Here is a 144,179-nt window from a genome sequence, read left to right as displayed (position 1 = left end):
ATAATGGTCAATCCCACATCAATACGCAAGGCTCTTTTCACTCTGCCTATTCCCAGAGGTGGCCTCATTACCCCAGGGTGTTTTGTTTGTTTGTTCCTCAGTTAAAGAAGCTGAATTGAGCCGCCGGCAGAGGTGGACTGCAGGGAGAGGAGGACCAAAAAAAAGGGGGAGGAGGGTTGGTGAAGATGTGCTTTTAGAAGGGGGACAGGGAGCAGAGGACATTCGGGGTCCCTGTGGCTCTGACGGGGACAGATCAGCGATCACATTGTGTGAGGTCATGAGAGGTTGGTGCTGATGACTGAATCAGTGACAATACCAGGAATGATTTAAATGATGACGACCCTGAAGAAGACGATGATGTAGTGATTATGTCCACAAATGACACATCACAGATGGACAGTGACATTATGTTTTGATGGTGGTGGTTAGCTGTCCTACAGTAGAAAAGCCAACTGTCCCACTGTCGCTCTGGCAGCAGCTTCCAGCTTTCTCAATCAGTTGAGAAAACTCTCAGGTGAAGAGAGCTGCAGATTGGCAGTTTGATTCCACTGAACACGGCTGCATTCCTGTTAGGTGCCCCTATGACAGATAAAACATATTAAAATGCCCTCTAGGGGCCTTTCTAAAGTCCAAAAGTGTTTGGGATGGCCTTGTAGTGAACAAACATGGTGAAGGGTGTTACGCACCACCCTAAGGTGGCCCTCCTGGGGCAAACAACACTCCACAGTTGACCCAAACAGCCCACAGAGAGACACCTTTAAAATGACCAAATACATGGGATTTATCGACACTAAAGATACCAAATCAAGACTAACAAAAGGCATTAAGGCACAATAGGCTCAAAGCAATACAAAACAATCCCACACTGAGAAGCAAGACTACCAGCAGTCCATCTCACGTCTGCTGCCTGCACAGGTGCTTTTAAGCACCTCAATCAGGCCAGGTGGACCTCATGAGCAATCAAGCTGGAGAGACACAGAACAAAGGGACATGTTACAGAGAAAAACACACACACCCGTGTCCTGTGGGGTACCTTCTAGTGCACAAAACTTGATAAAGTGTCCTCTGGGATCCCCTTCCAATTGACAAAATGTGGTAATATGCCCTCTTATGTGCCCTTCTGGTAGACAAAACATGATGAACTGTCCCTGGTGGAAGAATCTCAAACAGTGCCATATAGGCTGCCCTACATACAAGAAAATGATTTGGCTGCTACATGTCATTAAATTCCCTCTGTTTTTATTACAGAGATTATAGAAATTGTCACTGAAAATAAAACCATGATTGTAAGACATGCACTAACAGTGGCCCACAGAAAAAAAACACCTCTGCCACCAATACGACCAAACATGACCTAACTGACCAGGTATCATAATAATATAATAAATGAGATGTGGAGATGTAGCATTCGTGCAATGACCAGCAGCTGCAGCTTCTTTTTTCCCTCTCCCATAAGCCAAAAACAGAATGAAACGAGGGGAGACACGCTACCTCAAATAAAGAGGGTTTTAAAATCGCAATGTTATGATGGTAAAGGGTGCTGTGGTTGTGTGACTGTCAGTCATCAGCTATCTTGTGTGTTACAACGCAAGTTTTTTTTATTAACAATCCTGATCACCATTTTGAAATGACACAAATGACTTAGCTGAGCAGGTGCATTGAGGTCAGAGGGAAACTGGCTAATCATAGTTGTTTACTTCAGTCATTGTGATTACTTCTCTCTGCAGTGCAGGAGAGAATATTTTCTCTACACAGGCAACCAAATATAATGTAACTGCATGTTCTGTGTAGGGATATGTCATTTTTGTTTGGCTGCATGCTGTAATTGATATTACTGTTATTACTGAGTTCCATTTCTTTTAAGTTCCCCTCCAGATGTGCTTACTTTTCTATAACTAATGTTTTGTTTACCATGGTTTTTACATATTAAAAAAATTACTATTACTCTTTGTCGCTCATTGAGGAATTCTGGATCTGACCTCATGCCACTGCTGCTTGCACCAGGTTGACCAATGAAAGAACAGCAAGCATCAAGATAGTATTAGTATTAGAGGATAATCAGAGATTCATCCTTACATGTTTGACTCAGATGAGCAGTCTGTTGAGGAAACGCTCTGTTACCTTGAATAAATTATGGATTTCTCTGTTTGAACATCGCTAGAAACAAAACTCCACAAAATATATAACATGTCTTGCACTTTTTAGACATTTTAATGTGGATATGTTACATATTATAGCTTTAAAACGCTCAAGAGCAATAAAACTCTTTGTTCCCAAAGACAGATGAAAATGAATTATAGTCATGATCTCAAAATTCAACAAAATAACTTGTGATTTTACCCATAATTATGTAGCCCACACATGCAGCATGCAAATGAGTGTTCACACTATTATGCCAGTGCAACCCCAAGCACCACCACAAAAGCACAACTCAGCGACCATTAAGTTAAAGGTTTGGTTTGACAGTACCAGACAGACTGGGGGGTAAAGGCAAACTTATCCAGTTAGAGATGAGGAAAAAGGGGCAGAAAGTCCAAAAGACACCTGCTTTTGAAGGCTGATGGCAGGGATGCTAAGTTACAAGCAATCTGGCAGGGAGTGAATAGGAATGGATCAGTGTATATACTGCAAGGCTACAGGGGAAGTGAGAACAGGTGTGCAGGTAGGCGTAGAGGTCAGTTAGTGTATGGCAAAGGCAGAGAGAACATAGGACGTGTAGCACTGGAATCTTATTGACATTGTGACACGTTCACCTCTTTCCTTACACAGTGCACCATGTGGTTTCCTCTGAACACCTGCCTACAGCGTGGAAAGCATCCAAGGCTTCCCTCCCAGTTTTTGAGCCATAGCAGCCCATTTTTCTGCAGGTAACATACCTGCCAGGGGCAACACAAGAGCTCACAATCTCTGGCTTTGACTCAGGAGTGGAGGGGTAGAAGAGGGGTGAAAAGAGGAGACTAGTGGGAATTTAGAAATTCAAGACATTTCCATTTGTTTCTAAACCACAACAATTGATTGGCTTCAAGACTGAGATGTTCATATCCATGTCTCCTGGAAATAAATGTTTTACATTAAAAGAAAATCCAGCATGATGGAGGAATTACTGGGAGGAAACAAAGAGAAAAGTTTTCAAGCAAGGTGACAGATCTCCTTACGCATAAGTTATCCAATGGGTATGTCCAACCCGCACCAGGCTCTGACTGAAGTACAAATACCAGTTTCTCTGGGTTGGGCTGGTCTCATGGTCAGATATAACATCTTGTTGATTTTCTATGTTATAGAAAGTTTTGTCATGTTGAAATTTTAATGCACAAGTACATTTTGCTGATAATATTTTTGTATTCTTAATCAAGTAAACATTCAAATTCAGGGTTTTTCCTGTGTAATTGAGTTTACTGACGTTGCTTTTTTTTCTTCTTTTAATTTGGTAAAGGAATACTTCTCTTACATTTTGAAATCTTTAAAAACTCAAAATCTTGTGGCATAAGAATTCTCTCTGACCACATCAGGAATGTGCACCTCATATTTTAGGGGGCTGATTTCTTCACATTTGTGTGATTCTGAATAGACACACACACACCTACACACACACACACACACACACACACTTTGCACCTTGTGAAGGACACGCAGGCCGATTAATTACTAGAAGCACGTCGTTTTAAATCTGGTGGAAGGACAGCCTGTTGTTCCTGCAGAATGGGTTGTAATTAAAGGAAGCTGAGCTGCGGCGGTGGAAAAGGCCACACATCAGCCCCTCATGGGCCTGGACGCCACTGATGGGAATTTATGGTTCCCCTTCGTGAGTGTACGTGCTCACCGTGCAGCTCGGAAGCCAGACATGTTAACTTCAGAATCACCTGCAGCAGCTCACACCGCTGAGTTGACTGTTAACTGGATACAAAGATGGGCAGTATTTCAATTAAATGTATTCAAAATATGTATTTAATTACATTTGAGTATTTTTTTAATTCAGAGGTTATCCATTTTTTGTCAGCCACACACTACAAGATACCTTTACAAGATAGAAAACATAACAGGACTCTCTTAAATATGTCCTTTGGATCAGAAAGACCCACTTTCCACCATGAGTGATGCACACTTGACTGGCAGGAGGAAGACTTATGTATACATATATATGTATACATCTACATACCACACCAAATGTAGTTTTGTGGCTGGGAAGACAGCTGCTCATATCCACTGTATCCAGTCCTCTTGATACGTTTATGCTTGTACTTCGTTGTCCTCAGTGACTGAGAGATGTAGAGAAAAACTGAGAATACAAAAAGAAAGAAATACTCAAACAAGTTTCAGACATCCTGGAAAGAAAGAATTCGCACTTCTTACAGAAAGTTTTAAAGGAAAGGTGTGCCTTTTTAAGCATAGAAGAGCATTTATGAAATATTAATTTTCTGTGTTATTGTAATCAAATTTGTAATTTTATGAGTTAAGTTTTAATGCTTTAAGTGTCAGTTAAATCACATTACACATGGTGAACTTTACACCACTCCTGTCATAATTGATCTTTCCAAGCCCCGCCCCTTTTTGCTCTGAGCTCTAGTAACAGTTGCACAAGCCTGGCATCACATGGCAGAACCCCAGCAAACTTTTTCATTTCTGTTTCCTGTACTTAGACATGTGATAGTCTACGCTGAAAAGAATATGAAATTTTGAAGATGGTTAGCAATCTGGTTGGATGTTAGCAAAATGCTAGCTAACTAGCTACCTAATCTACATCAGTTGTTAGCTGGATAGGAAGATAGAGTTTTAATAATATTGATGTTTGCCAGTATCAGTAAAACTCCCCCTTAGTAACATCTTTTAACTATCTTCAAAATTTTGTTTTCTTTTTAACATAGACAAGCTTAGCACATATACAGTGTATCTAAGTACAAGAAACGGGACGCAGGAAAAGAGAAAGTTGACCACTGAGTGACGCAAAGCTACTGGAACACAGAGTCAAAAGGGATGTGACTTAGGAAGGCTCAGTGACTACAGGCAGTGGTTGCTGCCTAATAACAAAAGTAAATAAGCTGCTTACTCAAATGTTTTTCTGATGATGTCTCATTTTTCAGTCTAAATCCCACAGATATTCAAGATAATATGATAGTAAACAATGAAAAGTGTGAAATGTCCAAAGTTGAGAAACTGAAAGCATTTAATGCTGTTTTGCATGAAAAATACTTAAATCGTTCATCGATTAACAAAATAGTTCAATACCTTAATTGTTTTTTTACCACTTGTCTGGTTGGACAACCAACTTCTTGTATTTATTTGCCTGACATGGCATTTTACTTGCACCGGGCAAGTGGGCAATCCTTTCACTGAAAACGATAACTGACACACTCAAAATGCTTTTAGTGCACATTCTGCCATTTAAAATAATAGGTGTACTTCAAAACGTGTGCGGCAGATGCTTGCAATGCGTTTTAGCCTTCATTGTTGAGCCTTGTTTATATGAAATGCATTTTCCATACCAGTATTTTGTGTTTTATCTAAATGATAAGCAAGTGTTTGCAATTTGTAACACTTTTGGATGTATTTGTGCCCAACTCTGACTGTGTATATGCAAAGAAACTCAAGGGTTCAATAAGCCCACTTTATGACAAGCTGAAAATGCTCTTATGTATAGAAAATGTCATGCTAATATTATATTTATTCACTAAGGAGAGGTGACTGGGAGATAATAAGCAGCTACAGTCAATGGGATGCAGTCAACAGAGAATAGGAAGGCACAAATCAAAGCTCACATACAACAAGAAGTACAATTTAGCATAGACAAATTTGAGCATGCTCTCTTCCCCAAACAAAAAGTGAATTGATTTTATATGACTCCTCTTCAGCAGAGGGATTTATTTGAACAAGCCCAAAGTGTCTACTCCACCAGGCAATGAAAACTGGATACCCCCCCACCACCACCACCCATATTAAACTCCTCTTCTCCTCTGTTCCTCTCACTCTCTTCCCATGAAAATGATTTCTATTTCATCTGTCTTTTCTCATTTTCCTCTTTTCTTTCATGTTCTTCGTCATCACACCCTCTCTTTTCATTTCCCCTCCTCCCCCTCTCCTCCCATATCTCATGGCCTGGTGTATACGTCTGCCTGTTTTCACCTCTCTGTGCATTTTTACGCCTCTCTATCCCTCTCTTCTTCTTGCCGTTCGCTTCTCTCCCTATCGCTCCATAAAACACTCCTTCTACCCGCTGCTTTCTGACGTCTCTCCTTCCACCTCCATCCATCTCCTCCTCACTCTTCTCCCTCCCTTTCCCTCTCTATCCCCTCCCGACAGCCTCTCCCCTCCTCCTCCCCAACCACCACCACCACCACCACCACCTCACTCGCTCTCACAGCCGTTCACTCCATTTTTCTGCACATGAGATTTGCCTAACAATAAGTGGCTCTGCCCAAGGTCAGATAAGAGAAGCACAGCCCAGGAAGCCACAGCCACTGTTTCTTTCATCCCTTTTTTTTTCTCCTCTCTCTCCTCACAGCTTTCGAATTATCTCGGCAGCACATAATAATAATTACTGAGGACGGCAACATAGAGATAAGAATGCAGGAGCTGAAATGGCGAGAGGGAGAGAAGGGAGAGGGAGAGAGAAGGGGGACAGGTTAGAGAAACTATAGAAGCAAGAGGCAGTGTTGTAAAGGTATATTAGAGAGAAACTGTGAGGCAGGATGACAATGTGGAGAGGAAGAAAGAGAAGAAATAAAGGAGAAAACAAAGAATGCAGTGGAGAAAATGGAAATTATTAAAGGATAAGGCTGGTGTTATTCTATATTTTTCTTCTTGTCAACAAATTCCATGAAAAGACCAAAACTAACAATACTGTCAGGCCCATTGGTTCCTACTGAGGACGTAAATTTAAAAATGACTCACAAATACAGTCTAAAGTCTATTAAAGAGCTTCATTAATTTTCTAAAACAGCTAGGCACTCTAGTTTTTAGCAAACTGAAGAAAATAGTGCATTTGTCTGGACTATTTTCAGCAGCGGATTAGCGCACATTTGGTGCTCTTGTGAGTATTTACCAGTCAAGTTTCTCTGGGATTTATGTTCATTTTGTATGAGTCTGCACTTCATGATTTATGTCCACTAGCAATGTTTTGAGCCAACGCAGGAGGTGTGCACAGTTTGGCACAGATCCTAGCGAGGATGAAGGGGACGAGTGCACCCCATCGTCTGAAAAACATGAAGTCGCCCCTAGAAAGCATCTACACAATTGAAATAAGTCACATATAAACACAAGACACATGTTCCCCTAATCTATCCTGCTCTGTGGTATGAACGGCATACTTCACTTTTCCGCCATGGGGTAAAAACAAGTGCTGTAGTGCTGGATTAGTCAGTAAGTGTAAAGTACATCTGTGCAAACACTTAGGTTAGTTAATGATTTTACTGAATAAATTATGCGACAAGACTCGTAGTGATGGTGTAATACTGCATTCATGTGGTGTCGGAATAATGGGAATAATGACTTCCCAACCCGTAAAATTCATGTGACTGCCCCCTCATGTCGTAACAAAAGTCAGAGAAGACTTTGTCATACAAGTTGCCAAGTTGTTGTCTGTTGACGTATGTAGAAATATAGTGGATGAGCATAAATGTTTGGTTGATAACTTTTTATGAATTCATGTATTGCAGTGTTTCTCAAGCTTTTTACAGCATGTACCACCTCAAAATTTTTTGCACCGTTTGGTGCAAGCAGGTGCTGCACCACGGACTCCTCACTGGTGCTTCTTATGCAGCCACCGGGACTTTTGCTTGGTATAGTGTCTTCACTTTCAACATAGCTGCTCAGAATATTTTCTGTTCACAATTGATCCTGCTTGGAGCCACGATTACAATATTTTTGAGGCATTAATTTTTCGTTCTCTTCATTTAACCTCCACTTACTATCTAGCCATCAGAGTTAGCTCATTACCACCAGTAATTACATAGCAGGCTGATATAGAAACTAAATAAATTACATTTCAGTGATCTCATATTTTAATAATCTATGTGTTTTCTTTCTAAATTTTGTTGTATTTTGATAGTATTCAGTGTTTTTACATTAATGTTTTTCCTTCTTAAAAAAAAATATATTTCTGACATTTCTCCACGTACCACTGGAGGAAGCTGGCGTACCACCTACAAGTACACGTACCACACCTATCAAGGCCTTAGTGCATACAATTTTGGTTACTTTATTTGTAATATATTAAGTTGGAACCATTAGTTGAATTATCTAGAGTAATAGAAGATTACAAGTCCCCTACTCTACATTATTACCCCCAATAATTAATAGCATCCTTGTTGTTTCTACTTGATGACTTAAAAGCACATGAACACACCAAAGTCAGACTCACCATCTCGGAAGCTGGGACAGTCCGAGGAGCCCATGAATAAACGATAACTAAATTTTATTGTGGAAAAAATATGTCTCTACCCTAAAACACCTGCTTTTAGAATGGAGTTTGGTTTAACAGTCTGTGGAACTATTATTGCACCACTATTAAATAGTATTTTTACCTTAATAAACCACATAAATTGAGCTGTCCTGCTTTCTAGTAATGAAACTTGTAAACAGCATAAAGTAATGTGTCTTGGGTGACACAAACCCCAGGATGCAGCAAAGGTCCCCTTGCAAAATAGTGTTTTTGTGGAACATTTGCACGTCGACAGGCGAGCCCTGGCATTATATAAAATGGCTAAATCCCTGCACCAGCAACAACAGCTGCTAGCTTGTTTGCTTTCATACCGTTAGGGACCCAGGTGCTAATTTGCCATTTTCAGCGTGTAGGTTGATAGCTCAGAGGTCGGTGTTCTTTGCTGTTGTGATGAGGGATGCAGATCGTGGACGCCACCTCACTGTCTGAAATAGGCAGATCCACAGCCTACATCTTCTGAGTCAGACTTCCTTGACTTTAACCACACAGTGGTTGCATGCAAAGGGATTGTAATAGGTGAGAACATAACCCAGGGCTGAATACCATCATTGAATATTTTTTGTCTGATGTTTAAAGCACCAGAAATGTGTATTTGGGACTGGCTCAAAACAGTGTGTGTTCAGGACAAAAATATACGATATAGTCAGCCGTATCCTTTAAAAGTGGACTGTGACACCAAAGAAATTCAGCAATCAGTCATTTTAGTAAGTTCCCCAAAACTGTTTACGCATATGTTTATGTTCAAGTGACAAACCCTAGCGGCTATGTAAAAAGTCTAATCCATCAGGAGGAAAGGAGGAAACATCGTGACAATTTATATAGAGATAAAGGTCATATAACGAGACAGAAGGTTGGTTTGGATGGATAGAAAAAATGTTGGACTTGGGAAATGGGAATTGATTTCCTGTTCCCATCCTGCAGTCAATACCCATGTTTCCATCCAAATGTGCGACAAATTTTAACTGAATTTCAAGTAAATCATTCACAATGTGAATGAATGCTTGTTTCTGTCCAATACCGTAATGCAACTATTACAAGGTGGACCATTCAGATGAGCAGTAGGTGGCGCCAGTTCTTTAGCTGGAAAACACTTATACCATTGCGAAAGAAGAGGGCGCCTTAAGATGATGTAATTAAAAGATCGCCAGTCGAGCATCAAATGGTGAAATACAAAAAATAGAATATGAAAGATGACATTTCTGTTTGTTTCATGTATTACTGTGAGGAAGGTTAGCTAAGACCAGTGTGGAGCAGTCATGGAAGAATTATAGAGTCATGGGAGCGGTGGACAGACTGTCGGAGCAGAAACAACTGATCACTAATTGAGTTAATTGTTTGCTATGTCAGAACTTGTTCGGAAAAAGTGTCTCCATCACCCATTAAAAGCATGAACTCTTTTTTGAAAAAAAGCAAAATACACTTCTAGTGAGGGTAAAACATTTTTGCAAAACTGATGACTTTAAAATTTCCATCAACCCTTTTTTTAATATAAAAAATGTGCATAAAAATATGTTTTCTTTTAACCATTACTGCCATCATTCCCCAACTTTAACCAAGTAGTTATTTTAACCAAAACCATAATATTTCTCACATTTTTATGCCTAAGCCTAACCAAACCTTAGCAACAGCACTATCAGATCAGAGAACAGTTATATTTCCGTGATTTACAACTGTTTTGGAAGGCACTGATAAATGATGTTTGCCATTTAATTTGGAGAAGTTGTTTAAAAGTGAAACAGCAGACATGACAACAAATTAGGTATTAGGGAGTAATCTTTGTCTTTGAGGCTCTTATACCTAGACGAAGAATCACAAGTCGAATCTTCATTAATTTTTGGCAAACTTCAGCCCAGTATCGTCAAACCCCAGAGAGAGGGAAAAGCTAGTGGACACCAAACAAAGGAAATTGCTTTCTTTCCTTTTAATGCTGGCATGTGGCTCAGTAGCATTTCTGCACCTGTGACAATGCACCACTCACTGTCACATCAGACCTGCTCTCTGCAGGGGTCAAATTGCCATTTTGCTACAAGATGAAGTGCCCCCTGAATTGATTACATTTCCACAATCACTCTGGGAAAAAGAAGAAAAGAGGACAATTTCTCTTTATGAGTTGTTACACCTGCGCACACACTTGTCTGCCAAGCAAACTGCTGTGCACTTGCTAGAGTTGTAACCATGTACGACGTGCCGAGTGTCAATCATGACATATATTAAGGTTTTCAGAAGTTATGAGCGTGCAGGACACATTAAAAGTCGAGAAATGAAAAATCCCCTTTTAACCCTTTCAGACCACATCCCCAGTCATATTGTGCACCTTCTTGAGTTCTTAAACCAAAATCTTTTTGATTTCTTCCTTTAAATCAAAATGTGATTTGTGCTTACATACACTTCAACCAGCCAATTTCAACCAATAATAGCAGCACAGAGCTAAGACTCATTGGTTGGCTAACAGCACTCTAATAAAAACAAGTTACATGGAGCATACAATGGACTTGGGGCCAGACCTCACTGCTAACTGCTGCTGTGCAAAAGCACAACTATATTATTTATACAAAAACACTTAATGGCTCTGTTCACTGATTTGGGTTTGAGTTTCCTGATGAAAAGATAGTTGTTGCTAAAGTGCTAAAGCGCTAACTACTGTTAGCTTGGTTAGCCATGCAGCCAAATTAGCTAACCCAGCCCCAGGGTGCCAGATGCCAACCCACCTTTGTACTCTATTGAAATACACCCCTTCAGTGGATCACCATGGGACCTAACTTCAGAAAAAATATGAACTGTGGTCAATAATAATAAAAAAAATATATTATTTTATCTTGTTTGAACTGTGTCATGAATTATCTATATGATGTCAGGATCAAAGACAATTTTACAAATCAAGAAAGTAAAGCTGTTTGTTGTAAAACTGTTGAAGTAGAAGACTGAAGAATTAGAGAGACTACAAACCCAGAAGTTGTGTAATTGACTGCAGAAGCTAACGATAACTGTGTGTATTCATGCACAAGCAACGGGTTTTGCACATTCTTTCTCTTCCCATCTGAGAAAAGGACCATGAGTTGCTGGATGAAACAATTCGGCTAAGATAACGTTACAAAGGCCAGCAATGTTGGTGTTGATGATGTTTATTATGCAAGAGGAGGGATGTAGTTTAGAAAGCGTTTTCTGACAAAACTAAACAAAAGTATGACAAACCTAATACAAATTGCGCCATTCTTATCATGTAAAATTATATTTTAAAATGACAAATTGGAACAAAAATTATTATAATAATATTACAACATTAATTGTTTGTATCTCGCCATAAAGTCACACATGGGCACACTGGAAGGAGGGGGCGTCGCTTCACTATGATGTTAATGCTCATTCAGCGCTATTGGCTACAGCGACAAGTCCCTCCTTTGTTGCCTGTTTTTACAGGAAACACGTATGCAGAAGTAAAAGGCACTCTGATTTCCATTTCGTATGGACTTTACGAGTCAGCCAGACAGAAATACACACTTACACGGACACACAAACACCCCAATCGTGCTCCTGTGCAGCACGCTGGCTGTCCTGCCCCACCTAACCCCTGACCTCCATATCTGAGGGAGCAGGGTAAGCCTCCTAGTCTCTGAGCTGCTGTTCCCAAACCTACACACACACACACACACACACCGCCACCTCCACCCACCCATGTCTCACCCCTCAGCACTCCACCCCCAACCCCCAGAGGACCTGCTATCAGCTGGGCTGAGCCCTTCTGCACCAGCCTGATATCCACACAGGATTGGAGGGAGGGGCAGTGGCTGGGTGGAAGTACAGAGAGCTGTGATTTACAGTGAGAGACAGACAGAGAATAAGAATCAGCCTCTTTCTCTATTTCTGTTTGTTGTTCCTGTCTGTTTGTCTCTGTCTTTGTGTGCAGCACCCATATGTGTATGTGTGTGTCCTTCTTCTCGCTCTGCATGTAGTGATGATTATCACCAATGTATTATTACTTCAAACGATGACAGATTAGCCCCCGCCTTCCCCGTTCAATCCCCCCTCCGTGTTTCATCCCATCTCTGCATCCAGCCGCCGCCCCGGCGTCACCCCTCAGAGTGTCGGGGTGTCCTAATGCCATTCTGGCCTCCTCTTATCTCCCAACTCAGGCCCTGTCACCCGGGTGACCCGTGAACTAACCATCAAGAGGGGACGGGGAGGAGGAGGCTGAATGGGTGACTGGAAAGCGGATGAGGGAAGGAGAAAGGAGGGGATGCTGAAAAGTGAAGGAGGAGAGGGGTTCGAGGAGTGAACAGCAGAGTGGGTGGTTTGGAAGGAGAAAGACTTCTCTTGGAAAGCTGTCTGGTTAAGATCCACCTGACTGACTTGAATGTCATCCAAGAACTGGTTAAAGTCAGACTGGAATTTCAATTCTCTTCACGTTTTGCATAAGGAAATATAAACTATACTGTTAATGCAGTTATTGTGCATGTTTTTTATTTTTTTAAAGAGACATTTATTGAAACAGTGAATAGCATTCAAGCCTTTGGGTGGGTGTTTGCCATGGGAACGGCTGACTGACATCTGAGAGTCAGTACTGCTGTCAACTTCTGCCTGTAGCCCGTGATTTTTCTTCTTTAAAATAATTACCTCACTCTTCAAAGTTAATTACATACTATAAGTAGGCCTATATCGTGTTTTTTAGCATTCTGATAATCACCTCAGTGATGCTAGCTTGATATTCAAACTGATCAAAAACTAAATGAAACTTACCAAAATGTCTTAGTTTGTCTTTCCACTGCTTCAACAATCACCAACTCTGGTTGTTTCTACTACCTCTCTGATGTCCACCTCCCTCTCACTCTCAATATTTTCACATATAATGCAATGAATTAGTGGTTTATTTCTATCAAACCTCAGTTGGTGATTGTTGAAACAGTGGAAAGACAAGCGAAGACATTTTTGGTGAGTTTTATTTTGTTTCAGTTAATTTGATGATGATGCTAGCTGGCTAACGTCAGTGGTGGTTGTCTAAGACACTGAAGTTATGATCAAAATGTTCAAAAACACCATACAAAATAAATGGTTAATGCTATTAACAGTATGCAAAGCTAAAAGTAGTAATGAAGTAACTAACTTAAGGATCACTAAGCTTACAGGATATGATAATGTTACTGTAGCTTACAGGAAGTAAACAGATGTGCAGAAATAGAGACTTCCACTCAGAAAGTCCAGTTGGAAAGTGGTAGCCAAGTTTGCTCACATTCCTACCGACAGTAGGCTACTTCAAAGAAAGAATGAGATCGCGGATACAAGCAGCCGAAAAGGGATTTCTCAGGAGGGTGGCTGGCATCTCTCTTAGAGAGAGGGTGAGAGGTTCAGTCATCCATGAGGAAGAGTAGTAGAGCCGCTGGTCCTTTGCATAGAAAGGAGCCAGTTGAGGTGGTTCAGGCATCTTGTAAGGATGCCACCTGGTTGCCTCCCTAGGGTGGTGTTCCAGGCACGTCCAGCTGGGAGGAGGCCAAGGGGCAGACCGAAGACTAGGTGGAGGGATTACATCTCTGCCCTGGCCTGGGAACGCCTCGGGATCCCCGAGTCAGAGCTGGCTAATGTAGCTGGGGAACAGGATGTGTGGGGTCCCCTGCTGGAACTGTTACCCTTGCGACCCAATTTTGGATCGAAGATGGATGGATGGATGGAGTAGGCTACTTTTCTTCATGTTATTTATCGATGCGTTTAAAGGCAACTTATAGAGCAAAAGTGAGAATGTATTGCATTGTGTAGATTGACATCTGCTACTTATGAACAGCTTTAAGTCTACATTTTAGCAAATATCTGACCAGTCTGGCAATGTAACATACAGTATAGAGCTGCCCGGAAAATCCAGTTGACATTTACAACTACGCTAAGGACTAAAAAATACATTATTGAGACAGACTCTTTCTCAGCAGAATGTGTTGTGAATCAGAATGTCAAATGTCATGTGGTTTGCTTCATATGTTTAGATTTTTAAACAATTTAATATTGTTGTTTATTCAGTGTTCATGTTATTTTGTATGTACCCTTTAACAAACACCATTTCCCATAGGCCTATGGTGTTTGCTGGCTAATTCTGTGTGCCATTTACCTGGAATTTGGAGGTCGGAACTGGGAATGACATCACACCCGAGTAAATCATGTCCCAGTTCGGATACAAAATTAGCCAACTTCAGGAGAACATGTCGACTTATCAGCTTTCACTTACTGTAGATGCACAAAGCAGCCATCTTGGATTTTTAGATCGGGGTTGGTGAGGTTCTTTTGACTTTCTGAATTGCAAATCCGACTTCAGGGGCTGTTTCAGATGAAATTTCTAACTGAGAACATGGACATTCCCATTTACCAGTTCAAATGGGATGTACCATAAACACAGAGGCTCAAACGAGGATGGGAGTCCATGGATGAGTCGTGGAGTCATGGTTAATTAAGACATATGTAATCAAAAAAAGAGACAGTGGACTGAACACTGGATGTTTTTTGACAGAAGATATTACAATCAGAAATTTGAAAAATTACTGCAGGAGAAAGTGTTGATGGGTTTTGTGAATTTTTTAAATGGATATGACAAAAATTAAAATGCCACAAGAACTCACACTGCTGTGCTTGTAGTATTTTTGTGGGAACTGTAGTTTTTTTGTGCTCACAAAGTAATCATCAATCACCATGAAGAATTCAGTCTCTTATAGCAGGTGCTGTAGTGGAGCCGATTTGTTTGGAAAGTAAACCTCAGGAACATGCTTATTTTTTTCAGACAGACCAATGAAATTAAGTTATAGAAGCAAAAAAAAACAGAGAGAAGTGACGACTTCAGCTCTCTATTACCAATATTGCCAGTTGGAACTAAAAAAGGGAAATTTGAATGCAAATAAAATTAAAAAGTTCTTCTTTTTGATAATTACATTTATTTTTACTATATAAATACACAAGTCAAAACAAACACTGAAGATACACATTTTTTTTTTTCAAAAATGAATTTCAGTTTGACTTTAAATTTATCCTCTGTCTAATCTTTTCATGATTGTGTGATTATATCTGTATTTGATGTGGCAGCTCTGGAGCTATCAATGATCCAGTCAAACATGGATTACTGTGAGGTGCTTAAAATGCCTGATTCCACCAAATTCCTGTTTAAACATAGCATATTTTAAAGATATTTTAAAGCCTCTATTAAACGATACAGTTTAAAATAATAGGAAATGATAAAGCTGTAGCCCAGCAGATGTGTCAAAGATCTGTGATTTTAATCTTGGACTGGGGAATGAATATATTGTCTTTATCAGAGATTAAACAGAGAATACATTCAGATCTGTCAACAATATCGCAACAACTACTTCATGAGAGATTTAAGGCAAAGCAGCTAATAGAAAAATGTCAGTGGATATGTTCAGAAAGTGCTGAGACAGAGACAATGCTTCTGAGGCCCGCTCAGAATTTGACAGCGATTGTACGTGCGTCTGATTTGCATATTTGTCTGTGCAAAATCCAGCACTCTCCTGTCTGATTCGGAGGCAGACCTTATCTCTGTGTTTTTAGCTCAAAACCTGCCAATGACTGACTGTTAACCCTTCAGAAATTCATCATTTGGCCGCATTGATTAAAAGATGAGTGAACTTATTATGCATTAAAGCGTCATGTCAAAGCCCTGGCACGGCGAGATAGCGGCCTTATCTCTCCTCTACCTGATAAGAGACAACATGGGAGAGAGACGGGGCAGCGGCGGCGGCGGAGGGGTGGAGGTGGAGGAGGAGGAGGAGGAGGAGAAGGAGGGGGTGATGGAGAGGTAGAAGAAGAAGAAGCAGAGCGGGAGGAGAGATACAAGCTGGGAGGAAGGGGTAAAGAGTGGTGGGAGGTGGAGAGGTGGCAACTGTGCAGCCGTGCGCTCTCATAAATAAAGATGCTAACTAGAACCATAAAAGGTTCTTGAGCATGTCCCCATTGGAGAACCGTTTTTTGGTTCCTGATAGAACCTTTTCTAAAGGTTCCACTTGTAACTCTTTAAAGAGTTCTACCTAGAACCCACCAAAGGCTTATATCTAGAACTAAGGTTCACTCAGAATCCCCTATGAGAGGTTTTCACAGAGCATCCTTGACAAACCCTTGAAGAAAGAGTTCTTCAAGGATCATACAAAGGGGGTTCTATCAAGAAACCTTTTATATTTAAAGGGTTTAATCTAGAACCTGCCTAGGTGGTTCTACTGCAAACCTTTTATACAATGACATGAACAATTCTTGACAAACCCTTGATTAAAGAGTTCTAAGGATTTCAACAATCCTTGAAGAACTCTTCCCTCCAAAAAGGGTTTACTTTGAATGGAAACGGTTCTTAATGAAACCATTAGCCTTACAAAGAGCCCTTGAGAAACTCTTTTAAGAAAAAAAAAAAGAGTTCTTCAGAAGCAAACGGTCCTGGGTAGAACCTCAGCCCTTCAGGAAGAACCCTTTTGGAACCCTTATTTCTCTGAGTGTAATAAGAAGGGAGGCAGAGAACAGGGAGCATACAGTACATTTAGAGCAGAGGGGAGGAGAAGAAGAAATTGAGAGGGATGGCAGCAGAGATGGGAGACAGTTCTGGGGCATCTAATGTTCTCTCTGTCATGGCATCAGCCTCTCTCCATTCACTCCTCTTCCTTACATTGCTTTTTTCCTGCCTCCATTTGCATTTTTCGCTATTTTCTTCTCCACTGTCCAATGGTCTGTCTCACTCTTTCCTTTTTTTTATCCTCTGCCCTCCCTCCTTCTCTCCCCCCTCTGTCACTCCTGCTCTCCCCATCTCTCTCTCCCTCTCTCTCTCTCTCTCTCTCTTCGGTGGGTCTTTGAAGGGAGGTCATGAGGGAGACAATGCAAACACAGGCCCTCTGAATAGAGAATGGGAAGAGGACAGCTGTTGGAGATGACAGCGATGGCTGTTAAAACGCAATCTGTCTCTCTTCCCACCGGCCTGTTGCAGAACACACACACACACACAGACACACACGCACGCACGCACGCACGCACATGCATATACACACCCACTGCAGCTCACGTCTTTTCACCGAGGCCACAATGTCACGGCGACACTCCCAACTGTCAAACACAAGTGTGAGAGCACACACTTACGGGCATGTGTCATCACACACTCACACACACACATATGTAAATGCATCCGGTCTGCATAATACGCAGTGGCTGGTACATGAAAAATGAGCTCATGGTGAGACATGTATGTGTAACACAGTGAGTGCAGAGATAGACATGGAGGAAAAAATATAAGTAAAAGTATATATGTATTAATAGCAAAATGGACGTAAAGGGACGGTTCACCCCAAAATCAAACAACGGAAGATGGCACTAGTCCTGTGGTGCTCAAGGCGCAAAAAAATACATCTCAGCAGCAGTTTTCCTTTCCAAAAATCATGACCTGATTGCTCAAAATAATCCACAGACCTTTTTATGAGCAATTCTGTGTAGGAGCTACCTTCTTCCTGCAGTAGAATCTACTGGAACTACTTTATTTCTAATACAAAGAAAGTAGTTCCTACATGAAACTGCTCACAACAAGGTCTGTGGATTATCTTGAGTAGCCAGGTTGTGAATTCTAGGAAGACACACTGCTGTTGCGGTGTAGTTTTTGTCACTTTGAGCCCCACGGGAGTAGTGACATCTAGTTCCATTATATTTGAGGGAAGACAGACATCTCTACAGCTGATATCTCCAAAACTCTGCAGCTCACATCCAAAAGATGGATAACCAGCACTACAAGTCAGGGGAAATGTGCGCAAGTAGCAATTTACTGTCATAGTTGTTCAAAGTGGAGATATTTTTAATATTTTATACACTGATGGGTTTAATGCAGAGGTTTTCAATATTTTCTCAGCCAAGGACCCCTTACAAGAGAGACAATAGACCAGGGACATCATCATGTATGTCTCTTGGATTAGACAGAGCTGGTTTCCACCATGAATGGATGGATGTGTGCATTCCAGGAGAGCAGAGGAGAGGAGAGAGATGTATGTATTAAGAGTTTTAGTTTGTTAGAATGTAATCTATGAACTATGTTAGATTTCAGAATCAAAATAATATTTGTTGAACTATGGAGAACTGAGAACTTTTCATGGGCACTGGTTTACTGTGTAACAATGCATTCTGTTTTATTAACATATAATATTTTTTATGTGTAAACTCTTTATTAAGCATTTTCTTCTGATAGAACTGGATAGAACCCCCAGAGTGGGTTCTGGGTGGAACCATAACACCATAGAAGGGTTCTCTTTTAGAACTTCTCATAGGGGGGTTCTGGGGCGGACGTTTCACAGACGGTTCTAGGTATAACCCTGTATGTGAGGTTCCTGGTAGAACTCTCTGAAAGGGTTCCATGTGGAACCTTTATAAAAGCTTCTACCAGGAACCAAAACTGGTTCTCCTATGGGAACAAGCTGAAGAACGTTTTATGGTTCTAATTAGCACCTTTATTTCTAAGATGTGAAAAATCTACTGAGATGTCTGGAAATTTAAGTCTGGAGAATTATGGAATTTTAAAATGGAAATTTGGAAATATCTCATTACACTTCATTACATACACAGATAGACCTTAGTTTGATACAACAGAAGTATAAAAAACACAAAAACACCTGTGATAGCCAGCAGCTACTATCATGTTTTCATCTCATTTCAAATTACAACCTTATAAATGTTCATGTAAGGTTGTGTTGTTTTTCACCATGAGTGTACAATGCATTTTCAAAGCACACACAAAATGCCAAGCACAAATTAAAAACGCAAAGCCCGTACAGAAAAATATGATAATTCTGTTTGTTTGTGCGTAGAAGAAATTGTATTTGATTGGAAAGGGGAAATAAAAGGGAGGAAGAGGGAGAGACTAGTTTAAAGTCTATTAGTCAACCAGTAATCAGCGCAAACAGCTGACTGATGGGATTCAGGGGGGTCGGACAAAAGCAAAAAAAAAAAAAAAAGGGAAGGGGAGGCTCGCTCTATCTCTGGCCTCCGCACCCCCCCCGCCCGCCTCAACGGAGGAGGATCGGGTGGTGTGGAAGGGGGGAGGAAAAGCAAGAAATCTCAGGTAACAACAGTCCTCTGTCGTCCTTGTTGATGTGTGTGCGTGTGTGTGTGTGTTTTGAATGTGTGAGCGGTATCTCAGGCCCCATACTCCACTGACAGCAGGAGATAAACATAGGCCTGTGCTACTGACCACATGATTTATCAACATGAATTTCACCCCCATCCGCTATCTCTTTCTCTCCCCCGCTCCGTCTCCCTCCTTCACTTTCTCCCTTGCTCTGTAGTCTACAGACACAAATACACACACACACACAACACACACACACACGAGTCCACTCATTAACTGTCAAAACGCACTAATGAGAAATAAAGAGATTGTCTGACTGTATTGGATAGAGGTGAAAGAGCAGCATACCAGCAGACACAAAAGAAGGGAATGAAACAAAGACAAAGAAAGAAGGGAGGAGGCACACAAAGAGAAAAAACAAAATGAAAGAAGGAACTTATTTTAGCGAAATAAGATGGGAAAATACCCAGAGTGCAACATCACAGACAAAAAACAGTGAAGTAAAAGATATAAAATTTCGCGTTGTAGTCGAAAAAACCAGCTAGCTGCAGGATAAAAAAGGAATCCAAAGAAATAGAGAGAAAGCCGTTACATATACACACACTATAATGCACATATACAGTCTTAGAAATAAAGGTGCTGACTAGAACCATAAAGGGTTCTTTAGCTTGTCCCCATGGAAGAACCCTTTTAGGGTCCTGGTAACACCTCTTATAAAGGTGCCACTTGGACAGTTTAACCTAGAACCCAATATAAAGGGTTATACTGAGAACCATCTGTGAAAACTTTGACCCAGAACCCCCTATGAGAGGTTCTACGGAGAACTCTGAGTGTAGTGGTTCCACCCAGACCCCTCTCTGGGGGTTCTATCCAGAACCTTTTCACCTTCTAAGGGTGCAAGCAAGAACCAAGAACCTTTTTATAATCCAGTGGTTTTATCCAGAATCCATCAAAGAGTTCTTCAAGGATTTCAACCATCTTGCTTCAAAAAAGGGTTCTTTGGATGAAAAGGGTTATAAAAGAACCCTTGACAAGCCCTGTCTTCCAAAAAGGGTTTGTAAGAAGTAAGTGGTTCCGAGTAGAACCTCAGCCCCTCAGAAAGAACCCCCCCTCTGGAACCCGTATTTTTAAGAGTGTACATATGAGCACACACACATCCTACAATTAGCCGTATCCCTCTTCTTCTCTTCTTTGTGCGGTGAAGCTCTGGTGTTGAAAAGGGTGTTAACACGTTGTCTTCCTGCCTCCTCGCTCCTTCCTCCCTTCCTTTATGTCTTCTGCGTTACCCCCTCGGCTCAGAGCCAGATTTGGGCAAAAGGTGCCAGACACTCAGAGCCAGACCAGGGATTCACTCTGCTGGAGATGGAAGATGGAGAGGAAGGGAGAAATAATGATGTAGAGGACTGGAGGTGTGTGTGCGTGCATGTGTGTGTGTGCTTTATGAGTGGTCTTCCAATGTGTCCTGCTCGTTTAAGTGTTAGCCTGTTTACTTACTGTTTGGACTGTGTTGATTGTCCCCCTCCAACCTTGCTTTGCTTGATGAGTTTGACTTCACAGGAAGTGTTAACTAGGACCCAGATGGTTCAGTATATAGATAGCATTTCCCCCCGCCACTCCCTACTTTATATGTCTTGCTAGTGATGAACCAATCAGAGGGACCCTGAACAATAATGTCAAAACATTTGTTGATGATTAAAAAGACAGATCTGCAGAACTGAAAAAAAAAAAAAAAAAACTGGTGACAGTCAGTGAACACGATGAGCCAGTTTACCCAACGAGTGCTGGAGTGGTTTGTCTGGTCCAAGGCACTTCTGTGCAGGGAGGAAAGGATAGTAAAGAGAGGTAAAAAAAACACCAACGCGTTTCAGCTCAGTGGCCTTCGTCAGGGCCCATGTAGGGTTTTGTTTTATCACATGACCCCACATGTCACATGACGCAAGACTGAAATATTTGTTTTTAAGAAAAGAAAAGGGGGGGTGGAGAAAGAAAAAGAGAACTGCAGCAACAAAAAGAAATTTTTCAAAAAATGGTTTAGAATGTTTTTTGTCATTGAGGCCGGGGAAAGTCATGGCATCTCTCTGGAGGAGTTTCCTGAGACCTTCATACTAAGCACTTAAATAAAACTTTTTAAACAAATAGACATGTTGAAGAAGAGAAAGCTTATTCCCTGAAATAATCACACCGGTGTTTAAATATGTCACCATGTTTAATGGTTTCACAGATTTCAGATCAAATCGTATTAAGTCTGGAAAAACAGCCTACCTTTAAATTTAGTCTTTAGATTTTGGGGTTTTGTTTTTGTGTGTGTGTGGGGGGGGTGTTCTTGACTTCTAAATAAATAATAAGAATAAAAAGCTGCAAGACAGAAGTGGCCATCTTGTTGTTGGGCTAGTCAGTAATTAGCTGGCTGTCTATGTCTTGTACTGTTCAGTGTTAATTTTGAATTTTGGATTTAGTTTTACTCTTAGTCACTTACCACTTACTGAAAATTGTTATCACATCTTAGTCCAAACTAAGTTTTAATTTTTGTAGAATTTTAGTCTGTGTATTAGTCATAATTTTCTCTGATATTTTCATACTTTTTGAGATTGTAATGGATTTTGCTGAAGGATATTTCTCCTGGCTGTAAAAATTCCAATGAGAAGTTAGCAGACTGAACTGTGTTTAGCCATCCTGGCAACAATACACCCAGTCTTTCTTCCGGTTTGAATTAAAGGGAAAAGTGTTCACAGGTCGTGTATTTTCTTTTCTTTTCTTTTTTTCTTTCCTTTTTACCTGACATAACTGTTCTTGCATTATGTTGCTTTAAGTAATTCTGATTTTCCACTGGCCTTTATAACTCTTATTTTCCCTGCAGCTCTAGCAGCTTCACATGCAAAAAGCATCCACAGTACAGTCAGAGAATAATCTTTCCATGTCTTAGGACCAAGCTTGTGGTGAGCTCTCTTTAAAAAACCTCAACAGATTATGACTCCTTGGACAGGTGCTGTGCAGATGCACTTAAGTATATGCTTGAGTAAATCTAATTCTTAGCATATTATGTGTGTTTTATGTTTTCCTAACACAAAACAAATAGCAGTGCAGTGTAGAATCAGGCCTGATTGGATGGCAGATGTTTTCACTCTTTACCATCTGTAATTATTTCTCCACAGCAGTCTCCAAAATTGTCAGCTCTTCACTGTTTAAAAAAATAAATAGCCAAAAAAGTCCAGTCACTCTATTTTTGGACCTTATCCCTTTCTACACTCACTGTGTATTGATCAGGATTGTTTTTAACAGACTGCTGTGAGGTCCATTAACCTGTGGTGATGACAAAGCATTAAGAGACTAATGTGTCCCTGGGGGACTGTAGGGCCAAAGAAGGATAAGCAGGACAGTTCAGCAGACAACACTGCTCTGTTTCTTTTATTCAGGCACAATGACTTTAAAGTGGTGAAGGCTGATAGCCTGAAGGCTGTGAGGATGATATGTTTGTTTGAAATTTCTGCACTTTTTTTTCATGGTTTTATGTCCGTGTTTATGTGTATTCCCGCTGGAAATGTACATGCTCTGACCAACATAACACAACGTACCATCTAATGTAATGTCTATTTTTATTTGCACATCTTGTCCTTCATACACACTGACATTGCACTGGATGTAATTAGCAAATTTGACCCAGCTGTTAACTTTTCAATCAAGGCAACCCCTCCATGTCATATGATTATATTCATCCAAATAAGTAAAAAAAATAGCTACATGTGCATTTTAAAATGATTGTATTTGATAATTACTCATCAATTCCATTAACTAATATTTTTCTTATTCTCAACAAATCGAGTGTAAAGGTCAAAACAAACAACATATCAGTCCTAAAGACATCAATCTTTGGAAACAAGTTATAAATATTTTGTTTCTGTTTTTTTTTTTTTTTTTTTTTTTTTTTTTTTTTAAAAAGGTGATTTTTGTACATATTTAGTCTGACTAGCAGGAAACTGACTGTTGGAATAAGTCTGCCGTTGCCCAGCTAGTTCAGTCAGCATTCTCCTCCCATTCTACTATCTGTGTGTTACAGTTTTCAAGCCCTTGACACAATGTGAAACAACAGCCTCTGAGCTAACAACCTATACGCCAAAAATGGTAAGTCTGGACAAATATTTGGATCATGCAATGAGGCAGACCTGCTTCATTCTTCTGCAAGAATTTAGCCATTTTAATGGCAGTGCATTAGCGTCACTGCTGTATCCTAGGCTTGGCACCACGCAAGATAATTGTGGTTTAAAGGACCAGTGTGGGGGAATTAGTGACATCAAGTGGTGACCCTGCAGATTGCAGACACAGCCTCTTCTCTCCCTCCCTTTCCAAACATGTAAGAGAAACTACAGTGGCTGTGAAGCTTGCGTAAAATGGGACCAGCTGTGCCTAGAACTAGTGTTTAGCTTGTTCCTTCTGGGCTAAACATGGCAGTTGCACCCTCTGTAGATATGCAGGGCTCATAATAAGGTATAAAACATGACTCTTAATTAACATACTTATGAATGTTATACTCTATTTCTGCCATATTCTGCAGATGAATCTTGCACACCAGACCTTCAAAAACATATTCAAACAAGCCAGAGTATTTTCCCTCCTGTGCAACAATAATAATGCGTGGAGTCAGACCTTTCTCTGGCACAGTGCTAAGACAAAAGAGATGGAGGAAGGTCTGGCTATGCAAGACTACAGTAAATACTTTAGATTAAAGCTAAACCAGGATGTCAATTTGTTAACTGCGATGGATGGTTACCAGGAAGAGTTTTTGGTAATAATCTTTGAGTTTAATGGTTTTTCACATCTTGTCTGATCATCTTACTTCTTGTGTTTCCTTCTTCTGACGTAATTTCAGCAATGTAATCTCAGTAATTATCTTTGTGAGTACAGTTGTTTTTAATGATGGCCAAAATTATAGAAAATAAATTGTAATAATCTAGAATAGCAAGGACTAAAGATGGAAATTAGCTAGTAGCTAAATCTTATGCAATGCATCTCTTTTCCTTTAGTGAGATCGATGTTTTTTTTTGTACATGTTCCCTGACAAATAAATGTAATAAACTAAACTCATCCCTCAAAAACTAGCTGGCTTTTCATGGCTGGAGGAAAAGGCTGAAAGAACAGAAAAATAGAGGTTTACGATGAGAGTTACAGTGATTATCTGCAGAGTTTTCAATGAGCTGACTGTGCAGGGGGAAGAATAAGAAGTAATTTATTGTTAATTTGTTTGTTGTCCTGTCCGATATTCATTCTGCGCCTCTGGCGAGCGTCAGACAAATACAACAATGTATCTGTTCTCCTGTCATCCACCCACTTTTCTTATTTCATGCTCAGCTGGGAAGCCATGTTGTCTCTGTGACTGTAATATCAGGCAGTCAATCATAACATCTGCAGGATGAAACTGTTCCACAAATTACTTCTTTCCGTGTTTTGTCGATTATTTTGTTTTATTTAAGACACATGAAAAGTGGTACAGCGATTCCTAGGAGCAGCATAATTCTCTCAATCCTTTCACACTTTTATTCTTTTCATTTTCTGAGCGGTGGAGTCCTTTTTCAGCCTCCCTTATTTCCTCATCAGATTCCCTCCCTCCATAATTACCACTTATTAATCTTAAATGAGAGCCCTAACACGTTGCATGGTTTTAATACAGCCTGTTAATATGAGAGGTAATTTATGGGGTGTGGGTGGGATGGAGGGATGATGGAATGAGTGTCGTCCATCACAGAAATCATTAGAGACTGGGAGCTCTCTTTCACTCTCACTCTATCAAAGAAAGGGACACTCACTGACTGCTTCTTCACACGAGCCGATGGCACACAGGTGAGAGTCGGATAACCCTCAGACAAATGCTAAACCTGGACCGTAAGCATACAAAGTAGAAAAAGAGGTCACACTTTATTTTACAGTACAATAATGAGAGGTAATAAGTTATACTTTGAATTAAATGAGACAAAAACTACAAATAAAATGTTCTTTATTAGACAGTAGTAGACCCTTTATTAGTATTCATTAAAAGGGATTTTGGGACACATTTCAACAGAACTGTACTGTGAACTAAAGCGTAATGTTTCACACTGTTAAACCTGTATTAGACTACCTGTACTGTAAACTACAGTGAATTGTTTCACGCAGTTAGACCTTATTAGACATTATAAGAAGAATTAGAGACGCATTACAACAGAACTGCACTGTAAACTAAAGTGTAATGTTTCACACTGTAGCCTTCTTCTTGTTTGATCATTTCTGATGATCAACAAAATATTACTCTACTTCTATGATTTTGGCCCTTACTTGGTGGTTTACGTGATGTTTTTAAAGGTAAAGTAGCAGCTACATGATTTCACTTTAGTTTACAGTACAATTCAGTTGTAATGTGTCCCAAATTACCATGGAATAAAGTTGTTTAAGTGTCTAATAGGGGGAAATATACACTTTAGTTTGCAGTACAGTTTTGTTGTACCCCTAATTCCTTGTTAATAAACTCTAATAAGGGTCTAATCAATAACATAATGTTTCTAGTTTTTGTCTGATTTGTTATAAAGGACAGTTTGTTACCTTTTATTTTTGTACTGTAAAATAAAGTGCAGTCGGAGAAGATAAATATTTTAAACTTTTGTAATTATATACAGTGGGAGCATGTTCAAGTAAATATATTCCTCCTTCTCCACTTACAGTCTTTCACTCCTTCTCTTCCCCAATTTCCTTTCTTCTCCTCTCCACTCCTGTCTTTGTGTTGTGTGCCCCATTTCAGAGGCTTTTCAGGGGCTGAAGTGGCGCTTGGCTATGCTGAAGTGTCTGCACTGCTGTGCCTGAGCCTGCAATTCACCGACTGTATGTGTGTGTGGGTGTATGTGTGGGTGTGTGTGTGTGCCCGAGCCTGCAATTCACCAATTTCACCGCTAATTAGCCCACAAAGGCTACCGGCAGGGAGGAGCAGAGGAGGAGGAGGAGGGAGAGGAGGGTGGAGAGGGGTGGCATACGCGGGAGGTCCAGGCCTGAGGGGGGGTGGCGATGCTGGCACAGCTGAGACACATATCACGGGACCAGGCAGACGCCTTTGTGTGTGTGTGTGTGTGTGTGTGTGTGATGGTGGAGAGCGTATGTCTTTCTGTGTATCTGTAGCAGTGTGTCGGAGCATGTATCCCATGGCCACTCTGTCTTGCTCTGGCGATGGCTGGGTTGGTTGCAGCTGTAGTTCAGCGAGTCTTAACTCCTGAGGCTGGTCTCAGCATGCCCAGTAGTCCCACTACGCCTACTGGCAGAGATGGCTGGTCCTCTGCCATCACCACCGCTCCATATGTGTCTGTGTTTGTGTGTGAGGGAGACAGGGAGAGGAGCACAGAGAGAGATTCACATCCCTCTTGCCAATTGTTTTACTACGTATCAGACTGGGGCCTTCCAGGGAGGCAGGCTGCCTGGCAGCCCGCCACCACGGCTGTGGAGTTAGTCCAATGTTTTGTTTTTGTTTTTGTTATTTATTTGTTTGTTTCAGTGTGGTCTGTTTGTTCTGCTTATTTACACACATATGAATGTATGATATGAATGTATATGTTAATATATTTACAGTATTTGTAGCTAAAGTGCTAAGCACAAGTACTGCACTTTAGCACTTTTGCATTTTAATTTGTACGCTGGAGATATACTTGATTTTTAAGCAGGTGTTTGTGTTCACATACACATAACAATAATTTCTGAGGACGTATACAACCATTGCCCCAATCAGACACAGGGCACCCAAGGTAGCCATGATGCATATGCAAACTTGTAGTTAAAAGCAAACATATCTCCAGCCTTACGGGTTCTTTCTTAAAGCCGCAGTCGGCAATTTAAACTTACACATCTGCTGCCACGTATCACTCCACTAAGCCCCTCCCACCAAAGTGCACATACATTTTGCTGCGCTTGAAGCAGAAGTGGTTCAGTGATTTCCTATATCCACATCCCTCTACACAGATTTTGCATATATTTTATAATTTTATGTATCAGAATTTCTTTTTGAAATTTAATGTGATTTTGTTGTCTGTCGTCTTCGAGGTGCCCATGGTGGAGAGGTGGTTGTATGGCTCAGGTCCAAGTTGTTCAATGTCCTCCTGGATCCACATTCTTTACAATATATTTTAATTCTATGGTTGTGACTGGCTAGTTACATGTTAGCTAACCCCGATCGATTATATGATTCAGACTGGGTTTAAAAAAACAGCAACAAAAAACTAAATACAAAAGGGCAGCATTCACAGATAAATGTTTTTAAGGACTCTTCAATTAAATATTGTCAGTGACAATGGTCAAAATCAGTTATTTCAACCAAAATGATAATGGATTAATATTCCCAACTGCAGCTTTGAGCAGTTGAGTGATGAGGATTGAATGTATAGTCAAATGTCTCCTCATGATTTATGATGCTTTCATACAGTGTGTGTTCTTCCTATGTCTTTGTGATGTTTTTTTTTTTGTGAAGCAACAAACCACCCTTCAGAGACAATAAAGTTTACTCTACTTTACTGTCCTAAATGTATATGAAGATATAAACAATATAAACTGTTTATATGTGTGTCTATGCAAACTGTATACACATACATAGACACTGCAGACCCCACCTCCACACACACACAAACTTGTATCTACGAAAACTGATAGTTGAAAATGCTGATGATTACTTAATTGATTGACTATTAATAATTTATAATTAATTAGATAAAAAAAACACAAGTCAATTCTCATTTAGATTTGTAAAAAAGATGTCAAATGAAGAGCAATTGCTGCCATTTCTAGACTATTGATTAATGGTTAATATGTATAATCATAGATTTTATCAGTGAAATTCTTAATGTTGATTAGTCAATTAATGATTAATCATTAACAATCCTAATACAGAAGGGTTTTTTAATAAATTGTGATTTTATTTAACATGCCCAAATCTAATTTTGACAACCTTAGTACAAATACAGTCATGGAGAACCTGTGATTTTGCCACCCCCCTTTAATTGGGGGTGGTTGTGAACCAGTGTGATAGAGGATATTTAAACCTGTATCTAGCATAGCTGATGGTGACTCAGTCAAAACTAAAAAAAAAATCTTGACCATACAGGCTAATTACCCCTTACTTTAGTGCTTTACTCAACCTCTTACTATGATGCATCATGATGTCCATCCTGTCTGCCCTCAGCATCAGCAGCTGTAAATACTTTCTCTGTGAGAGCGTTTGTTTTTAATCTCCTCACCTCCCTGCACCTCCACAAGTCGATAGTGGGTTAGTCGCTGCCCCGTGTGCAGAAGAGGACACCGCGGGCTCTATTTTCGTGAACGCGTCGCAGCGGCCAGATCGCAGTCAAGTCAAGTGCGCCCTGCCAAGTGCGTCCGGAGCGTGCCAAACGCACTTTTCGCAATTTCGTGGCCCTGCGGGGTCCCTGGGCGCACCTGTGGCGCACTTGGGCACGGGATAGGATGAGAAAGAACACATTATCATACATAAGGGATGAGTGCGTTAGAGGCTGTGAGAGTCATGGCCAATCACATTAAACACAGGACTCTCCTCGTCATGACGCACGGACTGTTTAGGTATTCTGTGAAGAGCTTTCAGTTAGAGGAAACTTACTGGTGTCTGCGACTGAGAGCAGATTACACTTTAGCTGAAATCACTTTTCTGGGAATCTTGAAGATGATCATCATGCTTTCTGTGCGTTAAAGTAGGCGAATTTATTTGCCTTCACAATAATCGTCTGCAGTAAAATAAACCACACATAAACCGAAAGCAGAATTTAATACAAAGTCTAGAATTTAGCACGATGTTTCTTTTCCGAAAACACTTAAAACGTTTGATTCAGTTCGATCAGTTTCGTCTGTTTTAACTGCTCACTGGGAACCAAACTGTTGCCTCTTTAATCATCACAGTAGCCACATAAACACGATCCTGTTGATGATCCACAAAACAACAAAAAAAAAACAACCAAAAACTTCTAAACTTCTAAAAATTCTAAATTCTTTCTATCAAATCACGTTGCTCATCGTAGGCTTATGTCTAACTGTACTGTAATTGAAAATGTGGAGCTGCATGCCACACTTTGCCCAGAAAAGAAAGATGACGCCTGCAGCAGTTACCCTGGTTACTCGTTGTTTTGGATGGAGACACCGGGTGATACTGGCAGGAGCTGTCGGTTCTAAAGGACTTAATACCGGATTGAGAAGTTCAGTGTGTCCGCCTCCAACACTCCTGTTGATCTGCAGTTGAAATTGTGTGGAATAATTACTGAGAATGACAAGCACGAGGCCTCTGCGGTTATTTTAATACACTCTGATGTTGCCCTGTGATTAAGTTTCAACAAAATGAAAAAACAGTGGATTTACAGGATGTTAGACAGCATGCAGCCTCACTGTGTGCTGTTTTTAAGTTGGACCACAACAAAACAATTTTTAGAGATTATTTAAAAAGTTTAAAATGACATTGTGCCAGGCATCTCCTACAGCAACATCCTTATGTACAAATTTACACAAGCATTCACATAAATGTATAGACAATGGAATACCTACAAATTTACTGTACATTTACTTAATAAACTACTACTACTGTATCCTATATGTTTACTGTATGATCCATGACATAGATATGTACAGTACATATGTTTTCATACATCATACACAATCTTCAATCTTATATATTGTTTTATTTTATTTTATTTTATTTTATCCTATTAAGAAACTACAACTCTCATTTCGTTATACAGCCCTGTGTTGAATAATGATAAATCACCTTGATACCTTGATACCATATGCTAATCACTAAAGTACACCATGTGTAGCACATTTCCGCCTTATTATTGTGAATATCCTTGTATTTAAATAGACATACAATAACGATCATATATAATAATGACATTTAGATATAGAGACACGGGAAAGAAAAACTTTTGTCTTTGTGGTTGGAGGAATGAGGTGCAAGAGAACTGTACAGAAATAACTCACAATTAGTAGTGACATTTGAATTAAGGTCTCTAAGAATCTATCTACAAGTACCGACAACTGCAAATTAGAGTAACATACATACTGTACATACAAGAGCAACACAATGTAAAATTGGTAAAGGGTTTATTTATGGTGTTGCAGACTATGGTTCCTGTTACTGTCATAACAATTAACTGAATTACACATATTACCAAATTAAATTAAGTTTTGGTTCATATATTTTCTGTTTCATATCAAAAAGCAAAAGCAACAAAACCGAGCTGAGCGAGTTCACATACAGACACATTTGACTGAAAAAAAAGAACTTTTTCTGATTGACAATTTTCTTTGGATGTCCATTTAGCAGGCTGAAGCAGAAAGGGGGCTCGGGTCTGTGTGAGTGATGGCTTCCTTGCCCTGTCTCTTCTCCTGCCTCACCACTGATGGATTAAAACTCTGGACAGGTTTCAGCCCTATTGATCTCACCTGCCACGGCTGCTCACATCAGCTGGTGTGAGGGGGGGATAAGATGGGATAGAGAGTATGAGGAGGAGGGGAGTGGGGTTTAAGGATGTTTTCACCCTTGGCCAGTTTCAACTTTTAAGTGAACTCACGGTGATTAATCAGCATGTTTTGGCAGCGTTAATTGTCCAACAGAACCCTGAACTCTGAAAACAATGAAAATCTGAAAATTGGATTGAAAAAGGATAACCTGATGTTAATTACTGCACAGTTTGTAGAGGGAGTGGGCGTTAGCTATTTACTAATTAAATGAGTCAACCTATTTCTACACCAGATGAAAAATATCTTGTTTGCTAGTGTTTTAAACAAGCCTACGAGGACTAAATTTAAACTTAATGAGACTGTTTATCAGCATGATTATCTGCCGTGCTTTAAATGTAATAGAAAGTCAACCACTTGTCCAAATAAAAACATAAAAAAAACAAGACTTAGAGTCGACAGCTATGTTAGCAGCTCTGCTATAGGCTTCTCAGCCTCATTTAGCTCAAAGCATGGTGATGCAAGCTAACATCATCATGCTAACATGCCCACAATTACAACACAATGGTGGTTACATGGTGCACTGTTAACCATGTTCACCATTAGAGCCCAGTGTATTAGCATGCTAATATTCTCACAGTGACAATGCTAACATTCTGATGCTTACATGATATTGTACCATGTTCACCATTTTAACAGAGCCTTCCTATGTCCTGCCCATTTTTAAACCTTGGTTATCTTAGACATGCTGTGTGCTAGGCCTGTCTATGTGAAAAATAAAAACAAATGCGTGATGATAGCAAAACCCTTTCAAATTAGTTAGCTAACCAGCATCACCTGTTATTTAGCTAGCAAGCTAGTGTTTTGTGAAAACACAACAACACTGAGCACATAAACGGAGAAAGAAAGGAGAAAGAAGAAAGCTAGTTAGAAAGCTCTTTAGCAAAAAGCTGGCTAACTAGCAAACTAATCTATATCAGTTGTTAGTTAGCTCACATTTTGTTTACATAAACTTAAGATGTGACTATATATTGCTTTTACAGGTCTCACGGTAACATCTTTTAATCATTTTCAAAATTAGGATAAAGTAGACTTTCAGGGGAGCCCATGTCGTTTTCAGGGGAGCCGATATCCCCTTAGCTACCCTGTAATTCGAACCATGCATTCTACCATTCAAACGTGATACTGCTTGGACTACAAATGGAAACCAGACTGCTTCTGAACACGTCTCTTGCCTACAGATTCTGCATATTCATATGCAGATATCTGTTTAGAGATAAGTTGTAACCCAAAGCACCGCACAAATTAAATTTGTTGACCCGATGATGGCACGAGGGATCACGAAAGTGAAACAAAAATTTCCTGACAATCCACCACCACCAACAGACCGGCCAAGATCGCCATCCCTAGAACCACTCGGCTAAAAATATAAAAGAGATGTCATTAGAGCTGAAAAATATTTCCAGTCCTCCTGAAAGACAGCTCATTTTTTCTTGCTTCACTTTTCTTCTTTTTTTTTTGTCTCAGTTAAAGATAACTGAGTTTAGTGAGCACATGTGAAAACAGCCCAGGGCTGTGTTTGTCACTGTAGATTCACTATCGAGACTCATTTTCATGTGGTAGACTATCACCATCCTGCATGCTGGCTTATCTTACTAACTGATAAATAACACAGTCTGTCACAATGATAACAAGGTCAATTCAATAGGCTGACCAACAGCAATGTTTTCCCTAAAGCGTTGAACAGTCACATCTGATGCCTGCGCTGACCTCCATGCTAATGAACAAAACACAGGGAGACAGAGAGAAAATGAATATGAATGAAAGGCAAATCTATCAGAAACACGCCTCCTTTAAATAACCCCCTCCCTCATTCCCCTCCTCCACTCCTTCCCTCATGCTCCCACCCTCCCTGCACCCTGTTATATTTTATTCTCCAATGCGTGGTGAATTTAATAAATATATGCAAATGTGTGCTGTGGAACATGACGAGTGTAAATCAGGCGAGGATGTTCTTTGAGCGCTGCCGAGATTGAGGCTGAGAGCTGACCCGGGGTTAATCATTTTTCACTTCCCTATCGCATTCAATTCTGCTGCCTCTGTGCGAGTGTGTGTCCGTGTGTTTGTGTACATATGTGTATCAGCCTATGTGGCCACGCATGTGTGTGTGTGTGTGTGTGTGTGTGCATCTGCTGGTGGAGGCAATACACAATTCATTACACAACTTTGTACACGTGATTAGGATAATATTTACTTTCAAATTTATGCAAAATGTGGTGTCTTTACTTCAAAAAAATTGGAATTTTGGTTTTTCACAAGTTTGCTTTGGATTTATTTTTAGTGGTTTATTTGCACATTTTAATTGCAGTGATAGCAGGTCTCCTTTACTGCACTTTGATTGTGATTTTTAAAGGGTCTCAACACAGCAATCCAAGGTTAAGAGATCCAACAGTGTTATGTGTATCGTCTCCCAAATGCTAAAAAAAGAAGAGCGCTTTGTCATTGCCTGTGAACTGCATGCCCTATAGCTACAGAGGTTAATCTCATCCGACACCAGGTACAGTCAGATTCAGTAACATATTGATCACACTTAAAGGGATAGTATTTTTTTAATGTATTATTTTTGTATGAGGTCCTCATGCAATGGTTGGTGAAATACCTACAGTTGACATGCCCACAGTTTGGAGAAGCAGCTGAGGTCAGCAGCAAAAGGTTTTTTTGCCACTTAAAAATGGTTTACCTAAAAAAAAAAAAAATCTATATCAATTAAGTGAAGGCTATATATATAATATTTTCAAAGCTTGACCTTGCTGTCAGACAGCTTTTTCTGACGGGAAACTGCTGTTGCATAAGCCAAACATCGCTCTGACCAAAATCATCCAAACTCCATTGGTGAAATCAGTCATTTTACCTCGAAGGATCACAGGAGCTGTGTCAATCTGTTTGGTTTTTTGTGTTTATCTGTGACGTTGGTGACTCTGAGCTATCCTTTTGAAATACAAAGGGCAGACAATAACACAAACAAAACAACCGATCAAGGCAGCGACAGACCAGCAACGCCTGTCTTCTGCAAGGTAAAATAACAAATTTCAAACATGGAGTTTGGTTGGTGTGGAGAGAGTAAAATTTGGCTCATTTCACACAAATTTAACTGGTTTAAACACCTAGAATTAATTTGTCTGAAACTCAGCTGCAACAGTTGTAAAACTGTGACAAACTATGTGAAACTAGTTTCATGCAAATCAAAATGTTGATAACGTGTCAGAAGATGACATGAAACTATGAATTTAATTTCAACTGATTGAGTTCAACTCAACAACGGCTTATCACCAAAATGAACAACATAATAAAACAGAAGATGGGCTTTTGGATGATACAGATGGAAATGAGTCTCTTAAACTTCATGCAAGGTTAGAAATTTTGTCAACAGACTGCTGGCTTAGTTATAGCTATGTTTTAATATACAGTTTTGATGAGAATCAGAGTTGTTTAATCAAGTTACAATTTCATACTGATGTCAGAAGGAATACTCACCTGAGGATCATTGGATCAAGCTCCTTGAATAGACTGTGAAATGATGCATTTGTCTCTCTTTTGAGTGGCCAGCAGCTTGTGTTTTTTCCTTCAGCACGTCAATAAGCGCTAATGCAGTGATAGCTCTCCCTCTGTTCTCCGGGACAGACATTATGAAACGAAGCAGTCAGCCAGTGCAGGAAGAAAAAGCAATATATTACACTCAAATTGATATTATCCAGCAAGAAAATGATATGAAGTTACAATGACACTTCTTTTGACAGTCTGTTGAGAAAACAATAAAATGTAAGAAAGTTGATGTATTATGGAGGTGGGCGTGACATTAAGCTTATTTTAGTGAAAAAAACTATTAAACTGTGTTGCATGAGACTTTGGTTATTTCTTTGTGTAGCTGTCATGTTACATGGAAATGATGTTTCATGCAATTTGCAACTTGTATCTAGCTACTGAAAGTTTCACCATATAAAGCCAGTCAAAATGTAGCATACACTTAAATTGATTTAATTATGCTGATTTATTTAAGTGGCTAAAACCCCTTTTGTTGCCGACCCTGTCCACAGCAGTAAATTGTTTAGCTTCCTCTCCACCATTTAAAACTGGGAGCGCGCCAACCTCTATACACTATCAATAAGTATCTCATACAACCCTGTAAATAATCTGAACTATCCCTTTAAAATGTCATAAAGCTCATAATGTTCATTATGAAGCCTTTTGTTTTGTCCTTTTTTTGGTTTCCCTGCTGTTAGACTGTTGTTTGTGAAGTAAACAACACAGTGCTAACATCAGCGCTCTAAATGGACCAGGTGCGTAATGACGGCGGCCTCCTGGACTGGTGCATAATTATGTGTCTTACAGTGCAAGGCTTCAAAATGTTCACACATCGCTTGCCAGTTTGATAGTGCAGTGTGTGTATCACATGTTAAGATGTATTTCACACTGCTGTTGGTTCCAACTGTACATGTAGATTAAATGTGTCAATAGCAGTGGTACCATATGAGTAGCTGGCTAATCGTGTGCATTTATAGATGTAACTGCAGCTGGAATTACTTGACTGCGAACTGTCAGGAGACGTATTTATAAAAAGAAGAGTCATCTGATAACTTCAGTTGATTTTGCACTACATAGATACAATTGACTTTACTTGAGCTCGAAATATTTAACTCTGACGTTTGAGGTGGAGGTCAGATATTGCAGTGGTTTTCAAACTGGGATCCAAGGAGGAACAAGAAGGGTGTCTGAGTGGGTTGTAGGGTGTCTCTAGGAAAAAGAGGAATACAGTATTTTCCCTACTGACCCAAAGTGGTTGCAGGAACAGTGTAACTTTTGCAACATGTATTGTTGTAGCAACCAAGTGAAATTCCAGAGTGTCTACAAGGGAAATAAAATGTTCCATGTCTGCCGTTTGGTGCAGTCAAATAGAACACAGTGGATTTTTTTTTGAGCTTTTTTCACTAAAAACAGCTTCATTCATCATATCATAGATGGGAAGTAACTAAATACAAATAGATTGTTACCGTATTTAAGTAGGTTTTTCAGGTAACTGTACTTTACTCGAGTATTTCTTTTTCTGACAACCTTTTACTTTTACTCCCTACATTTTAACACAAGCATCTGTTCTTTCTAGTTCTTACATTTTCAGAACAGACTTGTTACTTTAGTTTTAATGTAAGATGAAAACAACGTAACAAGACAAAAACAAGATAAAAGACCTAACAGTACATAAGAAGACAAGACAGACAGAAAAAGACTTGACTTTTTACTTACTTTGAGTACATCTCAGAGCCTGAACTTTTTCACTTTTTTTAAAGTTGAATCAGTACTTCTACTTTTACCAAAATCTTTTTTACACATTAAGTATCTGTACTTATGTGCTTTTGCCACCTCTGGTGAGTGTGAACCAAAACAGTAAAGTTGCTCTTCAGACATACAGTGGATACTCAGTAACATAATTGTGCTGTTCAGTCTCGCTTTTTTTTTTTGTCTCTACCAACTCCTAGGGGAAATATCTGGCTTTCTACCTGCTAAATGCTAGCTAACTGTCTGTTGGCTGGAGCTGGACAGGTTGCGTAGCTTTTTGGAGCTTTTTCACTGAAAACAGTTGGCTTCTGTGACCAAGCCGACACTATTGAAGCAGTGAGTGTGAACTGAAAAAGCAAAATATTCAGCTGAAAGATTCTAAAATACTCCATTGCTGAAAGGAGCTGCAGTGTCGGGTGATAACGCTCTGTGGGTTCATCACTACAATCAGCACTTTTCACATTCACAAAGACATTTGATACCGCGTCAATATAGAAACACTGTTTTTAGCAGCCTAAAATATCCGCTCATTTAGCTCTAAAGTAGAAGCTGCTACCAATGCTAAGTTATGTTTTGAACACTTTGCTTCTCTGCTGCTATTGTGTGTAATCACCTCGTTTGCTGCAGAGAAGACACACTCGCATAAACATTTGTTATTTCTCATTAAAGCTGTCTCGTGTTTTAACATGCATGCAATGAAGTAATTAAGAGAGAAAAGTAAAAAGACATTCTTAGTGTTTGACAAATCATTTGGTTATAATGAAAATGATACAGAAGACGCCTATATGATGCATTCACCTCATAAATCATGACACATTATCACAGAAGCTGCTTTGAAATATGTTTTGCACAGTATATTTACTACTGTTTAAGACTTTTATTCTGATTGACATAGGCTGCGTTTTTTATGCCCAAAACCAGTATAATCAAATCTTCAGTTAAAATTGAAAGAAATATTCTTGATGTCTTCTGCATTATTTTATACAGATTTTCAAGTAATTCAGCCTCACATATTTCAGGTTATGACTGAACTAAAAGACATCGATGGCCCACACGAGTTTGTCAGAATAAACTCACCGGTGATTCTGGTGGCATCTGAGAGGTTTAAAAACGGGTTATGTTTAGTGTCTCCACTGGGTCATTGCCATACATGACGATGCTGCTAACATATTCCTTTTCTTACTTTTCTAACTTCTTACCTCTGACTTTTCAACTCAGATGAATGCATCATGTAATATCTAACAGATAGAAGTCCCTCTCTCTGTTTCTGATCTCTGCCTTTTTGTTGAGCTCTTTTAAAGACTAAATCCATTTAAAGGCAGGTCTCACAGGTTATATTTACAGCAGTAAGTCGACACTTACACCAACTTTTATTTAGCAACAGATTACCTTTTCTTGGTGTTGTTTTTTGTTAGATGCTTCAGCCAGTAGCTCCTTAAAATTTAGCAATTCTTCTCTTTTAGTCTGTTATTTTTATTGCTGTAACATGCGTCACTTACACTTGTAAGCATTGGAAAAGGCAGCATGGGGTTTTGATTGAAGAGCAGCAGATATTCAGATGATTAACAATGGACACACAGCATCTTTCAATACCTAGCCAGATCAGCTGGACGCACCGCTGCAGACCAACAGGAGGAGAGGAGGACAGCGGGGAGTAGGCATGGGAGATAACAACAATTCTCAACTGAACTGGACTGTATTTTCACATTTTCTCTGTTCTGTGTAAAGAAATTAATGGCTGCTGACCTCACATTGCTAAGTGAATCTATTAATCTTCTTTAAACACTCCACATCGACGAACTACAGCAACCTCAAAGGGTCAAAACTCAAACTCAAAAGACCTTATTATCATCACCATCTTGTTGGTGCTGTTTACATTCAACCAGTTTAATATTCTTGTCCTATTCTATTCTAGTTTTAATTATCTGTACATGTGTTACATAATTGTGTCGCATGAAGAAACAACAACTCGTTGTGTAACCCTGTGCTGCATTATGATAATAAATTACCTTGGTATCTTTTGGTAGGTGATCTTAACACTTCTCACACATGCTCTATATTCATGTGATAGCAGAGCTATGTGTTCTAACCTTGATTTTTAATTGTTGTTTCATAATATGTGTAGTGTACACTGTTATATGGCTTTGTATGATATCTTCGCTAAACTTTACCTTAAAAAATAAAATACGTGGTCAAGAAAAATGTCCAACTGTAAATCATTATTTTGCATTGAAGGCAGTAAACAGGACAAGACAGTAAAGAGCCCTGAGCTGTTTCTATTCATCCTTTATGAAGGATTAGTGAAGTGAATCGACTGGCTGCTCATTTCAGTTGACTTGTGTTGCATAAAGCTGAAAAACGATGACAACAGCATCATTGTGGTGCTTCAAAAGTAGCACATTACTGTCTAAATTAAAAATGTCCTACACTGGTACCACATATCACGTGTGCAGCATTGTGTGGTTGTTTAAAATGAACATATTTAAGATGGTGTAATAACATTACGGGTTGCTGACACGCAGAAATGAGTCTGTGGCCTCACAGAAACTGCAGCTCACTCACTCAGTTACTTTTACTGTGGTCCCTCTCTATAACTTTACTCAGCATTTCATCATATTACCTTACCACAACTAGAACTGATAGATTTGATTGATATTTTATACAATATAACATAATATTTTATATCTTATGGTCTTAAGTCCAAAACCAACAATGAATTTAAAGGTAAAGGTAGAGTTTCAGCAGGATAATGCAACGTGTCACAAAGCAAAAATGGTTCAGAAATGGTTTGAGGAGCACAACAACAAGTTTGAGGTGTTGACTTGGCCTCTGAATTCCCCAGATCTCAATCCAATCAAGCATCTGTGGGAGGTGCTGGACAATCAAGTCCAATCCATGGAGGCCCCTCCTCGTAACTTACAGGACCTAAAGGATCTGCTGCTAACATCTTGATGCCAGATACCCCAGCACACCTTCAGGGGTCAGGTGGAGTCCATGCCTCACCGGGTCAGGGCTGTTTTGGCAGCAAAAGGGGAACAACACAATATTAGGCAGATGGTCATAATGTTATGCCTGATTGGTGTATATGTTGGCAATGATAAACGTACACTTTTTTTCAGTAAAGCAAATACTCCTGACCTACTTAAGCGTCTTTGCACATTCACTCAACTGTCTCATGTAAAACGTAGTTTGTGATTGCTTGTGGACAGACCTTAATTCTCTGTGTGGACATCAGACAAAAATACATGCATAAGTCAGTTTTTATCTTTTTTTAATGGGCAGCAAGGAGATTTTAGTATTTTTCAGTCATTTCCCCATTTGGAATCTCTTTGATATTCAAAAAATTATATTTATGAGACTTGAACAGTTGAAAGAGTTTCTGTTGCAATTTGTAAGGGGTCATTTCGTATAATGCCTGAGTTCCATTTTTGTCCCAAAAACAATTAAAAACACATCAGTGAGTCACACTGTTGCTCTGGGTGACATGTTCCTTTATCATGATGAATGTGGGCACTGTAGTTTACCTTGAATCTATCGTACATGCACCGTCCTGCTGCCATAAATACTCAGCAGCGCACACAACCCACAGCTAAAAATAGTCCCAGACAAAAGAACTAATTACAACATTTCTCTTCTGTCTTTTTAAAAAAACCAAGACTATTTGGAAATATACATGTTCAGGTGGACCAGTGGGCTTGGAACTGAGTGCTACAGACATGAGAGAACTGTTATAAATTGTGTTCTTTGGCTGAGCTGCCCCTCTGGAGGAAAGAATTAAAAATAATAGTTTTATTTTTGCTGCTGTGGCTGCATAAATATGAGTAGCCCATAACTGCTAAAGTTAGGCCAAGTTTCAATCACCCTATTATTCAAACTTTTGTCTCTTTAGAAGGTCAAAACAAGCCCTGTGCCCACTGTCAACACTGCTTGGTATTGTTGCCGTCGTCTGAGAACTCCAGACGAATCTTTTAAAGATGTGGAAATGATTAATGACTAATAGTGTAACCAGTTTGCCTGGCAGCATCCGACTAATTCACAAATTTGAACTAATTCACACAAACGTGAACTAGTCTGGAATCTCTCAGTTCATTTTCAATTTCAAAGGGGTGTTAAACCAGTGCAGTCCAAAATGCCTCTGCCAGTTGGATGAACCTGCAGCCAATCAGAGCAGTTGAAGCAGTTTCATAAAACATGCACAAACAACTCGCTCATTGCATCTGATGCATCGGGCTTTAATGTGTGGGATGCATCGATTCAGATGGCCCTTACTGATAAAAAGCTCAAAAGTGAATCAAAAAAGAAAAAAATCAATGCAGCACTAGTGTATCGATACATCTCATAAAGGTGCACATAGGTTTCATTTTTGGCAGGAAAGAACTGCCGCTGCAACTTACCATCGATTTGTCTCTCCCCACCCCGCCTCTGCCTGCACAACTCTAGCTGGACACCTGCTGCCTCGCTCACACAAAATAAGCGCTCCTTCCCCCCTCTCCTGTCTCTCCTTTTCATTTCCTGAAAACAGACTGACCTCACACTGCCAAACTTTAATGACATGCAAGTGTGGAATAAGGTTGTTTTTTTAAAGAAAGAAGAGAAACACTGCTGCAAATCATTTATGCAAAAAATGCTGCACAACAAAGTACAGAGCCACGAGTCTTCCGACCTACAGAGACGTCATGTCACTGGGAGAACAAGTAACACATAGCATCACTTTCAAATTCAATCAAAACCACAGCACTCTACATATGAAACAGAGTAGCTGATCATCTCACTGCAAAAATGAATTTTAAACAGTTTTAAAGTTTGTTCACAGATTCTCGTTTAGGCAACAGTATCTCATTTACACATGAGATTCCTAATAAGATGTTAACACCACTGTCATGTCCCCTTCTCTCTATCTTTCCTGTTACTAGATGTAGTATAACTCATCAAGAAATCAGGATTTCTTCTTGCAACTAAAAGTACCCTACAAATATAGCATTAATAAAATCAAAATGTAAAGATTTTCACATTATTATATTTCATCTTATTGAACTCCATTGTGACAGGGGTGAATCATATCATGTTGAATTGTTAGCTATTTAAAAATTTCTAAGATGCATCTAATCTTTGAACATGTATTGATATATGTATTGAATCTGTCTCGGTCAGTGAGATTGACAACCCTAACAAAAACGTACGCAATGGACGCAGAGAACAGACGGAGGGGTATGTCTGTATTTGTATCTAAAGTGAAGCATAAATGAGCCTTTATTTTTTTTTTCAGGTTGGAGCAACAGCCCTTCAAAATGCCTGTGTGCGTCCCTGCCACTATGTACAGTTGTAGGCTATATCGTGGTCTTTTACAATTATCCTTTGCTCCCATTGGAGCTAGTACGATGAATAAATTAAATACTAAGCAGCAGGGTAATATCTTCCTGCTAACACACTGACTGTTTGTTTTGTGTGGCCTGAAACAAGCTCTAGTGCTTCTTAAGGTAAACATCACCATTGTAACCTGTTAAGAGGCCTGTGTGTCCACGTGCAGCAGCTTCCTATAGCGCATTCCTGCCGTCTCCTCACACACTACAGCACATTCCTGTCCTCTCACTGATTGCTCGATGCGTCACCACAGGCTTTTCTCTGCTCTTTTCAAATGACTGCGCTTCTAATCAAACATAATTTACTCACTATCGCAGCCCTCTCTGCAGCCCTTCTCACCCGCCGCTCGCTCACCCTCACCCATCCTCACCCCTTCCCGGTAGCCCCTAGCCCAGGGCCTGTTGCCAAGGCAACCAGCATCTCATTTCTAAAGTGTCAGTTTGCATTATTGTCTTCACGCTTTCCAGCAATAAACTCTCCCGCTCTCTATCCGTGTGTCTCTCTGCCTCTTTCTGTCTGTCTCTGGTCTGTTTGTCTGTCCCTTCTTCACAAATACACACAAATATTTATACATTCGCTCCTCCTCTCTATTCTCTATCTGTCTCTTATTATATACTGCGTCCCCCCGCCCGCCCCTGCACTTTATTCTTTATATATTTTTCCAGTGCTGTCCACTTCAATGTCCCCACTCTTCACATGCATAATGCAACACAAACACAAACAATATCATGCATAGGGGATGTTACTGTCTGCTGGAGGCAGAACATACTGAACATTTTGATGTTTTCAAAACAATCTATTCTTTGTGCTGTAATTCATATTTGACCAGTTAACACAGTAATAACAGTGGATGACTAAAGCACTTACAAACAAAGTGCATTCTAGATGATTAAAGTAACACTTTCAGATACTTTCAGTTTATTGACAGTATTAATACACTATATTAGTATTAGCAGACTGTCAGGATATCTTTTAACACAGTCCTGAGAAGAGGTCAGATCAGCCAGATTAACTGAAAACACCTGTGTGGCACAGACTTTAAAAAGAAGTCAACACTGACTACTGGTTTCACACAGGAGACGAGCCTCGGTCTCCTGGGTCAAAGTCCTGTGTTTTTCTATCACAAACATCTGCTTTTTCCAGACAAAGTTAGCTAGTTAGTTGTTGAACATAGTGGAGCATTTAGCAGCAAAAGAGATATATTTCCCTCCGGAGCTGGTGGAGAACAAAAAAGGAGCTAAAAAAACAGTGAATATTGGGTTTACAGTCACCAGGTGGACGCAAACACAACACCAAATGATTGATAATGTATGTATGCATGTATGTATGCAACTGTTTGCAAACATGTTCACGATATTATCAGGTGGTAATATGGCAGTGTTTCTCCCGAGTGGTTAGTTCATGCCAGTCTAAGCCACAACATTTTTAATATGGCTCCCAACACACATATTAGATGTGAAAGTAGCAACAGCAACCTTGATTTTGTAAGGAAGGTCTTACTGGTTTTGAATTTTAGGAGGAAATTTCAGCGTGTTCTCACTCACTGACGTCAGTGCTGTGTGTCTGTCAGTGTTTTCAGAGCCAGCATCTGAGTGAGAAACCCAGGGAGCTCAAACACATGGTATTCACTGCTTGATGCATTATAATGAATGAAAAAGAAAAGAATTAATATACTTGAGTTTTATACAGGTGCCAGACTGCTCACAAATAAAACGTAAAGTTATATTTTCTGTATATTTTCTCATGATGTGTTTCTCATAAAGACCATTTAATTCTTCCCATTAAATCTTAAGTAAATTGTGATTTTATCTCCCATATGATGGAGATTGTAATAGTAATTCTGCATAATTCATGGAGGGAAATTATTGGCTGTGGGCTTATTACAGTCTGATTTCTTCACTTACATTTTCCCAAAAAATGTAGCTCACAACCACTTAAGCGTAATCTAAACACACAGACACATTTACTTTATTAAAAAAAGAAAAAACTTACTGACTTGTTCACTCTTTACTTCTTTAACTTTTATTGGGGAAGTTTTTCCTCATCCAAACTGCTTGTAGAAGATGTTGTGATTTGTGACACTGGGCAATATATATATATATAACTGACTTGACTTACTCCTTCTGAATGCTGCAGATCTTCAGCTTCCTAAATTCTCCCTTGCAGCCTCTGAACACCCAGTGGGTGCTCACATCCAATTCAAAACACTCAGGACCACAGCACCCCTACAACTCCAGACAGCTCCAGCTGTGTGTTGTTGCTCCACTGTCCCGTCCTGTGAGAAACATCACTTTGCCAAATTATTCTCTCACCACTGGATGATCTTCAACTCCACCTCCAGCCACCCACTTGTATCAACACAGAACCGAGGTTGATCTGACTGCCGGCAGCCTTACTTTTCTTACATATCATTGCAGCATTTAGAACTCTGGAGCATCTAGTTAAAATGCTATATTATTCTAGTGCAATTATCTTGTTTTTTATTTAGCTTTTGGTGATATACTAACTGATTTTTGGCTTTTTGGGGTCTGTTGGAGCTTTGACAGTCACAAGAATCAAACGTACTTGTGTTGTGGCTGAGCTAGCAGCTCTGCTTAATGCATTCACATAGATTTAAGCAGTTGTGTCTAGAAGGGAACACTTCATTTGTGAAACTCTTGCAAGATTCATACACATTGCTTCTTCATTGTGCTCCACAATACTGCAGTTAAAATATGGGTAGCCTTAGGGACAGAAAACATTTGGTTAAGATCAGGGAAAGATCATGTTTTGGATTGAAAATGATCGCTCTTGCAAGATCTTTCTTTCTTTTATGGTGGACTGCAAACACTGTCTGCAATCTGTCGTGTCTTAAAAAAAGGTGGTTGCTAACAAGTGGCTAAATGAGACAACAGTAGCCTCGCATAGCCCTGCCTTGTTTGCATTTCACAAACGTCTTGGATGGCGTTAAACCCAGGATGCAGTGATGGTGCTGCTGCAAAATAGTGCCGGTGGGGGAGTTTGTTTTGGTGGAACATTTGCGCTGACATTTTATGTTAGAGAACAAAATGTGAATATCTCTTAAGCTTGTGTTAACCACATAGTTATTAGTTATTTCAGGCATCTCGCCAAAAAACAAAAACCCACTAATTTTGAGATGAGGGAACCAGAAGTGCTGACATGCTAAATCATTTCTAGGTTTTTCCATGGGGCAGGTAGCATACAGTTGGTTTTAGAGCTTTTTCACTGAAATCAGTTGCCTTCTGCAGCCAAAAACACATCATTAGCACAGTGAGAGTGAACCGAACCAGTAAAGTTGTGGGCCAGAAAACAAAAACAGTGAGCTGAAATCATTCAGATGCTCCACAGCTGAACACAACTGCAGAGTCAGGTGTCAATGCTCTGTGAGTACATGACTACAAGCAACCATCTTCACATACAAGTGGACATGTGATCCATTGTTAGTATGAGAATATTGATTATGGCTGCTTTCGACGTGCCCAAACCCCTTAACATATATCAGCATATACTGTAAATATACCTTTCATCTTTGTGCAGTGGCTGGGGCCTCTATATACATGAATGCTAGAAAAAAAAAAAGAGCTTTGAATGCTCCATCTTACTTTTATTCCTCTTTGGCGTTAAAATGTTGACAATTTGAACAAGCACTCCCCAGGTGGGTGCTTGAACATAGTGAGGTGCTTCCACAAAGTGAGCGCCAGTTCATAAAACAGTTATGTAAAGTGGAGTGTTTTTGAAGGTCTTAAGTGAACATTACCTGTGATCTCATTCTCATTAGAAACTGAGAACATTGTGAAGTGTTGATAGTCCCTGCAGTCTGAAGATGTGTGTGAGTATGTGAGAACACGTCTCATGTCGGAGAGAGAAGAGACGCGTTCCTTCCTCCGCTTGATGTCAGCTCCAAACATCAACCGCACAGACGCAGACAGGAGATCACGCAAGAACAGAGGAACACTGATGTGTGAACCGTGGAGCCACAAGTGAGAACGCAGAGGAGATGCTCGCTGGATACCACACTATGTCGCATGTCACATGTTTATACAGGCTTGGGGAAATTAAATATACCTCCACCTTCACACCTGACTGAATGATCCTGATGTTGTTTGAGATTTCAGCACCTGATCTTTTAAATCTGGAGTGGCAGAGAAGTGTTTTAGTATATTAGTTTAAGACTGCTTGACCTCAAAGTGGAAGAAAACAAAACAACAAACATTAAAAAGTCACAGGCAGACAGAGATAAATGTAATAAATAAAGAACTACTTGATATCATTATGTCATTGTGTCACTTTCTTTCTTTGAAGGAATGTAACAGAGCGCATGAGTATCTGATAGATGGATAGATGTAGGTACTAATGCTGAATTTTATAAAAAAAAATATTACTTACCCTATAAAAACTGAAAATTAAAAGTATTATCTGTGGCTCTGAAGGGTGTCACAGTGTGTCAAAATAAAACAAGATAGTGAACCCAGAAATGCAGATGGGCAAAGCAGAAACAGCCCAAAAGACAAATCCAAATAAGGCAAAATGAGGAACACAAAGCCCATAAGTCCAGCAAATAAAATCAAGATTAGTAGTACAGGGGACGACACACAAGGGTGACAATAAACTGACACAGAAACAGAGAAACACAAGGACTAAACAGGCGAGGAAAACAAATGAAATTAAAACAAATGCTAATCAAAAAGGGCAGGAAAAGGACAAAGACAGAAAGTATAAGTCAAGACACATGAGGGAGGACCAGGACTACAAAATAAAATGGGAATTATCTAACAAAAAAAAAAAAACATGAGAACGGGGGAATTTGCAAAGTTTGGGACACCCTTGATGATGTCATAATGATGTAATCTCTTTGGGTTTACAACTGTTGGCCAGATGATACAAACAATGGGCCTCATGCAAGAACATTTTCGTATTCTTGTCTTAAATTTATCTTACTTTTGCTTGTACAAAAAGCTTGTACAAACACGCCACGTCAGATTCAGCAAACGCTCGTAACTTCAGATAACTGTGTAAATGATCCATCTGTGTATCTGAGCACACGTGAATGAGACTGGTAAATAAACATCATTAATGTCACAATAACACCATATATGGCTATGCTTCCTGCCTTATATGTCAGGAAGTGTTCATTCATGAAAATTGCATCAAAGAGTAAAAAAGAAGAACTTTGTGAGTTCAGACTTTGAAGTTCTGCTTTCAGAGATCCATAAATGAAAATCTATCATCAAGGGACCTGTTACAAATAAGAAACAGGAAATACAAGTGTTATTAACAGTGTGTTACCTCGGACTGTCACCTGCCAATGGATTAAGAATAAAATGTTTTGATATGAAAATGGCTTCAAAGATAAGAAAGGCCTCACTGCAGCAGGAGGAGGGAGTCAAGAGGAAGTTTCCATCATGGAGCTAAAAGACAGAATAAGTGTGGACAGAGACTTAATAAACCTGCATGTGAAGATATGTTGACAATACACCTGACAGGAGCTAATAATACATCATTAAATTAATGATGATAGGCTTTATGTGTCAATTTGCAATTATATTATGATTTGAAATGCAGTCAAACAGGACAATATCATCATAAATATGAAGTGTAATTTATTTTTCAAACTCAAAATGTCTTCAAACTAATGAAATATACAGTTGTTAGTGAAAAACTTAAGTTTGGATACCAGCAGACTAACTGCACACGACTCTACAACAGTAAATTGTGTTCATATCTGAAAGAATATTGAAAGTAAATGAAATTTGGTGAACGTTCTCCTAAATCGCTTGTACACACCGCTTAAGAACAAAACTGTTTTTACGAGTAGATCTTGCATGAGGTCTATTAAGCGGATGTCACTGATGGGACATTTTTCACTATTTTTCAGGCTATTTTGTGGCGGGAGATGATGGAGCTGAACCATGTGAGGAAGGGATTCAACAAGACCTCCACAGAGTCATGTGACAAATTAAAGCATTGCTATTAGTTTCCTTGGGGTCCTGCCTATTTTTTTAAATAATTGCACCATAATTAAGCATGTATTGTGTGAGTGTAAAGGTTCAACAATGGATATGTTACCTAGACGCATTGTTTGTACTGTTTGAACTGTTTTACACATTATACACTTTATTTTAAACATGCATGATGCATCCAGATCTTGCATACTATTATTAGTATTACTAATATATTTATTCTTTTTTATTATATTGCTTATATTGTCCTTATATATTGTCTTTTTTATATTCCTTACACATCTCTGCCACTGAGAGACGGGCATTACCTAATCTGTTTCTGTCTTTTTTGTGACAAATAATCCTTGCGTAAGTAAAGAGAATGAAGAAGTTGGATAAGTAGATCTGAGACTGGCACTTTAATAATGTCCTCATGTGAAAACTGTATTTCCTCCACAAGCTCAGCTGTGTTGCCCCGTCCAGGCCATCCAGCCCACAGTGCAGGGCTGAGTCGTCCGAGGCCTCCCAGGACCTGGAAGGTTAATATTTGAAGGAAGGATGGCCCATAAATATGAGCAAAGGGACTTTTAATTAAATAAGCACTTCTTAAATATTCTCCTGGGCCTGCTGCTTTTGTTTAAAGATGATTGATTGACTACTATCTCTCCAGGCAGGACCATTAGTTTCGCCACTCCCCGCCATACTCCAGCCCTCCCCGTCTTCTCTCTATTTCTCCAGCTCTGCCAACATCTCTCCTCCCTTTCTCTCTCAATTACCCTCCTTCTCTCACCTCTCTTTTTCCCTCCCTCCTTTTTGCTCATTCATCCCACCTTCCTCCCTCCTATTTCTTTTTTTTTTTTTTTTTTGCGTTCTCCGTGCGTCTGCTGTCAGCTCCCCTTCCTTTTCTCTTTTCATCAGTCCACGTCCCTGAGCCTCTCTCAGGAGGCCCATATTTCTCCAAACTCATGACAAGGTAATGAGGCCATGCTAAATCCTACCACGCCCTGGAGCAACATCAGGAGGTGGAGGGGGCAGGTCGGCCCCTGCCTGGCCTGGCTGCCTCCACGTCTGTCTCAGCCGCACTGCGAGCGAGGCATCTGTCGCCGCCTGGACTCTAAATAAAACTTTCTCATCTGCAGAGCTATGCAAACAAAGAGAAGAAACAAAAATAAAAACACAAAATGATGTCTACGTCTTCAACCATCCTGCTCCTCTCTTTCAGTTTGCCTTCACCTCTTTCAGCTCCTTCTGTCTCTCCCTTCCTTCCCTCCTTCCTCTGGAGCTGTGCTGTAGCAGCAGTCTGCCATGCTCTGCTGATTTCTAGCTGGAAGATGGGGATCGGCAGGGGAGCTCAGTCTGGCTGTGGGCAGCTGAGCCATGGACAACACACACACAGGAGCACACACACACACACACACACAAAGAAACAGGTAGAAGCGCTCTGTGAGACCCAGGTATGAGAGGAAATGTGAGTGTTATTATGTGTCAGTGGATATTTGCACCTCGTCCTGCTGCAATCATTACATTTTCATAATATTCACAATAAGGATTACCCTGCTCATATTCTTACAGTTTTTTTTTTATCATTCATTGTTGCAGCATTATTTATATTAATTAGAATGTAATGTTCACAATAATTCCTATTTTTGTGACAACATAGGCCTATACAAAAATGAGATGAGGAATCAGTCAGCCCTCTTTTTTATAGTTTGAAGAACACATATATGTTGAAAACTTGCTGTGTCTCTAAAACACTTGTTTTCACTATAATGAAGACATTTGACCAATAAAGTTCATTTCTTTTGAATCATTACAAAAGTACCTCAACTTGTGTGTTCAGATTCAGTCAACTTGAAAATTTAAGGCAACCCGTAAGCTATGTTTTTAAGTTAAAACAAACTGATTGTTTTTACTGTGTGTGACCAGAAAGTGTTTTGCTTTCATCACTCCCTCAATAATCAAAGCGGTTATTCATTCTTTGGCTCTGTCTCACCCAGAATACTGCCCTGTAATCTGGTCATCAGCATCAAAATGTGATTTAGAAAAGTTGCAGACCCTCGAAAAAAGCAGCTTGTCTGGTGCTTGGTTATTTGTGCAGGACAAGTGTGGACGATGCATGGACAACTGGCCTCACTGATGGTTGAGTAGATGATGTCTTTTGTATCTCTTAATGCTACTGTGGAGCATCAGCAGGATGCACCCAAATGGGGGGGACAAAGGGACAGTTCACCCAAAAAATGAAAATTCAGTCATTATCTACTCACCTTGATGACCACGCAGACTGAAAGAAAAGAGTTTTTTAGTCCACAAAACACTGCAGGAGTTTCAGAGGAAGAGTGTTGCAGAAACTCCCAAACAATGGAAGTGAATGGTGACCAGTTTCCAAATGTAAAAAAAAAAAAAAAAAAAACAGAATCAAAACATAAAATGCCTCCATACTGCTCATCTGGCATAACCAAGTCTCCTAAAGCCCCAACATGCTAAGTTAACTTTTAAAAAAAGGTTATTTACACCTTGTTTTTAACCTGAATCTCCACTGTGGATCCTTACCTTGGAGCCACGTTCACGTTCATATACACACCGTCTGAACTGAGTGTGTGTGTTGTGACGGTGTACAAACGACATGTTGGGACTTAAGGAGACTTCCATTGTTCGGTAGATTCTACAACGCTGCAGTGTTGAATTTTCATTTTTGGGTGAACTATCCCTTTCATGTCCCCCCAATTAAAATGAGAGATGGTGGTGGGGTTCAGTTCATTTTATACTTAATTTACACAGCATTATTTTGTCTATATCTTCATAATATTCTCACTGCTCATATTGTTGGCTGTTAATAACTCCCAAAACTGTGATGACTCATTTATTATTTAAAACAAGGACAGTGTACAATAAAAGTACTTCACCTGAAATAGCACATCCATTGTACCTGGGCATGCATACAATTAACATAGTGTATAAAACTATGAAAACTGAGTTCATATAACAGACATAAATACACCTGTAGAACAGACCAGTGTACATTCAGAGAGGCATTACCAGACCTTCTGCCCACTGTTTTTGTAATGTCTTTATTTATGTACATATGGGGGGTGGGGGTTATTTTGTAATTAACTTTTTGCTGTGTTTATATGGCCATGACAGATGTATTTTTGTGTTAGCATCTTGGGCCATCAGAAATTACATTTTGTTCCACATGGAAATGACAAATAAACAACCTTGCACTTTAACCCACAGTGCAAGTCCTCCTCCTTGTGTTTGCTGTGTCTACATATAAAAATTATTTTATCTACGCCTGTGAGTGCACTGCATGCATGTGGGAGGAAATATGATTATTTGCAATGTTCTTTGCTGTTATTTATTCCACATGGAAATTTTTCATTAAATAAATGCATTTTTTCCTCAATAAATGTCTTGCAGTCTTTAAGTTCATCACCTCAAGGTGAAAGAGGGTTTTGCTCTGGTATTTTGCAATTTTTTATATAACAGAATCTCACATGTCTTCTATATGTTATATATTTATGAAAAAAGAAAATGCAATCATTGGCATTGTGGGCATAAATTAAGCCCAAACAGAAAATGAGTGTTGTACTGAAATCTGTCCAGAATGAAAATACAGCAATGTTTTTGCATTTACAAAGAAATTATACAGAACATTAGAGAAACATTGTTTAGGAACTTTTGCATTGTAGCCTTCAAACAAAGAACAAATTACAAACCATCAAATTACACACACAATAAAATACAATGATTATACCACCGCAGTAAACAGCATGACAAAATGTTTGTAATGCAATATGACATTCATAGATAGTGTTATCTTTATTTTTAGTTATGTGTGTGTATGTTAGTTTTTTTGTGTATCTTTGTTTTATTTTTGGTTCTTTGCTTATAATACTTTAAGATTGTGTCAGATTTTTTTTTAAATAAATTTGTTTTGACATTCAAATGTGTAATTACCACTGTACTTGCTTTGATAACTTCTCTTTTCCTCGTGTCTTTCAGTGTTTTGCTGCATGTGTGTACAGCACTTCGTAACACCGATTTCAAAAAAGTGCTGTATATATTGGAGCTGCACTGATATGGTTAAAAACAAATATTGCAATTATTTTGACAGATATTAGGATTGCAATATGATTCATGGTTAGTTAGTTTTCTTACATCTGAACAAGTCTTGTAGGCCAGGGAATCTCCACAGCACTAAAATATTTCTTTAGAATCGTGTTCATGCATTTTACCAATATATGTTAAAGTTAATATAAAAATCTTCAAATCTGCAATCCTGTGACAGCTTATAAACCATGGTGCATTCATTAGGGCGTACTGATCATGTCAACTGAATAATGTCTTTACCAACAACACAGAGATCTGGTCTAATGTATCATAAAAGATTATAATTTAATTGAATAAAAGTTTCTAGAAATGGAATAATGTCTTATTAAAATTAATATGCTTATGGCATGACTCTGTGACCTTGAATGTGCTCTGTAACTGTACTGTTATGCACTGTAAATATCTGTTTTATTTTGTTGTTTTTTACTTATTTATTTAGTTTTTGTCTGTTTGTTTTATTGATTTGATTGCCACAATAATAGCTGCTTTGTCAGACATGACATGTTGTCTCTTTTCCCCGCATTTGTCAGGGCTTTGAGCTGTTTTATGCATTTACAACACACTGTAACTTTGATGATATGACATCTGTTGGGGTCCATACTAAACCAACATGTTTTGGTTTTTTTTTTTACATCTGGAGAACAATATATATCATATAACAATATTGATCATATGAACTGAACAACATGTTTACCAAACACTTTAATGATACTGCTGCAAACAGAAATGCAAACAGAGAGATTGACATGGATTGGTCGGTGTGTGGGATGGAGTGACACTCCACGGAGAGGAGGAGAGCAGAGAGAGGAGGCAGGAGAGGTGATGGTGTGATAATGGAGGCGGTGGAGAGAAAACACTCGGAGGGTGCACGGGAGGATATAGAGACGATGGTTGCACACTCCAAGTCTTGGACAGAGAAGCAGGTAGAGTAGGCTGCAGGTGAATGGAAGAGGGGGGTTGTGTGTGTGTGAGAGAGAGAGAGAGAGAGAGGGAGAGGAGGGGGGTAGGCAGGCATATTAAAAATGCAGCAGTGGGGAGCAGGCCGGGGATTCACAGTAATTAGATGACAAAACGGCGGCGGGCTGGAGATGAGAGAGAGGGGTCACACACAATGCCACTGCCGCCGGGTAATTTGTAAGTGTCAATCACCAGCCTGCCAGGGGAAAAGCGAGAGGGAGAGAGGGAGTGGGAGGGTGAGGAGAGGAGGGGGGTGGGGGGGGTTAGTGTATAGAGGGAGGGGGGGCAGAGATAGAGGGAGTGAGACAGAATATGAGGGTGCTGGCGGGCTGCAAGAGACAGGAGGGAAGGAGTTTTTTTTTATTTTATTTTATTTATTTATTTATTTATTTTTTAAAAGGAAAGTCAGAGGAGACAGGAAGAGAAAGCGAAAATTGTGAGATAGAGAGAACAGCGTGAGAGCCGAGGAGACAAAGAGAAGATGTGACATCCGGTTGTTAATATCAAAGATTTGGTTCAAAAAAAGAAAAAAAGGAGAAAAATCTTGAAACCCAGTGTGTTCTGTCAACACAATCAAACCGAGCAGGCCTATATACACTTTAAAGCTATAATATGCAATATTTCCACATAAAGATGTCTAAAAACACTAGACATAGAGTAATATATTTTGTTGTGTTGTATACTGACATGTCTTGCCATTGCTAGCTAGTTGCTAGTTAGTATGTATGTACATGTATGTACTATTATAGAACATTGAATTGAATTAGCTGTTTATATCTACAGAGGGTGTGGACTGCAATGTATTGCAGCGCAACAGAAAGATGCCATTAGTTGCATTATGGGAAATATGGGATCCAGCGTTTTTGAGTTTGAGCCAAACTAAGTAGTAAACGTCAGGATATCTTCAATTTTGACTTCTCTTTTTTAAAATTGTGTCTTGTGAGTTCCCCAACTTTATGGAAGTGACTTTATAAATTGCTGGAGTACCCCTTTAAATAATTTATCAAACAACACATCAAACATTCTCTTGTTCAACCTTCTAAAGTGTAAGGATATTGAATATCTTTTGGCTTACAGATATAAGATGTCAATGGGCATTTTTTACATTTTTCTGCCGCTTATACACCAAACAATTCATTTTTAGAAAAATAATAAACTTAACCCAGTGGTTCCAAAACTTTTTCCAGCATGAACCTTTCAGAAGTTCACACCTCCACCCCACAATTATTATCAATGATTAATAATAATTTGGAAAGCAACTGATAAAAAAGGATTCCATTCCAAATAATGGTCAGCTCCCCACATAAACCTTATTAATTTAACTTTTTTCCCACTATATTTAATTTTATTTTATTTTATTATCTCAGTCACTGTATATGCTATTTTAGTTATACTATTATGTTACCCCAAAAATTCTGTACAACCCCCAGAAAGCTTCATTACTAAAAAGAGGTTAGTCTTACATATTGACTGTTTATATAATGCATTTACTAGGTGTTGTTGGCATTATTGTCCTTTTTTTTTTTTTTTTTTTTTGGTGTTCTTGCATTGTTTTGTTTCTTTGTTTTTTAAGGTTTTTTGTTGTTGTTTTGTTGCCTTTTCCATTTCCTTTAGCCTTTGTTGCCAGTTGCTACCTTGGTAGTGGCAAATATTGGTTTCTATAAATAAATAAACTACAGTGTAGTTGTAGAAGCACAAATCTCAGTGACGTATCTCAAAACAAGGACAAATTAAACTATCCATTAAATGTTTTAATGAAGAGTCAGGAGAGACGAGGGGATGACTTGCATCAAGGGTCCCAGGCCCGATTCAGAACCATAACAGTGCAGTTACATTGTTCATCCCGCAGCCCACTGAGACACCACAACGCCCCTACCTTCATTAATAAACTGTCAAGCCTCAAATTAATTGCAAACTTCTAAATTCAGGTGCAACGGCATGGACACATTCAGATCAGTGAGGCACAAAAGGAGTTGAATGAAAACGGCATTAACCTTAACAGGATCAGCAGTGTATGTAAATATTCATCATGTTATAGGGTAATTGTATGGCTTCTGCCATGTGGTTTGACAGACAGGTGAATGTGCGTGTGTGCGTCTCAGAGAGAGCCCTTTCATTCTTTTCAGAGTGGGTACAATGGGGGCAGTTGTTGGCATTATTCCAGCAAACCAGTGTGTGAGGAGCCAACACAATGGGCAAGCAGCACAGCAGACTGTTGGGGTGCACGGCCAACACACGCACAGGACACTATACAGTATAAGGCTCTACACAGGCACACGCAAACCAAAGCATGTGGCAAAAAAAATGTACATAATCTGCCTTTACACATGCAAAATACTCATGCTGGTATTGTGTCAGGGCAGTGACATGACATGACATAACACCACTGACATATAATGGATTCCTCAGGGGGAAGCTGTCCTGCATGACCACTGGTTTCTTTATCTGCAGCCATGCACACACCTGGAAAAGCATACACATGCACACACACACACCGGTACAGGCTAATACCATCAGATGACTGCTAGGAGAGGGGGAAAAGATTGATACAGCATAATATTGCACTACTTTGCTTGGCAATATTGTATCAATACACAGATGGTTCTATCAATCTTTTATTACGTCAGTTAATAGCGATCATGCAATGGGTTCTCTGTGTGTGTGCGAGTGAGTGACCATTGAGGCTGGAGATTGTCCTCACATACCACTAGACCCATCAGTCTAAGGTTTTTTGTGCACATTTTTAGCCTCTCATAAAACCTACACTCACTAAAAGAGCATAAATATGCTTTTCATTATGTTCCTAGTATGAGCGGAAAAAATAACAGATTAAAAGAGAAAAGTAGCAAAGTTTGAAGGAGCTACCAGGCACAGCATCTAAATGCAGCGCCATTGTCAGAATTTGAAAGAAGAAATGACCCAAATGCAGACAACAACAGGAGTGGTCAGCTTCAAAAAGTTAAATAAGAATACCAAACACAAAAAACTTACAGAGATGGCAAAAGGTGAATCAAAGGCAACCAAAAAATACAACAAAAGAGTCACAAAAATCAAAGTCCAGGAAATGAAATAATTCAAAAGAAACCGTGCAGGGAAAAAAGCACAAAACAAAAAAAATCCACCAGAAAACACTGGGGATACACTAAAGAGGCAGAGGATAACAAGACACAGGTGAGGGCGAATAAGAACAGGCGAAAATAATCAGTGATCAAAACGAGCAGGCAAGGAGACAAAGACAGGAAGTAAAAACAACCAAGAAACACAAAGGAAGACATACCAAATGAAAACAGGAAATGACTGTGAAAAACCCAAACCATGACAATACTCTAGAAGGATGACTTATGTCAGTGTTTATTCATTTTATCTGATAAATATTTTTAATGTTTGCTAACTTGATTTTCCAAAAGTTGCCCCTGGGCAAAGCAAGTTGAGTATCCCTGGCCTATATCACCTGAGTTCTCTTAACCAGCCAGGGTCCACAAGTGATCAACTGCAAGGATAAAAACTTACATCTATTACAGGCCACATTTTGGCTTTTGTGGCGGCTCAAAAGTGACATCTGTAGAAAAGTTTTATGGACACTGGAATCTTGATAATGACATCTTACTAAATGGTGCGCAATATTCATTTTTTTTGTATTAAAACATGAATATTGAATGGACAGGATTAATTAAATCTTTACTTATTTACAACAATTTGAGAATGTTTTACCCTACAGCACACAGCAAACTTTATTGTTTATTTATTGTTTTCTTAATAGGTTTGTGAACCCAGGATGCTTTAATACTATCATACTAGTCTATGTATGTTAAAGAAAACTGAAATTTTACGATACAAAAAGATTTTACTTTAACCTTGCATGAATCTAGATAAGAAAAATTCCACTATACACAAAAAACTTTATTCAAAACCTCTGCTGGTTGCATCTGGCAGTTGTAAGGGCATTGCAGTGGGTGCTTCACCATCTGTTGGTGGCAGAGAGCTGCATTCTACTGAGTGACCTCTTCTAGTCAACAGTGCAAATACTATCGTGACTCAAGTATCATGATAATATTGTAATGTGGGGCCCTAATGAATACACAACATTACATCATGCAAAGTTAAAAAATATAGAAGAAAAAAAGAAACAAAGAAAAAACTTTCACATCTAGTTCGCAGTCAACAAACAATTAAAATGAACACAAAATAGAAAAAATATATAAAAAAGAAAACTTATACATAGCTCTTAATTACTGTTTGTTCTTCAGAAACTACTGATTTGCATCCCACAAGCAAACAAATGTGCTACAAGAAAAATAAAGCCCGAGAACGATTCGAACTCAACAGGTTGAAAAGTTCCTAAACTGTAAACTGAAGGTGTATTAATTAAATACGCATAATTAAAGGCAATTAAAATCTTCACAGTTGAAATACACAGAATAGAAAATTCATGAAACACAAGTGAGACAAAGATAGACAAGTAACCTCTGTCTCTGCCTTAATTAAAAGGAATTTGGAGCACTGTAACACACACATGCACACAAAACACCTTTGGAAGTGTCTTAATTGGGAAATGATTAAACTCCTCTTTTCTTCCCTGTTTATTCTTTAGTCAACAATTAGCAGCCCATAATCCACAGAGTAGTGATTGTTACTTCTGCTTCTTTTAACAGCTCTCACACTTATTCTTCTTGAAGTAACAAAACACTTCAAATGGACTTCATCAAGTATATCCTGAACAGCGTGTCAGGGCCGCGGTCGAAACCAGGATTTTACAAATACTGAGGTCACGAGCCCAAAAAGTTTGACAAGAAATCTAAAAATTAGTTTTTAAACATTTTTTAGGTATGTAATGATACCAAAAACTCAAGTTCATGATACAATATTGCACAATAAAAAAAAAAAAAAAGGGAAAATGAGTGCTGAAAAAATGTCCTTTATTAAATAATAAATCTGGTGTGTAGAACATGTATGTGTTCATATAACATTAAGTTTGTCTTTTAACTGAAAGTGCTTCTGGTTTCTTTCTTTAATTAAATAAAATATAAGTAGCCAGCCATGATCTAAGCATGTGCAAACAATTGGTGTGAATTTGTTTTTGCAATGTTTAAATTATGCATGTACAATTACAAAACAAAATCAATGCAGCAGTCAGCAGCAGCTCTTTTATAAAATAAAATAAAAATGATAAAATAAAATAATTAACCTATCATTATTATTATTGCTAAATTTTTTTTCTGCTTCAACATTTACACTCTTAAAAATACGGATTCACAATTCTTAAATATTTCATATTGAATCCGTGTAAGACTGAAGCAATTTCAATTGTGTATTTCACACACTGACAAAATTATACAGCCTTTTTTGACAAATGAAACTATGAAACTATGAAAAATAATTTACATAATCAGTTGGAGCTGAGAGCCACTGCCAGGATAGGGAAGTCTGAAAGTATCAACAGCAGAGTCTGGAGTAAGTCTCAAGTCTTACCTTCAACTATCAAGTCCCAGGTTGCTCTGAGAATCAAGCAAGTCGCGCGTCAGGTCATGATTTCCACACTGAAATCAGTTGAAAAGACAGCAGAAATGAAAACACACCTTATACCTTATAAATCTTACTGATATTTGATATGTTGTGATACTCAATAATAAACCTCCTAAACGAACAAAAATGAAGAGAGGAGCTCTTAAATTATGATATAACTTTATAGCTCTAAATCCCTCTCAAGTGGAAGTAGAAGAGATTTACATCAGAACGTTTAAATCTCCCGCACCAGTTATCCTGCAGGAGGAACACAACCTTTCTCTTTGACTTAACACATTTGTCTAAGGTGCTTCTCATATGACACTGCACACCAATGTTCACTTCTTACTACTGTGATACTGTTCTAGACAAGTACTGTAATCAACAACAATTTTTGAATCTAAATGGTATTATTTTTGGACTAGCTTCCTACATGATAGATGTCAAGTCAAGTTGGGTATTTAATTTGTGTTTTTGTGTATTCTTTATTTAGAAAAGCCACTACTGTTGACTACTGTGATTTCTAGCACTGTCAAGTAGAGTCTAGTCAAGTTTAGTATACACTGAAGTTCATTAGAGTTGTTAACGGGAGGCATTGTAGCTGAATTTCTCAGCATTACTCAGCTTGAAGCTGAAAGTTGATATAAAGTGAGGAAAAGTGCAGCGTTATCACTGTATTTATTTTAGAAAGCCCTCAAAACTAATTTAACTTTGTTCTTTTACTGATGTCAGGAAATTAAAAACCCACAGTGAAACTTAATTATGTGTTGGGCCCCATCAATTTTTGTTATTCAGTTACATAAATACCCCCAGTCTTATGCTTTAATATTGAATTACGTTCATGTTGTGTTGCTCATACACAGATGTAAAAAAGTTTAAAACAGACTACACTCATGCTCGTTTTATACTGGTGTTTTAGATGAACCATAATCTGACTAGCGCTCCACCAAACAGCCCGATTGTCAGAGTGACTGTAATCGCCAACTTAAATGTATAAACATGGAGTTTACTGACAGGAGTTAATCCACACATGCAGTACATGGAGAATCAGAAACCAAAAGCTCTTCCTGCTTTTTGTTAAGTAGCACTTATCGACACAGACTGAGAGGTAAACATGGCCTCTTAAGCGTTATTTATTTATTCACTTTATTAGCACGAGGCTGTTCATTCCGTCTGTTAATGGCAGCTGTGGGAACGAATAGAGTTCACACTCACTTGGACCCCTATTGTGTGGCAGGCTGTCAGGTTACACACACACACACACACACACACACACACACACACACACACACACACACACACACGTACAAACACTTATACATACACAAAAGGCGAGACACTCTGCACAGCTGCCTGCGAGTTGTGTCTTACATTAATTGTTTTCTGAAATGGTTGCGTTCACCGTAGTTCAGTATAACTGCAGAAAGGTGCCTCGAAGCTTTGTCAACAGTCTGCTCCTGCTATTCTGACTGTGTGAGGTGTGACACAGCTGTTTAACTCACTGACTCTACATCAACTGACAGTTTTTGTTTCATTAAGCTAAATTCACCAAACCCTGATTGGCTGTGCTGCGTTGTGTTATAAAATATTATAATAAAATAGTACAAATAAGTTGTATGCAATGGCACTGCCTGATACAAATACTAGGGGTGGAGGGAACTAATTACAAATACTCAAATTGCTGTGATTAAGTCATTTTTTGGGTACTTTCAAGTCTGTACTTTTTGTACTTAAGTATGCATTACATTATGTAACCTCCTTAGTCACCTTTAAAAGGATAGTTCACCCAAAAATCAAAATTCAATCATTATTTTACAGGAAAACAGAGTTGCAGAAACTCCCAACCAATGGAAGTGAATGGTGACCAGTTTTCAAATGTAAAAAAACAACAGAATAAAAACATACAATGCCTCCATACTGCTCATCTGGTGAAATCCATGTCTCCTAAAACTCCAAAATGCCAAATTGACTCAAAAAAGGTTGTTCACACATTGTTTTTAGCCCAAATCTTCACTGTAGATCCTTAGCTTGGAGCCACATTCACGTGCGCATGCACACTGTCTGAACTGAGCGTGTGTGTCGTGACGGTGTACAAATGACACGTTGGGTCTTTAGGATACTTGGATTATGCCAGACGAGCAGTATGGAGGCATTTTATGTTTTTTCTTCCAGTTGTTTTTTACATTTGAAGACTGGTCACCATTCACTTCCATTGTTTTATAAATTCTGCAACACTGTTTTCTTGTGAAATTCCAGCAGTGTTGTGTCAACTAACAAAATAAACCCAACCCTCAATCAGCACGAGGGTGAGCAGATAATGACTGAATTTTCATTTTTTGGTGAACTATCCCTTTAGGTATTGCGCATATACATTATAATTTCTTCTATCTGAGTTATCAGTTACTAATCACCTGTTACAAAATGTAGTCAGTAACCAAGTATCCAAGTATCCCAATATTAAAGTAATGGAATGTAGCTTTATTACTTTCACTTGATCACTTCTGTTTTTAGAGCTGCAGCTAATGATTATTTTCATTATCAGTTGATCAGTCAATTATTTTCTCCAGTAATAGATTAGTTGTCTGGTCCACGAAAAAAGTCAGAAAATGGTGAAAAATGTTCATCAAAGTCAATTATTACATCTTTAAATGTCTTGTTTTTTCCACAACTCAAAATATTCAGTTTACTGTCAGAGAGGAGTAAAGAAAACAGAAAATATTCACTTTTAAGAAACTCAAATCTTCTAAAAATTACTCAAAATGATTAATCGATTGACAAAATAAATCCAGACTAATTTAATAGTTTATTAATGACAGATTAATTGTCGCAGGTTTTATGTTTGTTGTTTGGTTTATTAGTTTGTCCAGCTGCTGCTTTGTTGTGTGCGATTTCTTGATTGATTTATTGATCTAAAGACAAAAATAGTGAAATTTCCCCCCAGTGAAGGTTTTTGTTTTACTAGAGGCCATGATAATGAATCAGCAGCTGTGTTCGCACTGTGCATGGCAGTATATTGTTCTTCATTTTAAAACTGAAATCCTATTAATCCCAATGTTTACTAAATGTATCTGTAATCCATCTATCAGCAGAAGTGTTAAATAAGCAAATATTTTATTACCCGTCTGTCAGAGTTTAGACATTTTTAAGTCATGCATATTGTGTGCAACCTGATTTGTTATAATATAATTCCTTTAAAAAGATTTTTATATATCCTCTGGATTTTTGTCTGCTACTATAAAGCAGAGTTTTGCAAGAGTCCTTGAAGGGTTCAGCTAAATCACAAAAGGACAAAAAACAAACAAAAAAACAACACTTGCATCATGCAAATAACAGTTTGGGATGCAAATAATGTAATTTAATAATGTATTTTACATGTTCATTACTGAAATTCTTCCCCACCAATCCAAAACAATAGAGGTTAATTTACTCACAGTGAAGGTGTCCTCTGTGTTTTATTGGCCGCTTGTTTACTCTTTTCCCGTTGAAACAACATTTAGTTATAATATAGTGGGAAATAAAACAGTAACACTTTGTGTGTGACAAAATAATCTAGACTCAATGTCCACTTACCTTCGCCAGAGCTGTCAACTGAATAGTGCACTATTTTCAGTGTCTAATGCTTAATTTACAGGTATATAAATTCCTGATAATTTCCTGGAGACATGTATAATCTACTAATTAAACTAATTAATTGGGAATAAAATAGATTAAGTTATTTGTTAGAGATCGGTTAGTTGTGCTGAGTTAAAAAGAAGTTGATAATTTCCAGAAGAATTTCCTTAAAAGACCTGCTCAAATTAAATAAAACCTGCTGATTGAACACTTCACTGAGTTAATAAATAAATAGGAAACATTCAAGTTATTAAAACATTTTAGAGTTTCTCTGCAGATATTTTTCAGTGATAAGTTGTTACTGGCGATATAGGCAATATATCTGTCTTATATTGATCATGATATAAGACTAGATAGACTTTGTGTATCGATACGTTGTGATATGGCAAAGTTAAAGTTTTCTCTTTTCCTGGTTTTAAAAGCTGTGTTACAGTAAAGTGGTGCAATTTCCTCAACTTACCAGACTGTTCTAGCTGTTCTATTATTTGCCTTTACCCACTTAGTCATTATATCCACATTACTGATGATTATTTATCAAAAATCTCAGAATAAATATTTTGTTGAAAGCAGCAAGTCATCCCTACAATACTGTTGAATATTGATATGAAGGTATTTAGAAAAAATACTGTGATATCTGATTTTTTTTTTCTTCCATATCAACCAGCTCCAGTTGCTGTTGAATTTCACTTTCTTCACTTTGAAGAAAAAAAATGCAATTTAATTCACCTCCATTGTGAATGGAAATTGAATTCGCAGCAGGAATCTCAGAGTATTTTAAAACCTCAGAAGATAAAAAAAAGTAAAAATTTCTGCATGGCTTGACATATTATTGATTGTATTACTTTATAGGTAGCTATCAAACAGTTTTAAAAATGCTCCTTGCATTTTCTGCATGCATTCGATCTCATCTGTGTGGACATCAGTCCTTTATATTGTACTATTTTTCATGTCCTGTCTTGTATTTTTTTTATTGTATGTAACTGAAGTGCACTCTACATGTAACTTTGCTGCCTTCTTGGCAAGGTCAAAGGTCGAAAAAGAGATGTTATCTCTTATCTCTTAGTTTTTACCCGGTTAAATAAAAAATAAAATAAATAAACCAAACAATGAAATGTTTGATAAGGAATACAGCGGCTTTAAATAAAAAAAGAAACTGTTTTCTAAACCAAGGTTAGTTTTGAGTTGTTCAACAGATCTCTGCTTAATTTTAAACCAGCCTAAATTCTGCTGCTCTCTCACATGAAAACAATAACAAAGTAACCATGAAGTAGCATGGGATCATGGGAGTTTTTATTTTCACTATCAAGCAACGAACATAGCTGATGAAAATATATCTAACATGACGTGGAAGATGTAATATTAAAGTTTTATTCTCATCATTTGTAGTCAGCAACTAGCAGCTAGCTAGCAATGGCTAGCTGCAAACACGCCGTTACTTTGAATACATTATGGATTTCTCTCAGTTTGAAGATTGTTGGAAACATTTGGGACAATGTTAACTATTTAGCCAGCTAGCAAACAATGTTGGTTGAATTGTTGTTTGGTTCTTTTTAGCTAGCTAGTAAACAATATAACATATTTGTTACATATCTTACCTGGCTAGAGAACAAAATAGGCTAACATTTTAGCTAGCAACTAAACAAAATCAAGTTTTTGTTTCTTTTGTTTTGTTTTTTTACTTTTTTAGCTAGCTAGCAAGCAATACAACATTTCGTTAAGAAATATAGCTCATGGTTAACAGTTTACCCCCCTCTTTTATACTTACTAGGTCCTGACAGCACTCAAAAAGATGTATTTCTTATCTCAAGATTAGATTAGGTTATTTTAGGTTGGTTAAGCAAAGATCTCCATATTGAATAAAGTCTGTTTAATTTCTGTTTCCATAAACTTGGATTTATTAAACTGAAATTAGATTTTAATTGTGCAACGGAGCTCAGGTTAATTTTAAATCTGGATTTACTCATTTTAAACTTAATTTTGCTCAACTCTGATTAGAACTAATCTTGGATTAAACTGATCTTTGTTGGTGCAACCCAGTCCACGAATGCTTGCTCCCTTACTGCTTTTGACAGAAACAACAAATAAGAAATAAAGGTACGTTTATGGTGTTCAAGATGCTGATCCAGCTACAAGAGGAAGACTGATGGAGGAGGAGGATCAGCGTGAAAGTGTTTAGCTGCTGGTTGAAAGACTATAGTGCGTAGCAGAGAGTATAGAGAGCGAATGGAGATAGAGACAGAGGATGGAGGGAGGAGGTGGCGTTGGTGGGAGGGGGTGCAACAAGATGGAGAGAGACTGCCTGCACATACTGTCAAGGCAGTTAATATAAGGTGTGGAGATAAGGCCCCACAGACAAACATTGACCAAATCAGGCATTTCAGCAGCGCAGCCCAAACTGTCAGTCAGCCTGAGAGACAGACCAACAATCAGCACTCTACCTCCTGATAAGGGCTCTACTGGGCGCGTGCAGGAAATAGCCAATCTGCAGCCGGGGCCTGGCAAGGAGGGTGATGGCGAAGGGGAGGGAGGAGGAGGAGGAGGGCGGCGGCGTGATGATGGAGAGTGAAGGGGTTAGAGAGAATGTAGAGAGAGAGACAACAAGTGAGGGAAAGTGGCCTATAAATTTAGAGAGAAATGTGGACCAAGAGTTTACAGGAGAGGATAATACCCGAGAGAGAAAAAGAGGAAAAGGCGGAGAGAAGGAAGGGAAAGAAAACAGGATGATATTCCTCCACACACCCCACCCAAGTGCACTCACAGAGAAAGAAGAAGAGATTCAGGAGGGAATATAAGTGATGGGGGTAAAAAAAAAAAAAAAGAAAGAAAGAGAGGTGTGATATCGGCTCCTAAAATAGTGCCTCTCCCCAGTTTTTTGTCACCTGGGAACAGCTTGCACAGAGAGGGTGTGAGAACCAGGTTTAGACCAACACCTTACATTAATGATTTGCCAACAGCTTTGACTAGCTCATTATTCAATGTGCCGTTCGCCTTGCCTCGCACACAATGGCATCATTTCATCGTCTCTATTGATTAATGGTGCATATAGTGTGTACATGCACGTGCCGGAGTGTGTGTGCGAGTGAAGGATAACACTCTCTATTTAATGGAGGAGTCTGCACCGGCTATGAAATTCCCTCATAACAAAATAAACACATCCAAAATGCTGGAGTGGATGCCTATGGAAATCCAAGGTGGAGCGGAAGGCCGCGTTTGGGAAGCCTGGATCCACACTGGCCCCTATAGGTGGAATCGGGAAGTGCAGCGGAGTTTGTGGAAATAAATTCCCAGCCGTTTACCTTTGTCAAACACATTTAGGTTCCTCCAAGCAAAACAGTGGCGAGCACCAACAGCTGGCGAGTGTTTATTTTTGGAAGTGGAGTCAGAGGGGTGTCTGAGCTTCCTTGATCATGAACCAGACTGCCATTACCATGACCACTGATAACAGTAGGAATCGTAAACAAGCTAATCACACAGGGCCTATTTGTATTCTGTTTGGGGGAGGGCGCGAAGAGCACAAAAACAGGCGAGGGTGGCGAATGGAGGGTGGGTTTTGTGTGCGAAAGGGTTAAGTTCCCTCCCTGGTTGCATGCTGCTTTCCCTTGCTCTGTCAAGCCCCATTAAACCTGCTACACCACAGCAATAAGGTGCCATCAATTACAGGCACGCTGCCATCAATGCAGAGCACAGAGGAGAGGAGAGGAGAGGCAGGAGCACATAAACAGGACAAACGGCCACATAAAAGAGCCTGCAGCTACATAAAGCCCTGCAGCCTGCCTCATACACAGCAACTCCCCGCCGCCCGCTCTGCTTCTGTTTGCATCACCTCTGAGGTATACCATCAGTGTGTTTGTGAATGAGAGGTTGCTTTGTTTCAAATACACACAAAATGCACTCATTTCACATTCACTTTCATTCATGAGAGCAGGCGAGCGAGCAGCATTTAAGGAAAAAAAAAAAGGCTGAAAAGAGATTTGGGCTCACTGGGTGATGACATTAATTGTGTGATTCTACTGCCCCCTTGTGACAGCAGTGGAACAGCTCAGAGCAGTACAGGCACAAGCATCAAATTCATGAACTTTTTAAGATATACTCAACAAAAATACAAGATATGATGGTATGCCACACCTGTCAAGTGGATGGATTGTCCTGGCAAAGGAAATTGCTCACTAACACGGATTTCTATCAAATTTGTGGACAGATTTTGAGAGAAATAAAGCTCTCGTGTGCACAGAGGAAGTGTTAGATCCTCTACTTCAACTCATGAAAATTAAGAGCAAAAACAAAAGCATGCATTTATGTTTTTGCTGTCTACCATGCATACTTATACCAGCAGCCCCTCTCACAATCACGGGAGAGAAAAAGAAAAAAAATCAATTAGACCATAGCAGTTAAGAGTAAGATCAATATCAGACAGCATTCTCGAAAGTGATGCTTACATATCTGCGTTTCTCCATCTCAGAGTGGCCTGCATCCCTCAAGGTTCTGGCTGTATTATCAACCATTCAACACGAGAGAGACGGGACAGCTGTTCTCCTTCAGCGCCACACAAAGACAGACCACCACTGAACTGAGATCTGTGCGCAGGTAATTATCGTCAACCAGCAAAGAGAGAAAGAAGAAACCAGTCTGTCTTTGCCTTTTGCTGCTGTGGTGTCTTTACAGATTATGATGAGTATTATTGATCGCAGCAGCTTGACTAAGATTCTTTGTCTGAGTCATAAAATAACTGAAAATTAAATATTGTTATTTTAAAAAAGAAAAGTCTGACAATTCAGATATCCTGCATACACTGATCCCATACATTTGATCAGCATCAGCTCCAAGTATGACCTCATTAAGTAGATCAGGGATCTCCCAAGACGTGACCAATCCACATTAAATACTAGCAAGACTCCAACAATCCCTGAACCCCTGGTACCTTTAGGGCTGTACCAAATGTAATTTTTTAACTTTGAATATCTGTCATATTTTCTGACAGCATCACCTTAAAAAACATCAAGCAAAATGAGTTTTAGAGATCAAAAAATGTATTTCAAGTATCTAAAGACAACTACGTCAATTTCCTCCAACAAAAGATTATAGGTTGGCAAAACTTCTTTTTAGTTTGTTTCATAACTTGGGAGTTTAGATTGACATAAACTCAATAAATCAAGAATGTAGACGACTTGAGATTATGAGTTTTCTCAACTTTTTTTAGTCAGTGTAGATGTGTGTGTCAACAAATATGGATTTAAGCAGAATATTTTGTCAGATAAAAACATGTGAATTTTGGAAATGAATATACATATCATTTTTCTGTAAATTGTGATGTTTAAACTTGTGTCCAGAGTATATTTAAATGTCTTGAAACATGTAAATTTGTGAAAAAGAGAGTACTGGTATTAGATCAGGAAACACAAAAATGTAAACATAAAAATGGTCAGATGTGGGAGGTATATTGTTATGGGATTTATTCAAGCTTAATCATTATATAAAAAGTTGCACGTTGAATACAGACATTTTCATTTTCCAGTATAAAATCTATTTTGTTTTTTCTTTTCGGTCACCAACATAAAAGTTACATGGCCACCAAACAAAAGGCTTTTTTCACTTACAGTAACATCTGCCAGAACGAGAATGAGGAGACACTCTGGACTGACTTACAGCTTGTTAGCACTTGAAAAAGATTGGTTTACCCAAATCACAACAAAAACAAAAATTTTCTCACTTCACATCAGTGCTATCTATCTAGTCATGCAGGTGTCTTGTTTTATTTTCCAGGTTTTGAGAAATCTGTGTCTCATCACGTACCTCACTGTGCGCAGTGTTTCAGTGGAGGTACTGTATGTCGAACCAGAGAAACTGTCCGTTTGAGGTGAGGTTTGTGAATCATCCAGAGCAGGTTTTCAAACTGTGAGGGACAGTTTGTTGGGGGGACGCAGAGGGAGAGACATCAGGTGAGGCAAAGATACAGCATGAGATGAAAGGCAATTTAAGGTACCTTCAAACCGTCCGCGCCTGATTACCACAATTTGCAACAGAATTCATGCTTGTTTTCAGAGTAATAACCCTTTTTTTAATCATATACATATTCTTAGATTCAGTGTGGCTTACATGTCTCTGATGTCTTTCTAAAATAAATGTCCATAAATTCACCTAGAAATCATAGAAAGCAGGTGCTCCTTATAACTGCAGAACTAGCCTGAGAATCATCTTTGTATCTTTGTTTTTATAGGCAAGGGCTGTATAAATAAAATGTATTATTATTATTCTATGACATTTATATCTCTCAAATCATTGTGGGAACTGTAGTTCTGAAACTTAGAGCATGATAATCCCCCAAATTAAAGTGACTAAAAGGTAACTTTAGAAGATGCCTATTTTTAAATTTTTCTGTGTATGAAAGTAATCCAGTGACAGTTGTCTGTACATTAATGAATAAATTGCATACCAGAAGTGCTAATAGCTCATTTTAATGATGCCAATTTAAAGTACAGGCTTAAGAAAATGGGGCTCAACAAGTCTTTAAGTTTGATCCTGATCCAACTATGCACAGATCTTTGTAACTTAGTTTTGAAAAGTGCTGTATATAAGTATACAGTATAAAGTATATGTTTGATTATTATTATTATCATTATTATTATTATTATATTACCTGTTTACATCTCCTAAAGCATTATGGGACCCAGAGTTTCAAAACTTAGAGCAAGATTAATTCCCCTGAAAGTAAGACAACAAAATAATAATAATAATAATAATAATAATAATAATAATAATAATAATAATAATAATGATAATAATAATAATAGTGGAATAGAAGAAAATCTGTTAATGTCAATTTTTTTTAATGGCTTTTCTTCAGTGCTGCCATAAGCTGAAAATAAGATTCTGTTCTCCTCCATTCTACTGAGGTAAAGGCAACAGCTCTCAAAACTGAGGCAAATAAAAGTAAAATTTGAATAGTGAGAAAACATGTTCTTTTGTGTAATTTACATGAGCCAACCCTTTAAGACATACAGATAAATTAAAACAACATAATTATGTACAAATGGTCTCATTTTGACCTGAGTCTTATGTGGAGTTTATCTGTGAGGAGGAACTACTGCTGCCGGAGCTCTTGGTCTTCTGCCCCCTGGTGGCGCTGGGCTGCCGCTGCACCCGCTGGCTGGACGCCTCTCTGCTCTTCTCACTGTGGCTCGCTCCGGCTTTACTGCGCACTGCTGATGACACAAAGTCGGAAAACACACCGCGTTAGAGGAGCGGACAAACGTTACGTTATTATGATTGTAGCCTCACATGTTCCAAACAACATGCCACTTTGAAAAATGGAAACAGGCGATGACAAGGCAAAGATACAAATGAAGGATTGCTTTTCACAAACAGCACAGAGAAGGACATGGTTTCAACTTCTTACCTTCTTTTGGATACAGTTTAAAGCACTGCACATCCGTTTATAGCACTGCACATCAACACTGCACACTTCTACCATAGCAAGAACCATAAAGTGACTAGAAAGGACTCTTAGATGTGTGTGTCTCAAGAGACTGAAGACATCCAAAAAGAAATAACAAATCTTTCAAATCACCTTTTTCCACCGACATGGAACCTGCCTGTTCCGTTTCAAGCACCTAATTTTGAACTGTTGTGAGTATTTCCACCTGAACCTGGAAAGCTGGTTCCCAGCTCGACCCAAAAAATAGCAGATTTTCCTTGAGAACCAAATTTGGTGTGTCTATTCTACAGGTTGTTGTAAATCATGCAGCACCCTCTGTTGATCCTTCATTACAATGGTTGTGCTCAAAACTGGTGGAAATGCAGGCTGGTTCCTTTGAAGGCACCATGGTTCCAAGGATTGCTGGGTCAAGAACCAGTAGTTATTAGCTTATGGTGCCTAATGCTGCAGCTTCTATGTTTCAGGTAACTTTATTCACATTGAAAATCATACCTGATACTGCCCAAGCCTAGTATTAAGTCCAAATATGTGTCCAAGGTCCTGCTTTCACTGAACATCAGGCTGTTTCAATTATATTTTCATCTATTCTCCATTCTTTTGGCTCAGTATGTTTGTGGAGGAGAAATTTATTCAAAGAAAACATGCAATTTCCTTTGTGAATTATTATTTTTTTCATTCCTATTGATGAAACATCCAGCTCCTTACAGATCTTAAAAGGTTCAAACCACATCCAAAACTTTAGGATTACTTTATATAGGGTCGGCAGAGCTTTTGAGTAAACCTGAAGCACTTTTCAAGCACGTTCGGTGTACATATGCCAGATCAAAAAACCCTCCTGCACACCCGAGAAGTCTTTTTGAAAAGTGCGTAGGTGGAGTGGGTATGCCTTACAAAAAAGAAAAAGAGACACCTGCACACTGTCTTCATTTGCTCAATACAGAACACTTTTAATACACAACATTTTGGTCAAGGACCTTCATGTAGCTGAAGAAGGGCCTTGACTGAAATGCTGTCTTCTTTATTGAGCAAGTGAACAGAGTTTGCGGGTTTCTCTTTTTCTTTTTTTTTTTACAAAATGTACATTTGTCAAAAAAAAAATACCAGACTCTTAAAGCCTTACACCCACAGCAATCAATGTATACTGTCACTGTTTATTTTACCAGATGTTCCCATTGACTTTGATTGTATGTTTTGATCACAATCCTTAATGCTTAATCATTTCAAGACTGAGGGATCAACAGAGGACTTCTCTAGCTATGAATGGCAAATATGATGACAGATTTGTTTAAAATATGAAAAGATTTTACGTTTACATGAATGATTGTATTGATGAAAGATTATGTGAAGGAGTATATTCAAATTCAAGCATATTCCTAACCTTGAAAGATAATATAAAACATAAAATGAAGCATTTTCCAAACTGTTTAGAATTTTCTAGCCACTTTAAACACCCCACCCACAAAAAAAATAAAAAATTACTTGTGCAGACAGTATATATGTCCATTTAAGAACACCCAAGGACAGTTTCTATCTTTCTAGTCTACACACACACAGACACACACAGACACACAGACACACACACACACACACACACACACACACACACACACACACACACACACACACACACACACACACACACACAGACACGCACACACGCAGTTTCCACTCTGCATAATCATGAAATGAGGAAAGCACAGCATGTAGTTTCAGGCAAGCAAGCAGACAGATGGAGGAGGAGGACAAAGTGCATCAGCGGGGACCTTGAGAGTGAGGAGAACTAGTGTCTTGGGGGCCGTAGACCACAATCTTAGTGCTGACCCTTGTGGCTCTGGGGCCAGACGCTGAGGGGGGAGCTGCAGGAGGCTTAGGGCTCTTTCCAGAGACCAAAGAGTCCTCTTCTTCGCAGAAAAAATAGAATTCGAGGGGGATAGAAAAGAAATTAGAAAAGAAACGAAAACTTGCACACAGTGAAAATCAGCCTCTAGTTTCTAAAATCATCGTCGACTGTATATCCTTGGTCTTCAGTTCACCTCCATTTAGGAGCCAAAACCTCACTATGGGGTGGAGTGAAGAGGGAGTTTAGTCAGTGAGGGGTCTTAGGTGGTGCAGGTGCAAGACAAGAACCTCAACTACAACCTGTACAGTACTTAAGTGAAAGAATGTGAATATTTCTCATGCCTGAGAATCAAAGAGCACAGGAAGAATAAGGAGAGCAAACTGAATGGTTATGTCAATCAAAAAAAAAAAAAAAAAAAAAACACATTAAAAAAATTCTGAAAGTCGTGGCCCTCTCTACACTTTGCTATGAAAGGCTGGGAGTCTGAGCTCCGCTGACCCTGAGCTCTTTACACTTTCCCTCTGTAGCACATCTAGAGGTGTTTCAGCCAGACGTGTCAGACACAAACCTTCAATACAAGGAGCGTTTCTTTTCTGCCATATTTGCGCTACTTCTTTCGTCTTCTCACAAAATCTATGCAAATTTTTTGGAACTTCGACACAACAACAGGGTTTATTTGACGGGATTATTTTGCCAAATGAACACAAATGCTGTCAGTCACAATGTTGCACAAAGTTGTTGTAGCAAGACTTGCAACATTTTTCATGGCAAAAATTTTCCCTCGAAAAGGCGCAGGTGTAGCTAGTAACATTGATGATGGCTTGATTCCATTTAGGTGTACAAGTGAGCAAGCAGGAAACGATACAGCTAAATGGAATGCAAATTGTTAACAGCACTCCACAGTATTTTTCTTGAGTTCATAAACCCAGAGCTTAAATATCTGGGGTTAGTGTTACATGTACTTATTGATTACAGTTATGTTAAAATAATTAATGAAGCAAACTCAAATATTTTGAACTGCAACTCTGAATTTTCATTCACCCCTTTCATTGCAATTAGTTGACATAACTGAATACATTTTAAGGAAAAAAACACATTATTTCATTTTCAGTAAACTCATTATAGTAATAATTACAACTAATATGGCATTTTTACTTCTTAAAATATTTGTGTTTTAGGGACCTTTTTTCCCCTCATTAATTGAAAATTATGAGTTTAATAAACACAAAAGAAGAATGTTCTCCTGGCACTCAGTCTTTTCATGTTAGTAGATTTTCCAAACAAAATTTAAGTTTTCACGATTTACTACAAATAATTAATATAAGCATTCGGTTTTACAGTATTATTGTTAAGATTATTGATTAAATATGTCAGATGAAGCCAAAATTTCTGCTGTGACAGGGTTCTTAGACCTTTTTCGCAGCAGACACTCTGTGTCCTCTGAGTCACTTCCTCGTTAACTCATTCACTGCTCTCTATATGTTGCCGTCTTCAGCAGCTGGAACTTGTGAGCTCATTGTGACATGGGAAGTCTTGTACACAATATGCTTGATAAAGCTGTAAGAACACTGTTGCTAGGCAATAGCATCATGCCGAAAACTGTCGGCATCTAGCAGTCATCGAGGCTAACACGTGAACAAGCTAACGAATGGGTAACATAATGCAAGAAATGCAAAGGCATTATGAAAAGATTAGGCTGTTTGAAATATTACAATTTTCCTTATACATAATGTAAAATTATGAAAAAAACTAACTTTTACATTTCATTTAAATTAAAATGTCTAGGAAGTATCTAATGAGAGTGTCTAATAAGTAGAGCTGCAACAAATTTGATCAATTTATTGGTTACTTAATTAATCACCAAACATGTTGATAATAGATTAATTGGTTATTGAATATCAAAGCCTGTTAGACCTCTTTTCTAGTCTGTACAGACATGGACAGAGCATGTATGTTATTGCCATCATCCTTACTGTTATGTTTTCTTGCACTTGTTGTGACAGAGAAACATACACCTACATCGTCTATATTATTACGTGGATGATGCTGACCTTAAACTAGACTTTGTCGCTGTGATCCTACGGTCATCTAACTGTCACCGCTGACACTGCAGACACTAACCTCTGGCCTCTGTAGGTGCTGTGGTGATGCTAGTTGTGTGGGAGGCAGTCGAAGACTCGACGCCGCCGCAGCTCTCAGCGACCCTCTGTCCTGCACACATTGCCTTCAGTGTCTGGAAGACAGCCTGAGGAGCCACGTTCATCTTTAACAGGTCCACTATGATCCTTGGAAGAGCAGAGGAGAATGCAAAATCAGAGTTCTCTCCTGTTTAATACTCTGTGTGTACTACAGTCATGTTTCTGCAGAAGTGGAAGAAATACTATATATAAACCTCTATAGATGATGTAGATGATGATATTTTGTCAAGCCAAAACGCTGACCAAATCTACTGTTTTTTTATATTTTAATCATACTTACTTGAAGACCTCCTGGTCCACAGTGATGCCTGCAGCCTGAGTCAGTTCAAACAGCTCAGTCTCTTCAGCACTCAGCACCTTCTTCTTCTTGATGGCATATTTCTGCACGTTACTGGTGACCACCAGCGCAGGGGAGTCTGGGGCGGAGGGCAACGTTTGTTGTGGTTGTTGAGACATCAGTGATGGACACCTGCGTGGACGTGGATGAAGGAGAATAAATCAGGTATAATGAAATAAACTCGATCAATCAACGTACATAAACGAGGCTGTATTGTTCCAACAGTTAGCTACCCGCCCAGAGTGAAAACATGGAGTAATTTGTTTCGGAGCTTTTCTCCAAATATAATCAAACACATGACCAACACAGAGCTGAAAAACTGTGGTTAACATACCAACTATCATATTTTATCCAAAAAAATAATACATACCGTTATATTAGCTACGATGAGGGTTGGAGGATCGTTCATATAACCGCAACAGCTTTCTTATGCTTGGACTAAGTGAGGCGCGCCAAAAATACGTCATTACTGTTAGACAAACCGCGCTCTTCTATGGGATTTGTAGTCAGCATGAATTTATTCTTGGAGCCTTTCAAGACTCAAGATTCGAAATATATATTTATTCTGGTTGAAAATTTCCTTTAAGATGAATCCACACTTTGCATATTTTGCAAAACTGCACTTTACATAGCTTGGATTTAATTCTGTTATTTGTTATTTATTTGTGATTACAAGGTTATACAAATGTACTTATTCATTTATTTGGCTTTTCATGTAGATTTCCATCTGAATCTGGCAGGTCAGAAAATTTAACGTGTATTGTGGGGCTTTTGGGGGATTTTGCAAACAGTTTGCGCATGCACGTGAAGTAGGTAGATGATCTTATGTTCCTTGCTATCTGCGACAGGCTACATGTATGTTACACCATCGTATTGATACATGATACATATGAAGTATTTACACTTTTTGATTCGACAATTAAATTCGTTGCTCTCATGGCGAAAATACGAAACACACAACACAAAAGAAAGCCACTGTATGCTAACAGCGCTTAAGTGCGAAACAGGAAGTACTAGTGGGATTGTCCTCTCGCGCCTGCGCAGTCTTCTCTGCGCTGTCGTCCCAAGAATGGCCGCTGCTGCAGCAGGAATAAACAAGCAGGGCGCCGTAGCGACGATGGAGCCCTGTATCCGACACGGGAGAGGAGCAAATGGGAACACAGTGAAGGTTGTAATATTGTCACTAATATCCAGAACCGTATCATGTCCGCAGTGATTGTGTTGTTGGGTTAGTTTGTACGAGGGCTCGGCAGCAGACATGCTAGCCTTCGTGGCTTCTGATTTTGGGTGAATGCTGCTGCGTTGGCGTTGGTGGCACTGGATGAGAGACAGTCATGTAAGATTGTAGAGCTGCGTGTCAAAGTTATGTCACGAAAAGGTTATTGTGCACTGATTATAATTAACTTAGTTTGATTTATACACTACCAGGAGGCTGATCTTGGTGTCTGCAACATGCTAACAGCGCTGCTGGATGGGTTGCCATCGCTAGTTGGCGTCTGCACTGCCTGTGGGTGACTGCAGCTGCTCAGTGTGGTAGCAGAGCTCAGTAACGATTTCAAAAGTCGCTTGAGTACAAGTTAAAACCCGCTTCTCTTAACATTTTGTTCAACATATATCAACATAGGATTTATTAAAAGATCAGCAGGGTCGGTCATCTGAAATACTGTGAGTCAAGGCGACTGCACCTCATCCTGAGAAGACAGTGTTGACAGTGTTAATGTAACTGACTCTCATGTCTTCTGTCTGGCTCCTTACGGAGCATCCCTCAGCATTAAAGGGACAGGTGACCCCAAAAATCAAAGGTACATATTTCATCCTGGCCTGTAGTTCTGCTATCCCTCTAAATGATTTTGGTGTGAGCTGCAGAGTTTTGAAGATATCAGCCATAGAGATATTTATAATGAGACTATGCTTGTGGTGCACTAAGCACAAAAAAAAAAATACATTTGAGAAACTCAACAGCAGTGTCCCTGTCCATAAATCATAACCCAGTTACTCAAGATAATCCACAAACCTTTTTGTGAGCTGTCTCATTTAGGAACTACTTTTTGTCTACTGGAAAGAAAGTAGTTCCAATAAATTCTACCTTAGAAAGACAGTAGTTGCTGCATGAAACTGCTCACAACAAGGGCCGTGGATTATCCTGAGTAACTTGGTCATGATTAGAGCTGCAACAGATGACAAACTATTCAATTAATAGGCAACTTATTTGATAATCGGCTATTTTTGTTGAGTCATTTTTTCTTAATAAAAAATTGAAATTCTCTGATTTCAGCTTCTGAAATGTGAATATTTTCTAGTTCCATTACTCCTCTCTGATAGTAAACTGAATATCATTGCATTGTTTACAAAACAAGACATTTGAGGATGTCATCTTGGGCTTTGGGAAACACTGACCGACGTTTTGTAATATTTTATGGACCAACAAACGTTTGATTAATGGAGAAAATGATTGACAGATCGATTGATCATGAAAATAACAATTACAAGAATGACTTGGGGGGTAGGGTCCACATATGTGGACCTATTTTTCAAATGACAAGATTGTGATTAATTACTCAATTAATTGAGAAAATAATCAATAATGTAAATAATCGATAGTTGCAGTTTTAGTCATGATCTTTGGAAAGAGACATTGCTGTTGAGTTTTTCAAATGTATTTTTTGGGTTCTTGGAGCAGCACAAGCCGTTTAGTCACATTATAATCAGGACAGGGCAGACATCTCTACTGTGCAGCAACTCAAACAAAAACAAACTAGATGGATAAATAGCACTAAAGGCCAGAGAAAAATATATATTTATGATTCAGGGGTGTACTTTCCCTTTAAATCACATAAACTTTGTATAATCAAACATTTCAGAAAGGATTTTATGCAAGTTCATAAAGTTTTATGTTGAGTTTGTTAAACGTATGAATAATTAAATACTTTTTCAATACCATGTATTTAAAACAATACAATACTAACATTTGAAGGCACTGAATCTAAGATCTAAGTGCTCATACAAGACCTCAGGTCAGTTCTGTCTGCCTGAAATTTGGTTTGGACATTTCTTCCCAGCAAAACAGTGTTCAGTGACTTTGTCTGTGTGAGGACTGTGTGCAGGTTGTTCATTTAAAAGAAAAAGAGAACAATATCTGATTTTGTGTGCCTAGGACTCTTTTTCTTGTTCTTGTAGTATTGATAGAAGTCTAATTTTTTTGGACTAGTATTAGGTCTGGGTAATATAACCGAAAACCCTATCATGATAGTGAAGTTTAATATCGATTATTGATCATGTTGTTTGTGACTGATGACATGTTGTTTACTGCAAGAGGTGGAAGCAGTTATGGTGATGAAATGAGTTTGTTGTATTATCGCAGAGTGATATAGACAGAATCAAATATCACAACAACTCATACCTCAGTATTGATATTGCAGCAATATTGTAGGGATGACCATCAGAGATTTCATAAAATATTTACCCAATGAGATTTTAATCATCAGTAATGTGGATATAATGACTAGAGCTTCAAAATTAATTGAGTGAACTGAATATCTTTGAATTGCAGATAAAACGAGACATTTGAGAACGTCATCTCAGGCTTAGAGAAACATTGATTAACATTTTTCACCATTTTCTGACATTTTACAGACCAAACAACTAATAGATTAATCAAGATAAATTGTCAGATTAATCGATGATGAAAATAACTGCAGCCCTCATAATGACTAAGTGGCTAAAGGCAAATAATAGAACAGCTAGAAAAGTCTGGTAAGTTCAGAGAATTACATCTCCTCACTGTAAAGTAGTCTTTAAAACCAGGAAAAGAAAAGTTTTCTTACATCACGATTTATTACCTGCTTTGTCAAATACTTAACTCTGATTGGTCAATTACAGCCTTCTAAGGTCTGTTATTTCTGTATAACAGACTGTTGCACTGGACACAGTTCTGATGATAGACTGTGGAGGAGCAATACAATCATTTTTAAATAACTTGTTTGTTGTTGTTGTTGTTTTTGTTTGTTTTGTTAATTATTGTTTTTATTTTTTAGCAAGTAGCTGTATAATAAGTGTGATAATGTACAGTGAGCAGGTCATGACAGAGTAAACCCCTTCAGGGTGATTCAAAACCCTTCGGCTTTGCATCGGTGTCCTGCATCACCCTGCTGGGGTTTATTTTGCCATAATGACCTGCTCACTGTACATTATCCCTTATATAATTATATCCAAAATCTATCATGCTATCTAGTCTCACGTCATGATACGCTTATGATATTGCTATATAGTCCAGGCCTAACTAGTATCAAAGTTTTAAATTATGGTATCATGAAACCCTGTTGTATGTACATTTGTAGGTGCTGGAATGTGGTGTGTGTGAGGATGTCTTCTCCCTCCAAGGGGACAAAGTCCCTCGTCTGCTGCTCTGTGGTCACACAGTGTGCCATGACTGTCTCACCCGGTTGCCCCTCCATGGTCGAGCGGTCCGCTGCCCCTTCGACAGACAGGTCACTGAGCTGGGTGAGTAAGAGGATTACTACAGAAACAATAAAATATTCATCTCTTGGCTGAATGTCAAACATTTTAGGCCTCTCTCCTCAGGAATTGTGTTTTTTTGGCCCACTGTTTCAATACTTTGTTTAATATAATATAAGATAGAACTTTATTTATCCTGAGGGGCATTGTTGTGCAGCAGTTGCAGTACAAAGTAGGAAGGAGTGGAAATAAAAGGTTAGGTCAACACTGATTTTAACCTGCTTTGCTCAATATAACTCAGTCAAGCCACAAGCAAAGCAGTGATATAACTGGCACAGATGTAAACAGGCAGGCTTTCCCGTGATAGAAAAAAAGGATTATGTGAACCGGTTTCTCATGCTTTGGGACTCCAGACAACTTAAAGAGACGGTTCATTTTTCAAAATCAAGAATTCATATTTCACCCTGGCCTGTAGTGCTATTTATCAGTCCAGATTGTTTTGGTGTGAGTTACAGAGTTTTGGAGATACAGGTTGTAGAGACTAAATGACACTTGGCTTGTGGTGCTCAAAGCACCAACTGACCTTGTTGTGAGCAGTTTCATGTAGAAACTACTTTTTTTATAAGGTAGAATCTGTCTGCCTTCACAGGCACTATTCCATGAAGAGCTCCTTATGCTCTGTAATGAGACATACAAGGGCAACAAACTCACTGCTTTCTCCATATCCAGCCTCATACCTCTACACAAGACAGGTGACATTCAGCAGCCTGGTAGCTACAGAGGTATATGCTTGTCAGCCATCGCTTCTAAAATCTATAACTCACTTCCTCTTAACCGTATAACACCTCACATTCACCCAGTTCTTTGCAGGAACCGAAAAGGATTCTGTAGCACAATATCAACCCTACCACAGATTCTAGCTTTAAGGTGAATCATTGAAGAACTACGGGTTTCAAAGAAGAAAGCCTCCATCATATTTGTAGATTTTTGTAAAGCATTCGATGGCGTGAATAGGAAAGCTATGTTGCACATTCGTCTCAATTATGGAATACCTGACGTGATTGTGAAAGCAATAGCAGTGATGTATGAGAACCCTACTTGTTTTGTCCAAAGCATTGTTGGTGCCACCAAGGAATTTCTGACAACCACAGGCATCCTGCTGGGAGACAAACTTGCTCCTTTTCTCTTTATCATAGTTGCCAACTATGTCCTCAGGCAATCATTAGATACCAGCTGCTCCAAAGGTCTGACAATAGGCAGAAGATCTGCTCGTCAAAGCCAGAAGTGGCTGACACACCTAGATTACGCAGATGACATCGCACTGACAGCTGAAGTCATCAGCAGAAGAGCTTTTAATATCCCATGAAGAGTCAGCAGCCAATGTGGGCCTGTTGTTAAATGTCAAGACGACAGAATGCCTGATTCTGAACTGTCCTAAAAGAGGAAGCAAACCACTCGACATTTCCAGATCTGTTGACAAGTCTGCTGCTTGATGAGAACCACACTTCAAATAATCCAGACTATCCCTTTAAAGGTTTTCTTTTTCCATGTGTGTTTAGGGGACTCTGGAGTTTGGGGCTTGAAGAAGAACTTTGCTCTGCTTGAACTCTTGGAGCGACTCCAGAATGGAGCCACCAACCAGTCGGGGATGGCGGAGGACGCCCTGAAAGGCATGGGAGAAGTAAGACACATGTGATTCTACAGTTTGCACCAAGTCACCCTTGCACCTGCTGCGCTTGCATTCACAACTCTTCTTATCATCTAGTGTATCATCCGCTGTGATGAGGACGAGAGCCACACGGCGTCTATGTACTGCACCGTGTGCGCCACCCACCTGTGTGCCGAGTGCTCCCAGCTCACACACTCCACCCGCACGCTGGCCAAACACCGCCGGGTGCCGCTGGCCGACAAGCCTCACGAGAAGACCCTGTGCCCGCAGCATCAGGTCCACGCCATCGAGTTCGTCTGCCTGGAGGAGGCCTGTCAGTCCGGGCCGCTCATGTGCTGCGTGTGTAAGGAGTACGGCAAGCACCAGGGACATAAGGTTGGTCAAAACAAGTTAAACTAACAAGTCTCGTGTTAGATAACGTCATCCAAAGAAGACACCCTCATGTGTTCTTTAACTTTCTTTCCAGCATGCTGTTCTTGAGACTGAAGCAAATCAGATCCGTGCATCCATTTTGGACATGGCCCACTGCATCCGCACCTTCACAGACGAAGTGTCAGAGTACTCGAGGAAGCTGGTGGGCATCGTACAGCAGATAGAAGGCGGAGAGCAGATTGTAGAGGACGGAGTTGGCATGGCGCACACTGAACATGTAAGATGTTACTTCTTTTTGTCTAAAACATGCATGATTGGGCTTTTTCTTCTGGCGTTAAATGAAGTGGGGTTGTATGAGGTACTTATCCATACTCAGTAAATGGGGGTCAACATATCCCTGTTTTCCTGTCCACAACAGCTTTAGGGCTGCAACTAACGATTATTTTCAGAGTCAATTAATCGCTTGATTATTTTCTCAATTAATCGAATAATAGTTGTTTGTTTTCAAATGTTAGAAAATGGTGAAAAATTTCAGTCAGTGTTTCCCAAAGCCAAGATGACGTCTTCAAATGTCTTGTTTTAGTCACAACTCAAAGATATTCATCTTACTGTCATAAAGGAGTAAAGAAAAAGTAAGGACTTTTTTTTAATTGCTCAAACTGATTAATGATTACTAAAATAGTTGACAATTAATTTGCCAATGAATTAATAGTCGATTCATTGTTACAGCCCTACATTGCTTAGATTCCAGCACCAGTACTCCTGCTGCTTCTCCAAACTAGGGGCATGCCGACCGCCATCTACTGTGGGAAATACACTGGCTATAGATAAGAACCTCATACATCCTCACTTCAAATAATCTGAGCTGTCACTTTTATGCTAATTCTCTGTGTCTTCATCAGGTTCCCGGTACAGCAGAGAGTGCACGCTCCTGCGTCCGAGCTTACTTCGCAGACCTCCACGAGACTCTGTGTCGGCAGGAGGAGATGGCGCTGAGCGTGGTGGACGCCCACGTCAGGGAGAGGCTGATCTGGCTGAGGCAGCAGCAGGAGGACATGACCATCCTCCTGTCCCAGGTGTCCACCGCCTGCCTGCACTGCGAGAAAACACTTCAACAGGTAGGAGACATGAAAGTCCAGTCTGGATACAGATGAAAGGCATAGTTCAGAATAAATATCACTCTCTCCAAACCAACCAAACTCCATAGGTAAAATCAGTCCTTTTACCTTGCAAAACATGGGAGTTGCTGGTTTACCACTGCCACAATCTTTTAGTATGTTTGTGTCATATAACTGGTTTATTAACAGTTTCTGACAAACTACGTCATATCTGATTTTTAGTGATTATATCTGGGGTCTTGGGGATTTTTAGCATTAATATTAAAGATCTTAATGATTTTTTTTCTGATTTTTTGCATTCATATCAGGTTTGTCACCTGATAACCCCTGCTCTTTACATTATTTGGCTTATATAGCAGTGGTTTCCTGGTGAAAAAGGCTGTCAGACTGCAACATAAAGTGGTGAAGATATTTTAAATATAGCGTACTATTAAACTGACGTTACCTTTTTAGGTGGCTAAAATACATTTTGTTACTGACCCTCTCCACAGCAGTACAGTGCTTAGTTTTACTTAACTGGGGGCGTGCTCACCTCCGTCTCCTGTGGGTAACACACTTAGTTCCCCACACAACCCTACATCAAATAATCCAGACTATCCATTTAAGCCTCTCGGTATCAGGCTGACACACACACTACAGTGATAGGTTTGATGTATGTCGCTTCTCTCCTGTTCTGTTTTAGGACGACTGCAGAGTCGTGCTGGCAAAGCAGGAGATCAACTGTTTGTTGGAGACGCTTCAGAAGCAGCAGCACCAGTTCACAGAGCTGGCAGATCACATTCAGCTGGATGCTGGCATCCCTGTCACCTTCACTAAGGTAAACACTGCCCACCCCCCCTCACAGCTGAGTATCCTGTCACTAATGCTTTGAAGAGCTCAGGTTTGGTAAAAATTCGTTTATAATTTCAGGACAACCGGGTCCACATCGGTCCAAAGATGGAGATCCGTGTGGTAACTCTGGGGCTTGATGGAGCAGGAAAAACCACCATCCTCTTCAAGCTGAAACAAGATGAGTTCATGCAGCCCATCCCAACCATTGGTAAAAGCGCTTGTAGTATAATCATCTTACACACAAGAATACACATTTCTTAAGTATTCCTATAAATAAAAGTTGTTTTAATCTTTTGTTTTTAGGTTTCAATGTGGAGACAGTTGAATATAAGAATTTGAAATTCACCATCTGGGACGTGGGTGGAAAACATAAACTCAGACCTCTCTGGAAACACTATTATCTCAACACTCAAGGTATCATCTGTTTATTTGTCTGTATATATGCTAATTAATTGTCAAAATCACTGGTTCCCAACCCAAATGGATCATCAAAGCTTCACAGGGAGGCCTCAGCCTTGTTGATTTTAAGCAGTGTAGGAAATCTTTTTTTTTTAATCCAGTAGACCTATATCTCAGCATTAATTAATGTGAAGAAAATGAAATGAAATTGTTATTTTTAAAGTTTAGATTAAGACATTTTTTTAACTCAGGGGATAAGGGCACAGTTAAGACCACAACACAAGCTTTATTCACAGAGCCTTCACTCTGCAAAACAGCCTCATCCTGCATTAGAAAAGATGCGATTGCAGCAACTGAAGAGCTAAAAGAACAACAGCCAAACCTCAGGGAGAAGAAAAGAACTCAGCCTTTTAAGTGTGCATGATTGTTTCAAATGTGAAACCACATAATACAGACAGAGAATTGTATAAAAAAGTTCTTAGAATTATCAGGAAAGCTCATCTCTGATGCAGTATTTACAGTAAATAATCTGCACAAAGTCGTACACAAACTTCCTGTAGTTATTGTGGTCACTATCTGGGTTAATTGTGCAGTCAGTTTATCAGTTGTTCTGTACTGTTATTATTATGCATTGAATATAATATGTGAGCTCAACACATTTTCCTGTGTTGCCTTTTTAGCACATTCAACAAAATGAATATTTTTCACATCGAATATATCTTTAGTTTCAGTAAACAGAAGTTCCCCTGAAGGCAGCAGAACGCTGTCAGTTTGATCTCAATCATGCTGGAGCTTGTAGTCTAGCCTGAGTGTGTCTGCACCGCCTGCACGGCCGAACTCACTTACATAACACTAGAAATAAAACAGCAGCTCTGTTCAGATAAAATGTCCCTTTAAATGTGCTTATTTCAACATATTAATGATACAGCAATATAAATATGTGAGGACTGGCTAATAAGCTAATTTCTGTGAGTGATATTAACAAGTTTGCTGCCTCTACAAGGTGTTAGTAGTTTGTTTGCCCCAACAGGGAAGTGAGTTCAGTTTTGTGTAATCTCATCGCTGCAGTTTGATCAACACTGTCACTGTGTAAATACAGCTGAGTTCCTGTAGGCAGATATGCACCATCTGGCTTAAGCAAATAAGCATTTGTGTGTATTTTTATATACTTAGACATTAAGGCTGGTTTACATCAACAAGGACTGTTTTATCTACCGATTAAATCCTGGCTTTTACGTTAAATTATGTTGCACCAAACTTTTAAACTAGCTTAGAACTTTATTAAATTTAAATTCCTCTATAAAACTTAGTTTAGTTTTTAGTATAAACCTAGATTAAACGTATTTCTATTGCACCAAAACTTTAAACTCCAATTTAAAATTAAAATATTAACATTCAACACTTTTTAGCTAGCTAGCTAACAATCTATTTTGTTTACTTTTTAACTAGCTCAAAAACAATTTAATGTTCTGTTAACTTTTTACCAGCCAGCAAACAATGTGATATTTTGTTAACTTATTAACAAACGATGTAACGTTTTTTTAACTTTTTAACCTAGTTTTGCTAAACTCTGATTAGAACCAATCTTGATTAAATTCGTCTTTGTTGGTGGAATCCAGTCTAAATCTACTTTGATTGAATGTTGCAAGAAATTAATACTTTCTATAGACAGATTATCTCAGTAATTTAGTTCAGTTAATTTTAATTGTCCTATGATTTACTGGCTTTTAATTCTTGGAAATTCTGCAGCATCATAACTGAATGTTAACCGAATGCGGGAAGTTAAATCTGCACCTCTTGTCCTCTAACTGTTATTGCGTGCGTGCAGCGGTGGTGTTCGTGATTGACAGCTGCCACAGGGACAGACTGATGGAGGCTCACAGTGAGCTCGCCAAACTACTGACGGAGAAGGAGCTGAGAGACGCTCTGTTGCTCATCTTTGCAAATAAACAGGTACCAGAATGATAATAAGATACATTTTTGCTTTAACAATTTCATTTGCACAGACAGAATGACTGTTTAACTTTTGTGGATGTTAGATTTGTTGGGGTGTGTACCAAACAAACATGTTTTCCCACATCTGGAGAACAAGATTTGTGGGCTAGGCCATTTCTGCAGCACTACAGTACTTCTGTTTTATTGTCACATGTTTAGTTGCAGCATCTGTTTGAATGCATGCAATTTCAATAATATTTTAATTGATTGTGCAGCCGTGAAAGAGGCATACAATAATATTAAGACACTGTAAGACAGAGATGCTCCATTTCTCTGTGACTTTCTGGTGAAAATAACCGCATCTTAGCTCAGAGTTGATCCTCAGTTTGTGTGTTTTTCAGGATGTTCCTGGTGCCGTGTCTGTGGAGGAGATGACGGAGCTGCTGAGCCTACACAAGCTGTGCTGTGGGAGGAGCTGGCACATTCAGGGCTGCGACGCCCGCAGCGGGATGGGTCTCCACGAGGGGCTGGATTGGCTCTCCAGACAGCTGGTGGCTGCTGGTGTCCTTGACGTCGCCTAAAGGTCACCACCTCCCTCTCCATTGCTATTTTGGTCCAACCCCCCCCCCCGTCCCCCTCACCTAACGACTGAACCCAAACATCCTCCCAACACCTCCAAACACTAACTTTAAAGACGAGACTGCAGCTTTGAGCCTGCCCTCCTCATCTTTCCTTCTTTGTGCACCAATGTGGGCAAAGAAAACAAAGATGTAAATACTTTCTCTAGCTTCACTGAAACATGGAAACCTTAAAGTCTGTCCTACCGGTCACACCCAACCGCCCTCTGAGAAATAAACTCACTGGACGCAAAACCTGAGTTAAGACTACAAAAACTCCCATCCTGCTTCATTTCCAAGGCAGCTTTCAGTCTAACACATCACTTCCTTCAGTTTCTCTTTGTTCTAACCTTTTTCAAGAGGCGAGCTGTTTATCTGGCATCTATAGCTAGTTGACTTCAATGTTAAAAATCGCTCCTCGTGCCCTGCCAGAGTGGACTCTTATCTGTATTTTCTATCTCACATCATAACCACCGCTACGTGTGACAGTAATCTTAACTAAATACAGAGTAGTCTGTGTTGTAATAATAGTATCATTTACCTTTTTTGGATTCAGTCTCAGATAAGCCTCAGAAACAACTTAAAGGACCTTTTAGCTAAATTCAGTGTATCTGCAGGTAAGTGAGATGAGACGGGCATGTTCTTGGTTAACACTTTATAATAACCATCATTATTATATGTCACGTTGATAGTTAATTAAACTTTACTGAATAGTTATTTTACTGTGAAACATTCAAACAGTGTATGTATATATGCTACATAAACCCATTAATTAAGCAATTGACCCTTCATAAGCCCCGCCCCTTTATGCGCTGTGATCCAATAACAGCTGAGCAGGTTTGGTACGTGGTGGAACATCAGTCAGCTCTCTCCTGTCCTGTTCCTGTACTTATTCTAAATGCTAACCTTGTCTATGCTGAAAAGAAAACAAAATCTGAGGATTAACCATCAAATATTACTAGTTACTACTGTGTTACTAGCTAGCTAAGAATTTATTTAGATCAGCTAGCTAGTGTTTTGCTAGTGGAGGAAAAGGAGGCAGGACTCAGGAATGGTTGATTGTAAAGTTTGAGAAATATAAGTTGCAGCTTTATAATGGCCATCCAAATAATGTTTATAGATGCACCAATCAGTCTTTATTAACCATTTATAAACATCACAGTAAGTAAACACTGCAGTTTGGTCAGTGACTCTGACGCTGTAGGTATCTCTCTAGAGTCAGTTTTGCATGTGCAAGGCCAAATTAGCAATAATAAACATGCAACATCCAGCCAGTCTTTCAAAATAAAGACACAAAAACTACTTTATTAGGTGTGGGAATCAAAACTATATGGACAGGCTGAGGAAAACTATTACTAACTATTTTGGTTAAAATAAGTACGTGACTTACTAAGGGTGCTGACTTTTTAATTTCGCACTGATGGCTATGCCGTGATTAAAATTATTAAGTATTCATTTGTAAAGATCAACGGATTTTATGCCCTGACAACTGTCATTTACATTTTCAAATTCTTCAACAAGATCTACATCAGTGGTTTTCAAACTTTTTCTCCCATTTTAGAGGCCGAAACCCCACAATGATAAGCAAATAACAAAAAACAACACCAGCAAACTCTTGTTTATTTTCCTGCAAAAATAATATTCATTTAACTTAGTTGTACTCCATATTTTTCCCCGGCCACCTGCAGTGGCTGTCCCATCAGTGGGACTCGCCCCACAGTTTGAGAACCACTGGTCTACATGGTATCAAGTGCAATATATTTGCCGATAAGCTACGCTGCGTGTTGTTTTTTTTTCTCAGACACACAAGTAAGAAAACAACACTGGGAGAATCACCGACTCTGGCCTTTAGTTCACTTATTTAAATTTAATTCCGATTGATTTTCGATTTACTTGTGTAACTTTACGAACAGACGTAACATATAAGTTACATAAGTACATATCATCAGTTGAAACTTAATTTTCGCTGTCCAATAATGTTTGACTAATTACCCATTATCAACTTTTAAATATCTGGTCCATCTCTCTATTTAAGAAGGTTAACAAATATTTAACATTGTTTGTTTACAGTGAAATAACTATTGACTAAAGTTTAGCTACCAAGTGACTATTTATTGACGATGGTTTTTATAAAATGTTGTGATGTTCTCTTCAGACGACTTCCAGTGGCTTCAAACTGACGCTCACATGTTCAGATTTTGGCTGTTTTCTCACTTTGCCTTGACATCTAATGTAAGCAATAGCAGTCGATGTTACATGGGGTCTTTAAATTATATGTACAAGATGTTTTCTTTTTTTTTTTAAAGTGTGATATATGAACCTATTTAATGCCACAGCTGGTCTTGAAATGGCGCACCAGTAGAGTTTTTGGTTTGAATGTAGTGTTTTCTGTTACAGAACAAAACTGTTTACTGAACTTATTTATGAGCGGGGGCGCGGACGTTTTGAGGATTTTTTGTGTGAGAAATTCAGAGTCTACGCACCGATTCTGCCTCCGTTTTGTGGAGTGTCTTGCACGCAGAATTTGTGGAATGCACTTGTTCGCTGCCTCGCCACCAGTTTTCATTTTGGAAGCAAATTTAACTATCTGCTGTTTCTTAGTCGACTCTGAATATTAATCTCACCGCAAAACAAAATGTCTTGTGAAAATATTTCCTATTTAAACATCTCACATGAGTCCTGTTTATCTGTCCAGAGTGCAGGTACACCTCTAATCAGCAGCCTTCAGTAATGTAATGTGAAACTTAGTGAAACATTAAACCTAACACTGACACTTGTCTTGTTATTAAAGGAACCATCACCTGACTTTGAGTTAATCTTTATTCATTGCTATGTAATGTTTACTACTTGTATCTATGTATAAAAAATACAAATAAAAAAAATGCACGTGTGAAAAGCCTTTCCACATAGTTTGTGAAAACATTTCCATTTGTTTTTGAAATGTAGAAGCACAATGCGTGTCAGAACCTTTGTTACCAGTGGACTTGATAATGGCTTTTTGTAAATTATTCATAATGTGATGCTGTAAAATAAACTAATTGACCTTATTTGTCTGGCTGGTAGTTTCTTCTTTGAGGTAATTAACTCTTTATCTCCATCACAACAAACAAATGACGTAATTCTTAATACAGTCATACTCAAAGCATTCTTTAATAAGTCATTCTGGTAAAAAAAAAAAAAATCACTGTACAGGACATGATAAAGACGTTCGATCACTTGATGGTGATGTTGATGATGCTGATGTCTTCGTACGGTTTGTCAGTCTTGGGGTTGACTTTGACATTAGAGATCCTCTGGACAGCCTCCATGCCTTTCGTACACCGTCCAAACACAGTGTGCTTGTTGTCCAGCCAAGGCTGAGGGACGAGAAAGACAGAAGCACATTAAACAATTCGAATCAAACTTATTTTTATTTTATTTTTCTAATTTATTCTTTATTTTGTCAGGCAGTCTCATTGAGATGAAGATCACTTTTGCAAGGGAGGCCTGAGGACAGAAAACACTCATAAGAACACACTGAATAATTAAAGGAATTCATAAAAACAGTTACAAGAATCACAAAAGAACATCAAATAAAGCTTTAAAATCTCCTAGAGGAATAGAAAACTCTAGTTTGAGTACAGTTTGCAGTTAATTCTGTTTTAAAGATGTGTAAACCAGTTCTGCCTTCTCTCTTACATGAGAGATGCCTAAGGGGAAGTAAAGATATTTTAAGCCCTTTACAGACACTGAATCTGATGCGTTGCTGGCTTCATCTGTTTTTTTTGTCACAGTTTTAACTGTTTTCAGAGATGACAGGACCTTTATAGACATATTTGGCAGTGAGAGAGGGATGCAGCGGCACAACCGGAAAACAGCACTGAATCAGAAAATAATGATATTCAGGAAGCAAAGTGTTCTCTGTCTCATTATTTTTTAATGTATGAACAGTACATTATGTGTTCTGTATGTATTCTTATGGGTATTATTACTGCAAATAGTTGAAAGAAGCAGGAACGAAGATTTTTATTCTTTGGCTCTTTTTTGCAATGTGTTTATTGACTAATACACAAGGTTGGCACAGCTTTTTAAAGAAGACATACTTTATTAATCTCCCTTTGGGGAAATTCAGTTTCTCTGCATTCTCTCTCTCTCCATTGTCAATTATACATATGTAGGCTTGACATACACACATGCATGGACATGCAGTTAGTGGGAGAGGTGATAGACAGATGGGGCTGCACCCTGAGCAGTTACGGGTGTGGTGCCTTCCTCAAGGGCACCTCGGCCGTGTACCTAAATCAAAAATTCCCAATCTCTCCTTTCTCATCACATCTAAATTCAGGCTTTTCCCTGCCTGTCTAACTCAAAAGCAGGCCGCCTTTGCATTTTTTGGCCATTGCAACAAAAACATGGCCTAAAGGCTTTCTTGTTTTTCACACCAAAACTATTGTGCCTTTAATCAGCAACTGCTTTGGTGTGTTTATACCAAGCGCACACACGTTATGCACGACACGCAAGTGTGGAGGCAACCAGAGAATGATGCATTCACTATTTCTGCAAGATCAAGGTAATCATTAGGCAAAAGATGAGTGTTTGTGGGTAAGTAGCTTCGGCCTGCACCTTTTTCAGACTGCAGAAGTATCCAAGTTATGCTAAATTACTTTATTGTGATGGTTTTTGACAGAATTATTAAGTTGCTGCCATTTTTAGGATACAAATTTGTAGATTTACATATAATGCAGACCGACAATCTAAATTCTAGAGTTGTGCCACGCTGGAATTATTTCATTCATCATTTCAGAGACCAACATGTACAAACTCTAGTAAGACATTAATAATGTGTGTATGTGTCTGAAAGAGGCTTTAGTTGAGTTTGTGATCTACTAATAAGGTAACTTACAGTCGGTACGACAGTAATGAAGAACTGTGAGCCGTTGGTGCTGGGGCCTCCATTCGCCATACTGAGCGTGTACGGGCGGTCGTGTCTCAGCGTGGCGTGGAACTCGTCCTCAAACTCTCCGCCCCAGATGCTCTCTCCTCCCATACCTGTGCCTGTGGGGTCTCCTGTCTGAATCATGAAGCCCTGCACACAACAAAGACACAACTTCTCAGGTCCGTTCTTACTCAACTCGTCAACATTTTTTAAATTGTGCAAAAAATAAAAATATTAAACTAAACACAAAATGTAGACACAGCTTAATGCAGAGTCAGATGACTGATCAGTGCCTGAATGTGTCTTAATAACCTGCTATGAAAACTTACCTTGATGACTCTGTGGAATATGTGTCCATTGTAATAGCCGTTCCTGCTGTGGACACAGAAGTTCTCCACAGTTTTGGGACATCTAAGAACAATAGAGAAGATTCATGTATATTTTGTAAAGTATAAAGGAGACTTCTGAACAAAGCTGTATTGTTCGCTAAAACTTACTCTACAGGGAACAGCTTGATGTGGATGTCTCCCATGGTGGTGTGGATGATGGCGCTGTCAGACACCCTCTTGGGGCCCTCAGCCTGTGTGGCAGCCATCACCTCCTCCTTCGAGGGCTTCTCGTTAAAGATGTCTCTGTCCGAGTCCGCACTCTTTGTGTCCTCTGGTTCTCTCTTTGAGAACTTAAGTAAAGAAAAAAATGATGTGTTAAAACAGAGAACAGGAGAAGGGAAAGTGTGGATATATCTTCTTAATTTGAATGTCACGGTGTCTCACCATGTAGAAGCGGTTCTTCTTAAACGCCGTGCAGAATATGGTCGGGTCGGGCTCCACGTTCTCTAAGGCAGGGTTGTCAGACGCCTTCATCTCTACGGTGGGCGCTACGTGCATGGCTTTTGCAACCCCCTGAAACAGACTCAGCTGGACCACACGGATGTTCTCCAACTTGCCAAGGATCCGCACACACCTGGGAAACCAGATCCACAGACATTTATTTGATATTTGACCCAAAACAGGTACTTTACATCAACGTAGTGGAACAGACAGATCGTAAATTCTAGGGCTGTGCTACATGTGAATTTTTGGGTTCAACACTTCTTTTTGAGAAAAGTTTCAAATGTCATTGCCCTTAAAAAAAAAACCTTTGAATAAAATCCCCAATTTGAATAAAGTGATTCAAAGTCCTTTCTAACACCTGTCAACACACTTTGAGTAAAATCCTTGGGAGTCCTCCTTTAATCATTCAAAACAAATCTAAAAACCTCTCACTTTGATTAGAAAAGCCATCAACAGAAGCAGTAATTTAGTGGTCAAATTAGAAAAAAAACAGCCAGATCTTATATCATCAACTCTTTCATTAACAAAACCTGTATGCAGACAGGAACATGACATGTTACAGCTCTCAGAAACGTCTTTGCTAAAGAAAATGTACGTATTGTCTTTTTGATATTCCAAGTGTGTCACATGAAAGCTCAGCCTGCTTTTACTGAACTTCACATACTTGATTCTTACTGCATTTAACTTTACTTGAATTTGTTTTAGCATTTGTTGGAGCATCCATAATGTCTCCACCTTATTATGGACGTACCTGTTGGTTTCCACATTGATGACCTTGATCCCCAGCATGGTCCCATACAGCACAAAGTGTCCGGTCTCATCAAAGATGATATTTGTCAGCCGGATACCGTCCACCTTCTCCAGTTCTCTCTCCACAGCCATTCGCCTCCCGAACTCCATATCAGGCAGCTGTTGCCTCATCTGCTGCAGCTCTGTGAACATCTGACAGGTAAAACAGACATGAGAAACACATGAAGTAGCCACATCAGTGTAGATCCGGGCTGGATGAGTTTGAAACTTACCGTTAACGATTCATCAAACACCCTCATCAGTTTTCCTGTTAGGAAGCGGAAGATCCGGACTTTCCTGTCAGAGGCGATGGTGGCCATTTTCTTCCCATCAGGAGAAAACGCCAGACAAGTGGGATAGGTTTTGTGTTTGGCAAATTCATACAAGTCTGTGTCTGTTTTGTATTCCCAGTCCACATGTTTGGGGAACTTGAATTCATTCGGGAGGCCGGTCCAGTATTCCAGCATTCCCGCTTTGTCGGCAGAGACAATGACTCTAAATTTGGGGTTTAGGCGGATTTGGGACAGCGGCGAGGAGTGCATTTTGTCAAAGACGTGGAGCGGCTGGTTGCTTCCCCTTCCATCGTAGACGAAGATCTTCCCTGTGGATTTTTCCGAGCAGGCTACTGTGGAAATGGCATCCCCGGCGTTATAGATCCACTCACACTGGCCTGGATGAAAGCTGCACATAAGAAGGAAAATAAACACTTTAAATTGTGGAAGAGGAGCCACTGCATTTTTGAAGTAAAAATATTTTGTAATTTAGACTCACCCCAACTTCAGCATGTTGATCATGTCAAAGTTGACGACATCGAACACTTTCATGGCCTGATCATCACCAACAGAACAGAAAAGGGCCCCTTCAGAACTGACTGCAATGCTCTCCATCACACCTGCAGAAAAAGCAAGAACAATGTCAGTATTCATCGCTCCAGAAGACACAGTACGTGTGATATTTGAGTATTCGATGTAATGTGCAAACACAAAAATTAAATGCGAGGAGGTCGGCATATTATTCCTAATTGCCCCTTGACATTTAATATAAAAAAACAAACAGACGGGAAGATTGTGATTAATTCCAAGTAATAAATTTGCTGCTTACCAAGATGACTTCGAAAGTGTTTGACAAACTCTATTCCCTCCTCTTCCTTCTTCTTCCAAAACTTGACATGGCCGTCCTGACTGGCTGTGATAACGAAATCTGTCCTGAAAAGAAAAGAAAAAAAACAAAACAAAAAACGAATATTTACTTAAGTTGGGGTCAAAAGTAGAAATAAAGCCACGCCAACTTCTGTTTAAATAAGTTAAGAAATAGTCATCATTGTACAGGGTGAGCTTTTACATTATTTAAGACAGAGAGCAGGCACAAAATAGAGACCTGGAGCAATCAGAGGATGGATGGCTTTAATGGCTGACAAATGCAATTCTTGCAGAAATCACAAAATGTTTTTGATACTAAAACACAGCATGAATTTTCCTATGGTGCTCCTCGAGGTCCTGAGTGTCAAAATGTGATATTTTGGGAGGATCTCTGACTGTTTTTTATCAATTCTCAAGTGTACAAATTAGCACCAAATCTCTGTAATAAATGGTATCAACCTAACATGGAAATCAAACGAATCTGCCAAGCTCATGCTTTCATTTACTCTGGCGCGTGTAAATTAGTCTGGTGATGCCAAAAAGAGTGTCAGCCAGAGAACTGCTGCAACAAACAAAGTTCCAAAATTTTGAATAGGAGCCTGAAGAAAACACAATGTTTATTACAGATTTATAACTACAAAAAATTGAGCTGTTCTCAAATGAATCCTCAGGTTCTCAGCTTTTAGATGACGTAAACCATTTCTGTGGCATGTACTACTGAGCTGCTAGACACTGTCAAACCATTTAACCTCAAAAGACAGAGGTTTGATCACTGTTACTCTGCATGTCACCTCTATCAATTAAAAATGATAAATAATTTTGAATCATAAACTAGGAAAGTTGTCCCACAGAATTAGAGGAAGTTGTATACACTTTCTCATAGTCTACTGTCAACTTTATTAAAAACATCACTTACTTAGAGCAAACTATGTGTGTAATAACATCTCTGTGCATGTAGCTTCTTTCATACATCGCAGCTGAAGGGAGGTTGTCCAGATAAACTCGCTCAAATTCCAGTACTGAGAAAAAAAAAAAAACACAACAAAAACATCCAGGAGTTAGCGGGAGTTTGTTAGCATGATTAGCACCGTTTAGCGGAGTACGAGATGTATGAAAATGAGACGAATTATCAAACTACCAAAAACGAACCTTTCCTTTTCTTGACCTTCGTGGCTTCGCTTGGCAGCGGGCCGACCCAGTCATCATCTTCTCCGTCTCCATCTCCATCCTGATTATTATCTGCTTTTCGTTTAAGATCCACATTGTTTTCAGCGTCCGCCATTGCTACAAATCTTCCGTGTGGTCCTTCGCGGATTGCGGTACTTCCGTTCAGCGCCTGGGTTTGTCGTGTTTAGAAGGGAACCCCAGACCAGCGAAAGATCTCGTGAGAGTGATCATTTCAACCCAAACCACTGACCATAACCAAGAGTTTATGTTCCTAAATGTACGCAGACCACAACCACAGCGTTGTCACATTAAAAACAGAAATAGTTTGTACAACGTGCACAATTAACAAACAACGCTTAAAAATCTCGCAAGAGTTCCCCAAATTTAGGGTTCCTTTCTAGACACGGACTTGAGAATTACTAAAAATACTACGAATACTTACTAATAATCTATTCTAATCTTAAATTAAGTACACTAATTTTATTATGTACACCTATCATTACTTTATTTTGATTCTTATCTATCTGTGTATCTATTTTTTATTCATTGACAACCTGACCTTGCTTTTAGATAAAATAAAAGAATAAGAAGAAAAGAAAATCCATTGCTTAACCTAAGACATTTTCCTGCCGGTCCCAACACAAGTCAGTGTCACTAAACGGAGGAAACAAAAGTAGGTAAACAAAAGCCTTAATTGTGGTTTTAAAGAACGTCTGCATCAAGTTTTAACCATTCAAGTGCTTGAACTAGGTTAATTGTAGTGGAACGAAAGTACTGTTTTGTTTCCGAGGGTGTATTACCATGGAACACTTGGGTCAAACCAATAGGTCAAACTTGGGGGGTGTCGACAATATTGCTTAGGATTGTTGTGTTAGTAGCACACTTATACGTTGATAGACATGGAAATTGGATATTTAGCAAATTTAATACAAATGCAAATTAATTAATTTAAACGCTAATATTCAAAGAAACGAAAAATCAACAATGTTTTTATTGAGAACCCCCCGCGTACTCGGAAGTAAACAATACGCTCACATGTATGGCCAAGATGGCTGTAGACAGAAAAGTCTAATATATGTTACTTGTAAAGCAAGCTAATTTAACAAACATTATACACGGGTTTATGTTTTTTAAGTATCACGCGGTGTAAAAAACACAATTTTCTTGTTTTAACGACAGTTAAAACCTCAGCGGCAGAATGAGCAATATTTACATTCAAGAGCCGCCAACAAATGGAAAGGTGAGCGCGACTTTTTGCATTTTTAACTTCCACTTTGTCCTTTCATGTGCATTTCGAATAAGAGCCTTCAATATATACTTTACTTCTACAGTTTATAACATTTAGGACATTTAGCTACGTTTACGTAACGCTGAACACTTTTTAAATGCAGCAATATGAGGTTTGACTGTATGATAAATATAACCAATACTTTAAACCTTAATTGTATTGCTGTACTTCATGTTATTTATGTCAGATAAAATGTTGAAGTTCACACTTCACTTCACTTTTCTGGCTACATATAAATGGTAAATGTTGGCATGCTTAATTATTTCAATATCCCGTTGTGATCTTTTCGTAGGTGCTGTTGAAGACCTCAGCAGGGGACATTGACATTGAGTTGTGGTCCAAGGAGGCTCCTAAAGCATGCAGGAACTTTGTGCAACTGTGCATGGAAGGTAAAAAAAATCAAAGGCAGTTAAAAGACTTTATGCACCCCAAACCAGTTTTGTGGGGGTCTGCTTTTGTACTTCAGAAAATGTGCAGGAAAATTTCTGAATCCATGTTGAGATTGATAGCACTTAAGATTTATTTAAAAATGTTAAATTAAAATGCACCTTTAATGGCCAATTTAAGACATGTTGGATTCAGTTAACCTTAGTTCTTAGGGATATCCTTGAATTTTAATTTTCTGGTATGATGGTGCTCGCAATTCAGTTAAAATTTTCAAGAAAAAAGTATTGTATTCTAAAATTATAATAATATCATAATATGCATTCATCACCCTTATGTGAGGGTGCAACAGTAGAGCCATTTATTTTTAATTGTCCAGTGTGTGAGATTTACAGGGACCAAACAGAATTGTAATACACTGCAGATAACCATGCAATAAATAAGAATCGTGTTTTTGCTTTTAAGAACGAGTTGTTTATATCTTCAGATGGCACCATGAGTTTCATGGCCACTGTTGGTTCTCCTAGTTTAAAATGTGTGAGGGTGAGGGTGAGGTTTTTGCAGTCCTGCAAACACAGCACCACTTTAAATACTGCTAAATCTTCACATTGGTTCGTAAATATTGAGTTAATTATAGATTTTCTGAGGTATCCTTTAATTTTAATTCCCTGGCTATAATGATTTTAGCAAATTTAAATGAATATATTACCAAAACACCCTCTGTATTATATTCTAATATTACACTGATGTGCACATTTACACACTTAACATATCAGTCTAAGGAAATGATATTTTATTTTATGATAGTTCTCTCAAGATCTAACCCTTCAGACATCCTGATAAAGTCATTTTATATTTGCTTGTTTATATTGTATTAGTTACAGAAGACTTGTATGAGACAACTGAACTGCAAGCCTGGTTTGACTATCCATCCATTAATCTCATTACATAAAAATGTAGTAAGAATTAATAGATTATTTTTTCTCACAGACCCAGGATTGGGTATTGGTATTTGGCATTAATTGTCAGTAATGCTTTATTTTATGGGTCCATGAATTTCCTGGAAATTAACTGTGTTCGACAATAAGATGCAAATTATTGGGAAAATTATTAATGTTATTGAAAGAAAGGCCCAATTTAAGATTCAGTATTAATTCACCAATGAATTATTATCAGATACATAATTATCCACGTATGTTGACTTTAATGCTTGTCTGCAGACAAATGACTGGCCGTGTACAGACTAAAAGACCAACAATGAGTTGCAGTTAAATAACTGGAACTTTACCAATTGAATACTGTCTCTGTTTTCCTTGTGATTAGTCCCAATTTACATAGTTATTTCCAGGAATCTTCTTGGAAATGATTAGGAAATTGTTTTAAAATTACAGGCCTGTAAAATAAAGTGTTATTGTCTAATATTTCTCTGTTCTCCAGGTTACTATGATGGCACCATATTTCACAGGGTGGTTCATGATTTCATCATTCAGGGGGGAGATCCCACTGGAACAGGGACAGGTGGAGAGTCCATCTACGGCCGGCCGTTCAAGGTCAGACTGATTCTCTGCTTCTTTTTTGATCATCCTGTATAATTAATGTTATAACTCATCATCAAGTATGAATGATAAACTTATCCCTGCGGTAAATCAAACATCATTGGGATAGTTTGGATTTTTGGAGTGTGTTTGTATGAGGTACTTGTCCACAGTCAGTGTATTATCTACAGTAGATGGTGGTCGACACAACCCCAGTTTAGAGAAGCAGCAGGAGTACCAGTGTAGCAAGCTAAGCAATGTACTGCTGTGGACAGGGTCAATAGCAAAATGTGTTCTGCAGGGTTTGTATGTGTGCTGGAAATCATTGCAAGCACTTGAATTTAATGTAGTGTTTTCAAGGTTTGAAAAGTGCTTTGAATTTGGATAAAGTGCTCGAAACTGCTTGAAATTGTAGTTGCATTACTTTCATAATAAATCTTTATTTGACAGAATACTTCACTTTTTAGATCAAGAAATAAGATAGGTCAGACAGAGCCTATTTGATTTTGCCTTTCACACAAAACAAAGATGATGCTGCTGGAGCCTCACTATCCACTCTGCACTGTGTGAACTGTCGGTCTTTGTCGATGTGTTCCCTTGATGGAACAGTGAGTGGGAGGCTAACAGACAACAAGAAAGGTGGTTGCTGTTTCAACAAGTGTTGGCTTTTATTTATTTTTTTTAAAGATTGTATTGAAATTGAAGTTATCTGCCTAGCAATTGAGAGATTTTTTATATTGGCTTAGCCTTGTCACAGAGCATTGGTTCCCAGCCTGAGGGTCCTCAAGGCTTTGTCTGCTTGGACATCATCAAAATTAGATTTGCACATGTGAAATAAAATCACAATTTACACAAACGTCTGTATACACTATTGAAAAGGATACATTTCTTTATCCTCACTCAAAAGTAGTTGTCTACTAGTGCAACACCTCTGTGACCCCACAAGCTCTGTGATCATGAATCATTATTATTCATTTGGATGGAATAAAGTGTGCAAACCTGTTGTGTTTAGTTTCAATGTTTCAGTTTCAATGTTGGCTCATCCAAGAAAAGAGACATTTAGAAAAGGTTCTAAGAATGGAAACAGTCATAATTGATGTTAAACCTTGGATTGAATCACTTATTCTTTACATGTGTGTGGGCATGGGGAGGGGGCTCAGCTTTTCATAAATACAAGTAGGGGGGGCTCCAAGGAGAAAAGGATGGGAGAAGAGAGAAGTGACATATTTTGAAACATGAATCTTTGTTGTGTAGTTATTTAATTTGTCATCCTTCTGCAGAATGATATCATAAAACATAATTTTGGTTGTTTATAGCACAGTTATGTCTAATTTACTGTTTACCACACCTGTAGGGGGGCTAGAAAATACACCCTGAAAATGCTTTAAATAATGCTTTGGAAAAGGTATAGGAACCCTGATTTTAGCCCCCTAAAACGAATTATATCAACTTAAGGGTATAGGCTATATTTATATTAAATATTTTCACTGCTTTTCAATGTGAAACTGTTGTTAAATCAGCCAAACATTATTCTCCCTAAAGCCACCAGACTCGTTTGGTTTGGTGTCTATTTTTAGGCCTCTTTGAGTGGCTAAAACCAAATCATCCCTTTAAGAGAATTTAACTGACATTTGAAATCATCTTTCTGTGTCTGTTTTTTTTTTTTTTTACTTTTAGGATGAGTTTCACTCCAGATTGCGCTTCAACCGGAGAGGTTTGGTTGCTATGGCGAATGCTGGACCACACGATAACGGCAGTCAGTTTTTCTTCACTTTGGGACGAGCAGATGAGCTCAACAATAAACACACCATATTTGGAAAGGTAAATGTTTTCTCTGTATATTAATGTGGGCCACATATCTGACAAAGGACATTACTGCGTTTGTGAAATCCCTCCTTCATGCATGTCTAAATGTGCTCGACCATTTGTGCTTTCTTTTTCAACAATTCACCCTGCAGGTCACAGGAGACACAGTTTATAACATGCTCAGATTAGCAGAAGTTGAATGTGACCATGAGGAAAGACCTTTGAATGCCCACAAGATAAAATCTACTGAGGTATTTTCTTCTTCTTTTGTTTTTTCTTGTTTGAAAACCTTTTAAGAGTAAGTTTAATGTAAAAAATAGTAAGTATTTAATATGTTTAATTAAAAAAAAACTTTTTTCTTCTCTTCCAGGTACTTCATTCTCCTTTTGATGACATCATACCTCGCGAATTAAAGAAAGCCAAAAAGGATAAAGATAAAGAGGACGGAAAAAAATCACAGTCCAAAGCCACAAAGTGAGTTTTCAGTCTTCATCTGTCTTTCTGATCGTAACATTGGCAGGTTTTTGCACTGCAGGTGTTGGAACCCTGTTGATTATTTTGAAGTGTTCTGTTTGTTTTTTGCCTCTTTTGTTCATTTGCCGTCTTCATCATTTTTCACTGCTTCATGTCAGAAATTCCATTAACCATAAAACAATCAGCCTTTACAGCCCAATGTGCTATGACAACAACAACAACCAAAACAGACACTATGATCTCTTTCTTTTTCTTCTGCTTCTGTCTTCTAAATGTGTTTTTAGTACAGCTGTTTAATCGATGCTTCAGTGCCAACATTATGTTCATTTTTGTAGGAACTTCAGTCTGTTGTCGTTCGGAGAGGAAGCTGAAGAGGAAGAGGAGATGGTGAATCAAGTCAGCCAGGTACTCAGCCAGTTTCATAGCTGTAAAATTATTTATATGATATAAATTTATATTATAAAGAGTTCAGTTTCTGTTTCCACCAAGTCATATAAGAAGAATTTGTGTAAATAAGCGCCAACTATACATAGGACGATATGAAAATTTCCCATCAGAATTATCCTGGCTGATTCACAATATCATCCCGATCATCATCAAATTATTCTCAAAATTCTTAAAATGGTGCTATGACTTACTGGAATCACTTTACCTTTGATGTGAGTAAGAAAAATAAATCAGGATATTTACGATTATAGCGATTCATGATTATCCTGATAACGGAAATTCACCACAATCAACTATCGTGATTGTGTGGGTTTTTTTGCAATCTGTAATTAAAATTGTAGCATCAGCTACATTTGATGGTTATAACTATGCAGTTATACCGTCCATACTGAACTACAGTCTTTTAGAATGGAAAGTTGCCTGACAAACCTTTAACAGTAATAATAATAATGATTTTAATAATGATTTTATTTATATAGCTTAAGCACAAAGTGCTTTCCCGATTAAAAGATTTACAGAACGAGACTTAAAAAACAAGAAACCCATAAAATCCCACCCTGTCAGCCATTTGTGGTAAATGGCTTTCAAAATGTAAATGTATGTGTTGGATAACTAGGAGAGATATTACAATACTGCTGTATTGTATTGCTATATACTTTAAATGCCTTTCCAGTAAAATGAAATGGAAATTTTATAAATTGAAGTTGCACTGAAATAAAAAAAAATGTTCCAAATATGTAAAAAATAGAATCAGTTTCTTATCATTGTTGATGTTTCTTCAGACATTTAAGGGAAAAAGCAAAAGCAGCCACGACCTTCTGAAAGACGACCCCAGACTGAGCTCCGTTCCAGCAGTTGATAAGTATGTACAACGACTAATTTATTAATGATTATAAAAGAAACACACTTCTCCTACATTCATAAACTCTCTCCAACATGAACTCATGATTCTACTTTAAAAGGAAAAAGAAGAAGAGGACATCAGGAGATGCAGCTGAGGTAAGTCAGACATACTGTAAATATGAAAAATTTCATCTTTTGCTCTAAAACAAAGTTCCCACAGTTGCATTTCTCCAAGTGTAAATTTTAACATGTTGTTTCAGACAGACGATGAGGTCGATGGTGATGTTGATGATGATGACATGGATGCAGATGAAGAGTACGACTCAGATAAGAGAGAGAAGATGAGAGAACTCATCAGCAAAAAGCTACAGAAAGAAAAAGGCGCAGAGAAAACGACAGAGCCCAGCGAGGAGGAACGAGGGAAGAAGCCCAGCCGCAGGTAAGAATGTACGATTTGAACCCAACTTCCAATCTCTGCAGCAGCTTCTGGCTGACATTAAACTATATCCAACAGATGTCTGCGGTTGGGCCGCCAGCAGCTCCAGCACATTCATAAAATTGTTGTAATGCAGTGTAACAACCTGGTGGGGGAGCTGTTGAACTGTGTAATACAAAGAAAAAGTAACGAACCACTTTGAGTAACCCTGTCCTGGTTAATGAGTACATTTAGATGAGACTAAACTTTTATTTTTCAGATGAGCAGAGTATTTAGTAAATCCACACAGAGAGAACTTGGGCTTTAAACACTTATTCACAACGCTGTTTGTTGATCTCTGAAATGCCAGGAAATACAAAAAATGCAGTTTTACAGAGCGTATTAAATATCTTTTGTCTCACCAGTGGTCTAAGACCCCAAAATATTCCATCTGCTATCAAGTATTGAGAAGTAAGAACTGAAATGCTCATATTTAAGAAGCTGAAACAAGGAATGTTTGCTGTTAGTGCTTGAAAAATGGGTTCTCATTAATATTTGTCAATTAACTTTCTGTCAGTCAACTAATCATTTGAGATGTACATGAGTTATTCTTGACATATCATGACAGAAAACGAAAATGATTCATGTAATATTTAGACACCCTTAAGGCCCAGACACACTGAAAACAGTCATTAATGTGTATTAATTACAGCCTCTCTGCAACAGAAAATCCCTCCAAAACAGTTTTGTCTGTCGGCTCCTCTGATCAGGTTGTGGTTGGATTTCAGAGGCAGTTTGACGTGCAAAGTGAAGTGCATTTTACTGTGTTACTCAAAACACAGTATTTAAGCATCACTTAAATATGGCTCATTTAGCTGTTTACGAGCAGGCAAATTACAAAACTCAAGCTTGTTGACACACGCTGGTTGGCTAGATGGAAATATGTCTTTATCAGGTAAATGACCACCCATCATATTCACAATACTTCTCTTATGTTTCCTTAAATAAGATAGAGATAGATAGATAGAGAAAATGTTAATATTAAGTCATGATTGTAGCTCTTTAAAATCAGTCTAAAGAATATTACCCCTAGCTCAGGGCAATTAATGATGATTATTTTCATTACTGACGTTTGGTTTAATCGATTAATTGTTTTACTCAAAAAATGGTCCAAAGATGATCGGTTTATAATGACGTAAAACAGAGAAAAACAACAAATTTAGCCTTAAAAATGAGACAAATGACAAATCAGTTATCAAAATAAATGCAAAATCAGTGGAGCGCTCCGTTAAAGGGATAGTTCAGATTACTTGAAGTGGGGTTGCATGAAGTGCGTCTTTTTAAAAAGAATCGTCCAGATTCATCAAAGTAACACAACTTAAACTAACAGATCTAGGCAGCGGAAGACCAGCAACTCTCGTGTTCTGTGAGGTGAAAGGACTGTTTTTAAAGTTTTAAAGTACCTTTTTTTTGCTGACCTTGTCTACAGCAATACTTGACATTAGTTTCCGAGTTAGTACTACTACTACAAGGAGTTTTTAACTTGTTATGCCTCTATATGACCTACATAAGCAAACGAGACAATCCAGGCCAGTGAGCTGTTGTTGTCCCTGGGCAAGTGAGCAGTTCTTATTGTTATATCTGAAATGAAACAGTCCTGTCATCATATTTGTTATTCATAGCTAGATAAGTTCTCTGTTGATCCGTTACTCTTGAAGTTTGCAAGCATTAAAATAATCACAACCAAAACGTGCAATCAAAGCTAATATGAATGGGTGTAAAGTAAAAAAAAGGGAAGTTGTTTGTTGTGGGTATGAAGGTGTCCATAGTAACAATTTAGATGGGATAAGAAAGGCTTTAAGAGTCTGGAAACTTTTGGATAAGGTACCTTGAAAGTGCTTGAGATATGCTTGAATTTTACGATTAAAGAGCTGTGCAAACCCTGTACTTGGTCTCCAAAAAATTACCTAGAAATCTTGATAGCATGATTTCATTCATACGGTGCTTTTGAACGTAGCTCCAGTTCCTCCCCGGTTCTCTCCCGTTGAGTCCTGGTGTCTTCATCATCCACCAAAACTTGCAGCTCCGTTTCTGCACACGTCCACACGCTTTCACACATGTACACGCACCACGCACATATCTGACTTGTAGCCCACTGGACCAACATCAGTGGACCTGCTATTTGAAACAGGAATGTTGGCACTCAAACCAAATTACTTACTGTGCTGAAGTCGAAGCAAACAGTACGTCTGTCTGAGCCAACAGTGTGCGAGTGAGATGAAGGTGAGAGTGGAAGGCGATGGTGTGTGAGACAACATTAGTACGAAAATGACCCGAGGAGAACGGAGGGAGCGATTTATCTTTCATCTCTCTTTGATGCCGGCCGGTTATCTCTCCTCCATATCCTCCTAGCAGGTAGCCCTCAACACACATAATCAACATACCCTTCTCTCATTAGTGCTAATGGGATAAGGAGCGGGCCCCCAGTCAGTTGTGTGTGTATGTGCCCTGACTGACAGCCAGCCCAATGCAGGCAGACTGTAGTATATTAAACACAAGCGCAGATTGTTTTGCTACAAGAACTGTAACCCAACACAGTGGTTTGTCTTGGCAGGGAATCAAAGAGCAGGCTGGTAGGTACAGTGTTAGTCCGGGACAAAGGGGGCATTGTTGCAGGGTGAGCTCTGCTCTCCCACCGTTGCTTTGCTTTGAGCTTTCAGCTGCTCTGTGAGCAAGGAGGAACACCAACTGGTATCTAGTCACCTGGGAAAAAGGAGAGAGGATGTTAAAAGCAGCCACTTTTTTTCCTCAGTTCAGTCTGTTTGACTGAGTTTGTGTTGTTTGCTCTTTCAGATGTAAAGCGGAGTAATTTGACATACTTTATTACTCAGGCGACAAGTAAAGAAAGTTTTAAAAAGCAATTAAAGAAGTTACTCTTGGGTTAGGTCCTGCAAAATATATAATTAGTGACTTTTTCCTCTCTTTTGGCTTTGTGAAATATGTAGTTCAAAGCATTTAGTAAGCGTGGTCACAGATACAACTCAGGGTTCAACATTAACCATGATCCTCTGACTTGTGTCCACAAAAAATTACTCTGTGGTCACTAAACCTGCAACAATTAATCAATTAATTGATTATTAAATTAATTGCCAATTATTTTGATAATTAATCAGTTTTCATATTTTTTTTTAAAGAAAGTGTTCTGATTCCAGCTTCTTAAATGTGAATATATCTGGTTTCTTGACTCCTTTATGACCATAAAATGAATATCTTTGGGTTTTGGACAAAACATCTTGGGCTTTGGGAAACAGTGATCAACATTTTTCACCATTATCTGACATTGTATGGATCACAACAACTAATTTATTAAACAAGAAGATAATAATTTTTTTTGCAAACTGTATGATCATGTTTTTTCCAACTGGTGCTCAGAAACGTGATGTTCTTTGTGGTTCTCTCCAGCAACTTGATTGATTCATGGCTCTTTTTTAAATACAGACTTTTTAATATTTAATCTTGGGGCAAGATTTAAAGTATTTTAAAGATGAACAGCTAAAGCCCAAGAGAAGTCATAAGTCATTGGTATTAACGTCCAAGTTGAATAAGAGGTCTGTTGGTTTGGACTTAAGTCTAATGACTCGAGTCCAACACCTCTGGTATGTATTTATGTATACCCAGTAGAGATAAATGGATAAAGTTTTGATTGAGTATTCATGTGTGTGAAAGCATGTGTATTAGGGCTTGGTATCAATTCATATTTCCCGTATCAATTCATATTTCCCAAATCAATTCCATTCACTTCATTAGGTTTCAATCTGATATTGATTCGGGTTAGGGATATTTCAGTTGTAATACCAATTTTACTTGAACATGGAGGAGATTCTCAGAGAACAAATGCTGTAAACACTCTCTAACTTGGTGCATTAGAAAGTATTAATGTTAACCATAAGAATTGACCTCAAAGCAGTAACATTAATAGTTTCCCCTAGCATTGTTTAGGCAGGGGCAGCTCGCCTACAGAATCCCCCGCCCCCTTCGAACAAAGCAAAGTATTTTATTTTCTGATGTGAATTCTTCATTTAGATTTTTATTTTGGATTTTTTTGAAAAATGCAGGTTGTACCACACATCCACAGGAGAAAAGACATATATTAAAGGATCAATTTTGGAATGTTTTGAATTGATATCTGATCATGCCAAGGAGAAGCGATTCCTAATATGTGTACATCATGATCTGAACGTGGACCCCAGGAAGAGTAGCTGTTGCCTTGTAACTGGGGTGGGAAACTCACAGTTCAATTCCAGTTTGATTGACAGAGCTACACCCTAATTATAAAATGATTATTGATGCATCTATATGCATCATTATTTCTACACAAGATTTGATTATCATCATAATGTAATAACATTACGATTACTGACTTTTTGCTTTGATTCGTAATCTTTCAAGAGACTAGCTACATAACTAAGAATCAGTTTTTTTTAAATTGCTCCAAAAATCATCCAAGTAAACAATAATAATTGACAAACAGTATGTACTCTGTGTGAAGGCCAGTTCTTTGGTCTGCATTGTGCTCAGGCCTCCAGCTGGAGGAAAATTCGCAAAGCTGATTGTATCTTTTTTTCCTCAAAGTCAAGGCTGCTGAGACAACCTTGAAATTAGGAGTCTCCCTGAAACCAAAATAGTTTTTACATCAGGTCAAAACTATCTTACGCCGCTCTCCAGCAGCCAGATGATATTCCACTGCACTATTCCATGATTGCAAAATGCTTGGACTTGTTCACATTCATGAGCACGTTGCCAGATAACGGTGCACTGTACCTGAACCAAGAAAAGAGTCACAATCGATCAAAAGAGATTGTATTTATACTCAGTTTGTCTCTCCTCGCTGTGATGTTTGATGTTGTTGGTAAGGCTGGTTAAGCTTTCGTGCTCACAGTTTGACACTTCTTTTATGCTACTATTGATCACGTCTGGTCTTTGCTGTGTTTGAAGTAGGCCTCTTTAGGGGGGTTGCTTCATAAAAGACACTACTGAATGAAGTCCCAAAAGCAGTGTATGTGGTAGTCGCCACTTTTGTTAAACCCGACGGGGCATGACTGGAGAAGCAAAACGCTTCCATATGGCTGTGGGACACAGTGTGAGCAACTTCTGCGAGCAGGGCCTGGCTCCCTCTGCTGTCTCTGGTAATCGCTTTTCAGTTACTGCAGGCTGGAGATAATGACAACGCAGCACTTCCTGTTATTTATATCACTTGTTATCACATACTTATATATGGTGTGTATACAGTATGAACAGAATGAAGAGTGGTTAAAGATAGGTGCTAATAGTGCCATCGAGGTTATCACAGCATCCACATGATGTATCTTTACACTATGTCATTAAAATAATAACTACATTAACTGTGCGTGTAAGTGTGTGTGTGTGTGTGCATGAGAGAGAGAGAGAGAGAGAATAGTGGGAGGAGATGGTTAAAATTATTATCACAATATTATAGTAAGGATATTTCCCAATACCAATAAAAATTTGAGATGTTCCAATTTTCCTTCTCTATACAGGTTCCAATCCCTACATTTAGGCCAATACAGAATACCAGTACAACCACAATGTGTTAAAAATATGTATATTTTAATTCTTATTACTAACAGCTATATAGTACTCACCCTGTATGGGTCTGACATGATTGCTATCATAGTTGTATGACCTGGCTCAAGTAAAAAAAACAAAACAAAAAAGGCATTCAGGATGCTGCTGGGAAGTAACAGGGTCCTGTTTCTGGGCTAATAAATTACGTAATATCAGATCTGTGTACAGACTTGTGTACTTGCTGCTACTCGATCCAGCATTTTGGCCGACTTGGAGGCATTTCCGATACTGGAATTAGCAAACGCATGCAAAATTGCTAAGAAAGAATCAAAGTAATGTTCAAACAAATCATCTGTTGTGCATTATTTTGCATTACATGAGACCAATCTTATGTGTAAAACAAAACTTAAGAACTAGTAATTATTTCGAGGTGTGTGCAAGCAGCGAGTTAAGTAAACTTCATACTCAAAATGTTCAGGAATCGAAAAAAATCTTACACTTAATTACCTTATTAAACTGAAAAATACAACGGCATATCCTCTGAATCCAAGTTTCTCTCTTTTACCAAACTAAAACAGGCTTAATTGCTGTTAACTCGTTGTAAACCCATTTCATTTATAAAACAGAAAAACAAAATAAAACTAACCAAAACCAGCCTGGTTAGTCTTCCCACTGTGCCAGCAATCAGCAACTCTGGTTTGGTCAGAATAAATCCTTAATTCACAGCGCTAGATGTGAAAATATTCACACTGTACAGGCTGTTTTCCTCTTGCTTGGTCATCGCCTCAGCAGGTGTTAATAGTCTCTCCCTGAGCAGTGGCTCAGACATTTAAATTAGCAAAATAACGTGACAACAATTACCCCCAAAAAAAGACAAATTGCTCATCAAACTAGTTGCAGATTCATTTTCTCTCAACTTGTCATTTAACCTGAAACATTTCGTTAGTTTTTAATTACATCTTGCTCTGAATCATTAATTGTACAAAGTTTCTTTGGAACAACGAAATGCCTGGATCAGATATGATTCCACTCAAAGACAGTGAAAAAAAATAATATGGTGTAATTTCTTAGCTTTATGTGTGAATACTGTACCATTATTGTTGTCAGGAATGTAAAATCTTGTCAACTGTGACACATTTTTTGGTGTCAGAGTCCTGTAGCGCTCTGAAAAATCAGTTTGTGCTCCCTCTGGCACCCAAGTGTGTCTTAATTAGAGCTGCCACTAACAATTATACAGTCTTTATAATTGATTAATCTGCTGATTGTTTTCTAGTTAAATCATTTAGACTGTAGAATGTCTGAAACTAGTGAAAAATGTCCAGTACAATTTCCAGGATCCCAAGACATCTTTAAATGTTTTGTTTTTTCCGACCAAGAGTCCAAAAACCAAAGACATTTAGTTTGCAATAATATAAAACAGAGAAAAGCAGAGAAACTGCAGCCAGAAAATGTTTTTGCTTAGAAAATAACTAAAACCATAAATTGATCATTAAAATAGTTTGATATAATAAATGTTTGTCAGTGATTAATAATCTAATCGTTACGGTTCTAGTTTTCATCTTATTGTTTCTGGATTTGGTCTTTTGCCACATTGCTCTTTAAGAAATAATTCTTCCAGCCTTGTGGACAGTGTAACTTAAATGGGACATCAGACACTAATTATCCTGCCCAAGTGGCCGTACCCGGACGCTGCGTCACTCTCTATTAATTGGCTGCACCTGTCTCTTGTCATCGGTCATAACCCAACGCGTTCGCAGGGAAAGGTTGCAGAGATCAAGAAAGCATTCGGCGCTGCTTTTGTGCAGAAAACTGCTTGAGATAATCCAGTTCTTGGCAGCCGGATTGTGTATGTTTTGGAACTGCCAGGTTTACACATCTCTGGCCCACTGTAGCATGTCTGCCCCATATGGGGCACTTGCTCGCTGGAAACAGTTCCAGACAGCGATGCATGTCTAGGATGAGGGGGTTAAGGCTTTTTGAAAATGAATAAAAAACAGCAGAACACCACTTGGACTGTGATCAACGTCAACATTTGGCAGTGTGCACATTTACTGTGTTTTTTACTCTCAAACAAGTACATTTTTTAAGAGGGATAGAAAATTTGCAACTAAATGTAACTGATATAAATGACAAAAGAAGACTTGATATTCTTCAACCCCAATTCCACAAAAGTTGGGATGTTATAGAAAATGTGAATAAAAACAGAATAAACTGGTTTGCAAATCCTTTTTGACCTATATTCAATTGAATATTGTACAAAGACAAAATGATTAATGTTAAAACTGATTAACTTTGTTTTTTGTAAATATACTAGTGTATATATTTGTTAAGACTCAAAGTGGAAAAAGTGTGCTGTCACCTGACGAGTCCACGCTTCAAATTGTTGTTCGTAATCATGGACACTGTGTCAAAGAAGAAAAGAACAATCCAGATTTTTACCAGTGCTAACTTCAAAAGTCAGCATCTGTGAAGGCCCCATTAATGCTGAAAGATGCACACAGGTTTTGGAGCGACATATGCTGCCATCTATGTCATTTTCAGAGACATCTCTGCTTATTTCAGCGAGATCTATCTAAGACGTATTCTGCATGTGTTCCAACAGAGTGGCTTTGTAGTAAAAGAGTTCAGGTACTAGACTGACCTGCCTGCGGTCCAGACCTGTCTCCCATTGAAAATGTGTGATGCATTATGAAGCACAAAATACGACAACAGAGACCCTGAACTGTTGAGCAATGAGGTTGTATGTCAAGCAAGAATTGGAAAGAATTTTTCTTTCACAATCTCAGCAACAAGTGTCCTCAGTTCCCAAACACTTACTGAGTGTTGTTAAAAGAAAAGGTGATTTAAGTAATTCAGAAAAAGTATTTACAATAAACGATAAAGTTTATCAGTTTGAACATTAAATACCATGTCTTTGTACTGTATTCAATTGAAAGTTTTTTTTTTTTACAAACCATTGCATTCTGTTTTTATTTATGTTTTACACAATGAACCAGTTTTGTTTTAATTGTTGTTGTACATGATTTATTACTTTGTTCCATCATGACTAACTAATAGAAGGCCAAAGGATATAGTCGATAATTGCGAGGCAGATAAGCCGCTCTAAAAGAGGAACCTTGGTCCACTGCGTGGGTAATGTGTTGGTCTAGATCACTCTGCAAAGTCATGCAAATTCCTGTGTTGAGGTTGGATTCCTCCACTCCAGCTCACAGTTCTCCTTGGCTTTTGACCAAGCCATGGAGTGCCCCCTGAGGGGAGTTCACCCAGCCATCTTGTTATTCTAGCACATTCATCCACATCACTTGCTCAGCCGTTAGACTGGTGTTGAGTCCACCATAGCAGGGAGAAGCTGCTGCTGCTGCCATCCTTGTGGTGTACTTACTCTAAATAAGACCTAGGTGTTAGATTTTACTCATTGCAATCATACTGCGGCTGTATGTTAACTTAAAACAGTTTGACTTTATCACTTATTACGTTTTTTAAAGTCACTTGAAAGCTGGAAAATGAGAATACAGAGAAATCCAAAAAAGGCAAGCACGCCTGCCCGCTTGTGCATTTTGGAAAACGATTGAATTTTTGATGAACCATACAGTCATCACTGGACTATTTTTAAGGTTGTCGAATTCCTGTGTCAGCCTCAGACTCCTGCCAGACACTGGAGCATTAAATGCAAGGTTCTGAATCATGAGAGAGTTCTTGGTCTCCTGCCAATCACTTCATATGCTTTCTTTATGAAAAGTTAATCATCCACAGCTCTCTGGGTTTCACTTTTTTTGAATTTTCTGAAAGAGTGACAGTAGCTGGCAGCCCCCAAGTGTAGAGCCAAGCCACTGGGACTGGTAGGGGATTCACAAAAAGGACTCATTATAGCTTTGCCCGTTGAGGTCTGTTTATCTGGCAACTAATGACAGCATCTTAGTGGCTTTTCAGTCTTGGCCTAATGTTTTTAAATGATCACCAGAGTCCCCTCTCCTGCTGACACACAGAGATTTGTATTCAATGGATGGATAGACAGATGTGTCGTTTGGAGATAAGGGGCAGATAGTGAGGGCACACTCCACTAACTCCTCCAAATCCTATTTTTCCATCTTTTCTTTCATCCTTCACATGTTGCTATTCACCTACCCTGAATGAAATGTAATTCTTCTTTGAACTTTAGTTATGAATGCTCACTTCACCTTGACCGGATTGCACCAGCTATTCCAAAATCTATTATTTATTAAGCAAAAATACATTTTAAAAAAATCCAATGAATCCAACAATTTTAGTAACTATCAGCTTTGATTTTCTAAATCAGATTGCACTTTGAATTCTTGAAAAACATCTTGGCTTCTAAAGACCTGAATCATGTGTAAACTGTTTGCAAGGAAACATCTGTAGCAACGCCCAATTGAAAGCAATCAGCTGTGTAAACAGGAAGTCACTACTGTAGCATCATAAGCAACAACATAACTAATAAAAATGGCATTTTCCACATATTAAACTTAACTTCTATTCCTTTGTAAATGTAGGTTTTACTTTGTGTAATTTATACACGCATGAATAGAGAAAAACCTGCTTTGCTATAAAACCGATTCTGATGCTGATTTATGACTCGGCTACGTGCCCCACATGATACAGATTTAGACAGATACAGTATATTAATATTGTCCATATGTTGCAGTAAAGAAATGCTAAAGACATGCTGGAAAATCATTGGAACAGTACCATCATTACATAGTTTGTCCACCAGAGAGCACTGGCTGTTTTTTCCACTGTAGAATGTCTTCCTCACAACATATCTTGGTCACAATTCATAAATTACAAAATCTAAGTGGTCTCATAAAAAATGTTTTTGTTATGTTTAAGATTGTAGCTCTGTTTGAGGTTTCTTCCTGTTAAAAGAAGTTTTTCCTCACCACAGTTGTCTCAGTGCTTGCTCTTGGCGGGAACTAATCAAGCTGCAGTGATTAAGAAGTAAATCAATTATTAACTGATTATTACATTAATCGCTAACTATTTCAATATTTGATTAATCGGTGTGAGTAATTTTTTAAGGAAAAAATTCTCAAAATTCTCTGATTTCAGCTTCTTAAATGTGAATATTTTCTGGTTTCTTTATTCCTCTCTAATTGTAAATGGAATATCTTTGGATTATGGACAAAACAAGACATTTTAAGAAGTCATCTTAGACTTTGGGAAGCATTTTCTGACATTTTAAAACATCTATTAATCGATTAATTGTAAAAATAATCAACAGCTTAACTGACTATGAAAATAACCGCTAGTTGGAGCCCTATATGACAACTGCCCTGAGATAACTCTGTAATGATTTGGCACTATACAAATAAAACTAAATTGAATTAATGCTCACGTTAAGACAAAACTATTTGGCCAATATGTCATCATCAGATTTTTTTAAATCTTAAATACTGATAATGGTATCAGCCTAAATAAAAATCTTGAATATATTCTGGCCGTAGCTCAACAAATTGTGATTTATCCAGTCTAGTCAAGAATGTGGTTCTCACATCATTCTTCTTAAGTGTGCAGAAACAAAATAATTTGTAGTGTTGTGATGTGAGGGTCTTGAGAGGAATTTGCTGAGCCTCGAGGTGTGTCTTAACAGGTGTTGTTGGGGCTTTTCCTGTCCTTTCTGGCCTCTTTCTCTTTATTGGCACCGGGGCTGTGGAGCCGATTGTTTGGCTGTTGCCTTGGAAACGTCTCTTGTTTTCCAAGTGGCAGCATGTCAAGGCAGGCAGAAATGATCATTCAGTCCAAAGCGTTCCTCACTGTAGAATATATGCATAGAAAAACCCTCACCTCTCAGTCCTGGTGAAGAGGCTGGACTGTCTTCAAGTGAGAGGATTGCGTCATTCTCGACTCGGTAGTTAAAACACAGAAGTCACGTTAAGAAAGCCTTTCTGAACTGGGCAAGTAGAGGATAAAATGATGCATGAAACAGTGCAGATCTATACTGTTTATAAAGGGGATGTAAAAAAAAAAAACAAAAACACTGCATACAAATACCATATAATATAATTTAATAAAATAGGACAAGCGTATAATGTTCAGTCCTTCTTTTTAGACTCAGGTATTGATTCAGATTATTATTAAGGTCATGAGAGCAATAATCCAATTAAGCATCTACTTGTGACTGCTGTTTTTCTTGCCATTTTAGCAACATGATTTTTGACATATTGCATTATTTTGCAGCATTCACTACTAATACCACAGTAATTTTGTCTGTTCACTTAAAAGCTTATACATGCTCTTGAACTCTACTGGTTCTTACCATTTAACCATTATAAATAGTCGACAGAGCTTCCTGGTTTGAAAAGTGAAGCCAGAATGGAAGTGCCTTAAACTTGCATAATTTGAGTTTGCTAGTAGGGGGCAGGGGGGGACTGGTTGCAAAAAATAGTCCAATTGTATGTAAGCTTATGAGAAAATGACCCTACTTCTCGCTTGATTTTATGACCACTGTAAACATTTCCTATAATTAGTTTATGGCCTCAGCTGCTAGTTTTGAGCCTTCTTCAATACAGCGTGATGTTCATTTTGTAAATTTTGCTATTTAGAATAAATTAGATGATAAAACAGGGCATGCTTTAGGGCATGTCTACCTTGTGATTGACAAGTTCCTACCTCAGGTTCTCAGTCGAATCCAATCAGGATAGAGTAGTAGCAGTTAGGGGTGTCACAATTTAAATATTAAATTGTGAATCAATCAAAATTAGCTTTCAGATTAAAAAAAATCAAAAGCAGAATCTACTTTTCTTCTCCTCACCTTACACTTACTTGTGGTGTCTGGCACTTGTCCGAAGATAAATTCAGCACTTCAGAGGCAACATAGTACAGTGGCTGTTACATCACACTTTATACCATATAGACTATGTTTTTTAAAGAAGAGGTTAAAATATAAATGATTGTTGTCACACCACAAAACCAATGATCTGCTGATCTTTACAAATTAAGACTTGATAGTCTAACAATGGCATAACTATCAGTGCAAAAAAAAAAGAATGTTTAAATGGTAAAATCAATTGAATGGTCACCTTAAAATGGAAAGTCAAATTGAATCATGGATTTGAAAAATCTTGACACCCCTAGTGGCCTTGTGTATCCTCCCCAACTCCCCAACCCACACTCTTGTCCAAATATGTCCATTTTGGTTACCAAAAAAACAAGATGGCAACTTTGGTTTCAAAAGCATCATCCACAAACCAATGAGTCACGGTGAGTTTGCACTTTTGAAGCTTGAGCCATTCTTAGGACTAAAAGTCAGGATCTCTCTGCCTTTTCTGCTTTGACTCTTTTTTGACTCTTTTGTCTTGTTTTGTTTTTCCTTTAAAAAACTGGCAAATATGGCAATTTATTCAACCTCTGTTAACGCTGACAAATAGCCTGCTACTACAGTAATTGATATTTACATTAACGACTAATACAGTGTGTGTAGCTGCCTTTGTAGTAGTCATTTAGACTATTATTATGAGAGGAATTAACATGTAAAATATTTGTAGTGGCTGTTTCACCATGCTCCAAGTTCCGAGGCCAATTAGTCTGCAGAATACTTTGTTTTGACTCTTTTGAATTATGTCTTCTGAAAAGCCAACGAATGCACACTTGAATGAAGCAGATAAACTTTAACAAATATTTATTGAATATTAATTACAGCGTCACAACACATGATCCAGCTTGCATCTCAGTCCAATCCATTATCAGCCTGATGCTCTAATTCACTCCTATGGCGCATATTCCCATTGCATCTTCTCTGCAGATTTCTTATTATTACCACATTTTCCCCAAACTTTTTGCTCACGTGCACTGAATTGCATTATGGCAAAATCACCTGGCGTAAACAACAATATAACTGTGCTCTAACGCTTACACAGAATAATACAAAGAGAAACTTTAGCATAATTCAATAATTTAAATATTAGAACACAAATAGCTTGTCATAACAGCAAATTTACCAAAAATGTCTCAAAATCATGATGAGAGTTAAACTAACCTAACAAAGTTGCAAGTAAGAGTCGACAAGAGTCAAATGTACACAGCCGCTGACTTGACAGGCTTCATTTTCATGTTATTTTGCCCATTTATAGTAATTATGGAACATTTTAAATAGAAGGTAAACTGGCTGTGTTTACATTTGATGGATGTCTGTATGCTTCTTGGATCCAGGTAGACTAGTCAAAACATTATATCAAGTTTACCAACTCTACTTTTCCTCTTGTGTAAAATTGTGTATTGAAGCTATGGTCTCTGAATTATTATATTATTTTGCCCACCTCTGGATTGTCACATCTGAGTAGCATTACCATACTGTATTTAAATAGCGTGTCTCAGAAAAGAGGTTTGTTGTCATTGCTTCTAGACAGAGCTGAGCAGGCGACTTCTTCACACAGGCCAAGTCTGACTCTGCCAAGCAGTTCTGCTCTTGGCAACTCAGTTTGGACTCAGCTGCAACATTTTTTCTTCAGGAAAAAAAAAAGAGAACTAACAACTGTATGTCTGACTGATTCCTCATGTGTATCCTCGGGAGCAGCAGGGAATCTAACGAGGACGAGACATGACATCAAGTCAGCCACAGCTCTTAATAACTGCCAAGGCACTTAAAGTTAAAATATCACTCAGTTTGATGCCTCAATGCTTTGCCACAGACGATGTCAGGGAATTAAACAAAGGTAACGTGAGTGTTGGAGCACTAGAAACAGAAGAATGAAAGTTCCAGATAAAAGAGAAGAAAAGGATATAAATGAATGTCAGTGCGGAGAAGCAGATGTAAGAAACAAAGGCTGCTATTGTTTGGTCTGGAGATGCCTCACATGTTTCTAGGCCAGGGGCCCAGACTGTGCAGCTTACCTGTGCTTTGTGGCTCTGCAAGAGAATGGGACAAAAACAGGGCTGTCAGGCAGTACAAAAATATTATCATTTCCTAACATAACATATCTGCTGTGCAACTGGCAGTAGTCTCAATCATGTGAAAGGGAACAATAATCAGCATTGCTTGGCCCCGGTTCAGTCTTCTTCTAGCATTTAGCCTTGCATGAGCTGGGCTTCGGGCCACCTGCCAAAAAGGACGCTACCTTGAGTCAAGGAAGCAAGGATGTGCCTTGGCCTGCCTCTGTCATCCAGTTAAACAGTTTATAAGGGTTGCTGGACATGAGCAGTGCCTGTAATACTTAATGTTGTGCCACTTGAGGAAAGGAAGTATAAAGTTTTTCATTACTTGCACCGCAAACAGAATTTGACAGTTGTGTATGTCATGTGACACGACATTTATGTGGTTTATTGCGCACAATGTGCAATAATATCACATGGCTTTCATCCAAGGTGTTGTACTCTGCTTTACATACATATTCACAGCGTGCATCTACTTATACAGAGGTGACTCCAGTCAGACTCAAACTCAGACTAACAACAGAACATTTTTGACTTGAAATGGGACTTGTTTTTCTTGATTGGGAACATGTCGGTCCTGACTTGGGCATTGATTTGGGAGTCAGTCTTGACATGGGACTTCACTAGGGACTTGAAGGTTTTGAAATTGGATTTAATGTTGTACTTGTTGGTTTTGACTTAGGACCTGCCACTCCTGTCTTGGGACTTGACTTGGGACTTTGTGATCATAACTTGGAATTTGGTTTGGGGCTTTTTGCTCTTGACTTGGAACTTTTTCCTGCACCAGATAAATCTGTTTTATTAGCACTATTGAGTGATTGCTTTTTAATCAGTTAAAATTTACACTTTTAATGATTGAATGATAATTAGACATCTCAAAATAAGAAACACATTGACATTTTTCTCGCTGCTTGAGTCTGTTCAACCTCAACGCCCCTTCTGGTGCTTTCCAGGAGCCTGTAGGGGAGAACAATTACTGCATTAAGGCTCCATCAAATTTATTGGAGTAACACAAGCTTTTAATGTACATTCTTCATTCTGACACGTGTACAGAGTGTTTTATGTTTGTTTTATATACCTAAATAATTAGCCATGAGCATTAAATTTTGAGAAACATAAAGTTTCAGAACAATTGATGTTTGTTTGTGAAGACCAGTAATGTTGAGAGTATTGATATCATTTTTTAAAATGATGTATATGCTTATTTTACAGCAGGAGCCAGCGGAGCCAAAAGTCTACTTAAACTTCTCACTATACATTTATCATGACAGAGTTTTGTCTGTGAACCTGTTGCTCTGTCATCGTTCTTACAGGTGTAATCCTTTATAACAGTTATATACTGTATGTTGAGTTTAAATTCTTCAACCTCATTTCTCCTCCTCGCAGTGATGAATTACGGAAAGAGGCGCGGCAGCTGAAGAAGGAACTACAGGCCATAAAGCAAAGGAAAGAAGAGAGTTCAAAACCTGCTGCAGATGAACTCCAGGAGGGTATGTGAGCATATTTTATTCCCCTGTACAGGGGGCGCACAGAGATGTTGTTTTCTGTATCTGTTCATCTCACAAAATTATCTGTCTGTGTATCTGTATTAGCATAAAAGACTGAATGTGTGCATGGTTTATATCTGATGTCATGTTAAATCGGGCAAATGTTCCCACTCCTTGAGGGAATTTCTTCAAACTTGGCACAAATATCTGCCTGGACTCGAGATTGAACTGATTAGGTTTTGATGGTCAAGATCACTGTAACTTCAAGCCCATCCCTTTTTTGTGAATGTAATATCTCAGGAACACCATGAATGCATTTCTTGAAATTTGGTGCTAACGCTCACTTGAACTCAAGGATGATCTGATTAGATTTTGGATGTCAAAGGTCAAGGCCACTGTGACCTTGTGTTCGTCCCATTCTCATGAACACAATATCTCAACAACACCTCGAGAGAATTTCTTGAAACAGACGTCAACTTGGACAGATAAATCAGGTTCACAACTCACTGTGAACAGTTTCTGAAATGCAATTTCAAAAGCTCAAGGATTCATGTTTATAAAAGAAGAAAAGTAATTTATCTCAATAAAGAGGAGGTTGGCAAAACTTTATTTCAAACATAAAAAAATCAAAAATCTAGTATTTGCCTTTAAATGAACAGTTTTGTCTTTGTACATTGTTTGACAGTATTTACATACATTGATACATTATTTTAACTGTCATTTTAATATAATAGAATTTGTAATATAACATTTAAACAAAGCATTAAAACAAGGCAAGGAGATACTATTACTATTAGATATTGTTATTCATTATGCAATATTGGTGAGCATTATGGTGTGAGCATATTCTATGATCAATTTAGGGTTGCAATGATTAATTTCATTGTTGATTATTTTCTCTATTAATCAATGAGTTGTTTGGTGTATAAAATGTCAGAAAAAGCTACAGCCATAGACGACCATCAAGGCATATTGGTGTATGGTCTATCTGATCCCCGTCCCTGTCATACCGTCCAGACCATCACTGAAAATGTGCTGGAAAAGTCCTGGAAAATTATCTCTGGAAAAAAGTATGATCTCTGATTTACTGACATGGATGTGTGTCACTGTTACCCATTATACTGTGAATTTATTGGTGGTAGATAATATACTACATGTATCTTACCACAATAAGGTGCACGAGTTTTTCCACCGCAGAGCTGTAAGTGTGAACACAGTGTCTAAGAGGGTGGTCCGTGCTACATTCTCTGCTAATGGACACTAAGACAGGCAACCCTCTGATTTTGTCAATTAGTTGCAGACGTCTATTTTTTCCCCCCCTAGGGTCTGCATTTTTGTGTTAAAGCTCACAGAAAATTGCGTGGGTGCAGATTGTTGAGTGGCCGCCATAGTTGCACATCAAACCCCCTTTGTGTGTTTGTTAGTTTGCAGCTCTGGCCAATATGAGTCTGTGAAAAAAAAAAATCTGCCCTCCAAATCTCCTCAGGGTCTTCACCACATGCACTGCAGTCTGTCATAATGCCGTCAATCTTTGGGTTTTTGCTGATGCTGAAACACATTTTTGGAAATTACCAAAAACCGCTCATAGGCACGGAGGTTAGCTTGAGGCTGTGTGTATATTCTTGTGCAACAAAACAAAATAGTTCGCGGGGGGTTCTGCAGGGACCAGCCTAACTGTGGGATTATCAGCCAAAATTTACTGAAGACCGTGATGGGCTTTTGTTGCTCAAACATTGTTTTTGTCTCCACAAACGCTGACGGTTTTATGCTTTTTAAACACACACTGAGTCCACTCTTGACTTGCATCTGATCCGGTCTAAGATTTTAGGTGAAAGAGCAGCAAAGAAAATCATTTCATTGTACTTTATTACTCAGATAACTAAGATTGTGATTTAATGTGTTGCTCTTAGAGATAGCTGCACAGAGTTAAGCTGTTTCTATAAACATACTAAGCAGAAAGAGGCCTTCTCCTAATAGATCCAGTTATAAACTCAAGTGTTGAGTCAGTAACAGCACTGCATTGTTATACCGAGTGGCAACTAGCCTAAGCTCCTCCATTATCTTACAAGGTATTTAAACTCTGCCAGGGACCTTTGTTTTGTGCCTCTCTGGCAGCTTAGCCAGAGGCAGGAGTTTCTTTTAAGAGTTCCTCATTACATTTCTGTGTTGGAAGCAAAAGTTAATTCCATTAGATGGAATTCTTAGATGTCATGGGCCAATGGCCACTGCAGGGGAGACGGATGTCTGCTGAAATGCTGTAAATCTTGAGCTCAGCTCGGCCACAGAGGAACACTGTGGTGAGGGCTCGTTTTATCTCATCCCACTGGAGAAGCTGTGCACACACACACTCACATTAAGGCTCTCATATTGACACTGCCGTCCCTTAAAGCTTAAATCATTCTCCTGGTTCTGCTCTGACCTCTTTGTGAAGGTCAGCCTGGTCTCATTTCACCCACAGGCTTCTCAGACTGGTCAGTTTCAGCTCAGCGGGGGTGAGCACGATGTAGGTTTGAGCTTCAAGATTTTAGGGCTGCAAATAATATTGATTTATCATTTTTAAACATTTTTTTCTATTTTATAAAGAAACAAGAGTTGTATATAATGGCAGGACTTGAAATTGACCTTTTTCCTCTGTGTCCTGCAACTGTCCTGAATTCTACTATAAACTGTCTCAGACTTAATAACCATTGTCACAGATCGTTTCTCTACTGTCCCAGAACTGACCCAGATTCAAGTGCGGGGTAACATTTTCAACTGTGAAATTGGTCATTTTGTGTGACCAACAGTTCAAAACCCAATGATTTTCAGTTTAGTATCACATAAGATAAAGGAAATCACTGAATCTTAACAGGCTAGAAGCAGAAATTATGTCTCATTTTGACACTTTGGCCCCCAGAATTATTTTAGTAATGATTTTAGTTATTATATTGATTTTTCTTTTGACAAATAAAATGATCAACAAATTGTTTTAGCTGAAAGAACTTACCCAGCAACTTACAAAGCAAAATCAGACAAACCAAAGCATTGATTTATATTTTTAATTTCTTGATATTTTACGGTAATAGGGCTTTATGTAACAGACTAACAGACTCTTCGTGGTTAGGACTCATGTCGTATTATCCCTACAGCCAGCGACCTTTGTTGTGTTTCATACCCCTCTCTTTCTGTGTTTCTGAATTATGTCTGCACTCTCAACTTTCCAATGAAGGCAAAATGCTGAACAAGTCTCAAAAAATTCTAAAGATAATGAGGACACAGTGACAAGTAGTAATTTGGTGTCTCATGGCACTTGAATAATATCTCTTCACAACAAAACCAGACAAATCTTGACATTTTAATAGATGATGTTTTTGCTGTTTTTCATTCTTTGGTTTTAAATTAAGCTTAGACACCAAAAATTATGTCTGTTTGTATATTTGTAATGTCAGCGTGAAGTGGTTGCCATTTGTTCAGCCATTTTTCAGACTGTAAGACACAACTGCAGCTATGAATGCTAACGTGTGACCTTACCAAATGTTGGGCGAGGAAATGTAATATGTTACATTTTACTTATTACACCTTTAAAAAGTAATAATAGTACTTTACATTTTACTTGGTATCAAAACTAATTAGGTATGTCACTTGTTATATTACTATATTACTGTCATATTTTGTTGGCAGCTTTGTTTCACTCCAAAGTTGCTCTGCTGGTCTGCTGGTCCAGTGAACAGTGAACACCCAGAAAGCTTTTGTTGTTGCTGTCCAGATGTCAGCTGTGGTGGAAACAAAGTCAACCTCTCTGAGTGTGGCCTTCAAATTAGATTCCCTCACCACAGATTCTCTCCAGAGGAGTCAAACAAACTCAAAATAACGACTACTTCCACCCGTGGAAAGTTTGTTTCTCTTCCTCTACCTCATCCTCATCATCTTTTGGTTAGCTTTTTGGCTAACAGCTGATGTGACACATCATCATAAAATAGCCTACGTAGGTCAGTAACTCATAGTTACTTTAAATAGTAACTAATATTATTAATGATTTGGAAATTGTGATCCCTAACAAAACTTGTTACTGGAAAACGTGATAATATTACTTAGTAATATATTATTGCCCAACACTAGCCAGGACTATGGAAAAGTTGACAAGCTGCCATAAAGCAGTTCTCTTTCTTTTCTCAAGCCAAAATAACACTGAAACGGTTACCTTAAATGTTTTTTTTTCTGGTTTCTTTACTCCTCTCTGAGATTGAACTGAATATCATTGGGTTGTGGACAAAACAAGACATTTAAGCTTTGAGAAACACTTGTTATATAACAATTCTTGACCATTTTCTGGACCTAACAACTAACACTTAATAGAGAAAATAATCAACAGATTGATCGACTATGAAAATCGTTCATTGCAGCCCTAAAGGATACCTTAAGAGACAGACCCTTTTATTAACAAGTAAGATCCTTTTTGTTCCACCAGAAACAGCTTATCTGTTCCAACCCACCAAACTGCATTGACAAAAAGAGAACTTTTACCTCACAGAAAGCAGGAGTTGCTGGTCTACCGCTGCCCCAATTGGTTAGTTTGCTTGTTTTATTTTGTGCTTTAAAGTGTTAGTTAAAATATGAATGAACCCCTCCCAAAAGTTAGACCCCAAAATATGTCAAAATAAAGACCCAGGTTTAAACATACCAGAATGAGGCCCTCCCTTTAAATCAGTCATCTATTGTACTCAACCCATGGATGCACAAAACAAACACCAAATAGAGTAAAGATTTTTCTCTGCAATGGTCTAGTTTTTCTACCTGTAATATAACTATAAATGGTTATGCGATTCTCCACCATCCCCTCACAGTTCTGCATTAAGTCAGCGCTCATTCCTCATCCCCATGTGCATGACATTACACTTGATTGGAGTGAAAACCAAAATTGTCTCTTCAGAATTCGCCATCAGCTTCTTTTCTTTTTACGTTTTTGAAGTTAAAAAAAAAAAGTCATCACTTCAGTTTTCATCACATAAATTACAGCATGTTCCTGTAGTCTGCTTTTCTCTCTCTTGGCATGACCGCTGGGTACCGGAGCCAAAAATAAGAGAGCCATTCTGAAACCACTGTCCATTCAATACCCACCCTAAATGATGTGGCAGCGGTCTTTATCCCACGTAGATATTATACAGGTTATGCCTGTGTGCTCGTGGTGTTTTATTACGCTGTCTGCTGCCCGTTGCATATTGTTGACTTTGAAGAAATGTTGCTGCAAAGTGATATTTGAAACACCAATTACCTGTGATCAAGATTAGCATGTTATTTTGTCTACTCAATATACCGTTTGACAGGTTTTGACCGAGTTGGTTATTTTCACAGGACGCTTGGGAAATACTGAGCAGCCTTTGTTGTTGCATAATCGAAGATGGATGGCTGGTGTTGACCTCAAAGCACTAACTGAAAATCATTTTTTATGTGTTTTTGATTGATGATCAGCAGTAATGTTGCCTCACAGCTCGGCACTGTGCCGCTTTGACTTTTCTTTGAAAGCTGTTGATTTTTCAAAAGAGAAGGGGTGAACCTTTTGTCCCGTGGAAGAGGCGTTTGTCGTCCATAACAGCCGCCGGTTGCTACAACATCAGCGGCTTGATTTGTGGCCCTCTCGAGCCCAGGTGACAGGAGAGGGGAGGAATGTAGTTAGAAAGGCCATCAAACTCAAAGATAGTAGTTAGTGACAACAGCTGGAGAAGGTGATGTGTGTTCCTCGTGTAGGACCTCAGGGCATCATCAGTCAGCATCCAGCATGTCACAGGCTGCAGCGGCAGGGAGGCAGAGCAGGAGAGGTGACTGGTGGGGGAGAGGGGTGGCGGCGGAGGGAGATCACTTGTTGGTCTCATAAATCAAAAGAAAGATGTTTGCCCCTCGAGCAGCAGAGCAGACGTCCATGTTGACACCGCGGGAAGTGGGAGCAGTGGCACTTAGATTTCCAGGGCTGTTTGCTCAATACTTGCGATATTCACAGTCTGAAATTGCCGTAGAGAATTATTGCTTTCTTAAATAAACAACTCAGTGGGACTGAAGCATTTTGCTGTTGCGTTCCTCCTCAGGCGAGCTACGTATTTTAATAAATGCACTTTCTCCTCAACAAGAAATGTGACCGAAGAACTTATTACATAATGAAATATCTTCAGGTGTGTGTACATGTAAATCAGAGCATTTTAGCACCGTTGTTGCTTTGTCTAATTAGCATGTGCTTGACACGACAAAAACAATAGCAGACTACTTTTTTTTTTTACATTTACTCAGCTCTGCTAGGCTGTGTGTTAGAAAGCTGCTAAATAAATAAAGGTGAAGAAGTAAGCCCCAAATAACTCTAAATAAATAAATCATTAGCTAGTATTGTTTGCCATCTACGCTAACTTCCAGGAGTGTCTACTTGGTACTCCCTGCCAGGATGTAGTCCCACACAAAATCCCCTGTAAAACTGCACCCTGTCATTCTTACAGTTTGGGTTTGTATGCATTAAACAAACTTGATGTAATGTGTTTATCAGTGAGCTTTAGAAGTGTTGGTCGGCTGATTTTATTTGGACAGAGCCAAACTAACTGTCCCCCCCTGATTCCAGTGTTTATGCAAAGCTAATCTAACTGTCTCATGGCTTCAGATTTAATGGACAAATATTAAAGTGGTGTCAATATTCTCACCTAACTCACGGCGAAAAAGCAAATAAGCGTTTTTCCAAAATGTCAGACTGTGCCTTTAATATGTAAGCTTTGGGACTTTTTTGGATATTTTCTGGTGAGAGCTGCAAAATGCTTTCATCTCGGAGACACTGAGGCTGAACTCTTCACAGCAGCATAAAATTGTTTTATTAAAAGATACACAAGTGGATCTTGTATTTATAATAAAATCTGTGTTTGTCAGTGCTTATAATTTTTGTTTATGTAAACCAAATAACAGATGTCCTGTATAAAATATGCCCTGTCCAAGTTTTTTTTTCTTTTCTTTTTTATTTATTGATTATTGAAATTAGTAGGCTATATTTTGCCCTAATATTGTTTTCTTTGAAACTTTTTGTGGTAGAATCTCGCAGACTGAGTAACCTCAGGTTAGTTTAGGTTTTTAACAGGCTTTTCTGTGTCGCAAGCTTCATTTCTCTCCCCTGTGTTTTACGTTGTTGCATTTCCTCTGCAATTTAGTATTTATTAGTAGATCTTACTAAACAGTTTATCTTTTCACAGTCGTGTCCTCTGAGACGTCACTGCTCATGATAAACGGCTGTATAAATAAATACACATTAACAGAAACTCATAACATTGCAGCTCTTACTGGACTTCAGTGTTTTCTCTGTTACATCATTTATTTGGTGCAGCTGAATGTGTCACATCGTCCAGTCAGAGGCAGCACAGTTTGTCCAGCGAGCTTACGCCGTCCCGCAGCCTCGCCGTATGTGTGACATCATATTTTGTTGTGGAAAAAACGCGCTCCAGCAGCCAGCAGACTGTGGTCACTGTCTGCCACTCTGTGACTTCACAGCCTGCGTGTCTGAGCGGGGAGATTTACAGAAGCACATTAACTGCATGAGACACCAATGTCAGCATGATGATTGTCTCTCCTCTGGTTCACGATGAGCGACTATTTCACACATATGGCAGAAGGTGGAAAATTATTCCCAGAATTGCCGTCAGTGCTGTGACTTCACTGTCTCTGTCCGCGTTTGATAACTCAGACTGATCATACTTCTTTGTTTGTAGCTGTTGCGGTGTCCAGATTTACTTTTTAGGCCCTTGTGTTCCTATTAGAGCTGCAACCAATGATTATTTTCATTAGTGATAGACCAATTTTTTGAAAATCAGCAATACCTGTGTTTAAAAGGCTGAACAACTCTCATGCATCCTGCTGGAAACATTTCCCTAAATGTGCTCAGTCATCATTATCTTTTTATAAATGTTAACTGACTTCTCACATCCTAAATGACAGCAAATCTGATCTAAAACTGTTACTGGCTAATGTTAAATATATATTATGTCATAACGTATAGAATAATACAGCTGAATGATGTTGCTTCTGACATACTGTACCCCATCCTCCCTTAAATACCAGCTACATTCTGAAATATACAACATAACCTTTTCTGTTTCATTAAGTAATAAAAATTATTGTATGTATTTTATAATTATATATGACTTCTCTTTGTTTTGATACTAGAATTATGCTATGTGGCCACAATAGTTGTTTGTCAGTTATTTGTATGGTCATAGTGTTTCACGGAGCCCAAGGTTACGTCTTCAAATGTCTCGTTTTGTCCGACCGCAAGTCTAAAACCACAAACACATTCAGTTTATTATTACAAGATTAAGAAAACCAGAACAAAATGACATTTCACTAGTTTAAGTTTTGTCCGACTAACTTTCCAAAAACCAAAGATATTCACATTAGAAAGATGCAAAACAGATAAAAGCAGAAAAGCCTCATATTAAACAGGCATTCAAATCTGTCACCATTCCCACGAAATCCGCGTTTTGAATGCAAAATAGGTCACCAATGTAAATCATGTAGATATGATGAGAATAAGTTTTTTGATCTAATAACAAAATGTTAATTTATTTGGTCTATCATTTACTGTCATCCTTAAAAACTCGGTTTTGTCCTGTTTTCTGCTGCTTTTGAATATGACTTAGCTTCACGCATCACAGGAAGCAAACATAAAATGTATTTATCCAGCATCGTCTGCAACACTGTACTTTATTTCACTTTATCTTATAATTCTGTTTAGGGCTAAATAGTATCTTCATTGTTGATTAATCTGGCACTTATTTTCTTATTATTAATTTTTTATTCATTTAGACCCCTAGCAGACCTGTTTGTCTCTGTTCAAACATACTTTTCACCTTTTTAATCCCTAACCAGTTTGCACCCCTGCTTAAAGAGGCTGGAACCAGATTATGTTTGGAGTTTTACCTTTAGAAATTACATAAACGATTAATTGATAACTGCACATTAATTGCTTTTCAATCAATTCATTTATCTAATGTATGTGATCATTAGATGCTCCTACATCAGACACACGTTCATTAAAAGATGACAGTTTCCTAATATTTCAGTCACAGCAGTTTTAAGATGTTTGTTTTTGCATTCCTCCGACCGAGTGAATGAAGTCCACATATGCTCATGTGTCCCGTCTCTGCTCAGGATTAAAGGGGTCTCTCCTTGCCCAGGAGCGATCAATTACATAAGGTTTGGGTATAAGGTAGCAGCCAGAATGTAGGTCATCTCTGAGAAAGATGAAGTGAGGGGTTAGTAGGTTGGGGCGGTAGTCCACTACATCTTGGTGAAGGTTGGCAGCAGTATGGATTCATGCAGAGCTTGTCACTCAGAGATGAGAGGGAGGACTGCCCTGTGTTGCCTCATCTTTTCACCTTTCTTATTATCATGTTCTCAGATCCTGTACGGCAGGAACTGTCACAGCTTGACAGCTTTTACTTCCTTTTATCTTTTCTCTCTGATCGTCTTCTGGCCATTTTTTAACTCCTCATCTGTCAAATGCCGGGAAACATGCGAAGCGGTAGTATTTCTTCTCCCTGAATGATGTCAACTTGTTGCATCAGGGAACTTACTGTTGTCCTAATTCAGTATTCCTTCGAATAACTACCTGTTGCCAAGTCATTTTAGTTGTGGAAGATTAAATTTCTTTGTGCTCATGCTAATAAAAATATCTGAAAAAATAGGGAATCTAAAAACTATGTGGTGAGTAAAGTTAAATAGTTTTAATAGTTGTTCTTTTGATTTTTTTTTTTATAAAAATGAAAATTGTGATGCAAAAATTATTTCCACTCATTGTATCGTGTATCACAATCACAATTTCGGTCAAAAGAATTTATTTTATCTTTTTTGCTTTTTCTTAACCATATCAGGCAGCCCTAATTGATTTCCAAATTAATGGATATTTGGCTTTATTTTGGGAATTTTAAAGAAAAATTGTTTTTTTGGCCTGGTGGGGGTTTCTATTATACAAGTATAGGGGATACACTGTGTCTAAACTTTCTACAAACAATATGGAGACAATCTGGATATGCCCAAAAAAGATTCTTTGGGCTTGCAGTCTGAGCAAGGCTGTTAATTTAGTGTAGTAGGATTTTTAGTCAAGCCAACAGAATCTGCAGATATAACTGATAAGAACTAATAAATATCTATTAATTATTATTATTATTTTTTTACATATTTTGTAAATCTCTTTATGCATTTTTTGTTTTAACATTGCTACAGCCATCTAAGGTTTAGACGAAGTAAATAAAGAGTTAATAGTAAACAGTAGTGACGTCTGTCTTTTCTCTCCAGTGAATAAAAAGCCGTCCAGTGAGGCCGTTGCAGAGTATCTGGAGGGACGAAAGAAGTACGAAGAGCTCAGGAAACAAAAACGGAAGAAAGGCTCAAACAGAGAAGAACAGGTAAAAGAACTTGGCCATTAAATACAGATCATTTCAAGAAACAGATTGTGGACTTTGTCCATATTTGCTTCTTGTGCTGTAAACAATATTATTAATGTCTGTTCTAATGTTTTTTGTAGACGCTGGCCCTCCTCAATCGTTTCAAGTCCAAGCTGTCTTCAGCCATCACTGAAGGTCCAGAGGAGGAGGACGTGGAGGAGCTGGAGGAAGATGACGACAGAGGATGGTCAGTGAGCCTGATACCATTTAAGATATATAACTGGTAGTTTTTTATTTCCTTGGTTTTGTGGTCATCTATCATCGTGGAGTCAAAATATTCTTAAGTTTGTTTGAATTTATTTGCCATGACCCAGACTTCACACTTTCTAGTCCATCCGCACTGTACATTCACTTCACTTTGGGGCTGAGAGAAGAATGCATGCAAGATTTGAGGTTTTACTGAAGCCAATATGTGACTGAAAATAGAGTTAAAAATAAACTACCTAGTTCAGATGCTGGCTATCTTCATCAACATCACTGTTTCTTATAGTATTTTAAGTTGGATCTGTGTATCATATAGTTTGGCAGCACACTCACCCACTCGCTTGGCTGTCATTGGTCCAATTTTCAAATTATCCATGAAAACTGAAATCTGGCTATTCAGTTGCAGGATGATGCTACATTTTACATCTATAAAACCTACTGTTAGGGCTGCACAATTAATCAAAATTTTATCGAAATCACAATATGGCTTTCTGAAATCAAGGCCACCTGTTTGTAGGAAATCATGACAATCTACTCACTAATGAATAACCCCAAGTTGAACAATACACAGATAAATATACTCTTTTGTTAATTAGTGCTGCTTCGATATGTATAGGTATAATTTAAGATATTTACATTAACTGAATTTAAGATGGTTAAACTCTTATTCAAATAATTTTTCAGAATTTTTATCAGGTTAGATTTGTGGCCACAGTTGTCTGTTAATATTTTTTTTACTGCATTATTCATTCATTATTGTTACTTTGTCTGCAATTCTAATAATTTCATAACAACCAAAGTTAGAAGGACGTTTTTGTCAGTATTTTATGATAAACTTGCAATGTACGAATGTCTGGAAATTTAATATTGCATGCAGCAGAATGAAATAGCTGCCGTGGACACACTAATGCTAAGCTTTAAATCACTGACACTATTCAGTGTAGCAAATATTAGCAGCAGCACCAAGCAGCATGTGAGCACACCAGAGTCCTGAGTGCTCCTGGAGAGTTCAAGAAGCAGTTTTGCAAACACGCTGTTATGTGGACAGTAAAGTTCAAGCATGACAAGTTGGCACGAAAAGGCCTTTTTCATTAGCCTCTGCTTGGGTTTACATCGTGTTATTCCTATTGATTCCCTCATGGTGAACACTGGATTGTAAGAGATTGTAGAATAAAGGATTTATTAAAGTAAGAGCAGCCTAAATGAGAAATTAAAATGCAGAAAATCCTTCTTCGTACTATAGATGATGAAACTGACTTTTTTTCAGATCCAAAGCATGCTTCAGGTTCCGATAAATGTGTGTGAAAGTTCAAGTTGTATGCATGTGTGTGTGTGTGTGTTGTCAAGTCGGGATTTCAACCCGCAGCCACCAGATTGGCCATCAGGAAATCAGTCCTGACGCTGTGTTTTCCTCTCATATTCTGTTTTTCACCAAAGATCTCAAAGTCTAACTACACAGAGTAGGGGTTTGAAATGAATACCATGTGTTTGAATTTGAGCAAAGTGTCTGTGTGTGAGAGATTTAGAATAACAAAATCTGTAGTTGCTATTAGTCTCCAGAAGCCCCCTTGAAGTATAGTCTGTCTCACTGTGTGTGTGTGTGTGTGTGTGTGTGTGTGTGTCTGTCTGTGTGTGGGGGCCCTAATGAATTTGAGAGAAGCCTTGGCTGGCTTTTGGAGCCTCTCCCGGCTGTAGACACCTCACTGTGCCGCCCCCGCCAGGTATGGCGAGGAGGGGAGGGACAGCGGCGGTAGCATAGCAGTCCTAGAAAAACACCAGTGGGAAGTCTGTGCCACTCTAGGAGCACTGCGAACAGAATGTGGGTTACAACAGGTCAGACATTGGAAGTCAAGTCTGGGCCAGAGGAGGTAAACTATTCCATCTGTGTCTGTGTCTACAAATTCTGACTCTCCCTCTTCAGCCCCCTCCTCCTCCTCCCCCGCCTCCCCCTCCTCCTGGTCTCCGCTAACACACACACTCTCAATGCAAAGAGTCCACCGCTGCGCCCACCTCCTGAACTCCTTAAAGTGATAGTTCGGATTATTTGAAGTGGGGTTGCATGAGGTACTAAGCAAAGCAATCAAATGCTGTGGACAGGGTCAGCAACAAAAGGTATTTTAAGGTCACCTATAAAAGGTCCCCCTAAAAAAAATCAGTTTAAGTATACGCTATATTTAGAATATTTTCATTGCTTTACCTTGCCGCTAGACAGCCTTTTCTTACGGGAAATCGCCGTAATCTAAGACAAATATCACTCACTCCAAACCAACCAAAATCCATTGACAAAATCAGTAATTTATTTCAGTTCATTTCAGTTCAAATGACGCTTGAAAGGGGCAAACCCAAAATAAGCTACCTAAAGCTTTTAGGAGGGGGAGGAGGGAATTTTACCTCGTAAAACACTGGTTCTGGTCTGCTGCTGCCTTCATCTGTTAGTTTATTTTTGTTATTGTGTGTACAAGATTATAATCCCCTGGTAATATGGTTGTGTAAATCTGTGTATCATTTAGTATGGTAACATTTTGTTGTTTTCCATAAGAGGTTTCAGAATGGAGCATTGGGGAACTCAACAATTCTATTTATAATATTTTCACTGCTTCACTTTGCCGTCAGACTCTTTTCTGATGAAAAAAAAAACACCTTTGATAAACCAGACATTGCTCTCTCCAGACCAACCAAACTCCGAAGACGAAATCACACATTTTACCTCACAGATCTGTTCGTTTGTTAGACTTTAATGATAGCTCGGATTCACAAGACCAGCAACTCCTGTGGTCTACAAGGTAAAATGATTGACTCTGCATATGGAGTTTGGTTGGTTAAGAGAGAGCAGTGTTATTATGATATATATAATATTCTAAATACAGTGTATACTTAATATTGTGGGGTTTTTTAGATTTTTAAATGGCTAAATGATTTGCTGCTGAAAGTGTCCACAGAACTACATTACTTAGCTTCTGTGTTGGTGCCCCTCTCAGCTTCTCAGACCACCATCTACTGTAGCTGATACACTGACTATCGATAAGTACCTCATGCAACTTCAACCACTTCAAATAATCTGGACTGTACCTTTAACTTCCACCCTCTACTTGAGTAAGAAAAAAAAAAAAAAGCAAGAAAAATACATTGAGGAAAGACTTCTGTAGCCTTGCATCATGGCAGCACAGGGTGGTTTTGATAAGCCCGGGTTTCCACATCACGTCTTGGAGCTGTAGGACTGTGAGGCCGTACGGCCGGCGGGCTGTCATCACCGAGACTGCTAGACAAATTATCAGAGGCGGCCCGCTCACACTGCAGGAGTCCTCAGGGTCTGCCAGAGTCTAGCCATGACATTCTAGATGAGCTGTCACAACTCCTGCCGATTTCAAATGAACACTGGAGAGAGTGCAGAGAGCGCACACACACAAACACACCCAAACTCAGCCAGAGACACATACCACATGCCATACACAGCAGACAAGGCATCAAACACAGAATATTTTAAAATATACAACAGAGGATATATAGTTTCTTTATTTAGTACTTTGAAACACACACCGGTGCACGTGAGCACAATATGCACGCTGAGACATATACAGCACGAGGTCATGTAAATATTGTTTTTCTCCAGGAGATAAGAAAGACCTGCTGATCATCAACTTTAAAGGGAAGGTTCAAAGATTGCGACATCTGCATGTTAGCTTAGTCTATGGACGTGGACAGAGATAGAGATGTCTGAGCCAGTGGCTTGTCAGGAGAACATGAACACCAGTAAATGGAGCCAGTGAACAACTTGTGATCAGCGTTGTAGACCACAGAACTCAACAAGTTTCCACTGTCCACGGGGCGTCCTGGTCTAAGATGGCAACCATGAAATAACAGTGTCCTTAGTTTTAGTTCCTTCCCTCATTTTCTGTTACATTTTCTATTGTGCCCCAAAAATACTTAAGAGTAAATCTCTTATACGGAGACTCTCTAATGTGTTCAGATAAGACTAAAGGGGCATCCACACGAAGAATAGTCACTATAAATATGTTGTTCTAACTCAAGTGAAAGGCAGAGTCCAGACACAGCTGTAACGACATGTTTGTCTTCCAAAGATGGCAACTCTCGTAACAGAGTGTTGGACTACACTAACTCCTCTGATCTTTGAAGAATTTGATCAGCTCATATCCTTCTGGTTTTCTTTTTGTTTCTCTGTGCAACGTAACAGGTCATCAGTAATAAATAATGATGTATAAATAGTAATGTAGTAGTATGGTCATCACAGTAGAAATGTCTCTTACACGTTAAGAATCCAGGCTAGGTGGATGTTCAGGGTCCATAAGACATTTCCGTGTTCTCAGGAAGAGAACATAAAGTATAAGTAAAAGTGTAAGTGCACTTTTCCAGTTGTAGTGTATCGTTTGTTTGAACAAATTAAATGCAGGGGCTCTTTAAGCAAAATGCACTTTGTTGCACTTTGAGTTCTAGTGTCTTGTCCAGTTCTGTACCAAGGAAATACAAATCGACAATTTGACATGTAAATTTTTATGGCGTCCAATAGTTGTTGATATACTTCCGTCTGAACCAAAGTGGTGGACGGACAGACTGACAGACCAGAGGACAGTTAAACCATGCCATCAGTAAAGCCACGCTGCCAGCATGACTAAAAAGATTTCCCTGTCCACAGCAGAATCCAACATGATTTTTTTGGTGATTCTGGTACCTGACTCTCCAGGTCAGCTGGTTGATAACATGGCAGCTGATTTTCTTCTTCTTTTTTTTAGCATCTGGCTAAAAATGGATGCTTGTAATTGATTAGTCACTCCTGCTTTGTTGTTGAGATTTACCGATAGGGTTCATACAGCAACTGAAGAAATCCTGTCAGTGGGAGAAAGTGTGTTTTATCTGTGAAGTGCCTGACACTGATATCTCCTGTGAGGAATGTCCTGATTCTTTAATCTGTCTTTGGGGGAAGAGAACTGACTGGGGAAATGAAAGACACATGAGTGTCTGTTCTCAGGGGACCAGAGCTTTCTTTCTGGATTTTTGAACCGCTAAGATTTCTCAAAAATATGAGCCTAATACTGTACCTATACAACCAATAATCTCTCACTTTTCACTGAGAGAATCCAATAAATACCTTCTTAACAGCTTAATGGTGTTCAGGCAAAGAAAGTGGTCTGTTTATTGTGATTCGTTAAGAAGGTTTTGCTAAATTTTTGAACAACAATATTTACCATTCAGACTCAAAATCATGTTTTAACCATTTTGTCTGGCTGCCACTTGTGTCTTTAAATTCCAACAAGGCTTAAAATCTGTGTTCAAACACCTTGTGTGACCTAGACTTAACATGGTTGTATATTGGCTTCCCACAGGCAGAATATATTGGACATATTTTAGGTTTAGTCTAAAAGGCAAAGTTCAGTTAATCACTTGGACAAAGTTGTGACCTGTTTGTTTATCATTTGATTTGATCCAGCCTTTGCCTTCGTAACTTATTAAGGCCCAGGCACCAACTGGTGCAAGGACTAGGCTATATTTTCATGCTTGTAATGTTTTGTTTTCATGTCTTTTTCTGTAGTAACTTATCACCGTTTATTCACTTTTATTTGCCTGTTTTATTTTCATCTTTTTTGAAAGTATAAATTAAGTTTAATATTATGATAATAATATTTATGATTAGTACTTGAAAAAATATCAGCAATCAGAGTAATAGAGATGGTTTCTCAAATTAAGTTTATCCCATTTTTTGATAATAATATTGTAATCAAAACTGCTCGAAGAAAAAAGAGACGAGCCTCTCGGTAGCTTCTCTTCAGGGCTGTGATTTAGTGGATCCACTGCCGCTGTTCTTTGAACTCTCTCCGCCTCTCTCCATCTGATTTAGGATGGCCCATGTTCTGCAGTTTGATGAGCAAACCAGAAAAGTCAAGGATGCCAACATGCACGACGAGGACACTTTCGAGATCTACGACCCACGCAACCCTGTCAATAAACGGAGGAGAGAGGAGAGCAAGAAGATCATGAAGGAGAAGAAGGCCAAGAGGTGAGGCCCTGAGGTCGAAGGTCGGGTTCCTGCCCAGGACATGTGACTGAAAAACTGGTCATACAGCATCTTGCCTGTCCACTTCAAACCGCCTTCAAACTTTGAACCGTCTCCCGACTCGAACATCTGGATTGAGGATGCTGACCTGAGTGCATATGATCCCTGTAATCTGTGATGGAAAGGTTTCTCCTCTCAAACAGCTGCACCTGGACTCTGCTCAGTTACTCATCAGGATTAGAACTGTGGTCATTAGCTATAACTGATTTGATTACATGTAAGATTAATAACTTTTCTATGCTGTTCTTTTTCTGTTGCTTCATTATGAGATTTCCCAGAAAAATAAAGTACATTTGTAAAGATTCTGAAATCATTCTGCTTGATTTAATACTGAATGAATCAGGCAGCTGTCACTTCATCGTTATTATAGTATAATCTAATGCAATCCAATACAACCGCTCTTTCATAAATGATGCCCTCATGAAACTCATAATTTTCAGTTTTTGATGACATTGTCGTAAATGTAGGAATCCATTTATACAGGATTGTTATGGTAAGTTCAGTTAAGGTTATTTTATTTGATATGGACATACAGTTTTGCACAAGCACCAGGTTCAATGTATTCATTGCATCAAAAAAAGAAGACAAAATAAAAAGTTTCTGTTTCAGCAAAAATATCATAAAATGTCATAAAACATCATAAAAGTAGACGGTTGTATCAACAGTGATCAACAGTTGTACTGGATTTCATTCAAATGTACAGGTGAATATTAGTTGTGTTTATTGAGTCAAAATACCTGAGTCGTGTCCAAAATCACCCACTCATATATTATATAATAAACAGTTGTAGAAAAATTTGTCAGACAGGAACTTAATCTCTTGCGTGTGAGGTTGGAAATAACTTTGTCATAATATTTTCCAAATAAAAACCACCATAGAAGAGGTTCCCTTCCTAAAATATCAAGCTACAACACCAGGCCCTCAAGTCAAATATATAATAATCGTGTAATAAATACTGAAATCAGATTTTTAAACCTGCCTGTTTACTGCAGTTTAACATATTGTACCTGAATGCCACTGGCACTTTGACACTTTATTGCATTTTGATTAAATACTTCACAGACAAGTCAAGTTTGTACCAGATATCAAAGGAAAAAAAGAAGAATTTAGACACTCAAATAAAATGGCGTAAAGTAATTAACTGCACTAGGTATTAATTGGGGAGTGATCTCAGACAACCTTGTTTCATAGCCAAGACATCTGCTGTATTGAGCTTTCCTGCTGTGTCACTATCTTTATATACCCTAAGTACCTTTAATACTGAGCACATTCATCAGCCCAGTATTAGGATGAGATAAAAGTGGTTTTAAACTAATTATAGACAACAGGAGGTTGATGAATAGCCTGGTTCATCATCATCTCTGACTCAGCTCACTTTAACAATAGAACTTTTCACCAGATTAAAGGAGTAATTGTGGGAAATTTGCAAATTTTTCTTTTGCTGAGTTAGATGCCAGAATCAATACCACTCTCATGTCAGTCTGGTGAATATGAAGATACAGGTATGAGATGCTAAACTTAGCTTAGCTTAGCATAAAAACTTGGAGCAGGCGGAAACAGCTCAGCTGGCTGAAAGTAATCCTCTAAAGCTCACCAACTGGACCTTCCTAAGTCCCGCCCCATTTTGGTCTGTGCTCCAAACAAAGTTGAACAAACGACAAAGGGGTCAGATCATAATTTAGTTAATGCTACAAAAGGAAGAATGTTTGCAAAACATTAGCTAACTAGCTAGCCAGTGATTGATGTAGATTAGCTAGCTAGTTAGCTTGAATACTAACATTAGCTAACTTCTTCATTGAGTAACATCTTTTAGTGCTCTTCAAAATGTAGTTTTCTTTTCAACACTGATGAGCCTTGCACATAATGTATCTGAGCATCAGAAACAGGAAAGAAGAAAGTCAGTGAAGGTACCAAGCTTGCTTAACTGTCATTGAAGCATAGAACAAAAAGGTTAGGGGCTTAAGAAGGGTCAATTAAGATGTTAGATGTGGTTTGTTTAATCTGTGTTTCTTGGCGAGCTGTTTCCCTCTCCGTCCCCTCTCTGCAGTCTTTATTCTAAGATAAACTAAGCTAACTAGATTGGTTCAAAGTGGAATTGCTGAGAATAGTGTCAGCGTTGGGGGGAGGTATCAAGTATTTTCAAGTCAAAAGGCTCAAGTCCAAATAAAGTCACGAGTCACTGGTGTTAAAGTCCCAGTCGAGTTGCAAGTTTTCTTTGATTTTGTCAAGTCTAAAGTAATCCAATTTGTGACTGGAGCCTGATTCATGTCCACACTGCTGATATAGCAGCAATCTCCTCATCTAATTCTTGTGAAGAAAATAAATAATTTAGCGTATTTCCCAAAATCCAAACTATCCCTTTAATCCTCAGGCGAAAACCAGTGATGGTCTAACCACCCTGCTGCATTTTTTTTTTCAACAATATCTGGCACTCTGTCCTGCTCAGGTCACCACTGGAGCAGTCAGTGCTTGTAAAAAGGAACTGTTTAAACCAAAGACTTTACCTCACTGTGGTGGTTTCGGGGTAAATGATCTGCCACTGCCATGTGTGTGACCAGGAGCTGCGTTTGGCCGGCACACTATTTTTTACTGCACTTCTGGGATTATGCTTAAATTTTCATATGGAACAGGAAGGAGAGTTAATGTTACATTATGAGCCCGGCTCGGCCCGAGCTGCTGCAAATCTAAAACAGGTGATCCGGTGATCTAACTGACTATATGTGCTTCTGGGTCCAGGTCAGGTTGAAACGTGCCACTGAGAGAAATGCTGAAAATAACCATCAAATATTTCCTTTCATGAGGATGCATAGAAACACTCTGACCGCGTAGATAAATTAGCTTTTTATAAGGACATTTGCTTGTCACATAAATCAGTAATTTATGTTTAAAGGGGGGACCAGAGAGAAGGACAAGACAGTGTAATTCCTCTCCAGCACCGCCAGGAGAATACTTAACGCTCTGCGGTGTCACCGTGCCCAGCTGGGAGCAGGAAATACCACTCTTTGCTGCTGGTCATGTGACTGCCAGGGATGAGATGGAATGGTAATAGCATTATCATGCTATTCTACAACCACTATCTCCCTCTGCCCTTGTGGGTAAGGGCTAAATATAGCCAGATAATCCTTCTCATCTCTTAGAAATTCAACCAACACTTCTTTTGTGACAGGGATTACTTTCTCCTCTCACCTTCTTTCCTCTTGATGTTAGATGACAAAGTAGAGGTTTATACAAAAGCATTTGTCCCTAATTACTCTCTAATAAACTCTAACAAGTTTAACGAGGGCAACCAAGCATTTATCTTTGCATTTAACTTTTAACTCTTCCTCTGCACACTGCAGGTTTAAGTGGTCCTTTGTTGCTGTAGCTCATGTGCTGGATGTGTGAGCGTGAGCAGCGGAGATGGCCCACGTGCCTGACCCCTGAACCATGACCATGAGTCCTGCCTCCCCAGGGTGCGATGGACAGAACGTGCAGAAGAAGATAGCCCGGTAAGTTAGCGTGTGTTCATAGGAGGGATATTGATGAGTTCGCAAGATCAAAGAGAAGATGGTTTGGACAGGCACGGCAGGTTTTCATGGTTAACGGCTGGTCACTTGCAGACGTCCAAGGACAGAGCAGAGAGATCGTTTGTCTGTGCTGCAGGTGTCCAACCGGCTTTTTGTGTCTTGTGTTAAAGGATACGTTTGGAATTTTTCATGTCATCTTAAAACAACACTCACATGCCCATGTGTACGCTGAAAGAGTTATTGGTTGCTTAAACTGGTCCTGCTTTCAGTCATGGCCATGGAGTTAATTAAATTGAGTCAGTATCTACCAAACGTATGAACTTGTTCATACCAAAGTCCCACATTCTTTTTCATCCAACTGTTTTCATGCATATTTTCAATTTGTGCAAAAAAAAAAAAAAAGGTGGGTGGAAACACTTAAGAAATATTGCAAAAGTTTTTACGCTTGGCTGAAGTGGAAAAGTTGACGTATAGATAAAAGAAAATGTGCAAAAGTGCAATGAAAACAGACTTGGTGAATAAATCAAGACATACGTTAAACATGTGACTTAAACATCCACTGAAGAGATGAAAAACATCAGATCTGTGTGGAGCGATGAGGAGACTCCTTCCCCACATTAATACATGAAATAAAGATAAATGTCTATCATGTTTTCTACTCCACGTTCCATAATTTGAGACTCGAGTGGCTTTTAATTGAATCATCTTGTCCGCCCCACTCTTCTACAGTGGAGTATGGTCTGGAACATTAGTAGATGTAGATGGAAAAGTGCATAAATTAGCATTTTCTTATGCCAGTAAATCCTGTTAAAATTTGCAATATATTTTGATAGAAACCTAGTTAGTTTCTTTGCTGAGCTGCACTGGCAGGATAGCAACACCAAGAGGAGATTTTCTTATAATAATAATACCTTTTATTTGTGTACGGCTTTAAAAGGTACTCAAAGGCACTTCAGATATCAGGGGCAAAAACAGAGACAGAGTGAGGACTGCAAATTCTGTCCCTTATCATTTATCGGAGGTTCGGAACAAAATCAGCTTTGCGTTAAAACAGCTAAAGGGGCTGAGGGGGTGGGAGCATGTTGTTTTAGCTGCTGGTGAACCTGAAATGTGCTACAGGAAGTAAAAGTAAAGGTCAACTTTATTGTCACATGTACAATCATACAAAGCACATCATAAAGTGAGATTTAGTCTATATCTTTTCAGAGCCCTCTGCATTGGTGCTGCACTTTTTTTGTCACTTACGTCCTAAACACAGCCGTACATTGAAGTCGTATAAAGGAGGGATCTCTTCACAGCCAGTATGGACAAGAGTAAGATTTACAATCATCAGAAACTCTTTAGATGTACACATGGGCATGTAGATATTGTTTTAAGACTTGTTAACCTGTCCTTTACAAGAAATTGAATCAGGGCCCCCTTCTTCTTTAATATGCTTTACTTGGATAAATGTCCTTAAGTCACAGATCACATTTCACAGCTACTTTATAAGAGTATTTTTCAAATAGGCCAAGTTTTTCTCTTCCCCTCTGTGAACAATTTTCTCAAAAAGTGCTTTGTCTATTACACCAGAGCGATATTAGCATGCACACTTGTTAGAACCTCCTGAGATGATGAAGTAATACAAAGCGGTCTTTGTCTGCGCTGCTCTTTTGTTGCTCTTATGTTTGTGGATGATAGTTAAGGCGACTCGGACACACCTTGAAAATGACATGACATGTCAGTGCAGACATGAATGTCAGCAGCCAGGGAGATGCCAACCAGAGGAAGAAAGTAGGACATTAACAATAACATATTCATTCCTCCACATCTTGCCAAACATGAGGTCCAAGCGAGGCCTGTCCATGACATTTCCAATACCACAGCAGTTGGACAGGACCGATCAGGAATGAATGCTATGTCTCAGAAACTGAACACACAGAAGGAAACTAGTGTAAACAATAAATTAAGCCCAGGACTACAACTAAGACCAAGGTTAGACTCAAAAAAGCAAACCTCAGAAATACTTTACCTCAGACTGAAAGAATATTTAGCATTGAATTACATGGAAGGCAGTTGTTATCTAACCTCCTAGTTGGACTTTAAAAAATATTTCCATTGAAGGTCTGAGTGAATTTATTCCATATTGTGTGAGATTATTAGAAAAAGAGGTAAGTATGATATTGAATTTTGGTAAGAGGCAAGCGACCATAAAGTGGTTTGGCTTAAATTTGAAACAATAATACCAACCAGTCATAGTTTACATGCATTATATGAATAGAATAACGTCTTAAATATTATTTCATCTTTTAGTTTCAGGTAAACTGAATTGTGACAGAGAGGAATGTGATCATAATCATTTGATCAAGATGTTTTTAGCCATGCAAGCCTTGAGCCTATAGAGACGATGATGTCAGTCTGATGGTCAATGCACCACTTTAGTCTAGACTGCAGTATTGTAACAACAACTGGATGGATTAGTATGAAATTTAGAACAGATAATCATGGTGCACGGAGGATTTATCCTAATGACTCTTAATCACCACTAGCAAACCTATTTTTTAAAATGATCTTTTAAAATAACTCTACCATTGTTTCTGGAGGATGAATCACAAATCACAGAGGATGAATCAGGTTTACTGTCAAGTTGAAAAAATCCACAAAGTGCATGCAATAAATTTTAATCATCCATCCATTTCAATGCTTTAAATATTTCAGTGGTTTAAATTAGATACAATTCTCAGCTACTGCATCAAATGGACCTCCCCAAACAAATGCCTGTCAGGTTGGGAATGACAACTTGTAGAAAGCTACTGGTTGCAAGGCTTCTAGTGCTGCAGGAATTGCGTTCTGCTATCAGTGCTAGTCAGCAAGTTAGAAATTTCAGTGGACATCATGGCAGTTTAATGTGGAAGTGAGATGGAAAAGCCAGCACGGAAAAAAGCTGCGTGGTTGAGGAGAAAAGGGGGTTTCAGGAAAAATGGATCAACTCCTACGTCTTCGGACCTGGGGGACAGATTAAGTGATCTGGTTTATCTACAAACAGGTGAATTCGGTACTGAAGGAATTTAAGATTAACCACCATCATGAGACCAATCACACATCCTACGACAAGCTCATGGGTTTTCCTGTGCAGCCCTGAGTCATATGCAGGCTCTCTAAACTGAGAAACCCTGATTTAAGGTCACAATGAGGTTGACAGTTGTGTTTTAGAGAGAGATGTCTTGATGACAAAGGGAGAGATTGCCATGACAGTTGGTAAAGACATTCATGTCCCCTTCAGGGTGAATTGCAGCCTTGGTCATCCTATGACTTTTCATCTAGCTCCATCATCAGGTTTTAATTTGTCTTCTACTTTGGTTCATGATCAATACCTGCAGAAGTAATTGTGCTAATTAGTAAACTGGATGCGTCAGATTGTTGTAAAGCCAGAAAGTTACCACAATGAGACACAAGCCCCTCTCAACTCTGATGGGAGGGAGTTTCAAGCATACTGAGGTCTTAACTCTTCAGGTTCTGTATGTTGCGGTTCAGCAGGTAGCTGGGTCACCTTTAAGGGATGCAGCTTTGTTCCTATACTGTCCTCTGTCAGCAGGAAAGACAGCAGGTAAATGGATTAAGTGTATAAAGAATCAATAGCCAATCACTTAGGCCAATGGAGTAAAGCCAAGAGCTTCTGCTTGGTTGTGGATGAGACTGAATAATATTGTGCGTGTATGTGCGTGTCATCATTTGGGTACATGGTGCTCTGGAACGGCATACTCTACGTACGGCATACTTAAGGACTTAAGGACATCCTCTCTCTGGAGAACATTATGAAATCCATCAAGAATGAATTATGTCATGATTTAGCCTCTTCTGCTCCAACTGCCCACAACTAATAAATGACAGCAAGCTAATGAGGACAAATGATAATGGGGCTGTAGTCACAGCACAGAAAGCTACAAGGCTCATGGTTATTACTCTGTTCAGTTACATTGTAATGCTGCTTCTGTCTCTGTTTCATAGCCCACGTGTCCTTCACTGTGGATGGGGAAAAGGTGAATCTCTGTATAATACACGGACATACCGAGGACATCGACAGTGAAGGGTTGACAGCCATCTAATGTGAACCCCATTTAAAGATCTATTCTTTTAGGAGCTTGTAACTGTAATTATGTTCTGAGGTAACAATATGTTTTATGGAGGAATAAGTCATCCCGTTTTATAGTGTGTGTTAGTTTTCCTTAATGTAATCTCTCCACACTCTCATTACAATGAAAAAGTGACTGTAAAGACAAAATGATCTGCTTGCAAGCAATCTTATTAATTGACTAGAGATTCATCAGTCAGCTGTAGCTGCTCTGACAAGAACAAAGTCCTATTTCAGGTGTAGGTCAGTTGAGAGAGTCCTTGTCTTTAAGACAGTAAAATGGCTAAATCACTGAACTCACTGAATTCACAATAAGACTCTTAATATCATATCTCTGAATATTCACCATAACTCTGTTTTTTCATGTCAAAATACACGATAGGAGCACACTAGAAAAGTCATGAAACTGGTCAGCTGATTCACCATCAATATACAGTTTCCTTAAAGCTGTATTATTTGATTTTTGGCCACTAGGAGGCAGAAAAACACACAATCTCAAGTCTTTATAGCTAATGTGTCTGCAAACAAATGCTTATTTACAAATCCAGAAGACATGGAGAAATATTAGTATTAATTTGAAGTCATGTTTCTGGCCAGTTGTTGAATATAAGTCTAATATTTATGTTATGACTCCAGGCATATCTGATTTTTTTTTTCACAAATCAGATCTATAAGACTGTCCACACTGTTATTTGCAAATGATCAGATCGTATTTTTGTGTCCAGACATCACCAACCTGTCTGCATCTGCATGTGTTGCTGTGGTAACGACGTTGGCATCAGTAACTACTCTGGTGACAAAGCTTTCCAGTTCGGAAACATGAGAAAATGCCCGCTGACAGCATCCACGGTTAAGTGTTTCAGACTGTGGATCATTGAAGACTTATGATTTAGCAGAATTTAAGGTACTTAACAAAAATCAATCTGGATACAATCTGGATATGCCAAAAAATTTGGGTCTGGCAGTCTGAACAAGGCCTTACAATTAGCCCTTTGTATCTACAGAGGTAACGGGTCCTCGTCCACAGTGTCCACCATTTTGCACCATTTTTCTACAATAGCCCACAACAGACAGACCAAATACTGGCATTATGACTGACCTTGTCGGATTGCATAGTCAGTGGATTCATTGAGTGTTTCAAAAATATGAGCAGGTCTTTAAGTATTTGGGATTCGTCAGAAAAGTATTTCAACTCAAAACAACAGTAGGCGAAGATAAAATTTCACTTCAGCAAATATGATTGGAGCAAATCCTTCATACAGACAAATTTAGTTTCAGTTTGTTTGTTTTTGGCTGCCCAGTGACGGAGAGCCGGCCACTTCCTGAGCATGAATCCCTTTGATGTTCTTCACCTGGGGCTTTAAAGGTTACATACCTCAGATACTACTGTGAACCGGACAGGAGTAGGAATAATGACCGCAGATACATGCCCTTTGCTCCCACATGAGTCTACAGATCACCAAAAACACATTTACATTTTGGAGGAACTTGTTGAGCTACCAGCACTGTGGAAGGTCAGAGAGTGCATGGTGCCTTCAAATTTCATCCAACAGTCCAGCAATTCTTCATTTACTGTCAGAAATTATTAGGAAAAGCAGCAAATCCTCACATTTAGGAAGCTGGAACCAGCAAATGTTTGACATTTTTGCTTGAAAAATTATGTTATCAAATCGGTAGATGCACAATCTTGATGAAAACAACTGAAATCAAACACAACAGGATGGTTCTGAAGAAGTAACAACAGTATGATGGGGTTAGTGAAGTTTTTCTGTCAAAGAACAAAACCTACATCCTTTACGTGTATCCCTACACAGCAGAAGATTGTCATGTGCCCTTGGGTCATGTCTTTTAAGGCCATTGTCATGAGTGAGATCCTGTCTGAACTGGTTAAAAGATTTCTGACTTTGCCTCAGGATCAGGTCAGTGCTTCGGTCAAGACCTCAAGTGTTGTTCATTTCTAGAAAGCAGAATCTGTAGGCACTTGTTCAGACGCGGGGCAACTCACTGAACTGAAAGACTGAAGAGTAATGTCCTCATAAGAGACTTTGTTGACTTGTCTTTGTCGGCACAGAGACACAAGCTGCGAGTAGAGACATTCCAATACCATTTCGTTCTTCCCGACACTGATTCTGACATGTGGACTTCCAATCCTATACCAGTGTGTTGTATATTATTATTATTATTTTTTTTCAACAGCTGTATATTACTCAGCCTTTATGGATGTGATATGATTGCTATAGTTTCTATAGTTTTTTTTCCAGACTGAATTTTCACTTTCATACAGATCTAATAAAAGTTAAGTATCACGATATTCCACACCAAAATTATACTGGAGACTGAAACAATACTGATTTGATATTCAATACATATTCGATCACAAACAAAAGGTCCGCAAGGGGCATTAATGGTGGTTGGTTATATTTGGTCAAATGTTAATATACAAGGTATTACAGACCTGCCCTGCACAATGCCCATGTATTATTCTATGAATAGTTTAAAAACTTTTTTTTTTTCATTTCACGGTCATTGTGTTCACTATAAGATAAACTTTATGGATACCACACCAGGGAAATTCACTATAGGCATTGCTATGTTCGCTAACACACACACACAGGCCACTTCATTAGGTACACCTGTTCAACTGCTTGTTAACACAAATATTTAATCAGCCAATCACATGGCAGCAACTCAGTACATGTAGGCATGTAGACATGGTCGAGACGACCTGCTGAAGTTCAACCCGAGCATCAGAATGTGGAAGAAAGGTGATTAAACTTTGAATGTGGCATGGTTGTTGGTGCCAGACAGGCTGATTTGAGTATTTCAGAAACCGCTGCTCTACTGGGATTTTCACACACAAACATCTCTAGGGTTTACAGAGAATAGCCAGAGGTCA

At 38.7% G+C, this 144,179-nt stretch overlaps 4 protein-coding genes across 7 annotated transcripts; 2 read left to right on the top strand and 2 right to left on the bottom strand.

The window, feature by feature from the left end:
• Positions 1-68,582: 68,582 nt before the first annotated feature.
• mzt2b (mitotic spindle organizing protein 2B) lies at positions 68,583-74,042 on the bottom strand. 4 transcript variants are annotated; one of them, XM_084746005.1, is made up of 5 exons: positions 73,937-74,042; positions 73,510-73,698; positions 73,153-73,316; positions 70,955-71,092; positions 68,583-68,958 (listed from the first exon to the last, which is right to left on the bottom strand). In XM_084746005.1, exons 2-5 carry the CDS (start codon positions 73,683-73,685, stop codon positions 68,810-68,812), a joined length of 627 nt encoding a protein of 208 aa, XP_084602131.1. In that variant the 5' UTR covers positions 73,686-73,698; positions 73,937-74,042; the 3' UTR covers positions 68,583-68,809. The 4 variants fall into 4 exon arrangements, with proteins under 4 accessions (XP_084602131.1, XP_084602132.1, XP_084602133.1 ...); XM_084746006.1 differs by having other exon boundaries at positions 68,583-68,955; XM_084746007.1 differs by lacking the exon at positions 70,955-71,092.
• Positions 74,043-74,622: 580 nt separating this feature from the next.
• trim23 (tripartite motif containing 23) lies at positions 74,623-86,307 on the top strand. The gene is made up of 11 exons (XM_084746665.1): positions 74,623-74,734; positions 77,904-78,066; positions 79,581-79,702; positions 79,787-80,065; positions 80,157-80,339; positions 80,965-81,180; positions 81,863-81,997; positions 82,090-82,219; positions 82,315-82,425; positions 84,239-84,363; positions 84,747-86,307. Exons 1-11 carry the CDS (start codon positions 74,636-74,638, stop codon positions 84,924-84,926), a joined length of 1,743 nt encoding a protein of 580 aa, XP_084602791.1. The 5' UTR covers positions 74,623-74,635; the 3' UTR covers positions 84,927-86,307.
• A 1,774-nt stretch (positions 86,308-88,081) lies between these two features.
• Positions 88,082-93,960, bottom strand: ppwd1 (peptidylprolyl isomerase domain and WD repeat containing 1). Its single transcript, XM_084746297.1, has 11 exons — positions 93,788-93,960; positions 93,555-93,657; positions 92,601-92,704; positions 92,271-92,391; positions 91,733-92,180; positions 91,462-91,652; positions 90,651-90,840; positions 90,375-90,556; positions 90,207-90,288; positions 89,845-90,027; positions 88,082-88,318 (listed from the first exon to the last, which is right to left on the bottom strand). Exons 1-11 carry the CDS (start codon positions 93,918-93,920, stop codon positions 88,175-88,177), a joined length of 1,881 nt encoding a protein of 626 aa, XP_084602423.1. The 5' UTR covers positions 93,921-93,960; the 3' UTR covers positions 88,082-88,174.
• Positions 93,961-94,642: 682 nt separating this feature from the next.
• cwc27 (CWC27 spliceosome associated cyclophilin) lies at positions 94,643-133,968 on the top strand. Its single transcript, XM_084746664.1, has 14 exons — positions 94,643-95,045; positions 95,386-95,482; positions 96,915-97,027; positions 98,690-98,833; positions 98,971-99,069; positions 99,189-99,292; positions 99,628-99,697; positions 100,522-100,601; positions 100,702-100,738; positions 100,843-101,021; positions 116,856-116,959; positions 127,247-127,356; positions 127,476-127,582; positions 133,451-133,968. The coding sequence occupies exons 1-14, from the start codon at positions 95,004-95,006 to the stop codon at positions 133,611-133,613; spliced, it is 1,449 nt and encodes a 482-aa protein (XP_084602790.1). The 5' UTR covers positions 94,643-95,003; the 3' UTR covers positions 133,614-133,968.
• Positions 133,969-144,179: the final 10,211 nt, after the last annotated feature.

This window comes from Lutjanus erythropterus, chromosome 20 (assembly GCF_056507025.1).
Source record: "Lutjanus erythropterus isolate fLutEry1 chromosome 20, fLutEry1.hap2, whole genome shotgun sequence".
Classification (NCBI taxonomy): domain Eukaryota; kingdom Metazoa; phylum Chordata; class Actinopteri; order Lutjaniformes; family Lutjanidae; genus Lutjanus; species Lutjanus erythropterus.
The sequence above is the reverse complement of the archived record's forward strand: the minus strand, read 5'-3'. Positions and strand labels throughout refer to the sequence as shown.

Bases quoted from the DNA above. Each gene is read 5' to 3' on its own strand.
- mzt2b (XM_084746005.1), bottom strand. From the start codon at position 73,685: ATGTCTCAACAACCACAACAAACGTTGCCCTCCGCCCCAGACTCCCCT. The intron at 73,317-73,509 runs GTAAGTATGATT...TGCTCTTCCAAG, and splicing joins GTGGACCAGGAGGTCTTCAA to GATCATAGTGGACCTGTTAA. The intron at 71,093-73,152 runs GTTAGTGTCTGC...TTTTCTGCGAAG, and splicing joins AGCACCTACAGAGGCCAGAG to AAGAGGACTCTTTGGTCTCT.
- ppwd1 (XM_084746297.1), bottom strand. From the start codon at position 93,920: ATGGCGGACGCTGAAAACAATGTGGATCTTAAACGAAAAGCAGATAAT. The intron at 90,841-91,461 runs GTACGTCCATAA...CTGGTTTCCCAG, and splicing joins ATCAATGTGGAAACCAACAG to GTGTGTGCGGATCCTTGGCA. The intron at 90,557-90,650 runs GTGAGACACCGT...TCTTTACTTAAG, and splicing joins AGAAGAACCGCTTCTACATG to TTCTCAAAGAGAGAACCAGA.
- cwc27 (XM_084746664.1), top strand. From the start codon at position 95,004: ATGAGCAATATTTACATTCAAGAGCCGCCAACAAATGGAAAG. The intron at 99,070-99,188 runs GTATTTTCTTCT...CTTCTCTTCCAG, and splicing joins ACAAGATAAAATCTACTGAG to GTACTTCATTCTCCTTTTGA. The intron at 99,293-99,627 runs GTGAGTTTTCAG...TCATTTTTGTAG, and splicing joins TCACAGTCCAAAGCCACAAA to GAACTTCAGTCTGTTGTCGT.
- trim23 (XM_084746665.1), top strand. From the start codon at position 74,636: ATGGCCGCTGCTGCAGCAGGAATAAACAAGCAGGGCGCCGTAGCGACG. The intron at 74,735-77,903 runs GTTGTAATATTG...GTACATTTGTAG, and splicing joins CAAATGGGAACACAGTGAAG to GTGCTGGAATGTGGTGTGTG. The intron at 81,181-81,862 runs GTAGGAGACATG...GTTCTGTTTTAG, and splicing joins GCGAGAAAACACTTCAACAG to GACGACTGCAGAGTCGTGCT.